The following is a 113,090-nucleotide window of genomic DNA, read 5'->3' as shown; positions in this document are numbered from 1 at the left end:
CCAGAAACTGGAGGCCGCTTCTCCAGCCTGGCTGCCAGCTGTGCAGAGGGCGTGGCTGGTGTGGTCTGTCGCGTGGGGTGGCTCAGAGCCTTGGCAGGTCAGAGAGGGTGGAGGGCGAGGCCTCTGCAAGGCTCTGGCTGTGTCTAGCTCCAAGACCCCCCGCCGCACCTTGGGCACTGGCAGGAAGTCTTTGATGAGTGACTGATGGGGGTGGCGGGACGTGAGTGGCTCCCTAGGGTTGGCGGCTGGGTGGACGCCGCGCCGCCTTCACCCGTGGCCTGCTCGGGGCCTGCAGCAGCCCGTGGCAGCCGGCAGGGGGCGGTGCCCGACCGGCTTTGGGAGACTCCCCTCCCCTACCCCAGGCGGGGCGTCCCAAAGGCGGCGGGGCTCAGTTGTGGCGGCGCCTCCAGTGTCCTGTCCGGTCCCGTCCCGTTCCGTCCTGTCCCGTCCGGGCGGCCCCGAGCGGCCTTCCTGCCCGGGCACGTTGGCCTGCGGGCGGGCGGGCGGACACCAGGTGTCGGCGCTGCGGGAACAGAGGCTTCTGAGCCCCGCCCAGGGATCTGGCGCCCCACCCTGCCCACCCCACGCCGGGCGCCTGAGGGTGGGCGCGGCGCGGGCGTGTGGTCCGGGAGGGAACCGCCGCGGGAGACAGGCCCCAAGTGCCTGGGTTTGGGGTTCGGGGACCCTCCGCGGGCAGGAACCCAGGGCAGCGTGAGACACACCTGCCCTGTAGGTGGGTGACTGGGGGGCCAGACCCCTAGTCCCAGCTTCATTGGCGTCCTGCCTGTCCTGGCCTGTGCTGGAGTCCTGGCTGGGCCTCAGTTTCCTCATCTGTTAAGAGAGTGATACCTGCAGTCCCAGTTACTTGGGGGGCTCAGACACGAGGATCCTTTGAGCCCAAGAGTTCCACTCCAGCTTGTGCATACTGAGACCCCGTCTCCGAAAAAACGCAAAATCCCAATAAAACAAAACAAAAAAGAGAGTGATGATCCTACTTCGAAGCACTGTGGTGTTGATCAGTAGGTAAGGCTTATGACGTCAGGCACCTCCCTTATCAGACTGGCAGCCCCCCAGGGCAAGGCTCCTCAGGAACGGGCCTCTTGGGGCCCCAGCTCCATCCCATGGCTGCCCATGGCTCCCAGGCTAGGTGAGCGGGTGGAAGGTGGGAGACTGAGAAGGAAACACAAACTTTGGCCTGTTCTGGTACTGCCTGGCCTGGCCTCCCCTGCCTGGTGTCTCTGAGGGGAAGCTGGGGCCATGGGCAGCCTGGAAGGGGCTGGAGAGTGGCTCACCCCTCAGCCTCTGCTGACCCTGCCCTTGACCCGCAGGGCCAGGACAGAGAGGGGAGTGGGAGGCACATTCCTGGCATTTGGAGGGAGAGACTGAGGCCATGAAGGGCAGGCTCTGGCAGCATAGGAGGGTGGTGGGGGGAGGGGAGTGCAAACTTCATTTCTGTCTGACAGATGGGTAAACTGAGGCTCAAGTTCCTCCAGCAAGTTAGCGGCAGAAGCAGGACGAGAACCAGGGCCCTTGACTCCCAGCATAGTGCTCTCTTCCCCTTTCCCTATCTCCACATTTTTTGGGTTGGTTTGAAATGGCAAAGAGAGGGTGTGTGTCTCAGAATATGTTCAGGGTCCCCTTCCCAAGCCCAGGTCTGGCTGTGGCCATACCAGTGACACTCTCCTGGCCATGGTCTGGGCTTCGAAGTTCCAGAAGAGACCTTGTCTGGGCAATGTAAATCCCACCAACCCTAAGGCTCAGCCCTGGGGGAAGGTCCCCCTCAGCCTGCTCCTTGACAGAGGGCATCAGCTGTTTCCACTGGTATATCCCCTCTTTCCCTTTCTTCTCCACCAGTGGGGCAGTGCTAGGACATAGGGCAATGCTCAGAGTGCGAGGGTCACCTGAGTCCTGACCGTCTCCAAAAACTGTGGGGAGGGGTCAGGAGGTCCAGCTCCTGGTTTAAAGTCCTGCTCTGTTGGTTGACAGGCTGTGCGGCTTAGGGCAAGGCCCTTCCTCTCTCTGGGCCTCAGTTTCTCCATCTGTAAAATGAGGGGTAGGTGACATTCATGGTTTTAGTATGTTACCCCCTGGAGGATGCCTGTGCTACCCACTATATCCCCAAACCTGAGGTGTGAGGTGGCCCTGACCTATTTTGGAGGGAAATGGGAGGGGATGGGCCTACCTGGGCTGTACCAGCTACTTTTTGGCTGGTTTAGTTTTCAGAGGACTAAAGGAAGGGGATCATTGTCTGCTAAGTATGGCAGCAATTTCTGCTGTTCCTCCAGGCTCCAACGTGCCCCAACTTCCCCTCAGAGACATCAGGTAGGAGAGGCCAGGCCAGGCAGTACCAGAACAGGCACAAGTTTGTGTTTCTCTTCTGCTTGGGGTAAGGTCAGGTAAGGGGAAGGGACCCATATTAGCCTTTTGAGGCTTGATAGGTCGAGTGTTTGGTGTCTGAAAGCTACACCTTCTTTTCTTTTTTGATAGGGTCTCACTCTGTCACCCAGGATGGAGTGCAGTGGCATGATCTCCACTCACTGCAACCTCTGCCTCCCAGGCTCAAGCCATCCTCCCACCTCAGCCTCCTGAGTAGCTGGGACTACAGGCACATGCCACCATGTCCGGCTAATTTTTGTATTTTTTGTAGAGATGGCGTTTCACTATGTTGCGCAGGCTGGTCTTGAACTCCTGTGCTCAAAGCCATCCACCTGCCTTGGCCTCCCAAAGTGCTGGGATCACACACAGGCATGAGCTGCTCCCAGCTGAAAGCTACACTTTTTTTTTTTTTTTTTAATTGGAGATGGAATCTCACTTTGTCACCCAGGCTGGAGTGCAGCGGTGTGATCTTGGCTCACTGCAGCCCCCACTTCCTGGGTTCAAATGATTCTCCTGCTTCAGCCTCCCAAGTAACTGGGATTACAGGTGTGGGCCAACACACCTGGCTAATTTTTCGTATTTTTAGTAGAGATGGAGTTTCACCATGTTGGCCAGGCTGGTCTCGAACTCCTGACCTCAGGTGATCCACCTGCCTCGGCCTCCCAAGGTGCTAGGATTACAGGCGTGAGCCACTGCACCCAGCCAGAAAGCTACACTTTCGAGGGTTGACCTTGAAACTACGTGGGGCCATGTGGCTATCCCTGATCCCCTGGAAGGTCTTCAGAGTTAGCTTATCAGCTCAAGTTATTCTCCACTCTGAGTACACGACAGGGAACTCCTCTCCCTCAATGCTTAGGCACTGGGGTGGCCATGGGGGTTGGGGCAGCAGTGGCCTGTCAGGGCAGGGTTTTGCAAGGGGACTTAGCATCCTCGGGAGAGGAGGACACTGGCCATCTTCCTTTTTCGAGGAGGTCATGGGGAGAGTATGTGGTGGGACACCGTGGGCCTCCCTCCACCAGAAACATAGTCTTAGCAGCCACGGGCTTGTAGGGGGATGGAGCTGAGGAGAGGACTGTCAGGCAGGCTGGAGAGCCTCCAGGGGGACCCTAGTCTCCCCCAATCTCAGGGAGCTCCTTAAAGCAGCCACAATCCACTGCAAAAGGGCAAAGCCTATGGGGGGGCCTGGGGGAAGTAGGACTCTCCAAGGCCTCCATTTTGTACCCCTAAAGGCTGTAGCCAAGAGGAGGAGGAATGCAGGATTCCCCGCTAGGCCCTGTTCTGACAGGCTGGGGAGGAAGGGTGGGGCTCCCAAGTGAGCCCACATGCTCCTGATCTCAGGTCGTAGCTAGGCAGCTTTGTAAACAGCAGAAACACAGAGCAGCCTCTGTGTGTGTGTGTGTGTGTGTGTGTGCACGTGTATGTGTGTGCCTGTGCTGGGGGACTCACGCCCCAGAGGGGACCCTTCTCATTACTTTATAGTCACAGTTATATACAGGTCTGAGGCTGGGGTTCTGCCAGCTAATGCTTGCTGGCATTAGCTGTGTTGCAGGTCTGTGTTGCAGGTCTGCTCCATGTATTGTCTCCTTTAATCTTCCCAACCCTATAGGCAGGCATCCTTATTACCCAGTTTTACAGGTGGGGAAACTGAGGCTCTGAAAGTTGCAGATGCTCAGGGTCACAGAGTAACTGAGTGATAAAGCCAGGTCAGGGTTCAAATTGAGGTCTGTCTGACTTCAGTCCAGTTATACTCCTGGCACCTGTGGACGTGTGTGCATGTGAGCACTGATCAAGGGCTATGTGTATGCATATGTGCGGATGTGTGCTTTGATGGTGGGCCTGAGTCTGCCTGCGCCTGTTGAGGACACCTGCATGTAGGCGTGGATGTCTCCACCCAGGGATGGAGGTGTGCACACAGACGTCCATTTGCACTTATGTTTGCACAATGCACGTATGTTGGGTACACATGTATGTGTTGTATGTGTGCACATGTGAACATATGCATAAGAACATATGCTTGTGCACAGTGTGCCTGCATTTATGAGTAGGTGTGTGCATAGGCTGTGCATACATGTGTTCATATCTGCAGATAGCCATGTCCCCAGGTATATGTGGTCATCTCCAAAGGCTGACCTCACTCCAGTTCACTCAGCCTCTGTCCCCTTCTCAGGCTCCTGACTCACCACATGTGTGGAATCTATTTGCATGTCAGTCCCACTGAGTCAGTGTCACAGCAGGATGTGTGATGGCCTTGCTGGTGGTACAGGGACTTCGAAGGAGGGGCGCTTGGGGAGAGGTAGGATTGGCAGGGATGAGTTTTGAATAGGAAGGTGGCAGATGGGGTGAAAGGGATTAAGGCCAGGTGTGGAGGCAGGCCTAGGTGTTTTTCAGCCCCCAGTCAGGGGTAGAGGCCTCAAGGAGGCTAATCCTGCCCCCTGTACTTACCTCTTTCTTATTTTTTATTTTTATTTTTAGATAGAGATGGGGTCTCACTATATTGCCCAGGCTTGTCTCGAACCCCTGAGCTCAAGCGATCCTCTCACCTCGCCCCAGGAACAGCTCTTTGCACTGTCCCAGACCCCAGGCCATAGGTATCTGGTTCCCCATTGGGCGTGGAGGTGCAGATGAGGCAGTGGTCAGCAGGGGGCGCTCAGAGCCTGCAGATGGTGGGGAGCCATGGAACAAGCAGGTGGGAATGGGAGTGGGGAGGGTAGGGCTGAACCACGGGCACAGACCCACCTGCGGGGAAGGGGTGGAGGAACACGAACTTTGCAACATGAGGGGCAGACTCCCAGAGGGCCAGATATACACATCCTCCCCAGAGGGACAGGCCCTCTCCAACAGACTCACAGACCCTCAGAAGGACAGACACAGGGACAATCCCTCACCCTCTGAGAACATTCTGGGCCCAATGAGCCGGAGGGAGGTGAGAGTGACCACACTGGCCTGCATGTCCCTCTGGAGGCAGGGGGTGTTGGCCCTTGGTGACAGTGAGGAGGGGAAGGAAGGCAAGGGCTCTAGAGTCAGGCACGCTCAAGGTCTGACTTCAGCGCTGCCTCTGGGTGACCTGAGCTCTCCTGAATGGGGCAATGTCTGCCAGGTGTCCAGCTCAGGCCTGGACACGCAACGTCACCCTGGAGGTTATGAGAGGTTGCCAGAGCCTCCGTCATTGGTATGTCTGCACATTTCTCCAAGCATCTACTAAGTGCCAGGTCCACTGCAAGGCGCTGGGGATACGGTAATGATCAAGTCACACTCAGTGGCTCCTGCCACTGCTAGGGAGCTAACATTCTAACGGGGGGAGTATCTTAGGATACTTGGGATACAAAATGATCACTATTTCCCCCATTTGATTATTTGAAGTGGAAATTATGGGACAAAAGGCAGAGACTGGCAGGGAAGGCCCTTTCCTCTTTTATTGCTTATCAAATGCAGGCTGAGAAAAGTCCAGATATTATGGTACTGCTGTGGTCCCCTGCCTCTTACTGCAGAGGTCAGATCCAAACCCTCCATCTCATTCAGTCAAGGCTGAGGTTCAACAGTGGCCCCTGAGGCCTAGTGTAGGCTGAACCCCCCGCCTCTCCCCTCATCCCTCCTCGCAAATCCTCAAACATGATAGGCAGGTTCTGCCTCCGGGCCTTTGCCCTTGCTGTTCTGCCTCTGGGCCTCTGGCCTTGCTATTCTCTCTTCCTGGAATGCTCTTCCCCAGGCTTCTGCATGGCTTGTTTCTTCATCTCCTGTTTTTTTTTTTTTTTTGAGATGGAGTCTCACTCTGTCACCCAGGGTGGAGTGCAGTGGTTCAATCTCAGCTCCCTGTAACCTCTATCTCCTGGGTTCAAGTGATTCTCCTGCCTCAGCCTCCCCAGTAGCTGGGACTACAGGCACCTGCCACCACACTCAGCTAATTTTTTTGTACTTTTAGTAGAGATGGGGTTTCACCATGTTGGCCAGGCTGGTCTCGAACTCCTGACCTCAGGTGTTCCACCCGCCTTGGCCTGCCAAAGTGCTGGGATTACAGGCGTGAGACACTGCGCCTGGCCAAAATGTTCCTTTCTTAGTGAGGCTTTTCCTGACCTCCCTATTAATCACCCTACTCTCAACATTCCCTATGCTCTTTCTGCTTTAGTTTTCTCCATAGCACTTTTTATCAACGTCTAGTCAGCTACATCTTTTACATGAATATATTTCTTCCTTGTTTTTTTCTTCCCATGAGAACATAAACTCCATGTGGGCTGGAATTTGGGCAGATTTGTTCACAGCTGTATCCCCAGGGCCTAGAATGTGCCTGGCACATCATAAGTATCAATAAATATTTGTCAATGCATGTTTGTCAAGTGAATGTTGAGTGCTGGCCTTGCAGTGGCACACCCCTCTTCCTGACGGGGGCTAATGATGGGTCGGGGGTTGGGGGGGCACAATTTAAAGGCTGCAGTTGAGTTGATGCTGGCATAACCTTTTGGGGGCTAGGGGCCTGGGGATGTCTTAGTCCCTTTTGTGCTGCTATAACTGAAGACTATAGACTGGGTACTTTATAAACAATAGAAGTTTATTTGGCACATGGTTCTGGAGGCTGGGAAGTCCAAGATCATGGGGCTGCATTTTGTGATGGCCTGATGGCTTCTTGCTGCATCATGACATGGCAGAAGGCATCACATGGGATACAGTGCATGACAGAGAACAAGAGAAGGCCAAACTCATTTTTTTTTTTGAGACAGAGTCTCGCTTTGTCGCCCAGGCTGGAGTGCAGTGGCGCAATCTCGGCTCACTGCAAGCTCCACCTCCCAGGTTCATGCCATTCTCCTGCCTCAGCCTCCCAAGTAGCTGGGACTACAGGCGCCCACCACCACGACCGGCTAATTTTTTTGTATTTTTAGTAGAGATGGGGTTTCACTGTGTTAGCCAGGATGGTCTCGATCTCCTGACCTCATGATCCACCCACCTCGGCCTCCAAAAGTGCTGGGATTACAGGTGTGAGCCATCATGCCCAGCCCAAACTCATTTTTATAACAAACCCATTCCTGCAGTAACATAAATTCATTCATGACAGTAGAGCCCCCATGACCTAATCACCTCTTAAACATCCTGCCTCTCAACATGCTGCATTGGGAATTAAGCTCTAATACATGAATTTGTGGGACACACTCAAACCATAGCATTCTACCCCTGGCCTCTAAAATTCATGTCCTTCTCCTATGCAAAATACGTTCATTCCATCCCAATGGCCCTGAAAGTCTTAACTTGTTTCAGCATCAACTCAAAAGTCCAAAGTCTAGAGTCTAAATCTAAATCATACATAGAGAGACTGAAGTTATCATTCACCCTGGAGCACATTCCCCTCCATCTGTGAGCCTGTGACATAAAAACAAGTGATCTACTTCCAAAATACAATGGTGTGACAGGCATAGGACAGACGTTCACATCCCAGAAGGAGAAATAGGCAAGAAGAAAGAGGTAATAGGCCCCAAGCAATTCCAAAACCCAACATGGCAGACAACATTCATCTTTTTTTTTTTGGAGATGGAGTCTAGCTCTGTTCCCTAGGCTGGAATGCAGTGGTACAATCTTAGCTCACTGCAACCTCTGCCTTCTGGGTTCAAGCGATTCTCCTAGCTCAGCCTCCCAAATAGCTGGGATTACAGGTGTGCACCACCATGCCCAGCTAATTTTTGTATTTTTAGTAGGGACAGGGTATTGCCATACTGGCCAGGCTGGTCTTGAACTCCTGACCTCAGGTGATCTGCCCACCTTGGCTTCCTAAAGTGCTGGGACTACAGGCATCAGCCACCGTGCCCAGCCAACATTACAACTTAAGACTCCAGGATAATCTTTCACTCCATGTGCTTCCTACACTGAGGGATTTGGGCCCCCAAAGGGTTGGGAAAGCCAGTTCCCACAGCTTTGCTGAACTCAGCCCATGCAGCAGCTCTCCCGGGCTGGAGTGGCACATTGGTAGTCTACAGTTCTGGGGTCTCTGAGGTGGCCTCGCTCCCATGGCTCCACTAGGCATTCCTGGCAGGAACTCTCTCTGGTGGCTCTGCCCCTGTGAAAAGTCTCTGTCTGGGCCCTCAGGCTGTCGATGACATCATTTGAAATCCAGGTGGAGGCTGCCAAGGCCCCACAGTTTTTGTATTCTGCCCACCTGCAGAATTAGCAGCACAGGGATGCCACCAAGGTTTACAGCTTGTACCTTCTGGAGTGGTGGGTCAAACTGCACCTGGGCCTGCTTGAGCCATGGCTGGGACAGCCAAGGGGCACTGCACTGGAAATCGGGGAGCAGAGTCTCGAGGTGGATGGGGCAGTGAATGCTGATTTCCCTTGGGCAGCTCTCTGGAAACCTGGCCCTCAAGCTCCTGGTTTGCCTTGAAGATCTCCTAAATGCCTTCAGGTTCATTCCCCCATTGTCTTGATGAATAGAACCTGGCTTCCTTTTATCCATATTAATCACTTTAGCAAATGGTCACTTGGCTATATGCTTAGTGCTCTCACCCAAACATGCTTTTTTTATTCTTTTTTTTATTTTGAGACAGAGGCTCACATTGTCGCCCAGGCTGGAGTGCAATGGCGTAATCTCCGCTCACTGCAACCTCCGCCTCCCAGGTTCAAGCGATTCTCCTGCGTCAGCCTCTTGAGTAGCTGGGATTACAGGTGTGTGCCACCACGTCCAGCTAATTTTTTGTATTTTTTTTTAGTAGGGATGGGGTTTCATGGTGTTAGCCAGGATGGTCTCGATCTCCTGACCTCGTGATCTGCCTGCCTCAGCCTCCCAAAGTGTTGGGATTACAGGCATAAGCCACCGTGCACGGCTGCTTTTTTATTCTTTAAATGGCCAGGCTGAGAGTTTTCCAAATCTTTCTGTTCTGCTTTCTTTGAAATTATAAATTCCATCTTTGAGTCATTCTCTCTTCTCTCACTTTATTGTAAGTGGACAAAAGAAGTCATGCAGCACCGTCGGCACTCTGCTGCTTTGCTGTTGCTCCTGCCGGATTTCCTAGGTCATTACTCTAAAGTTCTGCCTTCCATATAGTCCTCAGGCATGGACATAATTTTGCCAGGTTCTTTACAACTGTAGAGCAAGGAAAGCCTTTATTTTCCAATAGGGTGGCCTTTACTCTATTTTCCAGTAAGATAATCTGCTTTTCCCCCAAGACCTCAACAGACTGGCCTTTTCTGTCCGGATTTCTACCAACATTTTGATCATGACCACATAAGCAATCCCTAAGAAGATTTAGGTTCCCTCTACAGCTGTTGTCTTCTTCTGAGCCCTCACTGGAATTGCCCTTACTGCTCCTTTTATAGCAATCTGGGTTTTTCTTTGCCTGCTCCCCCAAATTCTTCCAGCCTCTATTTGTTACCTGGATCCAAAGCCACTTCCACATTTCCAGGTATTGATTACGGCAAGAGACCAACTTCCTGGTACCAGTTTCCTGTCTTAGTTTGTTTTGTGGTGTTATAACATAATACTACAGACTGGGTAATTTATCAGCAATTAGAAGTTTATTTGTCTCACAGTCCTGGAGGCTGGGGAGTCCGAGATCAACGGCCTGTGTCTGGGGAAGGCATCACATGGTGAGAGTGTGTGAGACAGCAAGAGAGGGCCAGAACTGCTTTGCTTTTCTTTGTGTGTGTGTGTGTGTGTGAGACAGAGTCTTACTCTGTCACCAGGCTGGAGTGCAGTGGCATAATCTCAGCTCACTGCAACCTCTGCCTCCCGGTTTCAAGTGATTCTCCGGCCTCAGCCCCCTGAGTAGCTGGGACTACAGGTGCGCACCACCATGCCCAGTTGATTTTTGTATTTTTAGTAAAGACGGGGTTTCACCTTGTTGGTGAGGATGGTCTCGATCTCTTGACCTCACGATCCACCCACCTCAGCCTCCCAAAGTGCTGGGATTACAGGCGTGAGCCACCGCGCCTGGCCCAGACCTGCTTTTCTAACAAACCCACTCCCACATCACATCAATCCATGCATGAGCGCACAGCCCTAATGACCGAATCACCTCTTAAAGGCCCACCTCTCAACACTGTTGCACTGGGGATTGTTGTGGGACACAGTCCAACCACAGTGGGGGTGGGGGGTATTCTGGTTCTTTTTTGCTCTTGTTAGGACAGAAGTTGAGTGTTTGGGGGACATCTACCAAACTTACATACCTGAGTTGAGACATGGAGGGGTAGGTTTCTCCCCTTGAAGAAAATTAAATGCCAGGTGCGGTGGCTTGGCTCATGCCTGTAATTACAGCACTCTGGGAGGCCGAGGCGGGCAGATCACTTGAGGTCAGGAGTTCGAGATCAGCCTGGCCAACATGGTGAAACCCCATCTCTACTAAAAATACAAAAATTAGCTAGGCCTGGTGGCATGTGCCTGTAATTCCAGCTACTCAGGAGGCTGATACAGGAGAATCGCCTGAACCCGCGAGGTGGAGGTTGCAGTGAGCCAAGATTGCACAAATGCACTCCAGCCTTGGTGACAGAGCCAGACTCTTATCTCCAAAAAAGAAAGAAAATTAAAACTACAAGAAAGCTAGCAAATAACGGAAGGGTGTTTATTGTTTGTGAATAGAGGGGTTCTGGCAGGGGACCTGTGGGTGTTACACATTACCCACCTGGAGCACACATGCAGGCTACCTTCTAAAAGCCCACACTGACTTTGGCCGCCTTGTCAGGACAATTATCCAGTTCTTTAAGTCCCAGCTGTTCCTAATAGAAGGAAAATGTTGTACTCCCTCCAATCTCTGCCTCTAGGCCCAAGAACCAGCCCCTCCGGGGCCCTCGCCTGTGCTCCTGAGTTTGGGTAAGGCCACTTCTTTTAGCTCTAGGGGAGGTATTGTCTGCCGCTGACTAACTTCCACAACACTGCAGCTTTCCTGCTTTGTCCTTGAAGCTTTCAATAGCCACGCTATCATTTCCTCGCATTGAATCCCCTGTGTTTGAAATAGCTAGCTTGGCTTCTCTTTTCCTGACTGGACCCCAGCTGATTCACTAGAGAAGAAAGCATCAACTAAAGAGAAAGCAGATTGTGCTGTGTGAAGAGCACAGCACAATAATAATAAGTAAAAATGAAGAGTAGGCCGGGCGCGGTGGCTTATGCCTGTAATCCCAGCACTTTGGGAGGCCGAGGTGGGCGGATCACGAGGTCAGGAGATCGAGACCATCCTGGTTAACACGGTGAAACCCTGTCTCTACTAAAAAATAGAAAAAAATTAGCCGGGTGTAGTGGCGGGCGCCTGTAGTCCCAGCTACTCAGGAGGCTGAGGCAGGAGAATGACGTGAACCCCGGGGGCGGAGCTTGCAGTGAGCCGAGATCGCGCCGCTGCACTCCAGCCTGGGCAAAAGAGCAAGACTCTGTCTCAAAAAAAAAAAAAAAAAAAAAAAAGAAGAGTATTGTGGAGGAAGGAGGGGGCTATCTGAGATGGGCAACAGGGAAGGTCTCTGTGAGGAGGAGACATTTGAGCTGAGACTTGGAAGATGAGGAAGAGCCAGATCTAGGGGTTGGGGTGAGGATTTCACATGGGATCAAGGTCCCTGAGGCCTGTGGGCTGTGGCAGCCCTCTCTGTGGAAGGCACTGAGCCTGCACCTGCTGGGGAAGGGAGGCCAGGGCAGGAGAGATGGCTCAGCCCTGGGGGATTCTGAGTTTAAGTCTGAAATTTGAGCCTGAGTGTGTGGGGATCTGAGTTCTGGGTTGAGCTCCTGCCCCAGCTGTCTTCTCTCCTCCCCTCCCTAGGGGAGGGCCAGCAGGGCTCACTCAGGCTCCGAAGGAGCACTGTCTCGTCATGGCCAGCAGAGGGCAGAGGTTGCTGTGGTGCAGGCTGGCAGGGCAGGAGCTGACCTTTCCGGAATGGAATGCTGCCTGAGCAGTCAGCTCCAGAAGGGAAGGGGGTGTTGGGCCACTTCCCTCACCCTCTCCAGTCCTCAGCTCCCCTGAGACAGGTCTCGGAGCCCTGGCCTCTCTTGTGGGGAAGGTGGCAGGTGAGGCTGGCTGTGTGGACACTTGCCTGATCACTTCAAGTCAAGCCACCTGGGCCAGGCTGATTCCAACCTGACTAGGGATAAGGTGAAAAGGGGAACGGCTCTCAAAGTTTAGCGTGCTTACTATTTTGTTATTATTAAGCACTTACCATGTGCCAGGCACTGTGCTAAATTCTTTTTTTTTTTTTTTTTTTTTTTGAGACGGAGTCTCACTCTGTCAACCAGGCTGGGGTGCAATGGTGCAGTCTCGGTTCACTGCAAGCTCCGCCTCCCAGATTCAAGCGAATCTCCCGCCTCAGCCTCCCGAGTAGCTGGGACTACAGGCGCCCGCCACCATGCTTGGCTAATTTTTGTACTTTTAGTAGAGACCGGGGTTTCACCATGTTGGCCAGGTTGGTCTTGAACTCCTGACCTCAAGTAATCTGCCTGCCTCGGCCTCCTAAAGTGCTGGGATTACAGGTGTGAGCCACCGCACAGGCCGCTAAATTCTTTTATCATGTATCATCGCTTTAAAGCTTCACAACAAATCTACGAAGCAGACAGACGCTGTTTACCTCCTGGAGGCTATCCAAGACCACACAGCTGGAAACAGGGTTTGCTCTACAGACCATGGTTTCAGCAACGATCACTGCTGCCTCCTGGGCAGGGACCACCCGAGGAACTGAGGTGGGTAGGCAGGCTAAACAGAATTTCATGGTATTGGCGTAGAAGGGATCTGCGGGGTCACTCAGTCTAACATCTTTATTTACAGATGAAGGAAACTCCAGAGAGGGACGTGACTTGCCCCAGGTCCCACACAGCACAGGGCTGACCAGAACTGGGGGGACTTGGGCACAACAGGGAGCCCCAGGCCAGATCCTGGCTACCCCACATCAGTTCAGAGGCGCTTGAGGGCAAGGACCCCATTTCACCCTTTATTCCCTCCTTCTGCCCCACTGTGCCGACCACAGGGTGGAGCACAGAGTAGGTGCCCAAAATATCTTTGGCGATGGACCCACCTCTCATCCCTCCGCAGCTGCAGCCCCCGGCCACTTAGGCCTCTGTTCATGTAGCCAGCATTTAGTAAGTGCCGACTGCATGCTTGGCGCACTACCGGACACTGGGGGACACAGCTGAGTAAGATGCAGTCCCTGCACCAGTTGGCTTACACCTTGTGGGGGCTTCAGGGGTCACCCCACATTACAACGTGTGCTCCCAAGTTTTCCTCATTCTCAACTCAGGTTTCCCCTGCTCCTGTCTGGTAACTCACAGCCCCAGGCTGAAGGCTGAGCAAATCCCTTCCACTTCCGTCCCTTGGGCCGTTTCCACTCCCTTCTTCTTTGCTAGCCCCATCACCCCTCCTTCCCAGCAGCCTCCTCCCCTCCTCCAGGAAGCCCTCTTTGACTAACTTCCCTAGCAGTTCTGCAGGCCCCAGTGCTGAGGTCTCGAGCTCTACCCAGGCGGCTCTGGTTGTGTCTGTCTCTCTGCTTCTGTGTGGGTCTCCCTCATCATCTCTGGAGGACAAGGACAACTTTCCCCGCCCCTGTCCCAGCCCCCAGCTATTTTCCCTCAGGCCGGAACAGATGAGGAGAAGGAGCAGGAGGGGAGTGTGCAGCCAGCCTGCAGCACACAGGGCCTGCCTTGGGTTCTGGTCCTGGGTCTTTCTTGGAGGTTTCTCTAGAGCCACCAGGGCACTGACTTGCCAGTCCTGGCACAAGGCCTCTGAGCTCTCATCTAGGCTGAGCCTGGGGAGTTGGGCTGGGCACCACCTCTTGGGTGCCTGCTTGAACCCACCTACATTTTGTGTTTCAGTATCTGCCTCACCAACTCTTAGGTTTGATCATTTTTTCTGCCCCTATGGCAGGCAGTCTGCAGGTAAGAAATCGTTCCAGGCAACCCCAATGCTTCCTTTCGCCTGCCTGGTGACCAAAGTTACGGTGCTTGGCCACTCTGAGTCTCAGCTGATGACAGGAGAAAGAGCCAAACCTGTACAGGGGCTTATTGTTGTAGCCAGAGGAAGGCTGGCACAGTTGGCCAGGGGTTCACTGAACAACTCAGGAGGACAGGAGTGGGGAGGAGGAGAGAGGAGGTAGTTCTGTATGAGAAGGGGGATCAGACTCTGCACCTTTCAGAAACGGTTTAGGATTTGCTAGCCTGAAAGGGGCAGGAGCACTTCCTCGTTTGGTTAGGGAAGCCCTTGTTTCCTCCCATCTGTTCATTCATCCTGCACACACTCACTGTGTTCCTTCAATGTCCAGGCATTGCACCAGCACCTGGGACCCAAAGGTCAAGAAGACATGTCCTCACCTTTGTAGGACTTTTAGGCTAGAGATCTTGGCTGGGGAGGGACATTGCTCATTCATCCTTTCATTCATTTTGCATTTATTGAACACCTACTATGTGGCAGGCACTGTGTAAGGCCTTGGGAAGGCAGTAGGACATGATCTCTGCCCTCAAGGAGTTTAGAGTCTTCTGGGGATAAAAGTCACAAAAGCAGGTGACTGAAGCACTGCTTAAGTACAGGAGTGGGGAGTCAAGGATACAGAGAGAAATGTTGGATGGATTTAATGTCCCCCTTAGTATCCAGAGCAGGGCCAGTCACAGGCTAAGTATGTGTTCAATAAGTGTTTGTGAAATGAAGGACCCATGTGTAGGTCATAAGTTTCTAAAAACTTATGAGTCAAAGAATCAAGTCGTTGTAACTATACAATAAAAATTCTACAAATGAAAATGACTGGAAGCAGGCAAATGATACTTAGAGGAAAATTTATGGTCTTCAAAGCATCTTATATTTAAAAAGATGATAGAAAATTCAAGCATTTAACTCAAGAAGCTGAAAAACAATAAAAATAATAAACTCAAAGAAAATAGGAAGGAAATAACAAATATGTCATCTAATTCTTTTATTTTTCCTTTTTAAAAATTTTTTTGAGATGGGGTCTTACTCTGTTGCCCAGGCTGGAGTGCAGTGGGTGTGATCATAGCTCACTGCAGCCTCCAACCCCTGGGCTCAAGCGATCCTTTGCCTCAGCCTCCCAAGTAGCTAGGACTACAGGTGCTTGCCACCATACCTAGCTAATTTTTTTTTTTTTTTTCATAGAGACAGGGTCTTGTTATGTTGACCAGGTGGTCTCGAACTCCTGGGCTTAAGCAATCTTTCTACCTCGGCCTCCCAAAGTGCTGGGATTTCAGGTATAGCCATCACCTGGCCTCATGAAATTCTTGACTATGAAATTCATATTCATATTCAGAAATTCAAACTCTGACTCAGAAATTAATAAAACAGAAAACAGAGATAAAATGAGAGAGCTGGTCTCAGCTCTAGGCCTCTCTTGGACGGGTATGTGGCTTATCAGTCTCTTCAGAGTTTTGAGAGTGGAGCCTGCCCTTCAGGGTCTTCAGGAGAATGGATAAACTCAAGCCTCTGAACTTTAGCCCAGGGGCCTGGCTGTGCTGTGCTCTTAGCCAGCACGAGGTCTATTTGCTTGCATTTGAGTCTCCTGATTAGTTGGTCACCTTTAATCCTTAATGTCTGCTGTAATAATCACACCATCACTAATAATCCTTTACAATTGTTGAGCTATTATAGTTCAGAGTGCCGGAAGCAAGAGATGTGGCTTTCCTGAAATGAATAAACATAGCCACCTCATCAAATGCCCAAGCACCCCGTGAGTTAAGTAGAGAAGAGGTGTGTCCCATTTTACAGATGAGGAAAGCGATGCTCTATTTGCCTAAAGTCTCCTTGCTGGTGAGTGGGTGGGCCAGGACACAAATGCTGCCACGTCCCTTCCCGCTATTCCTTTCCTTTGAGACACCTGTTCCTGCTTTGGTCTGTCTCCTAACTGAGATCCTTTGTGTTCACTTAAAGTCCCCCTTCTTCTAAGCAGCCTGTTCTGATTCCCTCCACAAGCCCTTCTCTTCCCTGACCTTTATAGCACCCACTTCTGCACGTGGTGACGAAGTCCAGGGTGGCTACCTTGGGTGGATATCTCATCTCTCAGCCTGACTGTGAACTACTTGCGATGGGGGGGGGTGGACCCTTGTCTTGGAGGAGTCTTAGCACAAGGCTGGGCTTGGAGAAGGTCCTCAATCCTTATGCATTGACTTGGGATTTGATTTGGCAGGATTGGGCCCGTACCCATCAGAATACATTCTGGGCTGTGTCAATTCCCAGTAGGGCAGAAGTGCTTAAGAAGAAACCCTGCCACCACTGGGGAATCCCCAGCATGTGTGCTGGGTAAAGCAGCCTGTGTGGTGCCTGGATATGTCAGGAGGCGCTGGGAACATAGATCAACGTTGGTGCAGTCTCAGTGCAGCACAGTGTATTAGTCAGCCCAGGGGCCTGGCTGTGCTTATAGTGTGTCCTTAAACACACTATAAAGAAATCCCTGGCTGGGTGCTGTGGCTCACACCTGTAATCCCAGTACTTTGGGAGGCCGAGGCGGGCAGATTACTTGAGGTCAGGAGTTTGAGACCAGCCTGACCAACATGGTGAAACCCCATCTCTACTAAAAATACCAAAGATTAGCCGGGGATGGTGGCGAGTGCCTGTAATCCCAGCTACTTGGGAGGCTGAGGCAGGAAAATTGCCTGAACCCGGGAGGCGGAGGTTGCAGTGAGCCGAGATCCAGCCACTGCACTCCAGCCTTGATGACAGAGCAGGATTCTGTCTCACACATACACACACAGACACACACAGACACAGACACACACATACACAAAAGAAAGAAATCCCTGAGACTCGGTAATTTATAAAGAAAAGACATTTATTTTGGCTCACAATTCTGCAGGCTGTACTGGCATGGCACCAACATTTGCTCAGCTTCTGGTGAGGGCCTCAGGAAGCTTACAGTAAAGGCGGAAGGTGAAGGGGGAGCAGGCATATCACATGGCGAGAAAGAGGGGAGAGGTCTCAGACTCTTTTAAACAACCACATGTATGTGAATTGAGTGAGAACTCACTCATCACCAAGGAGATGGTGCTGAGCCATTCATGAAGGATCCTTTCTCATGATCCAAATACTTCCCACCAGGCTCCACTTCCAACACTGGGAATTACATTTCCACATGAGATTTGGAGGGGACGAGCATCCAAACCATATCAGATGGTGAGACAGGAGAACTTTGTGTGTCCCAGCTGCACTGGTCTGAAGATATAACTAAGTCCCTGGACTTTTTCTCCCTTAATTGGAGAATTCCTAATGTTCCATGGTCAGCCTGATTGACCAGTGGCTGACTGGTCCTGAGAGGGGAGATAAAAACAGACACACAGCTTTCTCCATAGACAAATCTCAACACTTTATTCATCCTGTGGCAGCAAGAAGGGGACATGGCCCCAAGATAGCCAATCAGGTGAGGGGGCTGGAGTATGTGTTATCTTTCCAGATAGTACATACAGACTGATCATGCAGAAACAGGAAGGGAAGCAATAAGTTAAAAGCCACATAAGTTATGAAAAAATAATATATACTTTATATGTCTTGTATCCCCACTGAGGATTTGCTCCCTTGGAAACCAATGAAGAGCCTGAGGAAAAGCACCAATCAGCACCCTCTTTTGGGACTTTGGGGATGAGAATGTCTGAGTTCCCATGGCCAGAGAGTCAGTAACCCTCCAGTGCTCCCCACAGGCCTGGAGGGCCTTGAGGCCTGGGATGGGCCCAGACCTCTGGCCAGCATGTCCTGGAAAATGAGATGAATGAATCTAATGCAGTCTAGAAGAGGAGGTGAGGCAAGGGGCAGGGAGGGGAGAGGAGAGTGAAGGAGGGAAGGAAGCTGTGCAGTGGGAGGCTGGTGCCGCTGGGATGCCTCTGCAAGCCTCAGCATTGACAGCAAAGAGGAGGAGATAGGAGTATGCCTGCCAACACCCCTGTCTTCTGGTGGGATGTGGAATTTTCCTCTCTGGTAGAACCCTTGTAAGGCTGTCATTTGGGCCCCACAGCTGGACCTCAAGGGCTTGGAAGCTCCCAGACTTGCCTGGACTGTGCCTTCTTCCTGGCCTGCTGGAGGCAGGGGGAGTGGGCATGGAGGGAGGAAGGGGAAGGAGTGAGAAGAAAGGAGGAGCTCTAACCCCATAGGTGTGGGGGGTTCCTGGGCTCCCCCATGAATGCCAAGGAGGGGAGGGCCAGGCTATTTGGCCCAATGGAGAGGAGAACAGAGGCCCTGAGAAGTGAGATTCTTGGGAAGTGGGCCTGGGGCTTCATGGCAGGGGTGGGACCAGGGGTCTCCAGGGCCTGGTGCACCAAAGCCCGGTGCTCAGGCTGGGAACAACCCGGGCTGGGGGCAAAGAGCTCAGATCCAGGCTGGGTAGGACCCCAGCATGGCAGGGAGGTGAAAGGAAGATCTAATGCTCCTGCCCAATCTCAAGCTGCCATCTGGCTTCCACTCCCAGGGAGTTGATTATGGCAAGAGCAGCTTCCAGAGAAGCTGCTGGGAGCTGGCTGGGGGCAGCCCATCCAGTTCTGACTATGGCCTACTGGGAGGGACCCACGGGAGGAGGAAGGGATGCGGGTGTTCGGGCTGATCTCTGGGGCCTAGGCTTAGGTCCCAAACAGCCAGGGCCCCTCCTCCCTTCACTCCCTAATACTGTCAGGTCTCTGGGGAGCCCAAAGAGCACGGGAAAGCCAAGAGGGTCTTCAGCAGCCAGCCTTCCCAGGAATTCCAGATACAGGACAGGGCCCACGCGGTCCTCCTCGGCTCCCGCACATAGGTGGATGAGACAGTCCCAGTCTCAGTTCCGAGGCAGAGGCAAGGCAAGGCTTGAGATAGGAGTCAAGGTCAAGGATTGGGCAAGAGTCAGAGGGGCCTTGGCAGAGCCTGATGCTGGAGGAGGAGCCTCAGAGGAGCGAGGAGGTGGAGACAAAACTGACCCCTAATTCTGACTCACCCATCAGGAAAACCTCTGGCCAGAAGGTTGGAAGGATGGGACTGTGAGATACTGATATGGAGCGGAGTGGCTCTGAGGAGCTGGTGATGCTCCTCTCCCACCCTGGCAGCCCACAAAACACAGTCAGTTTTGAACCCCCCTCTCAGTTCAATATCAGGTTTTGCCTCTCTTCTCAACCTAGAGGCTCCAAGCTGCTTTCTTGAGTCTAGCTTAAGTCCCTCCTGCTGCAGTGGAGTGCCCTGGGGTTCCTGGGGTCCAGCCGCCTTACTCTGAGACCTCCGACTCCTGTGAGAAGTACTTCTCTGACATTTCGGTGATTTTGATCACGGGGCCTTTGCTGCCCTTCTTCTTTCGGGAGGGGGCCTTGGAGAGGCCTGACCTGGAGGCAGCTACAGGGAACATAAAGGGTAGGGGAGGGAAGGGGCTGGAGGTTTGGGAGCCACTTAAAATGATGCCTTTAGGATCATGATCCCCTACACCCTCACCCTCACCCCACCATGGGTTCTCGGGGCAAGAGGACTCACCGGTTTTGCACCTGGACTGCACAGCGCTGACCACAGTGGCTGAGGGCGAGTCCATCCTGGGGGTGGGGGACGGGGGGGTGGGAGAGGGATATGATGGGATGTGAAGAGAGCCTGTGGCTTAAACTCCCCTGGGGGCTGGCAAGTGGAGGGTAGTTCTTGGTGGTCACTCCCAGCCCTGGGGTTGCCCTGTTGTGTGGCCCTGGCTAGCCAGCTTGTCCTTCCTGGGCCTCTGTCCCATCTCCATGGCATAAATGGCTAATAGCATTGAGCACTGAGTTTTGACAGGCATTTGCAGGCATAATCACATGAATCATCCCTGCCACAGGTGAACCATGTTTATGATCAGCCCACTTTCCAGATGGGGAAACAGGATGAAATGAACTGGGCCAAGGTCCCAGTTTGTAAGTGACTGAGCCAAGACTTAAACCCAGGCCTGGCAGGCTCACTGTATCATATTGGAAAGGAGAACTGACTTTGTGTAGGCCTGGGCCTCCAGCCCACCTTCCCCTGCAGCCCTTCCTCACCAGCCCTGGCTCTGACCTGCCCTCCTCGCCCTCCACCAGCTTCCTGTAGGTGGCGATCTCGATGTCCAGGGCCAGCTTGACGTTCATCAGCTCCTGGTACTTGCGCAGCTGCCGCGCCATGTCCTGCTTGGCCTGCTGCAGGGCGGCCTCCAGCTGGGCCAGCTTGGTCTTGGCATCCTGGAAGGCCAGCTCACCCTGCTCCTCAGCTGTCTTGATGTTCTCCTCCAGTTTCAGGCACTGCAGCCAGGAGGACAGAGTGAAAGGGCCTGTGAGCAGGGGAAGGAGGAGCGGGCCAGGGCCAGGAGTCGTCTCTGTCCTTGGTGGGGGTAGGTGTGGGGAGGGAGGGCTGAGCAATGGCATTTCTGGGTGTGGTAACTGGTTGCCATGCAGCAAGAGGGAGTTCAGTTAGACCTGAAGAGGCACCTTCCCAAGGCCAGAGGAGAGCACCGCAAGCCACTAAAGGAGCCTGTCCCGGCTGTCCTTAGGGGCAACACCTGCCCTGAAGGTTTGTCCTGGCTGGAAGCTGGGACTTAGGCCTCTACTCCCTCCTCTCTGTGTAGTTGGTGGGGGGCTCCCAGGAGGGAGGCAGTGGGCTCTGGGTGTGTGTAGTGTGGGGGCTTTCTAACGTTCCAGCAGCCTTGACCAGATTACAGAGTATTTTTGTATGCAGAGCGCCTCATAACTACTTTAGGAGGCTGTGCTATTATCCCATTTGACAGATTAGGAAACTGAGGCACAGAGGCGCTAAGCGACCCACACAGGGTCACTCAGTCATGTCTTGCCTGTATTCAGCACACATGACTGTGTGTCTCCCTGCTCTCCTCCCCGCCCCCAGGCGCGTCCCCCAGATACTCACATGGCTCTTGACAGAGAGGATCTGGGACCGCAGCTTCTGGATGCGCACATTGAGGTCCGCGATCTCGCTGCGGCTGCTCTGGAGGCTGCTCCCATACTCGGCCGAGCGGGCGGCCTGCTCCTCCAGCTGGAGGTACGTGGAGGTCTCAGTGAGGGGCAGCTCAGTGCCGCTCCCAGCACTTGTTACCCGCCTCTGCTTTTTCTTGCATCCCCCAGTCCCATCTCCAACTCTGCAGCCCACCACGCCATGCCAGGCTCCCTCTGCTCCCCCTTCCACCTCCCTTTCTGGGTGGCCTCCTCCTGGCTGCCCTAGCTGAGCCCCATGGGCCATGCCCACATCTGGCCTAGCATTGCTGATAACAGCACCACCTTGAACTCCTGGAGGGCACAGACCAGCTTCTGTGGTCTCCCCCCGCCCGCCCCGTCCCTGTGCTTCTCCATTCCTCTCCCATAGACTTTCAGGACAGAGCTGCAGGCAACCTCAGCCATCACCAGTCCAGCCCTTCCTGCCACCCAGAGAACTCTCCAGGCTGCTTCTCCTGCCCTGTGTGGTCAGCCCCACCTGGCTCCGAGAGTATGCCTCGGCCTCCTCCAGGCTGCGAGCCGCGACGGCGTCATACTGGGCCTTCACCTCCTCCACGATGCCGCTCAGGTCGATGTGGCAGCGGCTGTCCATGCCGACGGTCACCGACACATCCTTCACCTGTGCTGCCAGGTCCTTCAGCTCCTGACCGGGCACAGATGTGGGGGCTCAGGGCTGGTGGGGAGGGCACAAGGACCCTCAGCCCCACACAGTCCCTTTGTCCCCGGGGTGAGCAGAGAGTGGAGCTGCTCCCTTCCTGTCCCTCTGGAGAGATGATGGAAGGCCGAATGCCTCCCTGCCACGTCTCCCCAGCCAGGACTCTCGGAAGGCAGCTCACTGCCCACTGCTCACCCACCCACAGTCCCCCTATCCGAGTGGAGGGCAGGCTGGGACTGTTGGTTTTAAAGGCTACCTGCAAGCTTCCCCACTGCCTGCACTGTTGCCCTCTCCTGGGAGGGATGGCCTACTCCTGGCTGATGGGAAAGGGCCAGAGAAGTCAGGCTCTGGGGCTGTGAGTTGGGCCCCTCTGTTTACTGTTTCATTATTCCTGTGCTGTGGGGTACAGCTCTGTCTCTCCCACTGGACGAGCAGCTCCTTGTGGGCCTGGCAGAGCTGTGTTCATCTCTGAGCCCCCACGTCTGGGAAAGGAGTACCTCAGTTCATTTGGTAAATGTTGGGAGGGAAGCCAGGGAGTGACCAGGGTGGAGTGGGCTGGAGGCTGACAAACCTGTACTCCCCTCTCCCGGCCCCACTGAAAGCCAACAGCCTGTGAGGGGCCTGGGCGCAGCCTCCAGCACTCTGACTTCAGGGTCCCCCTGGAGACTCAGCGCCCGCTCCCTCTCTAGCCAAGGGACATTGCCTGGACGACCACAATATTTTCACCGTCTCCTCCTATCCCTGGAGACTTCTGGAAATGGTAAAACCCACCATTCCCTGAGGAATTCCCTGCAGGCTGGACTGTGCGCTGAGTGTTTTCCACACATCCTCACCAGGCTGGCACTGCTGCAGCCCCAGAGGAGGAAACTGAGGCATAAAGATGTTGTGGAGACAGCGGTGAGTGGCAGGGTGGGCCCCAGAGCCCCTGCTGCTGCTGCTGTGACGCTCCCTTAGCGGATGGAGAAAAGGGGCTGACACCTTCTTCATTGTCTTTCTGGCCCCAGACCAGCTTTCTTTCCTGCTCACAGCCTCGCAGCTTTCTAGCCAGAATGCTCAGGGGTGTGTAGGGAGGCAGGTGGGACCAGGGATCTCTAGAGGTTGCAAAGGGCCCTGGGCTGCTTATCCTGGAGATGCTGAAAAGGGTAGGGCCTCCTGTGGGAAGGAGGAGCAAGGCGAGTCGACTGAGAATTGCACCGAGTGAGTCGGTGGCAGGGAGGGGGCCAGGCAGGAGGTGGGTGTTGGGTGCAGACACATCATGCTCCTTCTGGCATTCACAGTCCACCCTGACCCCTATTTCAATCATCAAATTTCAGTCCGCGTTCCCATTTTGCTGACCGCCTCATCATTTTTTAAACGTGTTTGTCTGAATCAGGATCCAAACAAGGCCAGTATACTGCAGTTGGTCCATATGTCTGTAGGTCTCCTGTAGTCTCCATTTCTCTCTTTTTTGTTCTTTGCCATTGTTCTTATTGAACACACTGGCTGTCTGCCTTGCAGAGTCCCCACAGCTGGGTTTGGTTGTTGTACCCTGTGCCAATGTTCAACGTGCTTCTTCCAGCCTCAATATTTTCTGAAAACTGGCCGGTGCACCCGGATGCCTGCTGGGATCCAGGCTCAGCTTTTTAGTTCCTGACTGTGTTCTGATCCTGGTTCCTGACTCTGGGCCCCCTCCTGATCCTCTGTCTCTCTTTCTGCTTGGAGAGTTTGTGCTGAGGCCTCTGGTTTCTGTCTCAGGCAGAGGCTGGACTTCTGAGCTGTAGACGACAGGGATGAGGGGCCAGCTAGGGCCGTGTGGGCAGCCTGTCCGGGAACTGACTCTGCCCACCAGCACCTCCTGGTGACAAGGATGGTGCGGTAGTGGCGGGCATTCGGAAGCCCCTCTGGGGGACAGCCTGTCTCTGCCCTGGAGCTGGCAGGACCCTGAACTCAGTGGCCAGCTGCCCTTGGGTGTCTCCTGCTGGGGGTTTTGGTTGATCTTCAAATGAAAATAGAATCTCTGGGCAAAAGCAGGCTGATGGCCCAACCCGTGCCAGAATAAGATTGATTGTTACCACAGCCCCACCTCTGCTGCCCCAGTCACTAGCCGACATTTCCCATGTGGCACCAGCACCCTGGCTGGGGCTTGGCTGGGGACAGTTTCAGAGCTGCAGCTTTGAGGCTGTTTTGGTTGACACATTGTGGGCATCGGTGGGTGTGGGGGGCCTCAGAGCCCTCCAGTGTGCTTCTACACGAGGGCCTAACTTGGCATTCGTTATGGCCCCAGGAAAGGCCAGCGCACTGTGAGGACGCACTATAGCAGGACTTCCCAGTCAGGGTGAAAAGACTGGCCAGACATTTTCTGGAAAGAGGCAGGCTAAGCAGGAGCTTGGTAAACAAAAGCAGGAAATGGAGCGTTCAGAACATCCGCAGACCTGTTCAGACATGCAGGCCCCTGCCGGGCTGCAGAGAGTATGACAATTCGGGCTTGTGTGGTGTGGAGGTACCCCATGGGATGGGCCCCCTGGAGAGCACGTGAGCCTCCAAATGGTTAAGAATTAAGCCGAAGTACAGTTTAGGGTTTCCCTTAGGAGGCTGCTGTGCGTGTGAGCACCCTCACTGTGTTCCCCACGTCAGGGTAGATCGTGACTGTTATGGGGTAACAGTGTTGGAGAGTAAAATATAGCGCTAATGGCTCTGGACACTGAATACCATCACTTCTTCTTCTTCTTCTTTTTTTTTTTTTTGAGATGGAGTTTCACTCTTGTTGCCCAGGTTGGAGTGTGGTGGCGCAATCTTGGCTCACTGCAACCTCTGCCTCCCGGGTTCAAGCAATTCTCCTGCCTCAGCCTCCCAAGTAGCTGGGATTACAGGCATGCGCCACCTCACTCAGCTAATTTTGTATTTTTAGTAGAGATGGGGTTTTACCATGTTGGTCATGCTGGTCTTGAACTCCTGACCTCAGGTTATCCGCCCGCTTCGGCCTCCCAAAGTGTTGGGATTACAGGCGTGAGCCACTGTGCCCGGCCAATCACTTCTTATTAGTTGAGTAACCCTGGTCAAGTTTTTAAATGTGTCTAAGCCTTTGTTTTCTCATCCGTAAAATGGATCTAATTATAGAGCTGAAAACAGATAATGTTTGTTGAATGCTTACCATGTGTCAGTTACTGTTCTAAGTATTTTAGGATATGTTAAGAAAACAAATCCTCACAACAGCCCAGTGAGGTAGATGCTATTATTGTCCCCATTTTATAGATGGGGAAATTGAGGCATATAGAGATAAAATAGCCTGCTCCAGTTCCCACAGTTACTGAGCCAGGATTCAAATCCAAGCTCTTCAAAATCTGTGCTCTCTTAATCATTATCCCTACTTCATAGAGTTGTCGTGAGGATTAACTGAGATTAAGTCCGGAAAACACTTAGCACAGTGTCTGGAATATATTAGGTGCTCACTAAACAGTAGTTAAGGATTCTCTATTATGGTAATTGGTAACAGTGATAAAGCTGGGACAAAGTGTTCAAGGGCAGAGCAGCCTATTCTTGGGGCAGCCTCCATGCAAAAGTTTAGGCAGCACTGGCTTTTCTCTGCAGGGATGGGCCTCCCTTGAGGTGTGCCTGGCTGCAGGGGGTTGTCAGCAGATTCCACAGCTAATTTCCCTGGAGCCAGAGTGTAGGGGTCGGGTAGGTGGCATTCCGACTGGATGCAGCCAGGCCCCAAACACACCTGGGAGCTGGACTGTGTCTCAGAAACTGTGGGGGAACCTTCCAGCCTGTGCCCCCAGGGGAGAGAGGCAGAGGGTTTGCAGTAGATGAGGCCTGAGCAGATCATGGCCATGAGCTCCTGCTCAGTTGGCTTGGAAGGGCTTTTCAGAATGTATCTTGGCTGTGTGTGTGTGTGTGTGCATGTGTGTGTATGTACACACACACATGTTTTGGAGAGACGAGAGGGCTGTTTTCTGGGACACAGGGGTAGGCCTATATTTCTGATCTGGTGTCTGCTCCAAAGCTGAAACTAGAGTATCAGGGCCTCCTGGGCCACTCGTGTTCTGCCAGGTTTTTCTTCCACCTGAGGCAGGCGTGGCTGGCACAGTCTTTACTCAGAGCTGCTCTGTCCAATGAGGTAGATGTCGAAATAATTATATTTTTGATATATTGGGCTAAATAAAATATATTATTAAAATTATTTTTTCTGTTATTTTAAAATGTGGCAACTAGAAAACTTAAAATTACATATGCAGTTCACATTGTATTTCTATCAGATGGCACTGACTTAAGACACCCTCTGGTGTGGGGAATAGTTTTGGCAAAGAGTCAGCATTGCCCTCTTAGCCTGCAGCAGTGTATGGAGAGAAAGGCAAACCTCCAATTTCAACCCCATCTTGCTGCTTTCAAAAGTAATAATAACTGCTGTGGTTCCCTGGCCCCTACTGCCTCCACCGCAAGCCCTTCTCCACAGCAGGATCAGGATAGCACAACCACACCTGAAACCCGCTGTGTGCCGCCCCGCCCCAGTGCCCACCGAAGGCTGCCTGTCACACTCAGAATGAGGTCCAAGTCGTGAGACAACCCTGTGAGGCGCTCTCTGACCCAAAGCTCCCACCCTGCCCCGTGTGCTCTGACCAGAGACTTCTTTCTTTTTCTTTAATCGCCAGGCTCCCCTCCTGCCTTAGGGGCTTTGCATAGCAATTCTGTGCCATCTCCAGTCTCCACTGGGCTGGATCTCTGCCACTCTTAGGGAGGGTACCGCCTGTGAGAGGCCCCGCCCATGGGCTCTGAGGCTCTTCCCTCCTTCCGGCTCCAGCGCAGCACCCGGTTTCTTTGCATCCCAGAATCTGTCACCCTGCGAAGCGATCTTGTCCAGATATTTGCTGACTTGCTTATGACTTGTCTCAGCTAAGTCATGCCCTCCTTGAGAGAAGGGACCTTGCCCAGGCTGTGGTATCAGTGCCTGGCACTTAGTAGGCATGCAATAAACATTTGTTAAATGAATGAGTGGGCTGAGTCCTCCTCACAGCCCTATGAGGCTGGTCCTGTTACTCTCTCCATGCTACAGATAAGGACACTAAGGCACAGAGAGGAGAAAAAACTTGCCTAAAGTTACAGAAATAGTAAAAAAAAAACAAACAAGGCCAAGTTGGGATTGGGGCCCAAGGACTGCAAAATCCAAAGGGAACCCACAGGCCTGGCTACTGGGGCAGGGGCCAAGAAGTCTTGTGGGGTGCTCAGGAATATCACTGGTTATGCCCAGCCTTCTTCCAGTTATGTCTCTACAGCTGCAGGGCCTGCATCATGGCTTAGAGCTTGAGCTCTGAGCTTGCTGAGACATCAGTGAGCAGGTAGAGAAACACTGGGCTCGGTTTTCAGAATCTGCACTCCACCTAGGCTCGGCAGAATCTGCACTCACCCATGGACTCAGCCTCTCAGAGGCAGTATGAGTGGGTGGAGGCCTAAGGGTGGCAGAGATCCAGCCCAGTGGAGACAGGAGATGGCCCTGCTGATGCCAGCCTGGGCTGCACCAGCCCACAGTGAGTTTGGGCAGAGAAGCCCCTAGCCCAGTTCCCACCCAGCCAGTGGGCATGGTGCCCTGGTCAGCCCCATAGCACTTGGCCTGGCTGTGGGGGGATTTGTTAGGGCCAGGAAGCTTTTCAGGGCTGTGGGGAGAGCAGACTGCCTGGTAGGGCTGCCTTCCTGCTGCTCCCAAGGGTTTGCTGTTCTCTCTGCTATGCTACATCTCGTGGCCACAAACAAGACTCAGTTCCACGGAGGCCCCAGCTGGCAGCTGGGACTGCTGGAAAGGACTGTGGCCCATGACAGGGCCATGAGGCCTGGTCTTCCTTTCCACAGGATGCAGCCATGAAGCTGTGGTCAGCAGATCATAGGGCCATTTTAGCAGAATCTGTAAGTTGTGGTGGTGACTTTGATCTCAGCCTTGACCTTGGCTGCACTGCCATAGCTTGGCACCAGCAGTGTGCAGCACTTAGGCGGGCAAGCCCTGTTATCTCCAACAGTGGTGCTGCCTGCTCCTAGCTGAACTGCAGACCTCTGTGGAAGGGACTTTAGCTCAGGAGTGTCACCCCTGAACCTCCTCACCCTTGAAACAAGTGGTGTGGAGAGGAGGACACATATCCTGAAGGGTGCCTAGGAGTCAGCAGCTGGCATGGAGGAGTGGTGTCCAGAAGCCAGCGGCCGTGCCCATCTAATGGCTGTGTTGATGCGTGCTATGCTGTTATGGGCCCTTGTACACTAGGCCCCACTGAGGACTTAGGAAACAAATGCGAATGTTTCCTCTGTCTTCGCCAAAAATGGGGAAGAGGGAAAGGCAGGCCTATCAGAACTAGCACTGTGGGTGCTGTGGTTTAGGCTGCAGGAATTAGGGAGAGATCAGTTCAATCAGAATGCTCGTTCCAGACCCCTGGGTTCCATGCCACTGAGGCCAGCCTCCTGACCCTTGTCCGAGGCACCTGGTCCCCAGCATGCCCTCAATACTCTAGCACACAAAGGTATAGTTCTTCCAGAAAGAGTGGCCTTTGGGGAACCAGCCCATGTTCCATGAGATGAATATCCAGGGGTCATGCAGGGTTATTGACACCATCACAGGAAGGGGTTTAGGAAATTATTATTCTGGGGCTGGAAATTGTAAGTGACTGTTGGAGGTTCCATGCCCCACTGGATGGCTGTGCTTCCCCTGTGTCCTTTACCCATGGACCAGCCAGCTCTGGGCTTGGCAAGACACTGGCCCCAGCTCTGGGCTTGGCAAGACACTGGCCCCATCTCACTCACCTGCTCATAGATGGTTTTCATCAACTCCACGAAGCTCTCCAGGCTTTTTAACTTGGTTTCCAGTTCAGTCCGACGAAGACACTCTGCATCCAGGTCCTGGGGTTGGGAGCAGTGGTGAGTGGTGGGAGAGGGAATGGAGGGTCCCAGGGCAGGAGTGGGCTGGGGGGCTGCCTCCTGGGTGAGAGTGGGGGTGATTCCAGAGGAGATCTGGCTCAGAGCCTTGAAAAAGGAGCTGGATGGGGATGGGGGTATCTGCCTGTCTGTCTATTGGTCCTGGGACTTAAGCTTCTGAGGGCTTTGATTGGGCATAAAGGAGAGTAGGATATCTGGAGGGAAAGAGGGCCCAGGGCCCATGAGGAAGGAGCCCCTGGGGCAGGCTGGGCAGGCTACCTTCTTCAGCTGAACAAAGGTGAACTCCATGTCTGTGCGCTTGGAGATCTCATCCTCATACCTGGGAGGGAGAGAGGGGTTGCTCAGCTGGATGTGGTGGGGGCTTGGGCCTGGTGAACTCCCCTTGGTTGGGGCTCAGGGCCTGTGCTATCCCACTTGGGGTCTCTTTGCCAATTAAAGAAAAGCAGCCCATCCTTCTCCCTCTTGCATCTTCTATGACACATCCTCTCTCTCTCCCCCCGACCTCCTGGCATTGGCTCCCCGTTCCTCACTCCCTCCTGATGACACAGTCCTCTCCCAGCGGCTTCTGCCCTTTCCTGGCTCTGCTCCACACCCACTCCCCTCCAGGAGGCCTCCCTGATTGTGCAGCCCCTCACCCTGGCACTTTGTCCCCTTATCTTTACCTGACCTCCTTCCCTGACAATCTCAGGTTCACTCAAGTCCGCTGGGAGCATCTTGCTCACACCTCACCTCTCCCACCTCCATGCCTTCCCTGCAGCCCCAGCCACCACCCCTCTGCTTTGCCAGCCGGTAGGACACCATCCCATTGTATTCCCTCCAAAGGGAGGCTGGAAAGAGTGTGAACTTTGCTGTCAGATGGACCCCCAGTGTGTTTTTGGGCAAGTTGCATCACCCCTCCTCTCTTGGCTTCCTGCCTCTAAGGGGTAGGCATGTGCCCACGTGTACAGGGGGCTGACAAACCCACCCCTGACGCAGTTGACAGCCAGCTACAGGCCGCATAGGCCATACTCAACAAAGCTCAATAACGCTCTTCTCAGTTTGGACTTCTTACTCGCTCCCACCTTGGGTTTGGAACAAGGACACCGTTGGGTGGGGAGGACAGGACCCCCAGATCCCTGGCCCGACCCTCTTCCTCCAGTCAAGACATTTGTTTGTCTTAGCCCCAGGGTGGGTGTCTGCTGGCTCCAGACTTCTCGCTGGCCCTAGCGGCTGTGGGGATTCAGCAGCTTCTGTTTTTTTCCCTCCTATTCGGGGAATGCCTGAATCACTGGCGGCTCTAATTACAGCCGCCTGCCTACCTCAGGCCCTAGCCTCCCAGGAGGGCTGTGTCACTCATCACCCATTGAGCTGGCTATATCTGGCGCCCCTCATGCCTTCTTCTTTCCCACCAGCCCACCTGAGGAGCTGAGGGGCGTGGACCCAATGGCAGGGCACGTGGGTTTCTGGTCTCAGTGTACCAGGGGCCCACACCCTCCCTGGCCACTGCCTTGGCTGCCAAGAGCCTGTTAGGGGCTTTGATGGTACAGGTCCTGGGGGTGGGGCAGAGGAGCAGGCCGGGGAGAACGTTCTGCTGTCTAGGCATCCCCAGAGAGAACTAAATTGGACTTGAGTGGGGAATAACAGGTGCTGAGTGCTTCACCTGCACTCTCTCTGGTGGTCCTCAGAGCACCCAGCTAGGGAAGTCCCATTGGTCTCATTTTACAGATGAGGAAATGGAGGCTCAAGGAAGGACTGGGGGCTCCTGGAGTGTGCTGATGAAGCAAGGGGACCAGAGCCAGGCTACTTGGGCTGAAATCCTGGCTTCCTTGCTAACCAGCTGTGTCCTGGGGTGAGTTCCTGTGTGCCTCAGCCACGATTATAGTGATGCTGTGACGATTAAATGGGGGCAATTCACAGAGTGCTTGCAGCGGGGACAGCACCTGCTGGGGCTCAGCCCCTCTGCTTCGGCCTCAGGAAGCCTCTCGGCACAGCACAGGTGCCTCTCTGCCACTCACCCTGCCTGGGGGAACATAAGTAGGGTGAGTTGAGGGAGACAGCTGGCCTGGCAGCTGGTCTGGCAGCTGCCCTGGGAAACCGCCTCTGCCAGAGAAGGACACCAGGAGTCAGGGGACTGGAGGGGGCATCCTCACGGTATCCTGGCTAGGCCAGGTCTGCCTTGACCCTGGACCTCTAGGTGTGCTTTGTGGGTGGGGTGGGAGCAAGCCCTGAGCCCCAGGGGAGAGGACAGAGGGGAACGCTGGGCTGCGGCTGGACACTGGGTTCCAGTCTGGAGCCAGTCCCCTTAAGACCAATACTGTTTCATCTCCAGCCTTTGTGCCAATTAGAAAAAAGCCCCCTTCCTCACGGGCTGTTTGACCTGGTACCCTGCATGGCCTGATGCTTGTTTGGATTTCAGTCCCTATCCACCGCCTGAATCATGCACACTTGTGCAGTGCACAGTTTGCACAGCTGTATGTGGCATCCCTGAGTCACTTGCTGTGTGGCCTTGGGCAAGTTGCTTCCCCTTGCTGGGCCTCTGCTTTGTTCTTAGTAAATAGAGGGCAAGACTGCTGATCCTTGGGGTTTCTGCTACCTCAAAGCCTTCGGAAGTCTCCATCCCCATAGAGGCTTAGGTCCCCTATTCCACTCCCAATCCTCTGCCAGTCTGTCAGCCACCAGCTCCCAAACCCGTTCTCAGGCATTTTTTAGCTTGTCACACCTGCACCACCATCCCCACCCCCCCAACTTGTTTATTTCTGGGAGTGAGGCTGATCTCATCGGCTCCGTAGAGACAGGGCACAGCCCTTCCCTACTGGGGCTTGGCCTGGCGTCTCCTGGCTCCTGGGGGCCCTAGGCTCTGCATAGTCAGGCTGTAGCTCCCCTGGCTCTGGCCTGAAGACTGAGAAGCCCTCCAGCCAGGCTGTTTGCCCAGTCTCTCCTTCCCAACTCGGGTGGGTTCCCTACCCAGAGAGAGGAAGAGAGGCTCAGCCTAAGCAGTAGAGTCAGGTAGCAGGCGGATAGAAACCAGGCGGCAGGCCAAATGAGGGGGCTGAGCCAGATTAAAACAACAGGTAGTGTGTGTATAGAACTTCCAGTTACAAAGTGCTTCCATGGACGTGATCTGGCGGAGCTCGTGGGAGCAGCCTTACCCAGTGGCTGGCTGGGGTTAGGGATGGGACTTAGCATGCAAGGCTGTGTAACTGAGGACAAGCCCTGCCCTTTCAGGGCCTGTTTCCTTCCCTGTAAAAGGAGGATCCAGGGCTCCCTCTGGCTCTGGCATTCTCTGAGCCTTTGAGGGCCAAAGATCTACTAGGGATCAGGAAAGTGGGTCACAGATTCTGGTGAGCTGCCCCGACTGCCCGGTCATGGTCAGGTACTAGGAAGCTGGGTCTCTCTGGAGGGGCAGTCAGATGCCCTGTGTGTGTCCCTAGGCCTGGGAGGGCAGGGCTGGGGAGAGGCGATGGGTAAACTCAGCCACAGCCCAGGTCTCTGGACTCCTGGACAGGACAGGTGCTCTCCACTCTCCAGCCTGCCTGGACGGCTGCTCTGGAGGTTGTGGGTCTCACCTCAGATTGGCAGGGTTTGGGGCTGGGCCGCAGCACTGCAGGAGGGGAGACCAGGGGTTCAGCCTGCCCTGTCCTCCTCTCACGCTGGCTGGAGGTCTCCTTGCAAGGAGACCAGACCCAAGGAGGTCGGTGCAGGGCACAGCCACTCTCCTCTGCCTCAGGCTCCTTGTTCCTGAAGCTCTGCCCACTACCTGACCACAGAGGGTCACCTCTCCTCTAAGCAGCCCGAGTGACCAGCTTTCCCTTTTAGACTGGCCAATTCAGTTCAGCAAACCTGTGTCAAAGACCTGCTGTGTGCTGAGAACTTCAGCATTTTAGGGATAGAAAAGCTGCCATTTATAACTGCCAGTCACCATGCCACACTCTTAACTTCCTCCTCAGGTTAGATACCTACTTTAGATTGGCATCAACCATAATCATTCCCGTTTCACACAGGAAGAAACTGAGGTTCAGATATTAAGCCACTTACTGGAGGTCACAAAGCTAGTGATGGGTGACGATGAAGATTAAACCTCATTCTGGGCTAATGCCCAAGCCTGGGCCCATAAATGCTGGGATATACTGCCCAGCAACTGTTTGTCTGTCTGTCTGTCTGCCCCACTAAGTTGTAAAGGCACCTTGCATACTGGGGCTGTTTTCCTTATCTGTCTCTTTCCAAGTCTACCTTGATGTCTGGCATGCATTGCTTCTTTATTCAAATCAAACCCATTCTTTCCATCCCCTTCCTGCTTCCTGGTGGCTTTCCTCTCCTTTCCAACCCAGTCGAGATCAAAATCTAAAGCCACATCTAAAACAGAAACCCATCTGTTCTAGCTAGTGACGTAATTTCCCATTGCCAGAGCAACATGTGGACAAGAGCAAGTGTGTCCATAGGTACAAGAGGACGGCTGCTCGAGGCAGGGGGTGCGGGTTATGATGATGCCCAAGGGCCAGCAGGCACAGGGTTTAGCTGGGAGCCAGCACAAGATTGACTTTGTTTTAAGGGTCGCTATTAGGGAGGGGGCGGCTGTAGGTTCACAGCCATATCCTCAGTATTTAGAATACTGCCTGGCACATACCAGTCCCTCAATAAATGTCTCAGGTAAAGAAATGTTGCAGAACATCTTTCCTCTTTCTCTGGCTTAAGTGCCTCCCATCTGAGCACAGCTTGGTCCCAGCCCTCAGGCCTTGCTCATGGCTCTCATGGGGCTCTACGTACCTGATTCGAAACTCCTCAACCTTCTCCAGCACCTGCAGCAGGTTGGCCTCCAGCTGCCCCCGCTCCTGGCTCACTTTGCGCAGTTCCTCCTGCAGCCGGCCCTGATATTCCTCATAGAGATGCCCGAGGTCGAAGATGGCTGAGTCCTGGCCCTGCAGGAAGCTCCAGCGTGTCTCCAGCAGCTGGTTGCGCTGTTCCAGGGCTTGCACCTGGGAGAGCAGGAAGGCGGCGAATGGGTCAGGTGTGGACCAGTCGGGGGCTGAGGCCCCAGGCTGACCAGCAAGAGCCCACGGAGGGCTCCCTGGGAAGTGGCAGCTCATTTATGCACACCACCCAGGGCCCTCACTCAGCAGAAAGCACCTCCAATGACTGATTGTTAAAACTGAAGATGGTGAGATAAGGACAGGATCAGAGCAAGGTGGAGCCAATTAGCAAAGGTTTCCAGGCGAGGGCAGGGCAGGGCTGGCAGAGGAAGGGGGTAAGAGGGTGTGAGAGTGCCAAGCATGCGACAGGCTCTCCGTGCCTGCCTGGGGCTGGGGCGGGAGACCCCAGGGAACATGGGGTGTCAGAGGCCTATCTGCCCCCTTCCCACCACGACAAGTGTGGTCCCATCTTGTCCTGGAAACTCAGCAGTGTAGGGCCTGGTTAGTAGTGTCCTTAAGTGCTCATCCTCTCAATGACAGAGCCTCCCTGAACCTCAGTTTCCCCAGCTAGAAGTTAGGAATGATAACACCTGCCTGCGCGGTCCTCTCCTTCCCTCCACCCTGTCCAGCCGAGCTCAGCCTGGGGCTCTCCCTGCCTCCTCCCCACCCTGCCTGTCCTCTCTATTCTTCCCATCACCAGGCCCTCTGCTCTCCCCATTTGTTCTTCCAGCTCCCTCCTGCAGGAAGCTCTCTGTGACTCATGTTGAAAGACTTCCCTCTTCCCTCCAGCACTGAGGCCTTCAGTTTAGCTGCTCCTCCTTTGTCCTGAGCCACTACTCTCCCCATGAGACTGTGGGGACACCTGGGGATGTGCTTTGGGATAGGACAACAGCAGGTGCTCATGTGGCCCCTGCTGTGTGCCAGGCCTTGCTCTACATGCTTGACCCATGAAATCCCTGCAGCACCCCCATGGGTGGGCACTATTATAAGCTGTATTTTACAGATGAGGAAACCAGAGGTGATGGAACTTGCCCAAGGTCACAAAATTAGCAAGTGGCAGAGCCAGGTCTGGAATCCAGGAACTTTGGGTTTAGAACCTTTTAACCACTATGACACATGCGTCCTGTGTGTTGCTGGTCACTGTGGGCCCTGGGATCCCAGCTACCCTTCATGGGCTGGCTTCTGCCTCCAGTTGACAGTTTTGCCTCGAGGTGAAACCCTGGGAGGGCTCTGAGCCCAGCTGCGCCTCTCAGACTCTGCCTACCATATGCCTCTTGCTGGCAGGGTCCTGCGCAGTCCTCTCCTTCCTTCTACCCAGTCCAGCCCAGCTCAGCTTGGGGCTCCCCCTGCCTCCCTCCTCCCCACCCTGGCTGTCCTCTCTACTCTCCTTCCCATCACCAGGTCCTCCTCTCCTCCCCATTTGTTCTTCCAGCTCCCTCCTGCAGGAAGCCCTCCATGACTCATATCTTGAAAGGCCCCCAGTTTACCTGTTTCTCATTTGTCCTGACCCACCACTTTCCCCATCACACTGGGAGCCATCTGCTCCCCCTTGGGGCCTCTCCTCCCTTGGTGCCAGGGATAGGCCATGAGGGCAGGCCATGAGGTTGGAGGCCTGGCTGGGGCCTGGCTCCCGTCAGTGTGGGTTGTTTGTCATGAGGATGTTTTGATAACCAGCCCAGTGATGCTCCCTATGGTCACAGGTGAGTAGCTGGGCCTTCTCCCACCACTGCCGGTGCTGCTGGCCCAGGCTCCCAGAATCGTAGCCTGCGAGAGCTGCCAGCAGCCTTTTGGATCAGCTGAGCTGGGCCCTTCATTTGCAGAGAAGGCAATGGAGGCCAGGGGTGTCAAGTGACTTCTCCAGGGTCATAAAGCAACTTGGTGGCCCAGCTTCCCAGAGAGCCCCGTCTGATGGCCACTGCCCTCTCTGCACCTTCGTGGGCTCCCGAACGGTCAGGTGGGGCCAGCCCCTCTCTCTCTGCTCTGCTTCTTCAGGGTGTCCTTGTTTTTCCCGAAGTGCTCTGACGACCCTTCGACATTCACAGCAGACAACGCCAGCAGGAATACTGGATGATGGCGTTTGACGGTATTTGCGGGCTGCCATTCCCCTGCGTATCTGTACTGGTAGGTTCTGCTTGAAGCCAACCTTAATCCTGCTCTCTGCTGTACTCACAGCCAAACAGGTTCAGTAGGGATGGAGGTCAAGAGGGTTTCTGCCCTGCCTTGTGAGTGTGAGAGGGAGCGTTGGGGGGACAGGTATCTGCTCACCCCACCTTGCCTCCGTTTTGACAAGCAGGAGCCCCATGTTTACACTGAGGGTGGAGTGAGAGGAGAGATGTGAGGCTCCTTCCTCCACCCATGAGCAGCAGAGAAATCTTCACACCAGGAAGTTCTTCCTACAGTCTAACCTCAATTCCCTATGCTTCAGCACTAGCTCGCTGGGACATGGTGTGCGTTTGGCCGGCCAGTCCAGCTAGAAGGCATTTGTGGTCTTAGGAGATCAGGGACAGCCCGCTGTTTTCTGCTGCCCTTGGGGGAGTCTCTGGTTGTCTCAGTGGGCAGGGATGGAAATTCATTCCCCACTTGGGACCTTCCTTGCAGAAAGGCTCCTCCCTCTCAGAACAAGGACCTGGGGAGGGCTGATAATCCTGGTGCCCTGAGAGGTGCCAGGTTAATTGCCTCCAACCCAGGAAGACTGCCGAGCCTTCACCTCTGATTCCTCCTCTCTGTTCTGCCTGGCCCTCTGCCCTTAGATCATACAGTAGCAGCTGTAGCAGGGACCTCTCCATTTTACAGATGAAGAAACTGAAGCCCAGTTGAAAAGTAGGGCCAGGTTGGGGCTGAGGTTAGGGGAGAGGCATGTTGTTTTGTAGGGGAAACCGAGCAGCCTAAACTGGAACTCCTGGAGGGAGACAGGCCGGACATCCCAGAGGCTGCAGGTCTTACAGGAGAGTGCCTCTGGGCCACACAGGTAGTGTTCCTTAGCGGGGGCTGTTGAATCCCCGGCCTTCAGCCAGACATTGGCTTTAGCCAGGGAGCCTCAAAGACTCATGAGCAGTGGCTGGTTTGTGCTTTTCTGCATACAGGCAGGGGGAAGGCTGACTTCAGCTCTTCCAGAGGTCACACAGGCCTCGGTGAAGACATTGTCTCCATCCCTCTGTCTCCAGGCATTTTACCACTGCTCATAGGTTCCCTCTCTACAGCCTCCCCAGGATGAGCTCAGGCAGTCCTGCCTCTTGCCTCTCTCTCCATCCCCTCTGTTGTCTGTGTGTGCGTGAAGGCAAGAAGCCCAGCCAGCAGCCTCTGCTGGAGGTCGGCCTCGTGCCCTCCCTGCCTCCCCTGGCCTCTCCTGCTGCTACTGCTTCTCCTCATCCCCCTTCATCTGGTGACTGTTGCCTTACCAGTCCTTCCAATGGGACGAGCTCAGGGCCACCGGCAGAGCAGAGCAGAGCAGAGCAGTGGAATCTGGGGCGCAGAGAGGGTAAATGACTTGCCCGGGAAAACGCAGCCAGCAAGTGGAAGAAACCACAGTGTTCCAGGGCCTCTGCCACCTCCTGAGAGTTTCTGCTCCTCCTGAGTGCTCCCTGGTTCCTCTCAGTTCCTCAGAGGGCCCCCACCCCTCTCCTCTCTTTACCCAGAGCCCCTACCCACTGGTCATGGCGTCTCACCCCTGGGCCTTCCTCTGGGTCCATAATTGCTCAACAGCCCTGCGCCATACCCCCTGCCCATGAGTCCCTTCACTCCTCTATCCGGCAGGGAGCCTCTCCCCACCTGCTCTCCAGGCTCCTGCCTGGAAGGGGCTAACTGGGTTCTAGCTGCTCCCTGGGCCAGGCCCATTTATTTCATTTTTTATTTAACAGTTATAATATACTTAATATATACCAGATATGTTCTAAATGCTTTTCAAAAATTCTCCCATTTGATTCTAATGAGCCTGCTAACCTAATGTGTGCTGAGGCACAGAGAGGTTAAATAACCTGCCTGAGACAACACAGCTGGTCAGTGGTGGACCGGGATTTAAACCCCGCAATGCTGCTCCAGATTTCACATCTTAACCACTTCCTGCTTCCATGTGGGCCCTCACAGCCTCCACAAGGAGGCAAGGAGGGTGGGGCTAACAGATCTTTGCAGAGTTGAAGGGTCAGCTGGGGCCCCTTGGGGCCCTGCAACCAGGGCCCCCAAACGGCCAGTACCCACAGCTCCCTGTGTCCCACCCTGAAGGGCACCCCATCTCAAGGTCAAGGCTAAGGGTTGGGAGGCTCCAATTCTGCTAAAGAACTTCAAGGGCATTGCCCTGGTCTCTGGGCACAGGGCCCCAACCCTGAGGGCCTCTTCCCTGTGCTTATATCCTCCCATCCCCGTGGCAGGGGCACAGGGTGATATCAGTGCTGGCGTTTGAGGGAGAAAACCACCCATCTGAGCCAAATTCCATAGCTCAGTGAAGCATTCCTTCTAAGGGATTAAACTGGGTTTGGTCAGGAGGTGGCTCTTTAGGGACCTGCCTCCCCAGGGCAGCTGGGCTGCTCTTAGAGGGAGAACCAGCTCAGCAATGCAAGGCTCTGTGCAGTTAGGGCTGGGGGAAGGGATGCTCTGCCTCAGTGGACAGTGGTCCTTCCCCTCTGGGTACCCAGGGGTACCCCAGGTGTGGATGATGAAACTCTGGTCTAGGCACATGAATGGAAGAAGGAAAGAAAAGATTCCCACCACAGAGACCACTGACTTCGTGTCTCAGCAGACCTGAGTTCAAATCCAGACTACCATTTGCTGGTTGTGTGATCTTGGGCAAGGCACTTAGCCTTGCTGGTCCTCAGTTTCCTCATCTGCACAGTTGGGAAAATAACAGCCACTGCAGGGTAGCCGTGTGGCTTGAATTTCATTGCATTTGCAATGTTCCTCCAGAGGGCGAGGCATAAGTAGATGCTCAATGCATGTTACTTTCTTCCCTCTGCCCCTCTCTGTGAGCTCCCACCTCATGGGGGAGACCAGCAACATGCAGAGGAACACAGAATCAGAGGCCAAGAGCAGACAAGGACTGAGCCAGGGGCTGAAGGCTGGACTTCTGGTTTACTGGCAGGTTCAGAAATGTGCAGTTTTCCTTATCTGTGAAATGGACATAAAATTGTCTTCTCCCATAAGGTTGTTGAGAGAAATACAGATAAACCTGAAAAGCATCAGCACAGTGCCTGGCACATAGTAAGCAATTAACCAATGGCAGCTGGCACTATCATGATTATTCTTGAGGGTGCAGGAGGGTGCAGAGTCAGGAGGAGTTTCTTGGAGAAGATGAGTAAAGAACAGATTTGGGAAGTGGATAGGACTTCCTTGGGAGCTCCCTTGCCCTGGGAGCAGAGGTGGACACGAGTGCCCCAGACCTGTTGCAGGCCATGGGTAGTGGAGTCTAGGAAGTGTGGTTGTGATGCCGAGGATGCACCTCCCACAGTCAGGAGGGGCGCAGGGTGCAGGAAGGCCCAACTGGCTTCCCTGTTCTGACTCGAGGCATCGTCCCCTGCATTCCTATCTCCTGACACCTGAGCTGCACCCTCACTTGCAGCAGTCTGGGCAGCAACCTCCTTCCAGCAGCCCCGCACTCACCCTCCACCCTGCTGGCTTTTCTGACTGGGGCAGCTGAGAGAGATGCTGCGGGACCAGAGGCTTGAGGGATAAACAGGAGCGTGTGCCTGGGAGGCCATCTCCCCTGTCCACTTGCCTCAGAGTAGGACCGCAGAGCATGCCTCCATCAGCCATTCCTGCGAGAGGGCACCCCTGGCCACACTAGGTGGTCCTCCCCAGTCCCTGCCTGGGTGGTGGGTGACCCCAGGTCATGCAGCATGTTATTATCAACACATCCCTCAAAGGCCATCCTGGGGTCCCTTTCTCCCCACATGCCAGGATGGATCAGGGACTTCCCTCCCCCAGCCTCTGCTCAGAGCTAGCCTGTCGGGTTAGCAGTGCCATCTCCCCATTGGCTGGGTGCAGGGGTGGGGCGCGGTGATCGATGCTCAGGGAAACACAGAGTTCAGCTACCGGCCCAGGCCTGGCAGCCCTTCATGTTTGGGACCCCCCTACTTGTGCTCACCTTGCCAATTAGGGAGGCAAATTTATCATTGAGGGCCTTCATCTCCTCCTTCTCCTGGTTCTTCAGCTGCTGAACAGCGGGGTCCAACTTGACATCCAGGGGCACCAGCAGGCCGGGGTTCACAGTCACCTTGGAGATGGTGCCAGCCGACCAGCAGCCTGTGAGGCTGCGGGAGCTGAAGCCCGGCCCGGGGGCCCTGCAGCTGTCCCATCCTGAGGTTCCAGGCCGGGGGCTGCCCACCGGGGTCACCTCACAGCTGCTGAGGCTGCTGAAGCCAACCACGCAGGAGCGGCAGGCCATGGTGCCCCCGGCCGGAAGCAGGAGGGCCCAGGGGGGTGAGCGAGTGAGCCTGGGGTTGCGTCGGGTGGCAGGCTCTGGTTGCTCTGGTCACAGCTGGGGCGGGCTGGGGACTGAGGAGCAGACACCTGTTGCACAGTGCTCATTAGCTGCAGGAGGGCGGGACGCCTCCCAGCCTGACCAACCTGTTGGATGATGTGGGTGCTCCCGCCCCTCCCCCTGCAGCATGTAGGTCTCCCTCCCAACAGGTATCTGCATTGCTTAGGGGGCTGGTCCACAGCCCCCTGCCCCAAAGAAAGCAGGCCTAGCTCTGGGGAGGGGGCCAAGGCTGGACTGGCCGGGTGGGTTGGGGGTGGGGAGTTGGCAAAAGGAAGGCCATTCAAGGGGGCAGGAGAGAAGAGAGAGCGCCTCACCGCAGACCTCACTGCATACTTGAAGGCTGACGTATCTGGGCTCACATACTTCTGGAAAAGATGAGGCAAGCGTAGGCCTTGAGCTCCCGAGTGTAGGGCAGCTATCCTGGGCACCGTGCCAGCCTGGCACTGGAAAACAGCACTTATTATTTATTTTCTGGCTGCCAAAGAGTCTCCCTGGCTTATCTTCCCCCTTCCTTCTACCCCCTCTCCCTTCCTTCCTTCCTTCACTTTAACTAGCATTGATTGAGGACCTACTATGTACACCCTATTGTCTCAGAGGCTGGTCAAGGCCAAGGAGCTCTCAGCATTGGAAATGTGAGACCTGGTTCAAGACTCAGCTGGACTGCTCACCACTCATGTGACCTCAGGCACGTTACTTGACTTTTGTCTTCATTTGTAAAGTGGGGATGAAAACACCCACCTCACAGGAGGTAGCATGTACAAAGCACTTGGTAGAGGACAGGGGACAAAGTTGGCCTCAATCAGTGGTACTGCCTTCCGGGTGCTGAGTCTAGCAGGGGCGATGGGTATGGCTGAATGCAGCTCTGCTCTGGGGCAATGAGAATCCCTGCCTTCCTCACACTCTTTCCTCCCCACTCTTCTTTCTCTTCTCTGCCTCCTTTGACCTCTTTTATACCATCTGTGAAGTAGAAATAGAAAAGACCCCATTTTGCCCCCACAGAGCCTCTGACAGGGCGGCAGAGGCCCACCTGGCCCAGGGCAATGCCTACCTTTCCACAGTTCCTGAGACCCCACTCTTCCACCCCAGGGGGTTACCAGCTCTCCCAGCCCTGCGTCTCCTTTCCTGGCCTGGTGGTCCTGATGTTCTGGCCCTGGTGGCTGGATCTGCATGTCTTTCCTGGACCTGGCTCAACCCTGCTCTGGGTGGCAGGGGCCAGAGCAGAGAGAGGACTGTGTCTGGGAGAGTCACAGATGGTCAGAGATAGAAGGGGTAGCAGCCCCCTCTGGGCCCAGAGGAAGAGAGAGCCCCTGAGGGGGGAGAACCATTTGCCAGTCACATCGCGGACCCTGGGCCTCCGCCTCCAGGGCAGACATCTTTTTCACACACTAGGCACTTCTGGCTCACAAGGGCACAGGACCCTGTCTAGAGGCCACGGGTCCATCCTAAGCCTGATCCCAGGATCTGGTGCCGGGTAGGGTAGCGAGGCACTGGTGGGTGACTGACGTGCGCCACGCTCCCCACTCAACACCCACGTGCGGGGCCACCTTGGCCTCCCACCGTCCTCGCTTTGGCCTGGTATCCGAATGGCATGTGGTCAAGCACAGCACCTTGCCCCCCCACCCGTCACCCCTGTGTACTCTGTGGGGAAGGGAGGGGGCAGCAGTGGCATCTGGGCTCTGCCAAGGCCAGAATAACAGCTGATACATCAGATATGTCCCAGATGCTTTGCAGGAATTAGCTCCTCAATCCTGACAACCACCACTTGAGGTGGACACTTTAATTCTCATCACTCCAAATGACAGAGGAGGAGGCTCAGGGGGCTGGAGTGTCTAGTCTAAGGCCACACGATTATGATGGATGGGAACCTGGACAGTTGGGGTGAGGAGCTCTTTAATCGGAGCCTCTAAGTTTTAGGACCCCTAGAAAGGGTAGCGGGTTAGAGAAGGAAGCTGCGTTCTTACTGTCTGGGGTGCAGTTTAGGGCAGCCCCGCCACCTAACTCTCTCGGAGCCGAACGCTTTTTTCTTCCAAGTGCCTGTGCATGACTTAAATCTATTTCTTGCTTCCTTCCTCTGGCGTCAGTCAGCTCCTGAGAGTTGACAGGTCTTGGTTAATTGCCAAGTCCCTGGCTCCTAGGCTGGCTTTGCAGGGCTTGCCTCTTGGGCCCCACACCAGGGGGCTTTGCTTTCGGATGTCTTCACCTCCCTGGAGCAATGGAAGGCATGCTAGCCTGGGGCTCTGGGCTGGGGGAGGTATGTGGGGCTTGCCTGTTGCTTCCTTTCTGGCTGGACAGTCTTCCTTGGGTGCAGTCAGTAGAGATGTCTTTGACTGTCACTGCTGTGGCTGCCAAACAGGAACAGCCACAAAAAAGCCCCAAATAAACAAAACTCCACAAACAGCCCAGCCCTACCTCCTCCCTCTCCCCTCCTCACCCCTTGTCTCCTTTCCTCCCCCAGCTCATCTTCAATCCTCCTGACAACCACCACTTGAGGTGGATGCTTTAATTCTCATCACTCCAATTGACAGAGGAGGAAGCTCAGAGGGCTTGAGTGCCTAGTCTAAGGTCACCCAATTATGATGGATGGGAACCTGGACAGTTGGAGTGAGGAGCTCTACTCCCTTTACTCTGGAACTGGCATCCCTGGGGGTCCTGGTCCAGGCTGCACTCTCTGAGCAGGGGTCTCTGTCCCAGCTAGGCCAGAGGGCCTGACATCACCCTCTCCTGGCCTTGGTACAGAGCCTGAACCACCTGGGGGCTTGGACCCCCACCCAGGGAAGCAGGAGGCCTGGCAGGGGTTGGGAGGTGGGAGATGGAAAGTGGGGGAAGGTTTCCGTCTCTCTGAGGATGTTTAGGTACCCAAGCAGTCTCCAACTCCCTCCTGGATGTACAAATAAACAAACCTGCTTGGGGCTTCAGGTGAGGACAGGCTTGGACAACCCCCGCTAGAAATAACACCTGGACATCCTGTACCCTCTGGGACTCCGGAACCCTGCTCTTCTAGTCCTTACATGGTCCAGGGACAGGAATCTACATCTCCCTTTCCTGCCTCTTGAGTCTATCCCCTTTACCCCAGTCCCCTGTCACTGGTAACAGGACACAATCCTGATGATCCAGGAGGCAGAGAAAGAGCAGAGGAGGGGCAGGGCTGGCTAGAGGCGAGGAATGGGGAAGAGGCTTAGGCTGGGCTGCCAGAGCCTCCTGGAACTGGTCTTGAAGTGAGGGGGAGTTTTCTTGTTTTTTCTCTCTCCTCCTCCCATTTCCTTCTCCACGTCACTCCCACCCAACCTGTGGTCTGTCTCCTTCGCATTCTCATCCGCCTCCTCTGTGTTTTCGATTGTCATGCTCTCTCTCACTTATCTTACTGTCTGTCTGTCCCTCTCGGAGTCACCTGCCCACTCAGAGTCCTGGCCTGGAGCTCCTCCTTTCGGCCCTGGGTGGGGGCAGAGGGAACAGGGTTTGTGTCCCTGCAGCCCAGTTGGATGTCCTTATGAGAATGGCATCCCTGTGTCATAGTTTCAGCGCCTCCTCTTTGCCCTGCTCCCCATTTGGCCTGAGGCCTCCTGGCCTGGGGAGCATCAGGTCTCTGGAAATGCTGGATGGCAAGACATAGTTGTTGGGTGAATGTTCCAATGGGCACATCCTAGCCTGGGTCAGGCTCTGGGGCAGGATTTGACTCTTGGGGAGACAGACAGGGACTCTCTGGGCAGGGGAGCCAGCAAAGGGTTTGGAATCTACAGGGGAAAATCTTTGTATCACTGCAGGACACGATGGGAAGGAGGGCCACTCCTCCAAGAAGCCTTCCCACATGAGCCTGCTCAAGTTTCTGTCAATCTTTCATCTTCTCCCCTAAATGCATGTCCCCACCTATGGTCGTGATCTGGGTCAGTGCCATCTCCCTTATGAAGTTAGCCACTCCTGGCCTTTATTCTCTGGATATTCCCTTTGAGCAGGGCTGGTCCAGGGTCCAAGTCCTGGGAGTGGGAGGACCTAGGCTGGGGGCTGAGGGTCTTTGGCAGACTGTGGTTATGTGGTTAGAAGTTCTTTTTTTTTTTTTTTTTGAGACAGAAGTTCTTTTTTTTTCTGAGATGGAGTATTGCCCTGTCGCCCAGGCTAGAGTGCAGTGGCATGATCTCGGCTCACTGCAACCTCTGCCTTCTGGGTTCAAGCAATTCTCCTGTCTCAGCCTCCCGAGTAGCTGGGACTACAGGCGCATGCCACCATGCCCAGTTAAATTTTGTTTTGTTTTGTTTTTAGTAGAGATGGAGTTTCACCAGGTTGACCAGATGTTCTTGATCTCTTGACCTCATGATCCGCCTGCTTTGGCCTCCCAAAGTGCTGGGATTACAGGCGCGAGCCACCGCACCTGGCCCCCCTTTTTTTGTAACAGTATTTTACTCTGTCACCCAGGCTTGAGTGCAATGGTGTGATCTCGGCTCACTGCAACCTCTGCCTCCCAGGTTCAAGCGATTCTCCCGCTTCAGCCTCCCGTGTAGCTGGGATTACTGGTGCGCACCACCATGCCTGGCTAACTTTTGTATTTTTTGGTAGAGACAGGGTTTCACCATGTTGACCAGGCTGGTCTTGAACTCCTGACCTCAAGCAATCTGCCCGCCTCGGCCTCCCAAAGTGCCAGGATTACAGGTGCCTGGCCTGTGGTCAGAATTTCTGAGGGTCCCAGAGCTGGGCGTTGGGGACGTAAGTGTAGGTGTGGGAAGGGTCAAGAAAGGAGAACTAACAGCAAAGATAGAGAAATTAAGCCTCCTCCACATGCCAGGCAGGCTATGGAGACATGGAAGAGGCACTGACCCATGTGACGGTGTCTACGATGCCTTCCCAGATAGGGACCATGAGCTCAGGCCTGAAGGAAGAGCAAGAGCTGTCCAGGCAGGGGAGGGGAAGGGTATTTCAGGCTGGGCCAGCATTATGTGCTGCGGATGTGAGAAATTATTTGTGTGGGGTTTTGACAGAGAATGACAACTGAATGAATGAATGACTACTCCAGCTGGTGTTACTGGAGTGTTGGAGGTACTGTAGAGCTCAGAGGAGCAGTGACGCCCTTGGAGTCCCACAGAGGCTTTCATCAAGGCATGTCTTTACTGTGCATACTATCCTTCAGGGGCTCCCCGTGGCTTTGGGGATGGAAGATTCCTCGGAATGCCAAACCCAATCCTTCTTCCTTGCTGGGTCTCACCTCCACTATGCCTTTTTTCTCTCCACAGCCCTGCCCATTCTCCCACCCGCCGACCCCACCACACTGGCCACCTTTCCCTGCACCTGCTGAGTGGTATCAGGTGATTGGGTTGAACAGCACAGATATAGAACAATTCCATCATCACATATGGTCCTATTGGACAGTGCTGACCTGCAAAGCAGGCATCTGAGATGGGTCAGGAGGCTGCAGATTCCTGGAGGCTGTGAAAGGGTTCAAGACTGTCCAGCGGGCAGCCTGGGATGTGGCAGGAGCACTGAACCTGGACTTAGGAGACCTGGTTTCTGGTCTGGGGCTCTGCCACTCACCAGCTGTGTGGTTTGGGGCCAAATGCTTGGCCTCTCTGGGCCTCGACGGCCTGTAAAATTAGGTTGTACTACAAATCTTTTTTTTTTCCAGTTTAGTTCAACAAACGTTCCTCAAACTGTAGTGGAGCCTCTTGCTCTGCTGGGTACTTGGCTTCCAGTGTGATCCACGGTCCCTGGCCAAGCAGCATGCTGGGAGGTTGGGCAGGTGCGGGTGTCCTGTAATGAGGCCAGGCCTCTGGCGCCAGGGAGAGGTAGGCACGGGCTAATTACACTTTCCTGTCTTCACAGCACTCAGCCCAATTTGTAATTATTTATTGTTGGTGTTTACGTGTTTGTGTCTGCCTCCCCTGCACAGCTCTGTGAGCACACGGACTGTGTGGTGGCTTTGTTTCTTTAGTGTCCCAATGCCTGGCATAGTGCCTGGCACACATCATAGGTGCTTGATAACTATTTCTTTCTGGAGTGAGTAAAAGGCCACCCTTCCTCCCAGCACCCATGTTACACTGGATTTCAACACAGGGTACAACCGCAAGAGCTTTGGGATGCTGTAGAGTGACAGAGCCCAGGCAGGATGTGGAAGGAAGTCAGCATGGGTGTCCCCCCATCTCTGGAAGCTAGCTTTGGGGCCCCTGCCCCACCCTTGCTAGGCTGTGCTGGGCTCACTGGGATGAGTCACAGGTTGACACTGGGTCCTCTGCCTGGAGGAGTCAGGCAGACCACCGCCATTTGACTCCTAGGCCTGGCATCCTGCTCCTTCAGCTTCTGGCCCAGCGTCTGGTCATGGCCAAATGCCTTGGAGGGGTGAAAAGATTAGGGTCCCTCTTGCAAAGCAAAGAAGCAGAAGGAAGCCTCCCCAAGATGGCAGAGGCCCCACTAGTCCTAGAATTTTGTCAGACATGTATGTGGGGCCGAGCGGGACCAAGCCTTAGGCCCCCAGGTCCCTTTCCTTTGAGGTGGGACACAGGGACGGAGCATGTTGGGGTGGGCAGCTTTCCTCTGGTCCAGGTGTAGGGTAGGCCCAGCCTTCCTGGGGAACCCTAGACCCTGCCCCACTGTGTGGGTGCTTGGTTCATGCCAGTGGCATTTTGGCAAGGCTGCCAGGCCTGCTTCTGGGTGGAGAGGAGCAGGAAGGAGGATTGCACAAAGGGAAACTGGCAGGAGAGCCCTACTTCCTCCGGCTGCTCAATGCCTTGCAGGGAGGGCCGAGGGGCAGCACAGGTTGCCTTGGTTCCCCAGGAAACACCATGTCCTTGCATCTGTGTCCTCTCCCAGGAGGAGAGGCCAGGTCCCAGAAACAGGGGTCCTGTCATGCCCACTCTCCATGCCACCCTCTGTGCCTGGCTGTGACCCATGAGGGAGGTTCCTACAGCCCTCATTTCTTAGGCCTCAGACAAACACTCAGCCACTCCCCTCCCTCCCTCTGTCTCTGGGCTTCACAGTGGCCCTCAGCCACTTCTGCCTGCTTCCTCCCTGCAGGAAGCCCCCTCACTTCTCCTTTGAGCAAGACAGCTCTCAAAAACAACCTCCACCATGGCAGGGGCTGGGTTGTTCACTGTTCTGTTGCCACCGGCACATGGCAGGTGTGCAGTAAACAGTTGTTCAATTGAGACACAGCACGCCCTCTATTATTAGCGCTTTCTCCATGGCTCTCTTTAGGCAAGGGTCTCTTCCCTCCCTCCCCCATTAGACAGGGCTGAGGACCCTGTTTCTCCTCCTCCTAGTCTCCCATGCCTGGAATCCTGGTCACTGCAGAAACGGGCCAATCTTACCTACCTCTGCTATTTGGGCATTTCTGAGTCTCTACTGGGTGCCTGTCCCTGTGCTGAGCAGTGGGGCAAATATGAAGATAAGCGAGGCAGGGTTGTGACGGGTGTTCACCCCACAACTCTGGATCCCTGCTGCCCCTGAGACCAGCACTTTCTGAGCTCTGGAGTCTCTTTCCATCCAGCCCTGCCTCCGGGCCAGCTGCCGGCTGGTTGCAGCCTCCTCACCTTTCCACTCCTGACACTGTACACAGCTATTTAGCAGGTATCTTCCTCCCTGGGGCTGCTTTCAGGAAAGAACAAAGAGGGACGGCAAGGCTAGGGAGTGGCAGGGCATCTGGAGACACTTATTTGTAAGCCCAACTAGCTCCCCTGAGCTTCAGCTGCTGCCTTTATCTGGCCCGATAATAGACCGAAACCATAGTCTGCTCCCTGTTGAGTGATCTGTGGGCCTGCCAGGGTGGCAGTGGCCCAGGGTGGCGCTGAGCACTGCTCCAACTGACATAGGGCGGGGAGCCACCAGCCTGCAGTCTGCCTGCCATGCAGGGATGTTCTGTCCATCCAGGGGTCCTCAGTGGCTGTCTAGGAGGCTCAGGACATATCTGGAGAAGGGCAGCTTCATCTATTGTGGTGTGTGGTATTTCCAGCACTGAGCACGGTGCCTGGCATATAGTGGGAGCTCCGTGGCTGAACGTTAAGCATTCAGCACCTATTTATCAGAGATCTACGATGTGCAGGAAGCTGTGTTTTCCCCTCCCCATCCTTCTATATGCTTCCTTCAGCACCTGTTGGGGATTCCTTGATGCCGTGAGAGGCGGGGAGTCTCCAAGGCCATTGGTCTGTGAAAGGCCAGTCGGGGGCCAGCCTTGCCCACCGTGTCTCAGGGAGGAAGCATCAGTGCCTAGGATAACAGCAGGTGCTTGCTCATGTGACCAATGCCATCTCCTCAGCACCAGCAGGCAGGCATGGGGCTGCTGCACTCCCATTTTGCAGAGGAATGGGGCTTGCGCCCAGATTTTCCACCTCATCCTTCAGCACCCAGAGTGCTGCTGCCACCCTGGCAGGCTCACAGATAGCTTAACAGGGAGCAGAATATGGTTTCGGTCTATTATCGGGCCAGATAAAGGCAGCAGCTGAAGCTCAGAGGAGCTAGTTGGACTTCCAAATAAGCATCTCCAGAAGCCCTGCCACTCCCCGGCCTTGCAGTCCCTCTGTTGGGTGGGATAAGAGCTGGGGTTGGGCTGGGCTGGGGAAGGGCAGCCAATGGAGATGAGGTGAGGAGCAGAGGGAGTGGGCGGGCTGGGCCAGTGGGCGTAGATGGGCTCAGGACTGGGCCCCGGCCTGGGCTGCTGGATGGAGCAGGGCCGGCTGGTGGGAATCCAATGACCCCAGCTCCTCTCTGAGCGGCCACTGGCTACCTTTTGAGAGGGCAAACAGTGCCAGGAGGGATCTGGGGCTAATGACTGTTTTCCAGCAGGTGATTCCTCTATGTGGGGTTTATCTGCCTGGGTCATCATTCTGCAGTCTGCACTTACCAGGGTAATAGCAGGCTGGTCTGGGGCCTCTGCCTGCCCATTGGCCTTGGGGCCCTGCAAACAGATGGCAGTAGATGAGGGAGGGGAGGGCAGGAATAAACAGGAGCAGCACCCACTGTGTTTTCTGAAGGGCGGCTCCCTGCCTGTGTTTTCTGAAGGGTGTCTCCACAGCTTGCGGGGGGGAAATCCTGGTGAGGACGGGAGAGAAGATTCAATCTAGGGCCAGGGGCTGGGTTTCAGTTGCCCTCCTCCCCCTCCTCCTCCAACTCCAGCCTCCCGCTTCCTATCCCTCTCGCATAGGGAGGCGGGCAGAGAAACACGCCTACAGCAGCCCATTTCAGGAGACTGAGTGCTGGGTCACTGCAGCTGTGTCCTCAGCTCAGGGTGGCTCCCCTCACCACAGGCTCATTGCCGCCCAGATCCAGGGAACCCCCATGGACGCCCGCTGCCCCCAGTCCTTACCCCAACTGTCGACCCCTGCCCAAGTCCACGCGGACCCCTTCACTGGCCTCAGGGGTCCCCCTCCTGCTGCACACTGCTTCAAAGCCATCCTCAGGAAGCCCCAGCTGGAGAGGGCAGTGCTGCTGACTGAGGTGGCCCGGGTGAGAGGCGCAGTGCTTTGAGGACTCACGTGGCTTTCCAAATCCCATGGCCACCCATGTGGAGGAGATATTTTCAGTTTACAGTTGAAGATGCTGAGGCTCTGAGAGCTTAAATGACTTGTCTCAGTGTGGGCAGAATAACAGCCTCCCAAAGATGTCCACATCCTAATCCCCAGAACCCATGAACATGTTCCCTTACATGGCAGAAGGGACTTTGCAGATGGGATTAAGGATCTCGTGGTGGAGAGATTATCCTGATTGTCTGTGTGGGCCCAGTGTCATCACTAGGGTCCTTTAAACTGGACGAGGGAGGCAGGAGACTGAGGTGGTGTGAGGGAGATGGAAGGGAGCCCAGGAACGTAGGCAGATGTGGGAAGCTGGAAAAGGCAGGAAAATGGGTTCCCCTGTGGAGTCTCCAGGGGGACTGCAGCCCCACACCTTGATTTCAGCCAGTGAGACTGTTTTGAACTTCTGGCCTCCAGAGCTGCAGTGGTAAGTAAGATTTATTTATTTATTTAGAGACAGGGTCTTGCTCTGTCGCCCAGGCTGGAGTACAATGGTGAGATCTCGGCTCACTGCAGCCTCCGCCTCCTGGGTTCAAATGATTCTCATGTCTCAGCCTCCTGAGCAGCTGGGACTACAGGCACGTGCCACCACACCTGGCTAAGTTTTGTATTTTTAGTAGAGATGGAGTTTCACCATATTGCCCAGGCTGGTCTTGAACTGCTGACCTCAAGTGATCCTCCCACCTCAGCCTCCCAAAGTGCTGGGATTAGAGGCATGAGCCACCACGCCCAGCCAGTAAGATTTATTTAAATGAAGAAATAGAGTTGTGTTGCGTGGAGCCCCTAAATTCTGGAAATCTGTTACAGCAGCCGCAGGAAGCTAATACTACCAGCTGATAAGTGGTGGAGCTAGATGTTGAACCCAGAGTGGAGGGCTGGGTTCCAGGCTGCTCTCTTGGCCTGGCGTGGCTGTGCCTGCCACTTTCTCTGCCTCTTGTCCCACTCCCTGCCTGTGTTTTCTGAAGGGCGGCTCCATAGCTTGGCGGGGGGAAAGCCTGGTGAGGACGGGAGAGAAGATTCAACCCAGGGCCAGGGGCTGGGTTTCAGTTGCTCTACTCCCCCCCTCCTCCAACTCCAGCCTCCCGCTTCCTGTCCCTCTCCCACAGGGAGGCGGGCAGAGAAACACGCCTACAGCAGCCCATTTTTTGGGGGTTCATGTTGGGGGCAGGTCTGTGCTGGCTGTCGGAGCTGGGAGTGTGGAGAGCACTGCGGCGGCACAGCTGACACCGCCTCTGCCAAGGTCCACGCAGCCTGGCTGCCTCCACGCTTCACTGGGTTTTTCCTTCCTGGCTGCTGCATCATTTGATGCAGGGGGAGGGTGGGATGAGGGGGTGTCTTTGGGTCTCTCCTCGGGGGGCCCCTGAGGTTCTGTGTGGCTATCTCAGGGTAGGGGGTGTCTGGGTGCCTGGTGTGGGGAGGATCCGAGGGCCCTGCCCCTGCGGTGTGTGTGGGTGGGGGGTGTCCCAGACACTGTGGCCCTTTCTGGGCAATATGTCTCTCAGCCCCTGCGTGTGAGTCTGGAAACGTGAGCATGCGAGTATGCCTGTGTGTGTGTGTGAATTTGTTGTGACTGTGTGTGAACATGTCTCCCTGCACCCTGTGCTCACTCATTCCTCTGTGTGAACATGTGAGTGTGCAAATGCGGCTGTCTGCTCATTCTCCTGTATGTGACTGTGTGAACACGTGGGAGCACATGCCTCCTCACACCCTGCATGTGAATGTGTGTGGACATGTGAGCATGTGAGTGTGCAGACACACCCACTCATGCCCCCACGTGTGGATGCGTGTGTCTCTAGATGTCCTTGTGGGAGTGAGTGTTTGAGCATGACTACTTCCTCCTCTGTGTGTGAATATGTGCGTGTGTGTGTGAGTGTGTGGCTGGGGAAGCGCCACCCCCCAGCCATCCAGCATTGCCTCATCCCTGTGACACAGCCGCTAATGACTGTTTGCCATTGTCTGAGCGGTGGTGGCATCACCCGCACTAATGACAGTCTCCCCTGCCTAATGACCTGGCTCCTGCCCCATTATTTAGGAGCCTCAGGAGCACTGGCCCTGTGACCAGAGAGATGTTGACCAGCTCAACACATTTCCCTTTGGGGTGTTGCGGGGGGGGTGGGGAAGTCATAAATCCCACCCCTCCCCGACAGCCCTCAGGGTGCCGGCGTGGGCTGGAATTTCAACTGGCTGATGGCATCCTGGGCGGGAAGCCCCAGGTCTGGCCCTGCCCTCTGTCTCTGGCAGAGCTGGGCGGCTGCTGCCCCTCCCCACAGGTGACCCTGGACCCTGGCAGCCAGATCCATATCAGGTTCCAAAGACAGGGCTTTCCTTTCCACTGTGAAACCCTCAGGCCGTCTCACCTCTGTGAATGGAGATGTCCCTTCTGAGCAGGGCTCTCTGTGCCCAGGAAGCTCTGATCTGCAGCTGACCTTGGGGAGCGAGGGGGTCTGGAGTAGCCAGGGAACCACAGGGTCCAGAGCAGGCTGCCTGCGTGGAGGCCACAGCGGAGCCTGATTCAGCCACACCGTCAATATTTCTTTTATGATCAACATTAAATTAAAATAGCCTCTGGATTATGGAGGAGAGCTGGGCAAGGGGGCTGCCCCCTTTCTGTGAGCCCACAGCCACAGCCATTTCTTCATATTCTCTTCTGGCTTTCAATCTGTTCCTTCCCATTGATGTTCCCCACTTACAGGCAGGCCTCCTCCTACCTGAAGTTTACCTGGATCTGCAGGGAAGCCTAGGACTCTGCCTGGGGCAGGAGGGACTCCTTAAAGGTGTTCTGGGTTGAGAGATGCAGGCCTGCAACTGGCCGTGAGACCTTGAGCCGGGGGTTGGGGGAGCTGCGGTCTCCTCTGCCAATGCAGATGCAGTGGTACCTGCTCCCTAGGGCTGCTCTGGGGAATAGGTAAGCGCTGAGCATTATATAAACCATTCAGCATTATATAAACCATATAAACGTTGCCGGCACACAGCAAGCACACAGTAAATCTTTTTAAAGCCTCTGAACCTGCATTGCCTCCTCTCCAAAATGGAACAGACAACTGCTGGTGCTCATGGCTGTCGTGAGGATAGTGAGAATCCAGGGGAAGCGCCTGCTGCGGAGTGGGGCAGCTCCGGCATCTTTCTCATGGAGTCCTCGGCTTGGCAGCTTCTCTCCTCACCCATGAGGGTCTGAGCGGGGGAAAAAGGAAGGAGTGGTTGCACTGGCTGTTTTCATTGCTGCCTCAGTGTCCCTGTCCTGGTGGGGCACTCCCTCACTTGCCAGCCAGGGACTGTGGCTTGCTTACATTACTTATAGTGGGACTCATCTGTGACTCACTAGAGGGGCGTGAGGAGAGAAAACCAGCCCAGTGCATTACAGAGTATCGTTTTGTAAATGTATGTGTCTATTGGTTGCTGTAAAATGTATTTCTTACTGTGCGTTGAGGTTAAGAAGCTGGAGACACCTGCTCCACTGTCTCTGGGCGGGGCAGAAGCAGGGGCCTGGGGACTCCCTGGTTTTGCCTTTCTCCTCCTCTGCTCCATCATGAGATTCGCACTAAGCACCCATGTGTGCTGTCCTGGCATGGCTGGGCCCCAAAATGCGAGAGCCCAGATCCAGCTGGAGACACATCCCTTCCTGCCCCCAACAACCCACAGAAGTGCCCCCTCATGCCATGTGCCTGGGAAGGCCCACACCTGACATCCAAGGTGCTATGCCACCCAGGAGTGGCCTGCAGGCTAGAGGGTGCTGCAGGACAGGCAAGGGTACAACGGAAGGCCTCCCAGGCTTGCCTCTCATCTGGACCTAGGCCCAGATGAGTTTCAGGGCTGAACCAAGCTGTCCCTGAACCCTGCTCTTTTCCTCATGATGCTGGACACTTAGTCAACCAGCCCACGGGTAGGGCCAGGGCATCAGAAAATGCTTCCCACAAAAGCAGACCAGTTGGGGGTGGGGGCCCTGCAACCCAGGCATGGTTTTTTTCCTTCCCCCAACACAACAGCCACACCCTCAGTGTGGGCCTAAGTGAAAGCTAATGGTGGGCAGGGGCAAGGGGTGTTGGGGCACCCCAATAGCAGTGGCTGCCATTTACTGAGGGAGGCCTCTGTGCCAGGTGCAGCACAGATCAACTTCAATCTTTATGACTCTCTTAAAGTGTTCATATCTATAAAAACGGTGCTCATTTTATAGACAGCAAGGCTGAGGTCCAGAGCAGTTATGTCCACACAATTAGTAAGTGCTGAGAATCAATCCTGGGTTGGTCTCTCTCTGCATCGTTCTGTGGCTTCTGAGGGAGAGACTCATGTGTGTTACTGGGGACACAGCGCTGGCACACAGGCTGGTTCCAGAGGCCAGGAAGAGGGAACTTGGTCTTGGAAGGCTTTGCAGTACACCAGCTGGAGAGGCTTCCTTTGAGGAGAAGCTGACCTCTTCCAGGTACTCCCCAGAGATTCCTTTCCCAGTATGCCCTTAGCTGGGGCCTCCCTGGCAATGAAGGCAAGAACTTGCTCATGGGGAGAGCTGCTCCTCGTTGAGAGTTTTATCAGTGAGATTCCTTGATTATCAAGAGGAAAAAATTGCAGCAGGGGAGATGTGACTTAGATTCCAAAGTCTTCTTTGGCACTCCTTAAGGGCAGGGACTAATCCTCCAGGGACTAAACTTCCAGCAAAATAGGCTTAATGAACACTGGAGACTCTCGCAACTAGTGATGATTGTGGCATGTGTAGCTCTGTGAGAACATCTGAAAAGTAATACATAAATAAGGGCAAATGAGTACAGGGTAACTTGGGATCTAAGTGCCGAGGGGACGCGAAGTAAGTGGTATAGTAAGTGGTAAAAGTTGGGTGGGGTTGGCCAGGGAAGGCTTCCAAAAGCGGGGAGTATGTGATGGTCTGGGAGGGACAAGGCTTTCTTTGAGGCTGGGGCAGGCAGGGGGAGCAGCTGGCATCTGGCATCCTAGCGGCATCATTCCAGAACCAGCCAGTCCTTGGGAGCCGTACCCCAGAGACGGCTCAGTGACCTGGTACTCTGGGAATTTGCCCTGCCTCCTGGGTGGGGATTGTCCAGCCACACACCTGTCCAGCTCAGTTGGTGCCACTGGAAAATGACATGGAAATGTGGTGTGGCCTTGAGCCAGGTCCCCCTCTCCAGGGCTTTGGCCCAGTTTTGGCCTGTGGCTCATCCAAGTATCTTCTCTGTGAGATGCTGGGGAGAGAAAAGAGGGGAGTGTGGCTTCTGCCAAGGTGGGGCTGAGGGAGATTCTGGGAAGTGGAGTGGGGAGTGCTACCAAGGCCAGCCATCCTCCTCCTTAGGAGCCAGAGGCCAGTCAGGAGTGTGTGTACCCTGTGGTCAGCCTGCTTCCAGACTCGGCTGCATCCGGGGCGGAAGCCCGGACCTGAGGCCGTGGAGAGAAACCTCAGATTCACAGAGCTCCTGGGCTGGAGGGGACTTGAGTCTCCCCAGTTTCCTTACAGAGAGGGAGGTGGGGGCCAGGGGTTGGGAAGGGAGGATAGAGCGTGTATATGTGTGTGGTGTGTGTGTGTGTGTGTGTGTGTGTGTGTGTGTGTGTGTGTAGGGTGGATGGACCCAGGTCATGATGTTTCTGATTTTTGAGGAATTCCCTGAGGGTGGGGGAGGCTGGTGTCTCTCAGACCAAGGTCTGAGGTGGGAGCAGCAGGGGCACCTGGACTCTAGTGCTAGGGTGGTGGCTGCAGAGGGAGAGACAGGCAGAGCCCAGGTGGCTCCCTGCAGGAAGGGTAGGTGAGGAAGTAGGGCCAGGAAGCTGGAAGGGGTAGGACCTAGGTGAGGAGACCCTTGGTGGGGACAAGGAGGCACGTGTGTCTGGCTGCGCTGGAGCTGAAGGCCTGAGAGCATACAGTGAGATGGGGAGCAGATAATGCACCCTGAGGGCAGAACTCTGGGCCATGTGGAGTCCTCTTCCTGTAATCAGAAGGCAAAGGGAGCCCCTGGTGGTCCAGTAGGACCAGATGGCCCCTTCACCTGGGGCTGCTAGCCAGGCCTGCCCATGCTGTGTTCCAGAAGCTGCAGCCTGTCCAGCCAGGCTCAGGGGAGGGTCTTTGGATCCCCAATGGTGGATTTTGGGGTGGGTGGAGGGGATAATTTGGGGAGAGACATATCCAGGAATTAGCTGGGGAAGGAGAGGTTGAAGGTCAAGATACAGGAGACCTTGCGGTTGGGGTTGACTCCTGGTCTGTCTGATCTCTACGGACACGCTGAAACAGAGAGAGAGAGGCATCTCTTTGGGGATTATAGTCCCTTTACAGCTGGCATTTAGGTGCATGCCTGCAGCAGCCTCAGGAGTGACAGCATTTGGCCACCTATCTCCTGCACAGCAAACTTCCTGTGCTTTAAAACAAGGGTGTCCTGTTCAGGGTCAGCAGAAAGAGATGCAGGGGAGGGACTGGCCCCTGGCGAGGAAGAGAGCCTCTCCTCCCCTCACCCATTGTCTTTTGGGGTGAGGGGGCAGCACGGGGAGGCTACTGGGGAGCATGGAAGGGCCTGGAAGGAGGGACAGAGATGGTGAGTCACTAGCTAAAGGCCACACGTGGAGGCCGGAGGAAGCTCGTGTCTGAGCCCCATGGGGACAGCTCTGTTGCCGGCTCTCCACAGCCTTTCCGTCTTGTCTTGGGCTTCTTGCCCGGGCCCTGCTGTCAGTACCTGCTCCCTGAGCCAGTGCCTGGCGCACACAGCCATGAGATCATGGGGCGGGGTAAATTGGCAGGCCCCCGATCTTCCCTGGAGCTGTGGCAGGTGCATGTTGGAGCTCTGGGCTTGGCGCCTCTGTAATCTCCCTCCTGGCCCCTTGCAGGGAGGTGGCTCCTCCAACCAGCCAGTTCTGCCTTTTCCACCTAAGTCCCCAGACTCCAATAAAGGTGGAACATTGGCCCAATCCATGGCATGAATTCTTGAGATTAGACTTCAAGAAGGACTTCCTACTCAACCTATGGGATGGTGGGATAAAGGTAGAGGGAGTTAAAATTAGGAACAAATATTAATAATAAGTGTATTATTCATCATCGAGGGCTTATTCTGTGCCCTGCTCTGTGCTAAGTGCTTTGCAGGTAGTTCTCATGTAATCTTTACCATAACCTTGTAGAGCACAGAAACTCAGGCGGAGCTTTTGCAGCCAGTGAGCAGAGGAGCTGGTGCTTGTGCTGAGCTTCTAGCTGTGGGATAAATCTGGAGGGTACAGTGAGGCTGGCCACTGGAGGATCACGTGGGCTCCCAAGTGCCCATGATCCATCATTTAGCATTCAGTTGTGAATAAGACAGGGGTATGGAGGTCAAACATATAGGAAAGGTAAGAGCTGAGTTCATGTTCCAGAGGGTGAAAGTCAGGACGCAGAGGTGGGTGGGACTGTTTCTGTTTGGCATCTCTTGAGTCAGAAAAGAAGCAAGCACATCAGAATGGCAGCAAGAGGGATCGAGGTGAGACAGCAAGACGTTCTGACTTCCAGGGCTGCATGTCATCAACACGTGAGGGGCGTGTTTCCTGGAGAGGGAGAGCTGCTTACCAGCTCAGTCGGGAAGTGGGAGGATGGACAGCCCACGGTGGGGTCTCTGTTCAGGCTTGTGTGTGAGCACCTGTGTGTGCATCATGTGTGTGTGCCCAGATATGTGTGTCCACAGTCTTTAGTGAGGCATCTTCTGCCTCCACGGGCTCTGAGATCTCCAGCAGTGTCTGTTATTGTGAGCACAGGCCCCCCCAGAGAGGACTGTTTCCTTTGCTGATGGTCTGAAAGGTACTTTATGTTCGGATGCAGTGCTGTCTTGATTGGGGACCATTCTTTTTCCTCAAATGTCCTCCAATTTGGCAGACCATGTATTCCAATCTGGAAAACTCCACCCTTACTTTCAGGAGCTTTTCTCTGCCCCTTCTCTAAGGACCTCCATTCCCTTTGCCTTTCCTTGAGGATAAACGCCTTTCCTTGATATGACTCGTTCGTCCCTGCTGCGTTCCAGCTTCCACAGGATTGGATCCACTGTAGCGAGTCCACACATGCTTAGTAGCACGGATGCAGGGGGAGAAGGGGTGCATGAATGACTGTGTGTGGCTGAGGACAGCCCTCGGGTGCTCTCTGTCAGGTGTCATGTTGGCAGCTGGCCCTGTCTGCCCTTGGTGTCCAAGCCTGTGCCCCGTGTCAGGGCCTGGGGTCAGATTCTGTGTTTCAAGATCCAATAGCAACACACACACACACAAATTCCTGGATGTCAGGGCCAGGTGGGACCCCAGAGACCACCTAGGTGCATCTATCCTTCATTGATATACAAGGCACCCCCCAGAGAGGGAAGGGCCTTCCCTGCCCAATATCACACAGGAAGTTGAGGGGATGCAGCCGGGTCTCCTAACTCCTAGTCACAGCTCTCTTCACCATTCCACATTCTCTCCCTAATTTTGACAACCCCCTGTACCTTCCTCTCTCTCTCTCTTTGCTGTCATCTCTGTACTTTTCTCATGCCCTCCCCTTTCAGAACCTGCTCATTTCTCAAGGCCTATCCTGGCCCTCCTTCACTCTGGAACCTGCCTGATTCCTCTCCCCTAACTTCTTCTGCACCATTAGCGACAAGTCCTGCTAATTCTCATCCCCTAATTGTCTGTAACACAAATTAATGCTTGATTACTTGATGCTCTAATGACCTGGGCTCTAACCAGGCTCAATTGCTTTCTAGCTGCGTGACCTTGGGCTACTTACTTCACATTCTTAGTCCTCTGTTTTGTCATCTGTAAAGTGGGGCTGGCTTTTGAGCCTGAGTAAACAGCAGAAGCCAAGACTCAGAGGGGTAAACTTCAAAAACGGCAGTGTTAAAATCTAAGGTGTGATGGTGGTGTGTTGGGAAAAGTGGTGAGAAGGCAGGCAGGGGTCAAACTGGGGGAGCCTCAGCTGTGAGAGGCTTATGTTATTGGTAATGGGGCTTCCATGAGGCTTTTTGGAAGGGAAGTAACAAACCCCTACCTAGAGCTTGAAGTGGGGTAGAAAGGGCACCGGCTTTGCAGCTGGCAGATCTGGATTGAAATTCCAGCTCTACCACTGACTAGCTGTGTGATGCTGCACACATTGCTAGATCTCTCTGAGCCTCCTTTTTCAATCTATAAAATAAGGATTATACTCACCCTATGGAATTGTGGTAAGGATTAAACAAGAAAAGGTCTATTAATTGCTTAGCTTGGAGTCTTGCACTTAGTAAGTACTTAACAAGGAGTAGCCGTGATTACTGGTGCTGTCCTCATTACCCAGCAGCGCGTGTCTGCCTCCTGGCCTGCCTCTGCCCTGGGTCTCTCTGGGCCCTGGGTGTCAGGCTCATTCCTCATTTCCCAACCTGGAAGCTTCCCAAGGGCAGGGCTCACATGCATCATCTTCTCGCTCTGGCTGTTTCAGGAAGTTATGGGAGTGGGGAAGGCTGTTGAACTGGTGATGTCACAATTTGGGGCTTCTGGGTGGTTCTGCAGAGGCCCCAGGGACCTGTAGGCAGGTGGAGAGGGGATGGGGGAGGTCTCAGGTCCTCTTGCTCACCCATCAGCTGTGTAGTGTCTGAAGTGATTAAGGAGCTTGGGGAGGTTGGTGTTGACAAGATGTTAAGCCATTTCTCCCAGGGACAGTCCCTGGGGCCTCAGGCACTGTGGTGGGCCTACCACTGCTCTGGAACCCCATGGTGGGGGCAGGCCCGTCCCCCAGAGAGGGAACATGGAGGTGGGAGCTGAGGGGAACTTGACTGACAGCTTCCCCACCCCCGGCTGAGTGTCTCCTCGGCCCATGCGGATGGAGTGGGGAGCCAGACCACACTATCAATGAAATAATTAGAGCCTAATGTTAGACAGTGTTTCTTTAACACCTACTAGGTGTTCACGGGTGTGCTGGGTGCAGAGGACAATCATTTGGCAAGGCTGGCTGGGCCCCTGCCTGCAGAGAGGTTACAGTTTAGAGGAGGATTCAGACAAGCACACAGAGGATACGCACCAGGAAGGGAGGAAGCCTGGGGGCTACGGGAGCCCTGAGGGGGGCACTTGGCCTCTCTAGAATGGCCGTGTGAAGTTTTGTAAGGGTAAGACATAGCTGGCCCTGTAGGCTGAGCCAGGGACATGCAAGCAGTTGTGTGTTTGGAGAGCAGACCAGGGTGTTAAGAGGGTCGGGTGGAGGTGATGGTAGGGGGTGACAGTGGCTGGAGATGAAGCCAGAAAAGTATGCGGGGCTCTTGAATGCTGACATGAGGAGTGAGCTTTCTGTTCCAAGGGAAGCTGGGAGCTGTTGAAGAGTTTTAAGCAGGAAGGGATGTGGTCAGATGCAGGGGCTGCAGTGCTATGGGAATGGGGAGGATTGCGAGGGGTCTGCCTTTGGGTTTCATGGAGCAAGGGAGTGATGGCAGGGGCATGCTCCTGCAGAGGGAGGAGGGGATGGGGTGTGTGGGTCTGGAGCAGGCAGTCTGAGGTGGGCCTGCCCAGGTGAGAGGGTGTGGGGACTCCATCAGGTCGGAGTTTGGAGCCCAGGGCAGGGCTGAGGGAGGGGGAAGGGTGAGGTGGAGGGCTGGACTGCAAGACCAGGCAGGGGAACTGCGGCTTCAGCTCTGCCAGCACTTCCCTTAGGCCTCCCAGGCTGGTCTGCTCCACTGGCCCTCAGAAAGACTTGTTGCCTCGCCGAGCCTCAGTGTTCTCATCTGAAGAATAGACGGGGCAAGGCCTTTCTCCTATACACTCAGGTATCTGATTAGTGAACAGTCACGGTGTCTCCAACTGGGCCCTGAGTTATGGGAGAGGCAAGCCCATGACCCACCAGGCCCCACCAAGAGCCGCGCCACAGCCTGAGGTGGGCTCTCGGTGTTGACCAGCTCTTGGAGTACTTCAGGAGGAGGTGGAGGGACTGGGGAGTTCTAGGAGTGTGTCCATGATAAAGAGCCGCAAACAAGATCCCAGGTCCAAGGCTGCCTCCCCTCCCTTGTTACATGGGGTGCTCTCTCAGACCCTTCCAGCTCATTGGGCTTTTGAGCCACCCCTGCATAGTGGGACCAGGGCCCCCAGGGCTGGGAGGACAGGGAATATGGGGTTGTAGCTTAGGCATAATGGGGTGAGGACCCCAGGACTCACCCAGCTCTGAAGGTTGCCAGATCTTTGCATTTTACTGTTCATCTTCTGCCTCTGCAGAGCCCTGAATGGGAAGAAATGGGTTCCATGTGCAGCAAGCCAGGAGAGATTTAGGCAACGAGAACCTCCAGTTCTGTCTTAGGGTTCCCAGCTTTCTCCTTGTCCTGAGGGAGCCGCTGAGCCTGTGGGAGATGAGGGGTGCCCATTCCCCAGTGCTTCTCACCCTCCCCCACCTGCCCTCCTGGGGTACCTTTGTCTGCCACTTGCATCCTATTGGAAGCTGTCCCCAAGTGCGTGTTAGGCAGGTGGCAGGTGCTGGAGCAGAGTGCACCACCCTCCGGCGATCACTGTGAGTTGGGGTAAGAGTGGGGTGTTCCTGCCAGCCCCAGGAGAGGGGAAAGCAAGCCCCCGTCCACCCTTGTGGGTCTCTGCTCCTGGAAAAGGTGCTCTAGCAGGCTCATCTGTGTGAGTCACTGTCTTCCATGTGGGGTAAGTTGAGCCCTGCCTTTTGGATCTCAAAATCCAGGGATGCCGACATCCTGGGTCTGGAGAAGGGAGGGGGCACAGGGCAGCAGAGCCCTGGCCTGTCTTTCCTGACGGGGTATGGAGCTGGCAGGACAGGGAGGCTAGGTGGCTGGTGGTGCAGGGCGTGCCCATCCCTCTACCTCCTTCCTCACAGCCCTGCACTGCTCTGTCCCGGTCTGGCCCCTCTTCTCTCCTCACTTTTTCTTCTCTGCTTCTCTTCTCTCTCACTCCCCTCCTGTCCTCAACCTTTTCGTCTCCCTCCCCGCAGTCCTTCCCTCTGCCTCCTTTATTTCTTCCTTAACCCCCTGCCCTTCCATTTCCCATCTCCTCCTCCACCCTCCAGTTCTATTCCATCCACTTGCCCCACCGCAGACCCGGCTCCCTGAGTTCAAGCTGCCCATTCTTCCTTCTTGCAGCCCCTGCCCATCTGAGCAGCAGAGTTCATCCCATACCCTGCAGGGAGTCCAGAGCCACCATGATGTCCCTCTCTTCCCTCCTTGAGGCTGGCTGGGTCCAGCCTGAGCTGTGCCACCTGCTGGCTCAGGCCAGTGGGATTGTGCCTCAGGCAGGCTCCTGCCCTTCCAAGCCAAGGGCTTGGCTGCAGACCCGACAGCGGCTCCCAGAGGTGAGGCTGGGGATTGCAGCATCCTGCCAGCTGCAGTTCCCTCCCTGCTGTACTCTCGTTCCTGATGTCCTGAAGGTCCCACTTACATGTCTACTGGTGGGCATGAACGTGCGAATGCTGTGTGGACACCTGGGCATAGTCTGTTGTTCATGCATGCACGTGCGCATCTGGTGTGTGTGCATGATTTGAGTGTGTACCTTCTGCCTTGAGTGAGCACCACCCCTGGGAACCGCAGTGTATGTGTGAGTGCTGAGTGCACATGACTGTGCAGGTGTGTGATGGAATTCAGGCTCCTGCAGACTTTGCATATTTGTGAGTGTGTACATTTGGGAGCATGTGCGATAGCACAAAGTCATGTGTTTCCCTGAGTGCTTGGAGAAGCTTAAGTGCCCTGCCAAGTGTGTGCTTGTCTGTGCCTGGGGACACCAGTGGGCACTGGAATAGCATGAAGCCACGTGGACATGTGTGAGGTGGGAGGGGGCTGTGGGCACTTATACAAGGCTGCTTGTAGCATGCACCTGTGTGCCCAAGAGGGACTATCTGTCTGTGTGAGTTATGTGCACACGTGTGTATTCACTGCATGTGTGAGGGATATGAGGCCACCCCCACCCCCAGAAGGTCTGTGGCACCATAAAGGCACATGTGAGCAGTGAGCAGGGCCTGAGGAAAGCTGTCTGTGTCTGCATGAGGAGATGCATCCTCACAGGCCCAGGGTGTGGCTGTGCTGAAAGGGGACATATTTAGTGATTTATGAACTTTTAAGGAAAAGCCTCAGCCCTCATTCAGGCCCCAGACACAGTGACCCCCTGCCCCCACTGCCACATCACTCAGGCCTGACATCAGCCAGGCACCTGAAACCACAGGAATGAGAGGTGATCTCCTTGCTCCTGCCACCTCACCTGCTCACCCACTGCAGGGCTGATGCCAGGGGACAGCAAGGATGCCTCCCGAAGCACCTACTGGGTGCAGGAGTGTGCTGCCAAGACCATGCTGCAGTCCAGGCCAGAGACCCCTCTGCAGCCACGGAGGCCACGCTAGCCCCACCCGCTGGCTGAGAGAGGGTTGCAGGGAGTAGGGATACCTGTCTCTGCCTTGGTGGACTTGGGGTGCAAGTGCCCCCTTTCCCAGGCAAGCCTGACTCCTTCAGGAGAGCTGGTGGGCTTCCCAAAGTCTGCCCTCTGGGACTGACTGGCCATGAAGCAGAGGAGAGGAAGCCGTTGATAAATGTGGGATGGAGGAATGAATGAAGAAACGGTGAGGCTGGGTGAGGTGGCTCACACCTGTAATCCTAGAGCTTTGGGAAGTTGAGGCAGGAAGATTGCTTGAGTCCAGGAGTTGGAGACCAGCCTTGGCAACATAGTGAGACCCTGTCTGTCTATTTTTTTTTTGAGACAGAGTCTCAGTCTGTCGCCCAGGCTGGAGTGCAGTGGCACGATCTCGGCTCACTGCAATCTCTGCCTCCCAGATTCAAGCGATTCTCATGCCTCAGCCTCCCAAGTAGCTGGGATTATAGGATTGTGCCACCACACCCAGCTGATTTTTTGTAGTTTTTAGTAGGAATGGGGTTTCACCGTGTTGGCCAGGCTGGTCTCCAACTCCTGACCTCAAGTGATCCGCCTGCCTTGGCCTCCCAAAGTGTTGGGATTACAGGTGTGAGCCACTGCGCCTGGCCCAATCTCTCTCTCTCTTTTTTTTTTTAAATTTTAGAAAAGAAACAGTGGTTCCCAGGGGTGGTGGTGGCTGGCCCCAGGGAGTGCACTGAGGGTGAGTGGCTGGCTGTGCTCGGCGCTAAGAGATTGGCCTTTGAATTCACTTCTGCCTGATCCTCATTTTTCTCCTTTCTACGAAAGATCAGAAATCCCCTTCAAGTTAATTATACCAATGAAATTCAGAGGCGTGCCTGGTGCCTGGCACATGGTAGGTGCTCAGGAAATGACAGGTGTCTCCTTCCTGAGAGCTGACAGCTGCCCTGAGCCCCTTCCAGAGCAACCCCTGGACCAGCCATGAGTCAGTTATGGCTGGGCAGCAGGGATCCTCGAGTTCCTGTTCTGGAAGCATGAGTCAGGCCCAGGTGGGAGAGGAGGGAGGTCATACTGGGGTCAGATGCCGGACCCAGGCAGGATCAGACAGGCGCCTGGCTGCCACCTTATCATGATGCTTGTTGCTAGTAACTGGATCTCAGAAGATAAGGCCCTGGGGCTGAATGAAGCATTCCAGCTCTGTGGGCCGAAATGTTGTTGACATGGGCTGTACGATGCGTAGATGCTTTTCAGATAGCACAGCCTGAAAAGGGCCAGCAAGCTCCCGAAGGCATTGCCTTCACAGCTGCTTTTGCCACTACTGCTGGGGGCAGAACCTCCAGCCCTAGAGCTTGCCCAGCCTGGGGACCCCATCACCTCCATGAGAGCTCCTGAATCTAGCTTGCCAGCCCAGAGCCCATCTCTGATTTCTTGAGAGCCTCTATTCTTTATCTAGATCGTAGCAGTCACCAGTGAGGACCCAGATGTGCTTTCCACCAGGCTTTGGAGAACATCTGAGGAGTGGAAATTCCTATTTTAACCCTCTTTCCTACACCTCTGACTCTTCAGCAGGGGTCCATTGTCCGCTGTTGCTGCAAACTGTGACCGTTCAGTACAATGGACAGTGCTCATGACTGGGGTGGGGTGGGGACAAGCTTCTCTGCGCGGTGCAAAAGTCAGTGTTTCAGCCACACTAGGCATGTGCCCAGTGCCCAGCTCCTTATCTCTAGGAGCCATTGTCTCACTTGTTTCTTATGGAAGATAAAGATGGCTTATCCACCTCTTAGGAACAAAGCACGCCACTTTAGACAGTCACAAACATGAACGACCTTATTTAGGAATCAGGTGCCTCAGAGAGAGCCTTTGCAGGCTGAAACATGGAGGGAAGTGGTGTGGTGATGGGACTTATCTCTTTGCCCCCCAGATATGCAGAAAAAGGCAGTGCGGGAACACACACACACACAGACACACACACCTGGACAGAGAAACAAAGCATTCATTGAGCGCTTGCTGTGGACCGACCCTTATTAGGCACTGGGAGGGAGTGTATAGAAAAGTGAGTTTGCACAGCGCTTGCCTTTAGCAGCTCACAGTTGCATGGAGAAGACATGCATCAGCAAATGCTTACTGCTTTTCCATTTTTGAAATTTGTAGGACTATCCCAGGGAAAACATTGAAACTGTTAAAATATGCAAAAAGTGAAGCAGCAGCTTTGCTGTGGGGAAAAACAAACCTCAGAAACCCTTAGTGACAGGCCACTGAACACTGGTTCCTAAGGCAGTCCTCTCCTGGTTCCACTGGCAACTGCACCAGCTGGACCCCTGCCACCCCTGCTGGGGAAACAGTGAAGGGGAAATGGCATAGAGGGCCAAGGACAACAGGTTCTGGTGACTTAGATTTTATATATATATATACACACACATATATACACACACACACATATATATACACACACACACGTGTATATATATGTGTATATATATGTGTTTATATATATAATGTGACAATACCAGAGAGCAAAGGCACTGCTCTCTTCCTCTCCCCTCCTCCCTTCCCTAGGCTCCTCCTTCCCTGAGACTTCAGGGCCTGATGGGAAGGTCTCGGTCCCAGTGGAAGATAGGAAAAGTCCCGGTTTGCTTCACTTCCTATCCCAAGCCCTAGAGGCCACAGGCGACCGACCTCCTCCTGGAGTGCTTAGTGCTGAGGTTCCTCACTGGAGCCTTGGCCTGCAGCCAGCATCCAGCCCTCCCAGGCCAGCCTCGGGCCTGAACCCCTGCACAGGGAGGTGTTTGTCTGCCCACGCCTGGCAGCCTGCCCCAAGACAGTCAGGATGAACAGGTTTGGCCACCTGAACTGGCTGCAGCCTTTGCCTTTAGTGAGATAAAGAAAGACTCAGAGCTTTCAGCCACAGCCAGAATGAAGTTTTGGGACTTTTTCTTCCCCTTTGAAATAATTTTTAACTTATGAAAAAGTTGCAAGAATAGTACAAAGGACTTTTTTTTTTCTGTATCATTTGAGAGTAAGTTGCTGGCCTGATGGCCCCTCACTCCTGAATACTTTAATGTGTATTTCCTCAAACAAGGACATTCTCACTCTCACATAACCACAACACAGCCATTAACACCAGGAATTTCATCTCAATACATTACTGCCATCAAGTCCTCAGACCCCATTGGTTTTTCCCAGTTATCCCGGTGATGTCCTTTAGAGCAAAATGTTCCAGTTCGGAGTCAGGGGGTTGCGTGCGGCTGTCATGTCTGGTTAGCGTTCTCGAATCTGAAATAGTTCCTCCGTCTTGATTTCCATGACCTTGACACTTGTTTTTTGTAGTACGTCCCTCAATTGGGGTTTGCGTGATGTTTCTCCATGAATAGATTCTGATTCTGCATTTCTGGTAGGAAAATCACAGAAACCATGCTGTGTTTCTTCCTACGGCATCCTGTCAGGCCCTGCACCATCTTAATTTGTTCCATTACTGGTGATGTTAACTTTGATCGCTTGATTAAGATGGTGTCTGCCAGGCTTCTCCGAGGTAAATTACTTTTTTCCTCTTTGTAATTAAAAAGCACTTTATGGAGAGATCCTTTGAGACTATGTAAGTATCTTGATCTTCATCAAACTTCCTCCCACTAGTTTTAGCACCATTGATGTTTCTTGGCCTAATTATTACTGTGATAGTTGCCAAGTCCACTATTACTTCTGCATTTATTAGTTGGCATCTTCTGTACAGAAAAAGAAAAAAACTCTTTCTCTTCTCTACATTTATTTATTCATATTTTTATTTACATTAGTGTAGACTCAGGGATTCCTATTTTACTCATGATTTATTTTGGCTTTATTTTATTAATTTTAATTTATTTTTGTTAATTTATTTTTGAGATAGGGTCCTGCTCTGTCACCCAGGCTGGGGTACAGCGGTGTGATCGTAGCTCACTGTAACCTTGAACTCTTGGGCTCAAGCAATCCTCCCGTCTCAGCCTCCCAAGTACCTGGGACTTCAAGTGTGCACCACCATGCCGGGCTAATTTTTTTTTTTTTTTTTTTTTAAAGACACGGTCTTGTTACGTTGCTCAGGCTGGCCTTGAACTCTTGGCCTCAGGTGGTCTTCCTGCCTTGGTGTCCCAAAGTGCTGGGATGACAGCACCTGGCCTCATTATTTATTTTGATGCTGAAAATCTCCCTGTTTGGCCAAGGGGTCACCCCTTCAGCAGGCTTCTGTGTCCTTTTGCCATACCCCCTCCATTCTTTAGGCACTCCCTTGCTTTCTAAAACAAGATGTTCCTGGCTCATCTTGTGCTTTCCCTATCCCACCCATGGCATTGGCCATCTTTCCAAGGAACAGTGGTTTCTCTTGGTGGAGAATGAGATATGGAAACCGAGATCTGGGCACTAGTTCCCCTCATTGCTTTTGAGAGTTGTTCAGTTTGTCAGTGATTCTTGGACTGGAATCAGGGGAAGGATGTTTCCTTTAAGCTTTAATATTCGAAACCAGCAACTCTAAGTCTTGTTTGGGTGGTGGGCAACATGGAAATAATGAGACCTTTAATGAAAAAATATAATCTATTGATTGAATAAACAATGTTCTACAGGAAATAAAATCATCAGTGGAGTTAGCAAATACATGTGCATATCTGTATATGTGTTTATGTAAATATACATCTACACAATTTAAATCTGTATCTATCTATCTATCTATCTATCTATCTATCTACCATCTATCTATCTATCTATCCATCTATCTATCTGTCTATCTGCCTATCTTGAAGGCCTTGAGTCCACACTGAAAACTCCAATACCAAACCCATGATCACATGGTTCATTCAGTTCCTCCCTTTCCATACTTATAAATCCTTTCTCCTTTAGTGAGAAGTGTGTCTTCCATCATACCTGTGTGTATAAGCAGTCTGTCTGTGTAGCCACCACTGCCAGCACAGGTGCCCTTGTCTGTACTGGGACAAAAACCCTCCCAGCTGCTGCCCTGGCACAATGTCTGCCTTCCTGGCCCCAACTAATAGCTTTGGTACTAAATTATTCAGGAAGGCAGGCAGCTCTTTGGACATTTTGCTGACCAATGAATCATGACTTTTCCTGATCTTTGGAATGTTTTGCTTATAACTTTTTCTTAAAAATGATATGTTTTGCCATTTTTTTTTTTGAGACAAGGTTTCACGCCTGTCACCCATGGTGGAGTGCAGTGGCACGATCTTGGCTCACTGTAACCTCTGCCTCCCAAACTCAAATGATTCTCCTGCTTTAGCCTCCTGAGTAGCTGGGACCACAAGCTCATGCCACCATGCCCGGTTAATTTTTTTTTTCCTGTGGAGACGGGGTTTTGCTATGTTCCTCCAGGCTGGTCTCAAACTCCTGAGCTCAAGTAATCTGCCTGCCTCAGCCTCCCAAAGAGCTGGGATTACAGGCGTGAGCCACCGTGCCTGGCCTGTTTTGCCATTATTAAAGTACCAAATTTCATGAATAACATCTGCAAAGGAAAACCATTTATTTATGCACAACACTTCTGACAGCAAATGTGTGAGTTTTCTACACAAAACAATTCTCCAGTTCTCTGCAGACACCAACTGGGTGTCCTGCAATTTAATTTAGTTTGAACACTAACTACCCAGGGTAGGGGAGAGCCTGCAGGTTAAAGTCTCAGTCCCACAAGACTGCTCCCATTTCAGATGCCAATCGCAAGTACTGGGTACTCACACCTCTGTGTAGTTTGGCCACAAATCCAGGGTTCCCACAACCCCCTCCTTAGGTTCAATAATTTAATGGCTCACAGAACTCAGAGACACTTTCTTTAGGTTTACTGGTTTATCATAGAGGAGATTATAGAAGACAGACATGAATAGTCAGATGAAGAGGAAATAGGACAAGGTCTGGAAGGGTCCTGAGTGCAGGAGCTTCTGTCCCTGTGGAGTTGCGAGGCACCGCCCTCCTGGCACATGGATGCATTCTCCAACCTGGAAGCTCTCCTACCTCATAGTTTAGGGATTTTTATGGACACTTCAACACATAAGCATTATCAATTATTACTCAATCTTTAGCCCCACTCTCCTCCCCAGAGCGTGGGGAATGGGGCTGAAAGTTCCAAGCTTCTAATCAGACATTGACCTTTCTTATGACCAGCCCCTATCCTGATGTTCTCCAGGAGCCCACTGGCAGTCAGCTCATTAGAACCAAAACCCCACTCCTATTGTCCAGGAAATTAGGAGCTCTGTGTCAGGAACAGGGATTGAAGACTAAATATTAGAAAAAAAGTTGCGCCTAGCCCCCCTATCACTCAGGCTATTACAAGGGTTTAGGAGCTCTGTGTCAAGTGCTGGGGGCAGAAACCCAATATATATATTGAATTATGACATAATTTGGAGAACAGAGAAAGGGAGTCAATCATAATTCCAGCCCTCAGTACAACCATTGTTTAGTATTTAAACATATTTCATTTTAGTTTTTTCCTCCAGTGCACCTGTTTTTCTTTTAAGCATAATTGTAAGTATAATGTTGCTACCTCTTTCCATTCTCCATGTTTACTTAAGACAATAAAAACATTTACTGCTTATGAAATACCTGGCACATACCAAGATCTGTATAGATTGTTTTCTCTTTCTCATTTAATCCTTAACATAATCCTGGGAAGCAGGCATTTTCCTGACACTAGAGATAAAGAAACCAGGGCTCAGGGAGTCTCAGTTGCACTTTGGATAAGTGATAGAGCTAGGATTGGAACCTGGATATCTTTGACTCTGAAATCTCTGCTCTACCCATTGTGATATCCAGCCTTCCCAAAGCGTAAGTATTTTTTTTTTTGATAGTACAACACTATTCCCATAACTCTGATTTTACATGCAGACATATTATGCTAATGAGAGATGGTTTCACAACTTAACCACGCCTCTGTTGTAGAACACATGAGCTACTTTCTCTCACTCTATAAATAATGCCGTGATTGATATCTTCATGGATATGGCTTTTAACCAAATTGTTTTTCTAAAGGGTTGCCCTAATTTGAATGCCAGACTTAAACCGTAATAGCATATTATTATCTAAAAAAATAGTTGATGCTTTTTTAGGCAACAGTATCTTGGTTTAATCAGCACATAGTTGAATACAGGCTTGGCTTTATTCAAGAAACATTTAAAGGGTACCTGCTGTATACCAGGAATGATGGTAGGAATGGAAGATACACAGGTGTTTGCATTATACGACTCACTCAGAAAGCCAAAACCAGGGCGTTTCAATTACTCTAACCCATGACTCACTCAGCTGATGGTTTCAGGGGCTGTGCTGAAGAAGCCTTGGTGATATGGGTGCAAATGCCAAAAACATGGGTAAGTCTCATTGGCTCAGGGAAAATGTGATGCAGAGTAGGTGGCATTGCCAGCTGATGAGTGTGACAGTTACTAAGTTACTGTCTCTAGCTCCAAACCCACACTTAGACTTTCAGCTTTGGGGTGCTGGAGCCGACTCTACGGCTCACATGTGCCTTGTCAGCTGGCTTCTGGCTGGGATGTGCAGATAGGGGGCGCCAGAGGGAGACTTCGAGGCGTTGCTTTCTGTGGGCGTCCCATCTGCTTGCTGTTCTTGTGGGCAGTGCGTCTTCACCCTGCCATCCGGTTGGCAGTTTTCCCTACACTTGGAGAATCAGCCTCATTGTGCCCTCCCACTCAGAGATGCCAGCACCAGCCAGCCTGGTACTGGTACTGTACTACCCCTTTCTCAGAGCTCTGGGCCCCAGGCCCACAGGGCCCTGCTTTTAGCACCTGCCGAGCAGTGCTTCCTCCTTAACAGTTTGAGTTTCAGGGGCTCCTCCTCTAAGTTTCCAAGTTTTCATAACCTCTAACTTCTTCCCTCTGTCACCTCACCCCTAGCTATGGTAGCTACTTCTGCTAGTTCTGTGATATTTTAGAGTTAGTTACTCTTTCACTTACCCAGTCAACAACTCTAAACCTAGTTAATAATTCTATTGATGTATTTATTTTTTGAGACAGGGTCTCATTCTGTCACCAAGGCTGGAGTGCAGTGGCGTGATCTTGGTTCACTGCAACCTCTCCCTCCCGGACTCAAGCCATCCCCCTGCCTCTGTCTCCTGAGTAGCTGGAATTATAGATGTACACCACCACACCTGACTAGTTTTTTAATTTTTTGTAAAGACGGAGTTTTGCAGTGTTGCCTGGGCTGGTCTCAAACTCCTGGGCTCAAGTGATCCACCTGCCTCTGCCTCCCAAAGTGCTGGGATTACAGATGTGAGCCACCGTGCCAGCCTTAGTTAATAATTCTTTACTCTGTTCAAAGAACTGGTGTGGGTATTGTCTCCTTATTGAACCTGACTGATAAAGGACAGGCCTTGAGCCCCCAAGTTGCTGAGGCCCTTATGGTAACCACATGTGTTATTTTGTTTTATTTAACAGTGTACACAGAGACATGACGAAATTGTAAAGTTGATTTTAAATCAACTTTAAATCAATAAAGTTGATTTAAAAAAATCTTTGAGGATTGGTTGAAGTCTGTTTAATAAGCCATTTGAACTTGGGATCCCCTACCCCACTCAGAATAGCCAAATTCTGTCCCTCCTCACCTCAGCAGAGGTTTATTCTCCAGAGATGGCTAGATAGAGGGTCTTTGTAACAAGGTACGGTACATCCTATTGAGGGAATAGGCACCTTACTGAAAAGATAAGAGAGTAAGTGAAGGTTTACAACTGAATGCTGAGACCCCTCTGTCCTCTTCTCTCATTTTGTTTCCAGAATGCTGGAAGCCAAGCTTGCACATTCTAGGCAGCCATTTGGAAGATTCTTCTCTGCGCATGACCAGCTGAAAAGGAAAAACCCCGAAACATTGGCACTGTGATTTCTCCATGTGAACCGTTTAGTTCGCCGAGGGGGACATGCCTCATTCATGCTTATGGAGTGACCGACCAGCCTTTAGTGACACCCCCTGAAATGTGAGTCATCCATGGGTCACTAGTCATTGGAGAAGAGCCCCTCACACAAAAATTGGAGCTCAGACCACAAACAACAACAACAATCCAAAAAATAAAAAAATGAAAAATTAGGAGCAGAGACTAAATGGAAAGATGGAAATATTAAAATAAAAATATTATTTTAAAAATTAATATGTATTAAAATTTTATTTAAATAAAGTAAAAATAAAATAAAAAATTACTATTAATTAATACCAATATTCTCCCTTTTATTAATATCATCAGAAAAAGACGATATTTCATCCTGGAAACAAGAGCAGAACGCAATAAAAAAGGTGTAGTCAAAAAACAAGATGAGCCCTAGGAAGTTAAAACAATGATAGCAGAAATGAAAAATTTAGTAAAAGGCTTTGAAAAGAATATGAAAGAAATCTAGAGAGTAGAGAAAAAGGACAAAGTGCTAGGAAACAGGAGAGCAAAGATTAGAAAATCAGAGACCCAGTTCAGGAGTTAGTTCCAGCACTGAATAAGGAGAGTCCCAGAAAGAGAAAACAGAAAGAATGTAAAGGAAGAAAACTCAAAGAAATAGCTTGAGAAAATTTCCTGAACTGAAAGATATGAGCTTGTTGATGCAATAGCCCACTAAATCCCCAAAAGATAGAGTCATTTCACTGGCACAGGGAAGATTCAACAAACTTATGATTGGGGGGAGAAGATTTCACATGAGAAATCTAGAATCAGAATGGTTTCAGACTTTTCAGCAGCAATACTGGTGGCTAGAAGGCAATGGACACCCTTAAAATACTGAGGGCAAACATTTTACAACTCGGAATCCCACAGCTGCCAAAATTATGAATTAGTCGTGAGAATAAAAAGATTCAGACACATACTTTCTCAACACATTTTCCTCACAAACCTCAGAAAGCTACCAGAGGATATGCTCTATCAAAACTAGAAAGTAAACTAAGGAAGAGATAGAATGTAGGAGAGAGAAAGTCCCCAGCAAGAGACAAATCTTAGCCTGATGATGGTGATGGGAGGTACCAAGGTGAGAGCAATGCATCAGGTCTAGAGACCACCCAGTCCAGGTGGGAATGGGGAGAGACTCTGGGGAAAATGGCTCCAGATGATGAAATTGATAGAATCGTTGACATGTTCTATCAATCTATCAATGAGGGAGATTCTGGAATGATTCATTAACTCTGGGAAAAGTGAAAGTAGGGAAGCATATTGATTGAATGGTTCCAAAAGTAAATGAAGTATACTATACCCCTTTGCTCTGAATATCAATTAATGAAATAATTCTATCGGGATGAAGGGAGATGGGAAATATAGTGGCCCTGGGATGGTTGTTAAAGAGAGGTAAATTCTTACTTTTCAGAGTGAGAAGTCAATAGTTAATGCTCAAACCTGAAAAGTCGAGAAGTAGCAGTATAAATATGTTATTTAGAGATATGGATATAAGATTTAAAATAGAAGGCTAAAACTTGAATGTGGTTGCCATTGGGGAGTAGACATCGTGTGTAGGTAAGAGCTGTTACTTTTCATAATGAGTCTTATGGTTTACTTCTTTAAATCACACATGTATAAATTTTTTTTTTTGAAACAAGCTCTCACTTTGTTATCCAGGCTGAAGTGCAAAGGCATAATCATAGCTCACTGGAGCCTTTATCTCCCGGGTTCAAGTGATCCTCCCACTTCAGTCTTCTGAGTAGCTAGGACTACAGGTGCATGCCACTTTGCTCTTCAAAAAAAATTTTTTTTTGTAGAAACAGGGTCTCACTATGTTGCTCAGGCTGGTCTTGAACTCCTGGACTTAAGTGATCTTTCTGTCTTGGCCTCCTAAAGTGTTAGGATTACAGGTGGGAGCCACCATGCCCAGCCAGCATGTATAGCTTTGATAAAAATTTATATATCCATATCAATATTTATCTATCTATCTCTGGAGCATATTGGAAAGTGGTGGTTGAAGTGGAGAAGGGTGACTTTTTTTTTTTTTCCTCATTGTGCTGCTGGGAAAATTAGCCAATAGTATAAAAAGCTAATCAGCTAATGATGGTGGATGGGGAAGTTTGGTCTTTTGCTAGAGCCCAAAGCAGCTTCATCAGAAGCTTTGAGTTCCTAGAACCCTCGACCCAAAGGCCTTGGGGGAAGCTTGTTTGTCTAGAAGAGCCAAGATCCTCTGAGTTGCCTGAGCTGGGTGGATCCATTCTCTCAGGACAAGAGAAGGATCCAGCCCTGGCCATAAAATCTGCTGACACTGGCTGCCCTCTGCAGAGGGGGGGCTCACCCTGTTTACCTGAGCTGGGAGAAAAATGCCCTTACCTGTTAATACCTGGAGCAGCGAGAGAACTTAGGGGCTGTCCTCCCTCTTCAGTGTGCTGCCAGCTTGAAGGATGGAACCAACAATCAAACAGATGCCTCCTACTGAGGACAACGGAACAAAGAAAATAGAACTTGTTTTTGTTTTTCTTTTTGTTTTCTGAGATGGAGTTTCACCGTTTTCGCCCAGGCTGGAGTGCAATGGTGCGATCTTGGCTCACTGCAACCTCTGCCTCCTGGGTTCAAGTGGTTCTTACCTGAGTAGCTGGGATTACAGATGCCCACCACCATGCCCAGCTAATTTTTTTGTATTTTTAGTAGAGATGGGTTTTCACCATGTTGGCCAGGCTGGTCTCGAGCTCCTGATCTCAGGTGATCCGCCCGCCTCGGCCTCCCAAAGTGCTGGGATTACAGGCATGAGCCACTGTGCCCAGCCAAGAAAATAGAACTTTAAAACAATCTACGGCACCAAATATAACCTCCATGGGCATCCAGCAGCATATTACTAAGAAATGACCTGGAAATAAGAATGAGGTTTTGGCAATTAAAAATAAATCTTAAAATTCAACAGAGGAAGTAAAAAGTAGAATAAATACTGCTGAGCCATGGGAGAGGTCATCTAGAAGGTCGAATGGAGGAACTATGTTGCAACACGAAACAAAAGCATAAAGAAATGGAAATAATGAGTGAGAAGAGCAGTGATGCTAAAGCTAGGAGATCTTGTGTCTGAATAATATTTGTTCCAGAAGAAGAGAAAGGAACAAACGGAGTAGAGCCAATAAAGAAAGAAACAAGACAAGAAAACTTCTCTGACCTAAAGAAGACTTGAGTATTGAGCTCAAAAGCATTCTTTGAGTGCCTAGAAATAGTAGCAAAAACAAGACACATACCTAATCATATGTTGGTGAGATTTCTGAACTTCAAAGGAACTTCAAAAGAAAAAAATCCTAAAAAATTCCAGATGTAAAAACAACCAACAACAAAACCAGTTACCCGAAGAGGAAAGAGAATCAGAAGGCCACTGAAGGCATCTTTTGCAATTTGAGAAGCCCAAGGACCACGGAACAATACTCACAATTTCTGGGGAAAGTTCTCAGATCTAAGAAGCTTGGCCAAAATATTATTTAAGTGTGAGGGGAGAAGACAGACATTTTCAGATATACAAAGGTATCCCCATGAACCATTTCTAAGGAAACCATCCAAGAAGGTAGTCTAGGCAATTGAAACTTAAATTTGAAAAACAAATGAGCAAAACAATTTAAAACTCACAATAGGGAAAGACAAATAGCACGAGAAACAGTGGAGACCAATACATCTAGTGGAACATGTATTAAATAAATGAACGACGAATGAAAGAGAAGACAGGGAAGAAAAACCCTTAGAAATAGTTTGAAACTAAAATGACAGGTTATTTCCATCAAATCCAGGATTTGGGATGGAGGGGCTTGTGGGGGTGAGGATGGGGAAATAAAATGTGCTATAGGTGTGATCTAAATTGAGGGGATTATGTTACTGTATGCTTTTGGTATGATGATAGTGAAATAGGGGTTCAAATATAACTTGAAAGATGAAAGTAACTATTAGTAAACTTGCGGTAGATAGAAAAACTTCCAAATACCAGGCAGGGGAAACATGAGTAGCTACAATTTTCCCCCCCTATGTTCTTTAATGATTTTATTATTATTATTATCATTATTTTTGAGACAGGGTCTCACTCTGTCACCCATGTGGGAATGCAGTGACACAATCTTGGTTCACTGCAACTTCTGCCTCCTGGGCTTAAGAGATCCTCTCTCCTCAGCCTCCCATGTAACTGTAACTGGGACTACAGGCGCGTACCACCACGCCCAGCTCTTCTTGTTTTTCCTCTTCTTCTTCTTCTTCTTCCTCCTCCTCCTCCCCCCTCCCCCTCCCCCTCCCCTCCTCCTCCTCCTCTTCTTCCTCTTCTTCTTCCTCTTCCTCTTCTTCTTCTTGGCTTAAGAGATCCTCTCTCCTCAGCCTCCCATGTAACTGTAACTGGGAGTACAGGCATGTACCACCACGCCCAGCTCCTCTTCTTCTTCTTCTTCTCCTCCTCCTCCTCCCCTCCTCCTCCCCCTCCCCTCCTCCTCCTCCTCCTCCCTCCTCTTCTTCTTCTTCTTCTTCTTCTTGTTCTTCTTCTTCTTCTTCTTCTTCTTCTTCTTCTTCTTCATATTTTGAAGAGATGGGGTTTTCCATGTTGCCCAGGCTGGTCTTGAACTCCTGAGCTCAAGCAATTGCCTGCCTTGGGCTCCCAAAGTGCTGGGATTACAGGCATGAGCCATCACACTTGGCCAGTGTTCTTTAATTTTTGGATTCTTTTTAATGACGAGGCTGCATTGATTAATTGCCCTTATAATTATAATCAATGAAGTAAGAAACACTGAAAAGTAAATAGTGTTCAAAGATACCCTGTGGTGCCATAAGCAGTGTGTTTGGAGAAACTCCTTTCTTCCATCTCTTACATTCTTTCCCTGTATGCTTCCCCTGCTATCCAGAAACAATGACTAATGACTGTCACTAGGGAAAAGGGCTAGAGAATGGCATGTAGGTGACTTTGTGAGGGCCCAGAATAAGAACTGAATAACATATGATGCCAATAAAGATGGCTATCTGTGTACTTACAAGTTCTTATTTGTTAGGGAAGGGAGATGTTCTGGCATGCACTATAGGGAATTTGTAATCCTCATCTTTAGAAAACCAGACTCTGTGATGGGATTTAGAAGACACCAGGTTGAAAGCCACCAATGGAGCAGCATGGTGAGAAGGTCTCTGGCCTAGAAATTAAGGTGCCTCAGTTTAGTTGTGTCTCTGCCATTTTTGTGAGCCATGTGTCTTTGCGTAACTCATTTAATCCCTCTGAGACTAATTTTCCCACTCCAGGAAAACTGTGTTGCTACACATAGTCAGCACTCTTAAAATCTCTCAAAATGAACAAACAAATGAGTAAAGTGACTTGTCTAAGGTCGCCCTCAGTGTGAACTGTGCCTGAGCCCACAGGTGTCCGGATGCAGCCTGATACTCCATCCAGGTTAGCACACCTCCCCCACTCACTCACCGGGCTCAGCACTCTGCACACCTCATGGAGACTCTGCTCCAGGTTCTTCACAGAGCACAGCACCAAGGTGCAGACCAGCATGTCCACAGAGCCATCGGCCACCTGGTGCATGTTCTACCCGGCAGCTACCACAAAGTGCTCAAACTGCAGGTGTCGGTTCTCTGCAATGCTTTTGATCAAAAACTTCTCAAAGTTGGGGTTGGGGTCAATACAGGTCACCCTGCACCCAGGTGGGTAGTACTTGAAGTTGGCCCCCATGCCGCAGCCCACCTCCAGCAGGGAGAGCTTCTTGGAGGGGCCCACAAACTCCTGCAGGTTGCCGAAGAGCTCCCGCTTCTTGCTTGCCATCTGTTCTTTGTACATCACAGTGAACCTCACCAAGAAGTAGGGGAACCATTTTTGCACATCCAGTTCTACAAGCCCATAAAGTTCAGCAGGTACATGGGAAATGCTAGGATGTCAATGGCCAGCAACGAGGAGGCCCAGGAGACACTGCTGACCAAAGGCAGAGAGAAGTGCCCAGTGGCAAAGGGGATACCGCTCAGATGGGGATTGCATTGGTGGTCACACCTGACCCCGAGGATGTGGCTTTCTCCACTAATGCTCTGCAGGCTAGAGCTCGAGGAGAGGAGTCTGAGGTTTAGGCTGAATAGGGCTGGAGATTTATCCACGTGGGGACTGAAGAGTCAGGGATCAGAGGGTGAGAGTAATGGTCAGGGAGCCTGAGCTGGAAAGAAAGGCGAAAGGAGGGTGGTGGGTGGGGAGAAAACGGAACAGCCAAGTTCAGGACTGGGGGTGCTGGTGTAGCTGAGGAATCCACCAATGACAGTGAGAGTTATTATCAATGGTCCTGCAGTTTAGGATCTAGAATGTGACCTCAGGTGTAGGCAAGAGAAAAAGGATGCAGTGAAAGAACTGAGGAGCTCAAGGAACTCAAAGGGTAAGATGCTGGGTGGGTCATTTGCACTGAGAATGAGGGAGCCCGGGGTGGAGAGGAAGCAGGACCCAGGTGCCAGAGTCCACAGTGAGCATGAAGGGAGTCAGGTCAGTAGGTGCCTGTGGGGCCAGCAGGGATCAGCCTCAGGGGAGAGAGGCAGGAGTGGTGCAGCTGGATCACAGGAGCCCACAGGATTTTTAGAATCACAGTGATCTGTGCAATCAATATATAAAGGTTAAAAACTCAATCAGTATATAAAGGATTTTCTTTTCAACCAATAGCATTCCAGTGAATGGCCAATTCACTGGATTAAATGAATTGGTCAATTCCTTTAATCACTTCCCTATTGACAGGCATTTAGGATGTTTCTATTTTTTCACAAATATACCACATTCCAATTCGAATTCCAAGATAATGAAAAAATTAATATTTTTTTTCTTTATGAGTCAGAGGACGTGTTTTTAGGGGATAGACAATGAGTAATAGTTCTCTAAGTGCAGCAAGGAGCCAAACAGAATGCCTCCTCTCTGGGAAAGGAGCAGCAGGGGCCACTGGGGCAGAGGTGTCTAGGGCAGGTTTAGCAGAGCCAGGCAATGTGGAGGACCTGGGGCTGCTTTGAGTTCATAGCTCAGTTCTAGAGCATGAGGTGGGACAGCTAGGAGGGTGGTGGGAAGACAGTGGGGGTGTGCTTGGCGTGTGTGTGTGACAGAGTGCTACGGAGACAGGAGCCTGCATTTGGGGCAGGCAGATGACCAATGGGGAAAGACTGTGGGAATAACTCGCCTCATGATTCTGCCCAGGATTTCCTAAGGTGGTCTTGGTGAGGCCAACAAAGTCCGGGTGGGGTGGAGACAGAGGCTGGATGGATGGGTGAGCTGTGAACTCTTGTGGGCAGGAATCTTATCTGCAGCCTCTCAGGTTGGCAGCGCTTTGGGAAGCCCTCCAGAGGATGTTTGCGTGTGCCACCTGGCACAGAGTGGGCTCCTAGTGCTGGCCTGTGAATGGAGAGGCAGGAGGAGACTGGCCAGGGCTGGAACGGCCTGGAATGCTTCAGAGAGGGGAGGAGAGGCCGAGGGGTGAATGTCAGGCAGGCCCTGGAATGCAGAAATGTTGCTCAAAGTGGCCCCCACCCCCAACCCCAGATGTGAGCCTGAAAAGCCCAGAGACCTTTTCTCCTTCCCATTGTCCTCCCCAGTCCTCTCTAGGTATGGAATCTGGGGATTTCATCTTGGGTGAAAAATCCATGGCCCAGGGAGGGGCAGTGACATGTCCAGGGCCTCAAGGCAACAGCAGTGCCCTGACAAAGATTTCCCAGCCAGGCTTTAGGGGAGAAGCGGATGCAGGAACTCCTGGTCTAGGTGGGCACAGCCTCCAGAGCGCAGATCCTGTAGGGGGCTGGAGATGGGGACGGATGAGAGGGCCAGAGGCAGAACTTGTTAGGGGAGGTATGGGAGAGCAGGCATTGGTGTGAGAGGCAGTGGTAAAAACAGAGTTGAAGACGAGCCCTGAGGGGTGAGGAAGTTGGAGTGTGTGTGTGTGTGTGTGTGTGTGTGTAAATTAAACAATTGGTCTTTTTTGCCGGCTTGGGCGTTGGGGAAGGAGGGCAGTGAGATTCCTATGAATGCAAATATCACAGGACCAGGTAATCCGTATGCTCTTCAAGCTACAACCAGGCACAATTCCAGGTCGAATCTCTCTCGGTCTTACGCACACATACATGCTCCACAGCCGATACCACAGCAGGTCTCCTTGGGCACCCCTCCGCCTCTGGCCTGAGCTGACCCAACACCAATGGCTAGGGTCAGGAGGGGAGGCAGGGAGGGAGGCTGGTGAGCCTTCACTAAGATCACTGAGGAGGGGTGACAGTCTTTAGCCTCACTGGAAGTCCTTGTGCTTTAACTGAAATGGCCAAGCAGGAAGGACATTCCGTCCCCACCCTTGTCTCCCCCAAGGGCTTGGTCTGAGGTGACGAACCTGGCCAGCTTATTGGGAGGGGCTAGAGGTGGGCTAAGGGCAGACGGAAGCCAGGCCTGAGAACAGGATGTGGCAAGCATGGCTGGCCCTACCGGGAAGTGAGGCCAGCACTCAGGCTTTGTCCGGTATTCTGTTCCAGCACGAGGATTACCCCTCTTGACTGGGTTTGAAACTGCTGGGAATTGTTTGGTGGTGGCTTCACGGGAGAAAGATGATGAGAGCTGAGGGCCTTTAAACAGGAAAATGGTGGAGGGAGCGGGAGGAGAGTTGAGTGCTAACAGAAGCACACGCACTCAGGCAGGCATGAAAATGTGTGCCATTGTGTAGCCACAGCTGCCCCCTCGCCCAGGATGCACGCACAGACCCCCATCTGTGTAAGCAGGCTCAGACATGCGGGTGCATATGCCTGGGGGTGTGAGCACAGCAGAGCCCAGAGGCCTGCAGGCGTGTGCACACAACCACAAAGTGTCCACACATCCACAAAGTGTCACAAATACACACAAGTGTCCCCTTCCTGTACAGGGACGCATAAAATAAATGGGCAGGAATATGAGTGGAGGGTCCGGGAGGTGAGGGTCCAGGGTAAGCATTCCCAAGGTCCCTGGGATTCCAATGCCTACTGGAGTGGGGAGGGGAGGAGCCAGAGGTGCGGTCGGTCGTGTGTCTCTCTCAGCCTAGTTTCTACGGGAAATGAAGTAGGAAGGAACGCAGCCAGGGAAACTAGCTGGGCCAGGAGGGGTCAGACCCCTGAACAAGTGAGCTGATCTCTCAAGGAGGAGCTGGATCGGTGTGAGGGAGAGCGGTAAGGAATGCCTTTCTGGCTTCAGCAGCCTGGAGGATGGGGACGTCTGGGCGTTGACTCCTGGGTTGGAACTTTTCAGCCCACCCCTTCCCCCAGTCTCTTGCCACTGGGTCTCTCTGCTCGGGCCTCAGGGATCTCTATGTTCTTCACTCCCTCTCCAAGCATCCTCCTCCGGGAAGCCTTCCCTCACCGAGTCCGTTTCCGATGGGCTGGAACTGCGGTCCCCCGCTGTTCTCTGCGGCCGTCTAGGGATGGCGCTCCTGCCTACTCCGGACCATCCCTGCTTGGACTGAAAGCCTGGGCTTCGGCGGGGCGGGCGGGCAGAGGGCGGAGGGCGGCCCCAGGAGGGGCCTGGCAGCAGAGAAAGGTGGCCGGCGGCCAGCCCCGCCCCTACCTGTGGAAGCCCAGCCGCCCGCTCCCGCGGATAAAAGGCGCGGAGTGTCCCCGAGGTCAGCGAGTGCGCGCTCCTCCTCGCCCGCCGCTAGGTCCATCCCGGCCCAGCCACCATGTCCATCCACTTCAGCTCCCCGGTATTCACCTCGCGCTCAGCCGCCTTCTCGGGCCGCGGCGCCCAGGTGCGCCTGAGCTCCGCTCGCCCCGGCGGCCTTGGCAGCAGCAGCCTCTACGGCCTCGGCGCCTCGCGGCCGCGCGTGGCCGTGCGCTCTGCCTATGGGGGCCCGGTGGGAGCCGGCATCCGCGAGGTCACCATTAACCAGAGCCTGCTGGCCCCGCTGCGGCTGGACGCCGACCCCTCCCTCCAGCGGGTGCGCCAGGAGGAGCGCGAGCAGATCAAGACCCTCAACAACAAGTTTGCCTCCTTCATCGACAAGGTGAGCGGGACTGGACCTCGCCTCTCCTCGAGCCGCGCTCCAGACCACACCAGCCGCCCTAACTAGCCCTGCCTGCGCGCGGGCCAGGCGCTGGGGAGCACTGCCGCCCTTCTGTCTTTCCGCCAGTGTTGGGGACACGATCTGGGGGTCCTTCCTCCTCCACATGAACCCCGTGGCTATTTTATCCCCTCGGTTTCCAAGCCCTCCCTTCCAGCAAGCTGCCCAGCTGCCCCTCCCTTTCCTCCCGGAGTGCGGGCCTGAGTGCTGTAGGGCTGCCCTCGCTGGCTGCCTGTTGGTCCCCTGGACCAGTTTTGCCTCGGACTAGGAGTTCCAGAGGCCTAGGCCAGGAGTTCTCTCTCTGGGACCCTTTCCCTGAGAGAGGACCGTGTGGAGTCAGGAATGGAGTTGGATGGCACGCCCTTCCCAGCGGGGGAGACCCAGGCTCTCTCAGATGCTGATGCGGATGCAGATGCTGGAGATTAGAGCTGCAGTGGGGGGGGGGGGGGGGCTCCCGCCCCTTCCCTCCCCCACCTGCCTGGTCCTCCAGCCTCCCTTAGGTGGCAGGAGGAGAGGTTATACCTGCCCTTGAAGACAGCCCAGTTAGGGGCAGGGAGTGGCAGAGAGGGCCCTCAAAAAGGGGTCCATTTTGGAGATATTTTTCCTGGCTGTTGGCCTCCGCCACACATGGGGCCGCTGGAGGGGGCGAGGGCAGACTTGACTGGTGGGTTTGGGAGGAGTGCTGCCAAAGCCAGGAACTCAGGGCTGGCCCTGCTGGGCTGTTCTGGCCAGGGCCCCCTTCCTCAGGCTTAGACGAAGTGCACTCCCACACCCGCCTCCCTCACGTCCTCCTTTCCTTCGCCATTCACCCAGACCGGTCTTTTAGATTTCATAGGGGCCTCCCCAAGCTGCTCCAGGCCCAGGTTCCCCCATGTGTTGAGCTGCACCGTCTTACTCTCTGTGGTCCCCAGGGCCTGGGGCCCTGAGCTGCTGGTTTTGCAGAGGCCTCTATTGCCTCCCACCTCCAGTCATACCAGCTACTCCTTAAGGGCCTTCGTGGGCTCCAGGCTGGGGTCATTTTACCATGGATTGACTGTCCTGAGGCCTTGCTGGAGAAAGGGGAAGGAGAGAAAGGATATTGAGGAAGGAAGAGAAGAGGTCCTAGACAGAAGGGAGGGCTGGGCCTGGTCATCCTCATGATCCATTGACAGGAAGAGGTGGCTGTTCAGATAGGGAGGTGAAGAACACCACCTGTAATGTGATGGGGAGTGAAGTGGAGAGGAGGCCCTGGAGCACACTCGTCGAGAGTCAACCACGGGGCTCTTCCGTGCACCAGGCAGACCTGCTTCCTGGATCACTCTGTAGGACACTTGATTTGGAGTCCAAAGGGAGAGGGCTGGAAGCCCCAGGCAGGGGAACAGCCAGGGGGAGCATGGCTCTGCTAAGTGGCTAAAGATGATGTTCCTCAATCCCGCTGTGGGTGGCACGCTCTGGCTCCTCTTGAGTTTCCTCCTTCTCGCCCGTTCTAGGTGCGGTTTCTGGAGCAGCAGAACAAGCTGCTGGAGACCAAGTGGACACTGCTGCAGGAGCAGAAGTCGGCCAAGAGCAGCCGCCTCCCAGACATCTTTGAGGCCCAGATTGCTGGCCTTCGGGGTCAGCTTGAGGCACTGCAGGTGGATGGGGGCCGCCTGGAGGCGGAGCTGCGGAGCATGCAGGATGTGGTGGAGGACTTCAAGAATAAGTAATGCCCCCTGTGCCACATGCGAAGACCCCTGCCCCGGGCCAATGTGACCCTCATCAGCTGACCCTGTGCAAGTCCCCCTGCTTCAGGAATCAGCATGCAGCTGCTCAGTCCAATAACTCCCTGAGGGGCCAGTCTTGACCAACACATTTCCTGCCTTTCCTCTCTCCTCTTTGTCCCTGGGGGCTGTTTCCAAATCATTCTGGTCTTTTCCCCTGACTCAGTCCCAGTGAAATGTCTCAGCCCAGCCCTGACCTGCACTGTCTCCTTTGGGTGTCTGACCAAGGCCCCGAGAGAGAGTAGGGCAGAAAGTGTCTTCTGACAGGGGTGCTTCAGAACTGGTATGACCTTCACAGATTATTCTAGAGCAACTCTCTTTTGTTCAGGTGAGGAATTAGAGACCAGAGAAGTTTAGGGACTTGGTTGAGCTCACACTGCAAAGGTCACTGGGAGAGCTGGGACTTGAATTTTAGGTCCCTGACTCCTAGGAGAGGACACAGAGCCAACTTGGGAAGCAAAGAAGCGGAGAGGGAAAATGGTCATTGTGAGCCATGCGAGGGCCGCAGAGGCTGAGGGTGGGTCTGGTCATGGCAGGAGCCAGAAGGAGGCTCAGGAAGGCTGGGACTGGGGCTTTTGAGGACAGGTCTTTTTGCACTCTTTTCTCATTGAATAGAAACAAAAGCCTGAAACTCAGGCTGGGCCCCACCCTGGCACACCTGAGGGGCACTGGGGCAGTGAGTGAGTTCTGTCCCCTGCCTGTGGCAGTGTGACTAAGCAGGAGCAGGTACATTGGCTCTGACTGGAGGAGAGCAAACAAGGTCTCTGTGGAGTGCCCCCCCCCCCAGCACTCCCACTTCCCTAGGGCAAAAGTCAACAGGATTAGTCCCATAGCAGGTGGAACCAGACAGGTGCAGAGTAGGGAAGGTGTGGGGCCATCATTCAGCCCCTGTTGTCAGGACTAACGTGTGTGCATGCGTGTGTGCATACCTGCTGCCCACCCCCATACTCCCCCCACCCCAAACCCTCAGAGCACCTTCCTGTGGAGCCAGCCTGAGATCCAGGCTGGGACTGAAAGAGGAACTGGAAGGGAGTCCAGGGAAGGAGTACAGGGAGGGTCCCTGTGTGCAGCTGCTCAGGGAGTTCCGATCTGTGCACCCTCTTGACCTGGCTGTGCACTGCCAAGGCAGGGGTGGACGGAAAGCCTTGCAGATATTTTCCAGCTTCTATAGAACTTGAGGGAGTGCAACTTTGAGGGTATGGGCACCTCCAACCCTGAGTCTGGGCTCCTGAAGGGCCTTGGCCTACCTGGATGTCCTGCCTTCCACCCCAGGTTGTCCCTACTGCTCCCAGCAGCTCTTGGAACTCTTGTTTCCAACACCCTTTTTTGAGTTTCAACGTAAACATTAGGTTAAGCCATTGTGGTCTCTTCCTCTGTGCCTTGTTTGCCCAGGTCCTCCTAAGGGCCAGGAGTGGCTCCTTGGGAGGAAGAGTGATGGCAGCTATGGGAGGAAGGATGGGGGCTGGATCATCTAGGCGGGACCTGGTTCTTTTAGGACTTTGTGTATCCCTCATCCTGATTCTACAGGGTTCCTCCCCTTCAGACTACTTCTTTGCCCCTGAGGGGTGGGATTAGGTAGTGATTAGGGCATGGCTGGAGTCAGCTGCCAAGGTTCAAGTCTGGGCTGTGCCACTTAGCAGCTTAGTGACCTGGGCAGATTACGCTGCCTCTCTGTGTCTCTGTTCCCTTCTCTGATAACCACAGTACCATCGTTATAGGTTTGCTGTGAGGACGAAATGAGCTCATGCACAAGAAGCACATAATGGTGCACACCCCATAGAACACAGTCTCATGCGTATGGCTGTTACTGTTTGCTTTTTTTCTCCCAGGACATGCAGCTTTTGTGCTGTCATTCACATGTTTCCTATGTGCCCCACCAACAACCCCCCATGCCAAGACTCAAAGCCCTAGGAATGGCCGCGTGGAAGTCAGGGAAATTTGGTTTTGTAGCTGACACCTGTTTTTTTCAGGCGTGCCTTTAAAGAGTAGGGGAAGGGAGGCAGGGCAGATTTCACAGCTGCATATGGCGGGGGGAGCGTGGAGGCAAAGCTGCATCAACACCAGGCCCTCCTCTACTGCAGGTACGAAGATGAAATTAACCGCCGCGCAGCTGCTGAGAATGAGTTTGTGGTGCTGAAGAAGGTGAGTGGGAAAGACAGGCTGGAGGAGGGTTGTCTGAAAACATATGGGACAAAGGACCACAGGATCCTCTCACCTGAGCAGCCCATGGGGACCTCTGGCCAAGGCCTGCCTGAGCTGTCCAAGAGGAAGTCTGCACAGCCTGTCCTGTGGGTGCATGTACGTGTGTGTGTGGTGACTGATTAGACTCATTTCTAGGCCTCTAGGGGTTAGAACTAAGAGCAAAGGATGGAGGTTATAGAGGGAGATTTCAACACTGAATAAGGAGTGCTCTATTCAAGCCAGAACATTTTCATCACAAAGGTGTTGCTTGGCTGGCCTGAAATGTTTGCTGAATGAATGCAATGAGCTGCCTCGAGCCAGCATGAGCTCTCTGTTCCTGCAGATGTGCAAGCTTGGAAGGTCTTAGAAGTATCTTAGGGGTCTTGTCTACATGCCCTTTAAGATTCTCTTCAATACACTGAGCAGTTGGTGTTCCAGGCCAAACCACAGAATTGCAACTTGCCCCTGGGAGCTGGGCCCTTGGAGATTCAGGAATGAGTAAAAGTGAGGCCTGTCCATAGGAGTTTAAGCTTGAAAAAGTGCAGCTGGAAGAGGCTCAGACACCATCTTCACCTGGGGTGTTATCTGAGGCCCACTTGCATCATAGTTACCATGCTGCAAATTAAACACGTAGCCTGGAGATTTTCCATCTCTGGGAGTGGGGCTGGGAATCTGAATGACTTTGTGTTCTGCTACTGACTGATGAAAAGTTGAGCTCCCAGAGTTGAAGTGATTTGTTCCAGGTCACACGGTTAGTAGGTGGAGCTAGTGGTGTTGAAACCATCTAGGTCTTTAGGAACTGGTCAAGTGCTAGGTTGGGGCTTCAGTTGCTCTGGGATACCAGTGCTGATGCCCGCCATGCAGTCTGGAGGGTCAGCAGGGCAAGCTTCATGCTGTGACCATGTACAGCAGCTGTAGAAACTGTTTCTGGGTAGGGTGGTAGTGTTTGGCCTGTGGGTTGGACAGGGCAGGCCTTCTTCCACCCCTACTAAATGTTCCCTGTACTGAGGACATGGTCTTCTCTGCCCCATCTTGCCCCAACCCCCAGGATGTGGATGCTGCCTACATGAGCAAGGTGGAGCTGGAGGCCAAGGTGGATGCCCTGAATGATGAGATCAACTTCCTCAGGACCCTCAATGAGACGGTGAGGACCATGGGGCTGGGTGACATGTCTTATCCTACCCATTCTAACCAGGGAGCCATCTGGTCCAGCTCCCCGCCTCTGTGTCAGTCCAGATATGTGTCAGTGTGAGAAACAAACTCATCCGTCCAAACCCAAAGAATGGACTCAGAGACCTGGAGAACAGCAAAAGTGAGATTTTAATGACAGTCTTGCAAGATGGGTGTCTGATGGGCAGGCATGCCCAGCACAGCCACAACAAGCAATTTATCCTCTAGTGCACAGGTCCCTCCCTCCGTTCCTCACAGGCTGAGTACTATGGGGGTCACGATCTTCCTGGACGTTGCCTATTGGTTGTTGGGTTGGGGCTTTAGGTGTTTTTTTTTAGGTTGTCTTGCTGCATTTTATTGCAGCCCACAATGCATTGCAATCCTAGTCAGCTCAAGGGCTCTTTAAGTATTTGACTTATGACCTAAGTAGCTGGGCAGGCTGATAAGAACAGACAAAGTGAGCCATTTTGCAGGCTAGAAAACCTTCATTTTAGACTAAACTTCTTTGGTTCAGGTGAGGGCAAGAGAAGCTGGGGGCTGACAAGCAGGCACTGGCTATTCAAGCAAAGGGCTAGTATATCCTATTTCTTCTGTAGTTTGCTGACCTAAGCCAATTTAAAGCACTTTGTCTTGGAAATGGACCATTATATACATTATTTCCTTCATCAGGGGTTGCGAGGATTTATCCTGCCCTTTATCCCTTCTGGACTCAGGAATTCAGGACAGGCTAAGGATTCGGGAGGAGGTGGGGGTGAGTCAATCAGGATTGACCTTGGAGAGACATGGGATGATCGCAGCATTTCTAAGGAAGGGGGATTGGGTGGGACTGGAAGGAACCAGGAGGAGGTCAGGGGACTCCAGGTTGTGACAGGGTTCAAAGGTGGGCTAGGTAGGGCCAGCAGGGGAGCCCAAGTCAGGAGAGACTGGATTGCCTGAGCATTTACTCCCAGAGGGGCTGGGTGGGTAGCTGCCTGCCAACTCACCACTCTAATGTCCTCCCTTCCCTTCTTATTCTCTCCCTCTCACCCTTGTCCTCCGGGGTTTCCAGCTCTTTTTCTTCAAGGGGATTTAAAAATCTCTCCACTCTCATCAGTGTGAGTCTCTGGCCTTAGGCAGAAGGTAGGGTGGCCAGTCACCTGGCAGAGGCTAGGCTGGGCATAATTAGCTTGTGAGGTTAATTACAAACCAGTTCTTCAGCCTAGTCTTTGCCTGAACGTCCAGTCTCCACCAGCCCCTCAGAGCAAATGTCCACAGATTCATTAATTTCAGGGGAAGTTTCTTTGAGGCTTGCTTCAGGCACTTCTAATCTCAGGTCTTCCTGGGTCTATCACATGGTTTATTTATGTGTAAACACACATGTGTACACACACACACACACACACACACACACATATATATATAAAGTTTTCTTTTCATGGTGAAAGTTTAGTTTATTTATGTGTAAACACACGTGTGTGTATATATATAAAGTTGTTTTCATGGTGAAAGTAATACATACGCATTGCAAAACAACCAAAAAATTAAGTAAATCGTAAATTGAAAATGGATTACTTGGCCAGGCGTGGTGGCTCATGCCTGTAATCCCAGTAGTTTGGGAGGCCGAGGTGAGCGGATCACCTGAGGTCAGGAGTTGGAGACCAGCCTGGCCAACATGGTGAAACCCCGTGTCTACTAAAAATACAAAAATTAGCCAGGCATGGTGGCGGGTGCCTGTAATCCCAGCTACACGGGAGGCTGAGACAGGAGAACTGGTTGAACCTGGAAGGCAGAGGTTGCAGTGAGCCAAAATTGTGCCACTGTACTCCAGCTTGGGTGACAGAGCAAAACTCTGTCTCAAAAAAAAAGAAAATGGATTACTTATACCCAATGCTACCATCTTTGTGTCTACCTTTCCAGACTTTCTGTGCTTACATATACATAAAGATATAGAAATATACATTTTCAATAAAAATAGCATCATGCTTTATTTTTATTATTATACTTTAAGTTCTAGGGTACATGTGCACAATGTGCAGGTTTGATACATAGGCATACATGTGCCATGTTGGTGTGCTGCACCCATCAACTCGTCATTTACATTAGGTATTTCTCCTAATGCTATCACTGCCCCCTCCCCCCACACCCCCGACAGGCCCCGGTGTGTGATGTTCCCCGCCCTGTGCCCAAGTGATGTCATTGTTCAATTCCCACCGTTGAGTGAGAACGCATCACGCTTTTTTAAATGCAACAGTATACCATGGGCATATTCCCCACAGGTAGTTGGAGCCATATAATCGGTGTACAGACTGCAGAGTATTCTGTAGCATGGTGGAATATGATAATTTCATCCATTCCCCATGGCCTCCCTCACAATAGAGCTTGTGCACCTACAGAACCTCACAGTGAGAAGTCACCACAGTGCACCACACTGTCCCTTTCCTTATCCCCTTTAACCCTGCCAGATTCTGGTTTGAGACACTGCTAATGGGCCCTCAGGGAGCCAAGGGTGGGCAGAATGAAGTAACTTAATGTGTGCTGGGTCTGGGCCCCCTTGCTGCCTGGTGACTCAGCCCACTCCCAGCTGTTCTCTCTTTTCTTTCCTTTGTGAGTGGGGAATCCCAGGGTGGGCGTGGGCATAGGATCCTGCCCTAAGTCCTGATGTCCCGTCTGGTCCCTATAGGAGTTGACAGAGCTGCAGTCCCAGATCTCCGACACATCTGTGGTGCTGTCCATGGACAACAGTCGCTCCCTGGACCTGGATGGCATCATCGCTGAGGTCAAGGCGCAGTATGAGGAGATGGCCAAATGCAGCCGGGCTGAGGCTGAAGCCTGGTACCAGACCAAGGTGTGAGGCCACCAGGGGCATACTTCCTCCTGCCAGGGTCCTTGTTGGCAGCTTCCCTTACTCCTCAACTTGTCTCAAGCCTTCAGGGCCTGGGTCCCACTGTTCTGGCAGGCACCAGTGGTTTAAGTCTGTGGTGCTCTGCCCTGGAGAAAATCCCAAGATGGGAGGACAGGGCAGAGGAAATAGATATGGATTAATCATTATAATAGCTAAAATATGGCAAGTACTCACACAGTACTAGGCTCATGTAATTATTGACTCATGTAATCCACAGAACAGCCCTATTAGATAGGCATCATTATTACCCCCATTTTGTTTTATTTAATTTAATTTATTTTATTTCTATTTTTTGAGATGGAGTCTTGCTCTGTCACCCAGGCTGAAGTGCAGTGGTGCGATCTTGGCTCACTGCAACCTTTGCCTCCCTGGTTCATGTGATCCTCGTGCCTCAGCCTCCTGAGTAGCTGGGACTACAGGTGTGCACCACCATGCCTGGCTAATTTTTTTTGTATTTTGAGTAGAGACGAGGTTTCACCATGTTGGCCAGGCTGGTCTCAAACTCCTGACCTCAGGTGATCCACCTGCCTCGGCCTTCCAAAGTGCTGGGATTATAGGCGTGAGACACCGCACCCAGCCTATTACCCCCATTTAAAGATGAGGAAATTGAGGCACAGAGAGGTTAAGTAATTTGCCTAACTGCATACAGCTAGTAGATGGAAGAGCAGGGACTAGATCCTGAATGCGAGGGCCCTAGACCTGGGAGGCTTAATCATCACATCTACTTCATGGTGGCAGGACAGTTGATGGTGCAGGGGCTGAGGGAGCAGGAGTGGGTGCTGGGGTGAACCAGTGTTCCTGAAGAAGGGATCCCGAGGCAAGGATTGAGAGGTCTGCCCCTGCAGAGATAGAGAGTCATTCATGGTGCCTGGGTGAGAACACAAGTATGCCAACAAGAAGACCTGGGTTCAGGCCCTCGTTCCATCACTGATTGGCTGTGTGATCCCTGGGTGGTGCTTTCTCTTCTCCGAGACTCACTCTCCTCACCTGTGAAATGGGTGTTCTGGGTGTTGAACAGGTGAGAATCTCAAACTCTCAGTGATTCTCCAGCAGAAGGGCATGGTGGGAGTGGAAGAGCCCTGGGGTCCATGGGGATGGGACTGCGGAGCCTTGTCTGTCCTCCCTGCCTGGCTTGGAGGAGAATGAATTCCTTCCTCACACTGCTGTCTGGTCTCCTGGCATCGGGCAAAGGTTGATGGGAGTCAGACGGTCCTTCCCTGAAAATATAAGTTGGGAGGGGCCTTGGGTGGGGAGAGGGATGAGTTACCTGTACTCACTGCCCACCTCTCTGCCATAACTCTCTGTATGGCCCCTCCAGTTTGAGACCCTCCAGGCCCAGGCTGGGAAGCATGGGGACGACCTCCGGAATACCCGGAATGAGATTTCAGAGATGAACCGGGCCATCCAGAGGCTGCAGGCTGAGATCGACAACATCAAGAACCAGGTGGGACAAGCCCTCCTGGCTTCCCCTGCTACTTGGGGCATGCAGGGGTGGCCCGCTGAGGCCAAACTCAGGATGTGGAGCGGGAGGTTCCCATCTCCCGGCCAAAGCTGGTGCCACTGTCTGAGACCCCCTTGTGAGATCTCCAGGACAGAATGTTCTTGGCCGGGTCCTGGCATGGGCTGATGGGAGAAAGGTCCTGGATGTGCACAGAGCCTATGGAGGGAGACTCAGGCTGGCTGGCCAGAAGAAAGCCACCACTGGTTCCACATTGATACTGAGCACTCTGCTTGCACCTGGTTCTGGCTGCAGGACGCTGTCCCTGGGAGCTCATCATTCATTGCAGGGACAGAGGACAGCAGAAGACCTTATAATGACTCACATGGCCCTTTCCCACCCACTCCAACCTCACTTTCCACGATTCCCCTCACTATGCTCTGGCCATGCTAACGTGCTTCCTGCATCTTGCATTTGCCAAGAATGGTCATGCTTCAGGGCCTTTGCACTTGGCGTTGCCTCCCCCTGGAATGTGGTTCTCCCAGCTCTGTCCATGGTTGTTGTTTTCTCCTCCCTGGGGTTTAGGAAAAGACCCCTTCTCAGAGACGGCACTCACAAACACCAGCCCCTCTATCGGCAGCCTGTCTGAAGTTCTTTGAAGCCCCTGTCACTCTGAAATGTTCTGTCTTATTCGTTAAGTGATTGATGGTCCCTACCTCCACTGGAATATAACAGATGCCTGGAGAGCAGGGACCCTGTCTGTCTGGTTCACTGCTCCTCTCTTCCAGCACCTGGCACATGGCAGGGGCACGGGTCTCAGATGAGAGACTGCCTGGGAGGATGAGCTTTGCTGGAAGCTGGGGTTGGAGGTGTTGATGGGGGAAGGGCCCCCAGCCCTGGCTGAGTAGTGTGTGGCCAGGGCAGCTCAGCCTGTGCAGGTGTCTGCAGTGGAGAGAGGGGGAGGGCGACACATGTGGAAGCTTCGGAAAGCTGATTTCCAGATGAGCTGTGGGTGATGGGGGGATGTGGGGGTGATTTACCCAGAAATGTCCTCCCCTTGGAGCCCTGTGGGCCTGTTTACAGGAGGGTGGAGGCTGCCTTGTGGCACAGAGGCAGGGCCGTGAGTCACCCCATGAAGTGGGCCAGCTTCCAGGCCAGGAGGGGAAGCACAGAATAACAAATGTTGGTTTCCCAAACCCTGCAGCCTCTACTACAGCCGGTTCTCCTCTCACACAGCAGGGCGGATCCAGGCCTATAGCCAGGTGTCTACCACCACTGAGGGGCGTCATGGGGAGCTACAAGGGGTCTCCAGAGGCAGCGGGGATGGCATTGGCTCTGGGGGCACCAGTGTGACAGGGCAGGGCACTGAGCTGTGGCCGAGGGGCAGAGTGTCAGAGGGCCTCCTGGGGAATGCTGTCTCTGGCAGAGAGGCAGCCACTGAGGGAAGAGGATCTGAGGATAGAGAATGGCCGGTAAGAAGGGAGAGAAGTCCTTGCCCAGGGGACAGGGATGGTGGTTTTCTGAGCTAAACAAGATGAGGCCTGGGACTATTCAGGCTCCTGGCAGTGGGGGCTGAGCCTAAAGCGGAGGGCACTCTAAGGCCAGGGAGAAAGTGGCAGCTGCTCCAAGCAGGCACAGGTCTGGAACCAGAGCATCCCTGACCAAACCCGGGGACTGTGAGTCATGCATCTCATGGCATCTGGGGGCATCTAGGAGGGTCTCTCTGCTCCAGGCCCTCCTATTCTGGGCCTGCTCTCAACTGGTTCCTATTTTATAGGTGGTTTCTGGTCTTTGTCAGCTGCCTGACATCTGGAGACTCAATTAAGATCCCATGGTCTTAGAGCTCCTGCAGCTGGGGGCTGGGGCTGGGGGACTGGGGGTTTGAAAATCATAATAGCATTCATTAAAAATGATCACAATAGCATTTATTAAGCACTTGCTGTGTGCTAGACATTGTGCCACGGACATCTTGTATATTATCTCATTTCATCCTCAAAATCTCCTGATGAGGTAAACACTGTGATTATTGTTCTCTTAGAAAAGAGGGGACTTTGGCTTAGCAGGGTTGATTCATCCACGGTCACATAGCTAGTAAGTGGCAGAGCCAGAACTGGAACATAGGCGTTGGATATCCAAACCTATGTGTTTAACCCTTGGGATTCTCTGGTGCTTGGGGGAGTAGGTGGTGCCAATGAAGCCACCTTAAGCAAGTTGCCCGGGTGCTCACTGCAGGATGGGCAGGCAGGAGGGCAGACTGGTGAGCCCCAGCTTACAGCTGCACTGCTGCCCACAGCGTGCCAAGTTGGAGGCCGCCATTGCCGAGGCTGAGGAGCATGGGGAGCTGGCACTCAAGGATGCTCGTGCCAAGCAGGAGGAGCTGGAAGCCGCCCTGCAGCGGGCCAAGCAGGATATGGCACGGCAGCTGCGTGAGTACCAGGAACTCATGAGCGTGAAGCTGGCCCTGGACATCGAGATCGCCACCTACCGCAAGCTGCTGGAGGGCGAGGAGAGCCGGTGAGGACAAGGAACCTGGAAAGGGGATGCTTCTAGGGCTCCGTGGGGTTTGGGGCTTGACATTCATCCATTTACAAGCATTTCCTGTATGCCCCTCCTCTGCAGGGCACTGGGTGTGGGGAGGCAGGGAACACAGAGCTGATGCTTGCCTCTTTGCCTTCAATGAGATGACCTTCTAGAAGGAAAGACCATGGAGTGTGAGGCTCAGTGGGCAGGTTGAAATGATAACAGTCCCTTTGTGTGTGCGGCTTCTTAGGGTTATCATATTTGATCCTCAGCACACATTCAGGTAGTCAGGTCAGAGATGATTGATTCCTTAGTCTCCAGAGGGGAAAGCTGTGGTTGAGTTTCATTAATTGAGGGAACAGGGCCAGAGTGCAGTCAGGGTGTGCTGATTCCTGCTCCAAGGATCTTCCAGGACGCCAGGCTGCTTCTCACTACAGAACTAAGTGCCACATCATGTGGTGCTGGCTGACTGTGGTGGAGGGGATCATTTTGTTTGTCCCCAGAGATATTTGCAGACTCACTTGCAGTCAGAGAGGAGGCTGGAATGGGGGAGTCTGATAGCACATTCTTCATGAACCGCATGCCACCTCTGTCTATGCAGCTGGGCCTTGACGTGCATATTGTTGGGTTCGAACTCAACCTCTTCATTCTTGGCTTGTTATAAGACACCATGGCAACAGAGAATACGTAGGACGTGTTTCTGCCCTCAGGGAGGTTGCAGAGGGTGGAGGAGACAAAACATCCACAAAGGAAACCCCCAGAGACCAGTAACTTACATTTGTAAAATGCTGAGTGTATACAATAACTTATTCTTTTCTGAGTATTATTCCTAAGGGGCCAGAGAGAGACATGATGGAGGATGAATGGAGCAGCAGGGAAGGGAATGGGGAGTGAAGGGGTGCTAGGGCTGAGGGCCTGGGTGCTGGGAGGAGGAGAGGAGACACAGGGCCGCAGGGTATGAGTAGGAGGCGGAGAGGAGGAGGAAGGGGCTTTGCCCCTGCTGCTGACCTGCCTTCTCCCTGGGTTAGCACCCAGTCTTCTTTGTGGGAAGAAGAATTGAACACCAAAGGTCTCTGGGAACACAGAAGCTGATCTGGGCACAGGGAGCTCCAGCCAAGATGCCTCTCTCTGCTTCCGCCTCTCCCACAGGCACAGGGCCCCCACATTCTCTAGAACCCATACCCTGGGCCTTCTGTTGTCATAGAAGTCAGAGTTGGGGGACTGTTAGAGTGGTACCTGATCTGGCTTCCTCCCATGGGAAGAAAAGGGGACTGAAGCTCAGAAATGGTCAGTAGTGTGCCCAAGGTCACACAGCACACAGAGACATCCTCTTCCGAAAGCTTAATCTCAGTCTGAGCTGCTATAACCAGGCTTAGATCCAGGTACTCTGAGAGGATACGGTTCCCCCAACCCTGGGGGGATATGGAGGTAGATACCTTGCTTTTATCTCTTAACTTATCAGAGTTGTGGTCCAGAAACTCATTCAAACTGGGAGGCCTACTTTAAGAATACAAAGTTACCAAAAAAACCCCACTTACTTAGAATGAGAAAAGTCACACAGATCACTAGAGCCTTGGACATTCAGGCCTCTTCCGTCTGAGTTCCTTAGGCATCGTACCAGAAATTCTTCGAGTTGCTGCCTGACTGCAACCTGGCTCCCTCTCCCCACCCACAAGTGCCAGCAACTCCCAGCACCAGCAGGGGCCATTTAAGCAAGCCCCCTGGAAGCTTTCAGCAAACCTCTCTCTTTCCCTCAGCCTTTGCTCTGCTTGCTTCCTGGGCTTGGGGCCGCGGAGGCAAGCGAGGCTCCCTTCATTCCCTCTACCAAAGTGAGGTCTTCCCTGCCCCCACAGAGCAAACTGATCCCCAAGGCCAAGGGCTTGGTGACAATGGGACTGTGAGTCACAAAACAAACATAGCCAGCTGTCCCGAATGGATTTTTAATTTCTACTGCAAGACCTGTTTCAGCCCCACTGGCTGCTTAAAGCCACCCCCACTCCCTGCTCCTTCCTTAGTCCTGGCTGGAGCCCCATTCAATCAGTCAACGATTCACGAATTATTTTGACATATATTAAGCAATGACTTCTCCAGGCCTCATACTGGGGATAAAAGTATCAGTAGGCCACAGACACCTTTAGGATTTTATGATACGGTGAGGAAAGGCAGCCATCTACATAAATAACACGCACAGCTGCCATTCACCGAATCCCAGGTGCTCAGGGCTTTAGACAGATTATGTCATTTAACCCTCACAAACAAGCCCATGAATTTGGTCCTGTAGTTGGGCCCAAGGCATAGGTGGGAAATGGAGGCCCTGAGACATTGCCTGGGGTCAGGTGGCCAGTGGATAGAAGGGCCAAGGTGAAACTCCCTTCCTGCATGCCTCCTCGCTCCTTTTACAAGGCTGAAGGCAGGCTGCAAGTGTGGGGCAAGAAGGAAAAATCAATGATCCTGCTTGGGGCCTGGAAGGAGAGAGGGCTGAGAGTGCTTCCCTCCCACGCTATGAAAGAGCCATCCTCACTGTCTGTCCTCTGCCCCCAGGTTGGCTGGAGATGGAGTGGGAGCCGTGAATATCTGTAAGTCCTTGGCTGCGGCCCATGGGAAGCATCCCTTGTGCTGTTTAGACGGGGCTGGGTCTAGAGAATGGCAGACTGGCCCAGGGCCCTGCTGGAGGGGCCAGGAGACTCCTTCCTTTCTACAGGGATTGACAGGTCCCCTGGAGCACATACTGCCAGGCTCAATGGCCTGGGACGCACTACAAGAGGGCAGGGTGGGGCCAGGAGCACCTGGGGAGCAGCCCTACCCCTGTCAGACGCTCCTTCTGGGTTGGCCCATGGAGGGGGGCAGGGGTGAGGGAGAGGGGCAGCTGGGGCAGGAGGGTGGGGTGCAGTGAAGGGATGGGGTCCCTGGTAGGGAGCCTCACGCTGAAGAGAGCCCTCCTCTTTTCTCTCCCAGCTGTGATGAATTCCACTGGTGGCAGTAGCAGTGGCGGTGGCATTGGGCTGACCCTCGGGGGAACCATGGGCAGCAATGCCCTGAGCTTCTCCAGCAGTGCGGGTCCTGGGCCCCTGAAGGCTTATTCCATCCGGACCGCATCCGCCAGTCGCAGGAGTGCCCGCAACTGAGCCACCTCCCACCACTCCATTCCCCCGGCTACCGCCCACAATCACAAGAAGCTTCCCACCCCTGCCTCCCATGCCTGGTCCTAAGACAGTGAGACAGTCTGGAAAGTGATGTCAGAATAGCTTCCAATAAAGCAGCCTCATTCTGAGGCCTGAGTGATCCACGTGCCTGGTATCCTGGCTTCATGAGGCTGGGCAGGGGAAAAGACGGGACTAGAGAAGGCAGGGTCTCCCTGGTGACTAGGAAGCCTTTTGTGCAGGAGACTGAGAAGGCACATTGGTGGGATGGGGTGCTGCTCTAAGGAGCAGGACGCTTACCTAGGGTGAGCCTTGGCCTCCAGGTCTGGGGCTGATCCCAAAGATTCTCCTGAGGAAGCCCAGAAGAGCCACGGGGAAATGCAGGCTCTGCCAGCAATTGGGCCTTGGAGGGCTGCCCTGCTAAGGGGGTGGAAAGGCTATTTGCCTCCCTCCCCCCATGCCCAGAGCTGCCAGAGCACATTCCTTTTGTGAGGAGGCCACAGATGTTCAGCTGCCCCAGCTTCCAGTTTCGGGTGGCCCAGCCAACTTTCATGCCAGCCGTCCTCAGCCCTTCCTGGTGCTGGGTCTGCCAGGCTCATGGTCAGCCAGGCCCTGGGGCCCTGGAGAGGTCCTCTGCATCTTGAATTCTGTGGGGGTAGTGGTTGTGGGGGGGAGGTGTGTGTGTGCATGGGAGGAGGGTCCTAGAGTCTAGATCCCCGGTAACAGGTCTGTGCCTAGGACCTTAGTGGAGGGATGGGTTTGTATCTGGATCCATGGGAGTGGGGAAGGACATCTGTGTTAAGTCAGTGCTTGATGGGGGCCTCTATGTCAGAGTCCCTGACACACAGGTCTGTGTGTCTGTGAGTGTGGCAGGTGTTCTGTGGCAGGGCCTATGCATGGGGAAATGTGTCCCTGATGGGCAGCAGCACATATGATGGGTACTGTGGAGCCACAGGGAGGTCTCTGTGTCTGGGACCCCAGGGGGTGATGGTGGTGGTGTGGATGGGGGAGCTATGTGGGATGTGTTGGCTTCTGGGAGGAAGTCTGTATATTTGACCCTATGGTCAGGGAACTTTCAAATGCTGAGGTGGGGGCTGGGGTGGAGAGTGGAAAAAGTGGACCAGCAGCCACAGTGATGAGGTTCCCACCCAAGGTGTCAGGAGATCCAGGCCCTCTCCCTCCCGACTAAGAAGATGAAGTGGGCAAGAGGAAGGAGAGACTCTCAGGGCACAATGCATATGATCAGGAGCTTTACTGGAAATGCTGAGACAAGCACAGGGGAGAGGGAGGGAGCCAGGCAGCCAGGCAGGAGAGGTGGCCTGTCCTGCACGTGTATTAGAAGACATTGGATTAGAAGGCACAGCAAGTCCACACCAAGGGGCTCCAGGCCCATCTGTCCCTCAGAAGCCACAGGCATCCAGGCCTCCGGACCGGGGTCTTTACCTAGGGCTGCGAGGACAGTCCTTTAGATTCGGGGGTTGGGAGAGCTGCGGGCTAGGAGCCCTGTGCTCTCGGAAGCAGTGAAGGGACTAGCGGGCGGGGATGCGAGACAGGAAGGCGCGGCGTGGGGGCCGGTGGGGAGGTTGGGCCCCGAAGCCCTCCTTCCCCACGTCTGGGGACCGTGGGAGCTCCGGGCTGCCTCTGGAGGCTGGGGCTGCTGCTGGTGAGGCGGCGTCGGTACAAAGTGGGGCGCTCAGGCGAAGCGCAGGGAGCGGCCGCTGCCGCAGCTCTGGCCGCAGGGCGCACACAGGCCGGTGCTCACGCCACGTTCCCGCTGCAGGGGGCACTGCAGACGCTGCCCGTCACCGGCCGGGAGCCCGACACGCACAGGTCCCCGCATAAGACCCCGCCGCGGGAGCTGCTGACACCTGCCAGAGGGGGAGGACAGGGCTCAGTCTCCTGGCGGCCAGAGGCCCCTTCTGCTCAGAGCTTCTCCCCTCTGTTTCTATCGCTCCCCTCAAACCCTCACATGGGCACTCCTTCCTGCAGTCTTAGCCTCAGGCGTCCTTGATACACTATTAGCCCAGGTCCTTTCTATAGGCAGACATAGCCATGCTTCGCCTCACAACAGAGACATGTTCTGAGAAATACAGCATTAAATGATTTTGTCATTGTGCGAACATCATGGAGTGCACATACGCAAACCTACATGTTGTAGCCTACTACACACCTGGGCTCTGTGGCAAGGGTGGCCAATCTTTTTTATTTTTTATTTTTATTTTTGAGACGGAGTCTCTCTCTATCGCCCAGACTGGAGTGCAGTGGCGCGATCTCAGCTCACTGCAACCTCTGCCTCCTGGGTTTAAGTGATTCTCCTGCCTCAGCCTCCCTAGTAGCTGGGATTACAGGTGCCCATCACCTCGCCCTGGCTAATTTTTTTATTTTTAGTAGAGACGGGGTTTCACCATGTTGGCCAGGCTGGTCTCAAACTCCTGACCTCAAGTGATCCACCTGCCTTGGCCTCCCAAAGTGCTGGGATTACAGGTGTAAGCCACCACACCCAGGCCCCAAGGGTGTCCAATCTTTTGGCTTCCCTGGGCCACATTGGAAGAAGAAGAATTGTCTTGGGCCACACATAAAATACACTAATACTAACGGTAGCTGATGAGCTTTAAAAAATCACACACACGAAAATCTCGTAAGTTTTAAGAATGTTTACAAATTTGTGCTGGGCCACATTCAAAGCCGTCCTGGGCTGTATGCAGCCTTCTGGTCACAGGTTTGACAAGTTTACCCTATAGCATAGCCTATTGCTTCTAAGCTACAAATCTGTACAGCATGTGACTGTACTGAAGACTAAAGGCAAGTGTAACACCATGGTAGGTATTTGTGTTTCTGAACATAGCTAAACCTAGGAAAGTAGAGTAAAAATATGGTATAATCTAATGGGACTACTGTCCTATATTCCATCCATCCTTGACCTAAAAGTCCTTATGTGGTACATGACTGTAGCTAATTAAGTTACTATAAGCACTCACTGCCCCACTCTGTCTTTCCTTTTAGAGTCTGCAAACTATGGCCACATGCAGGCTTCCTGTTTGTCAATCAAGTTTTCTTGGAACCCAGTCATACCGCTTCCTTCAAGTATTGCCTTTGGCTGTGGCTGCTTTACATGACAACGGAGTGGAGCAGTTGAGGCAGAGACTACATGGCTCACGAGCCTAAAGTTTTTACTATCTGAAGCTCTAAGAAAAAATTTGCCTGCCCAGAACCCCAAGCTCTTATTTCAGGACCCACAAAATGGATTACTTACAGACATTTACAGCACCAACGCCCTCACACAACCTTATAGGGAAAGCAAAGAGACAGAAATTAGTTGTGGGGAGCAAAGCTGGTGAAATCTGTTTAACCTGCAAATTCTCTCCTCCAATTAGCGTTGATGCACATTCCAAGTAAATAATATGCAGACATGCTCCTGGGTGTTGAAGCACTGCAGCACTGCCTGGGGGAAACTGAGGGGACACCCTCCCCACAGCTGTGGTCCTCACCTCTGCTCCTCGCCCTCCAGCAGGCGCCTGTAGGTGGCGATCTCAATGTCCAGGCCCAGCTTGGAGTTCATCACCTTCTGGTACTCCCTGATCAGGCAGGCCATGTCCTGCTTGGCCTTCTGCAGGGTGCCCTCCAGCTCGGCCAGCTTGCAGCAGGCATCACTGAGGGCCGCCTCACCCTGCTGCTCAGACTGGGCCACCGCGGCCTCCAGCTTGGAGTTCTGGGAGGCAAGGGAGGGTTATTAAGGATCTCTGTTCTGGCTTCAGGGTCAGAGGCCAGGTAACCACTGACCACTGACTAGCAGAAGAAAAAGAGGCCTTGTCTATTTGTTAGGCCAGGGGTTGCAAATTAGTGCTCCCAGGCATGTTTGCACAGTGTCTTCAATTTTGGAAATTTAACACAATAATTGAAATTCTTGGCTTCTTTCAAAAGATCAGAGGATCTGGCCACACTGGACCTGCATTTCTGCATGGCCTGCCTCAGTTGGATCTGCCTAGCCCTGCCCTTTGTGCTTTCCAGTTTACCATAGTCCCTATCATACCCAAGTGCCTTGGGAACAGCTTGCTTGCTTCGCTCATTTACTAACCCCGTTGATGTCTGAATGTGCGATCACTGATCTAGAACAACAGGCCAGAGAGGTTAAATGCCTTTCCCAAGTCTCATGGCAAACTAGTGGCAGAGCTTGTTTGAGAGCCCAGGTTTCCTGCCCCTTAGACTGGTGCTATTTCCTCTGCCCCACTCTGCCCTTGGAAGCACCTCATTCCCTCCATATTGCCCCAATGCCTCCATTCAGCGAGAATGGAGAACGTTTTCCATGGAGGAGGCTGTCTGTCCTCATGCTGGGTGTTTGCCCTTGTCCCCACACATTGGCAAGGGGTCTAACCCAAATCCCTCTGCTGAGGGCTAACCCCACTCTCTTCCTACACTGAGGGGTGGGCCGGGCTCCCATACCTGGCACTTGGCGTTCTCCACCTCGGCTGTCAGCCTCTGGATCATGCGGTTCACCTCGTTGATCTCCTCCTTGGTGCGGCACAGGGTCTCCCCGTGCCTGATCACCGTGGCCTTCATCTCCTCACACTGGCGAAGTAGAGTTGCTTATGAGGCTCAGGGTGGGACCTCCCATCCATTCAGGACACCACGGATGATTGTGCAGGTTGTGCAGTGCTCAGCCTATGCAACCACACATGGCAGTCCTGCCCTGCTACCCCAACCTCAGAGAGGCAGCCCTTATCTTCCCATCCGTAGGGACCAGAATCCCCAGAAAAGGAAGCCTATTTAATAGATACCTTGCATCCCTCCAACTGCCATGTCTAGCAGGCAGGTGTCCTGTGCCACTCACCTTGCTGCGGTACCAGGACTCGGCCTCGGCCCGGCTGCGGGTGGCAATGTCGTCGTACTGAGCTTTGATCTTAGTGACGACACAGTGCATGTTCAGGTCCCGGCTGTTGTCCATCTTGACGACCACTGAGGTGTCTGAGATGTGCGACTGGAGAACGCGGATCTCCTGCAGTAGATGGGGAGTGGCAAGAGCTTCTTAGACCAGAGCCCTACTCTTGGTAGCCCACCCTCATCATCATCCCTTGTCCCCTTTCCCTGCTTCTTCGATGTCTGAAGCCCCACCCTCCCAGTTACAGTCTTCCACCTCAACCCTGGGACCCCCTCAGGACTCCTCAAGCCCAGAGTCCTGAGCCTAGAGGACTTGGAGGTAGAGAGTCCATGTCTGAGGCCCAGTGCCTGATTTTAATCAGGACCTTCCAGCTTGAACCTTTGGGTCTAGGACCAGAGTTTACCACCTTGTGGCAATTGTCACTTTAGTAACCAGGAACACCAGCTTGCCTGGGGCATGGCAGTGGGAGGTCAAGCCACACTTCTTCACCTGCTCACAGTGAACCTGCCTGGGGTTTCTCCCCTTGTCCCACCATGGGGTCAGAAGCTGAATGGTGACAAGTATTTTCCAATGTCTAACTCATATCCTCCTTGCTGCCCCGCTGCTTTGTGACCCCGCACCTCCTCATATAGCCGCCTCAGGAAGTCGATCTCCTGGGTCAGGGCCTCCACGTTGGCCTCTAGGTCTGATTTGCGCAGGTAGGCACAGTCCACATCCTAAAGGGGAGAAGGTGGCACAGGAATTGCACTGGGAGACAATTCAGAACCCTTGTTTTTTTCCTACCAGGGAGGGGCACCCCATCAGGCTGAGCAGCTTCCCTGGAAACCCTCTGTACGTGCTCATCCCAGTGCCTGGTATCATGCCATGGTGAAGCCCCTTATACAGTTAGTAGTGGCGTCAAGAGCAGGTTTGGGTAAGGGAGGGGGACACTGAGGTTTGCAGGTACTTCCTCTGGCACCCACTGGGATGATTCCTCTAGAATCCATGTCATGCACTATCACCAAAACTTAAGATCTGGTGTACAGTGGGTAAATTCTAATGATGCCCCACCCCTCTCCGCTCTGGAATCTCATGGAAGATAATCTAGATCTGTGGTCAGAAGAGGGCTCAGGGCTCAACTCTGTCCCTTCCAAGTCAGTGTGACTCTGAGCAGCCCCCTTAACCTCTGCACCTCATTTTCTCACAATAACCCCTGCTTTCCTCATATGGAGGTGGCTGGAAGGGCCTAATGAGAGTCCAGGCACTTGTACAGAGTCAAGTCTCAGAGGCAAGGAATGACGGTCACTGCCCCTGCCTGTGGTTCTGAGCTGTTTCTGGCCTGAGGATGCAGCCATTGTCTACAATTCACCTGCTCTTTCACTCGCAAATATTTACAGGGTGCCTACTCTATGCCAGGCGCAGGGCCGAAGGAGGTGAAAATCTGGTGGTTATATGGCAGCAACCTCAGATGGGGGAGAATATTGCCCTGCCTGAAGCAGGCAGTGTATTCTGCTGCCAGAGGCACCCAGGGAGCACTGGAGCACTGGGGAAAGGAACAGAAAGAAGCTGGGCCGTGTGATTCTAAGGGAGTCCCTCCACCTCTCCGAACTACAGAGAGCCTGATGTTAGTCAAGGTCTCCCAGCTCAAACCTTTGGGTCTAGGACCCTTCTGTCTCTGGCCTCCATTCTGAGTTAGGGGACAAGGATTCTGGGGTCACTCACCTTCTTCAAGGCCACAAATTCATTCTCAGCAGTGGCCCTTAGTGCCACCTCTTCTTCATACCTGGGGACAAAACACACAAGGCTCAGATCTGGGGAGGAAAAAAAATGGGAATGAAGGCACAGGCAAACACATTCCGGGAACTGGATCTTTTGGAGGTGGTCACAAGAATCAAAAAAGTGTTGGACTGAAGGGAACTTGTCCATCCCTTTCTTCTGGGCATTCAAACCAACCCATGTTACTCAAAGCTCTTTCTATTTCAGGGACTTTCATTCCTGATATGGGTCAGGGTGGGGGCCCTGCACATTTTCAAAGACCTCCTCTCTGTTTCTGGGCTGTAACTCCTTTGGGGCAGGAACCCTGCCCAGTTCTGGTACCTCTCCTTTCTCCTCCTTCTTACTTCCTTACTCCTTTCCCACTCAGAGCCCAACATAGCACCTACAACATTGAGTAGATGCTCAATAAAATGTTTGATGAATTAATGAAATAAACATAATGATGAAGTAGCTGGAGCAGTTCAGAATCTCCAATGTTTAAACTCCCAGTCTAGAAAAGAAATTCCCCCTACCCCACAGGATTATTGTACTATTTTCTTCCTGTTGGGAAGTTCCTCTTATGGTCTAACCCAAATCTATCATACTTTGACTTAATCCCATTTAATTTCTCCAAACCCTCCTCCCACTGCACTTACTTCTTCTTGTAACCCTCCAGAACCTCCTGCACGTGGTTGAGCTCTGAAGCCAGCCTCCCACTGTCGGCTTCCACGCACTCGGCCTCCCGTCGCAGAGTTGTAGCCCTCAAACAGGGGCTCCAGGTTGCTCTCACAGCACTCACGGTTCTGGAAGAACTGCAGCTTTGTCTCCAGCAGCTTGTTCTGCTGCTCCAGGAAGCGCACCTGGTGTGGAAGTGGGAGAAAAGTTGGTTGGAGGAGCCAATATCCCCAGCCCTCCTTGGGGGAACAGACAGAGTCAAGACAGAACTGGCAGTAAGATGTGCAGAGGCAAGGGGTAGACCACATGGCCCCTGCTGGTCTCTCCTGGCCTGAGGATGCAGCTGGAGAATCCTTGTTTCATAATTGCTTATTCAGGGCTAAGTGAGGGTCTGTCCAGGTGGGCCTGGATGGGATGAGTGAGAAACTGAGAGGCCTGTGGGCTGTGCTGGGTTACTGTCAGGCTAGCGGGGGACAGATGGGGGTAGGGGGTAGTGACAATTAGGGAACACTTCCTGGAGGAAAGGAATGTAGAGCAGTGTTGGGAGGGATAGAGTAGGGAGAATGCCTCTCACTATAAGCTCCCTCAGGGCAGGGCCTATGGCTTATTTATTGATGTCCTCATAGCCAGCCCTTGGCTTGGTGAACATTTGATTGAAGAGATGGTCAAGGTGGGAAGGGCCTCCTAGCTGGGGAGGTCAAAGAAGCTATGCTCTTACCAAGCAGGATGCCTGGGGCCTGAAGAGGCATTGGGGAGTGTGGGGCGTGGTCCTAGGTGGCCTAAATTCTTATGTTGGACACTGTGTCATATGTCTCTGGGGGCCAGACATATGTAATGTGAATGGGGGGAGGTTTTGGAAAACAGAGAGGGTGAGGACCCTAGGGAAATGAGGCTTGCACGCTTTTCCTGGATTTCACTGAAACTGGAGGAACACATGGCAACAATACATTGTGCTGGCCAGAAAGGATGTCAGCAAACAAACTAGTGCCCTTGGCTTCCAGTTTTCCACTTCTCGTACATTTGAGCTGGAGCTGAGATGTCTCCTTGCCTTTAAGCCCTGGGGTCCTTTTCATCCAACTCCATGAGTGCAGCTGGGAATTCCCGGGTTGGAACTTGCAGACATGGGGAGTGGGGACTGCTGATATTACATGGCATAATTTCAGGTGGTCTTGGCTATGGGGTCTCATGGCTGCCTTGGGCCCCATCTTCCCTTTCAGAGTCATGGCCAGCTCACACGCTGCACCACACACAGCCCTGGTGAGGAAGCCACTGGGATGGAGAAGGGAAGCCTCTGCCCAGTGCCACACAGTGTGTCAGTAGAGGAACTGAGCATGGAGGCCAGGTGGCCTGCTCCTGGGCCAGTGTCCATTCCACGAGCCACTCCTGGGTCACCTCTCCAGCGTGCAGTGCCTGTTGAGGTGAACCAGCCCCTTCTAGAGGGAGTGGGGCAGCTGGGATCCCAAGCTGTGGACCTTCTAGCCCAGGGGCTGGAGAGTTGGAGAGGGCCTGGGCTTGGAACCCTGTTCTGGCACCCACTCTCTGTGGGCCCTTGGGCCAGCCCCTCACCCTCTCTCTGCCTCCTTTCTCTTCTGTGTACACCCAAGGCTGACCTCAGGATTTTGCCATCCCATATACTATTTTACTCCTAATTTATCTGTAAGTGGATTCAATTAACATTTACACGTATGGGGTTAAAAGAGTAACTTCATATTGCCACCAGAGATGCAAAACCATCATTACTAGGCATACATAAAGGGAAATTACAGAACATTAAATTCTAGTAGAAACAGTTGTCCTAGACAGTTCTGAAGCCGGGGCTTGCTCTCTTTATTAGAAGCAGGAGGGAAGCAAGTATTAGAGAGATGCTAAAAACATTAGCATCCAGTGATATTTTTTTCCCACCTAATCTTAAAGATTGAAACAGACATTAAAGAAGATGTATTTTCTTACCACGTGTTTCAATGTTATTTAATATGATGGGCCGGCACCGCCTAACATTATATAAAATATCAGCCATCCTCATTCCCCATTTCTAGAGAGACCACTGGGAATTTCCATCTCCTTCCAGGACTTCCAGGTTCAGGAAAGGTGTGATCCAGGACACCCACCTTGTCGATGAAGGCCGCGAACCTGCTGTTGAGGGACTTGATCTGCTCCTTCTCCTCCTGCTTCACGCACTGCGCGTTGGGGTCGATCTCCAGGTTGAGGGGCGTGAGGAGGCTCTCGTTGACCGACACGGTGGTGATGCATGGGGTCTGGGCCCGCACACGCCCCCGGAGCGGTAGCCAAAGCTGCGTCCGCAGGAGCCGGCGCGGAAGCCCCCGCACACGCTGTGGCTGCCGAAGCCTCCGGTGAGGCCGCGGTAGCAGAAGACGCCGCGGTAGGGGGCGGCGGTGATGCAGCAGCGGCCGGGCCGGGGCCGCAGGCCGAGATGCAGCTGACGGCGCGGACCCCGCAGGGGGCGCTGAGGCGGGAGTAGAGGCAGGACATGGTGCGGTGGCGGCAGGGGCGGGCGGCTGGACCCCAAGCCGGCGCTGCGCCTTATATGAGGGCCCGCGGGCCCGGGGAGGGAGCTCGCGGCCAAGGCGTTTACGAGCTTGGAGGGCTCGGCCCTCGCGCCTCGCAGAGCCGGGAATGAAAGCGAGCCAGGCCGCCTGCATAAAACGGCGTTCGCCTCCCGCCCGAGCTTTATGGGGCCGGGAAGCGCCTGGTCAGCTCCGCTGCCCGTGCGCTGCGGTCAGTGCGAGTGGAGCCCCTCCACCTGTCCGCCCCTCCGCCGGGACTCCGAGCGTTGCCTTGTTGGATCCGGCCTCCACTTCGGTCCCAGTCCCATAGCCCCGGTCCCCCGCCGCGGGGTTATCTGGCATCCCTGCACGTTGTGTGGGGCGAGTGTGTGCGTGTGTCGAGAGTGTGGGGCCTCTGAAGTCAGTCCCGCAGGTTCATGTCATGACCTTGGGCAGCTGAATAACCTTTCTGAGCCTCAGTTTTCTCACAGGCAAAATAGCGATAATAATAGTAAGCACTGAGAGCTGTTGCCAGGATCTAATGAGATAATGACCAGAAAGCATTTAGGGCCCTACCTATCACTTAATAAGAACTGTGTAAATGTTTATTTATTCATTATTTGTTCTATTTATTCTATTGTTAATTTATCATTCATCCTGTGTCCCTTTGGGCAAAAACTTCTCTTCTATCTCAGGACTCAGCTCATACCTCCTCTTCTCGTAAGCGTCCCTCCTTCCTGTACCCCTCTCCACTCTGCTTGGGCGAGGGGAAGGGAGTTTTATTCATGGAGTGCCCGCAATGTGCCTAGTACTGTGCTGAGGCCTTTTTATACTATATTATTTCCTCTAGCTCCCAGGGCGTCCTTCTGAGGTTGGTATTATTGTGCCCATTTACCTGATTGGGAAGGTGAGCTCAGGGTGGTCCAGTGACTTGTTTAAGGTCATGCATAGAAGGATGCATAGAGGGGCAGAGTTGGAATCTGAAAGGCCACCCCTCCTCCAAGCCCTCCTCCACACTGGTCTCACCCAGGGTCTGAATCTTTGGGGGCTGAGTGAGGGTTGAGTTCTTGTTGGCGGCAGGAGCACAGACTGCTGCTGGGCTTTGGGCCCTTGGAGAAATCGGCCTGATCCAAGGCCTTCCCCTCAACTGAGGCTTGGTCATGGCCACCAACTCTAGAAGGCCATAATCCATTATAAAGGAGGTTAATTATGTGTCCAATTATTGGCAGAGGAAACCAGGAGTGTGCACTCAGCAGCCAGCATTAAAGAGAAGCATGCAAATCACCCTCGGCTTCCTTTGCTTTTAAATATGTTATTACTGTGAAAGCAGTAATTAAATCTTAGAACTCCAGAGGTCACCACAGCCAGTCCTGGCTTTGAGCTGCCTGGCATCGCATTTCCTCTTACCCCTTTTCCTGTCTTTTCTGCACTCTCATGGGCTTGGATTCCTTTGGCCCAGCCTTGGTCTGTTTTGTAGCAGTTTAAGGCCAACCTTAGTTCAGTCCTCTGTAGAAGTTGGAGCCCAACCCCACAGGCTTGTGCCCCTGCCCCAGCTTCAGCTGGGAGTCAGTGTAAGAATTAAAGAAAGACGAAAGAAACATGAAAGGTGGCTTGCCAGTCAAGACAGGTTTATTTTAGAGAAAACAAACCTGAGAGGGGTGTCTGGCCGAGTTAGGTCAGAGGCACACTCTCTTACAGACTAAGAGTTTTTTTTTAAGGATTCAGGGTGGGTGAGTTTAGAAGAGGCTTGGACTGCTTCTGTGTCTTTGTTGTGCTTATCTGGGAGGGAGAGGTGTGTGTCTGTTCCCATACATCTTTCTGCAGCTTCAGGCATATCCCCCGAGTCTGCTTTTAGCTCCTGTATCTTAGTGCACCTGAAGGGAAAGGTACGTGCTTATTAAGGCCCACTGTTTTACTGGGGCCCATTGTATGAGGGTGAAGTTTGGCGGTTACCCACAAGACTTTCCTCCTACTTCCCTCTGTGCCCAAGCTGTCTTATCTGTGTTTTACTGCCCGCTCTTTCTGTCTGCTTGTAGTTAGAAGAGAAGTGATTTCCTTGAAATGCATGAGGCTAGAAAGGGAGCTGGAACTTAAAGTGGTGGTGTTTGTCCGAGATGACAGTGCTCCTGCTGTGTCAGTCACCAGCTGTGTGACTAATGCTTGGCTTCAGGATTATGTATTTCGATTCCAATTTTCTTTTGAGAATAAGTAGTATTGGAGGAGTGTTCCCTTGGTGTCTCCTGGACGAGAGGATTTGGACTTACCCTGGAGCATGGAAGATTTAAATTAGACTTGTGGAGGCACTTACATGATTCTTGCTTGGACCCCTTTCTGGGTTCTGGTGGGTGGATAGACTGGACTTTCTATGCTATTACAATCAATGAGGATGTTAATAATCAGCCTTTGTCCACACAGATAATTACGTGCATTTAAAATCCAGAGAAACAGAAGATCTGCAGGCTGCATTGTTCCCGCTAAGAAAACAATGTGAAGGGGCTGGAATGGAGAGGTTTGACATCTGGATCACAGTGGTCTTCCACAATGTTAATGCTAATCCCTGGCCCAGCCTCAGGGAAACATGATCCCTCGTGGTCTGTTTATTATTCTTGGAACTCAGGGGAGAGAAACAGGCTGAAACCTGAGAAATTTCAGAAACAATTAAGGACATACTTCTTCATAGAGAGGGTTGGTTGTCACAAGTGCCAGGGAAGAGGAGGGCTTCTTCATCATCAGCCAGATCTTCTAGAAAACATCCCCCCGCCCCTTTTATCACCAATATACCAGTCTATCAGTGAAAACCTAATGTCCTGTTTGGGTTATCATGCCTCTTCTTTAACCTCCCAGTGGGTCCCAGGGGCCAGTTCAAGGCAGGAAGCAAACATCTACTGAATACCATCAGGAACCAGGCTCAGAGCATGAAGGAGAGACTGGAGTCCTCAGGCAGTGCAGGCATGCATACAGAGGACCCTAGTGCAAAGCTGCAGGGGGTCTGGCTATAGTGGAGCAACACCATGCCATGGGAGCTTGGGACCAAGGGTCAGAGCAGGGTTCTTGGAGATGACACTTTGGTTTGGCCTGAAGAAGGTGAGGACTTGGAAATGCTGAGATGAGAGAGGGGAGGATTCAGGCAGAGGGAATGGTGTAAGCAAAGACACAAAGCAAGGGAGGCCAGAGGATGTGAAGGGAATAGTGGGGTCATCTGCTTTGGCTGAAAAATAGGGGTTGATGAGAGCAGGGGGAAGGAGGCTGGCTGAGGCCACATGGTGAATATGGTGGATGGGCAGGATAGGCTCAGAATATCAAGCGAAGTGCTGGAGGTGCTTGACCTGCAGAGGGCCATGCTCAGAGGTGTGTGAGTGAACGGAACATGGGGATAGTACACAGAGAGTGTATATGTGTAAAAGTGTGTGTGTGTGCACACGAGCATGTGTGTTCTTCTGGTAACTTTGTTATGAAACATCTTGAACACCAGTGTGTCCATTTCAGAAATACATTTCTTCCTTCTTTATGGTATAGTGATCAAAAGTGTCTCTGGAATCAGACATGCCTGGGCTCTGCCACTTACAATGTGGGTGAAAACTTGCACACAAGCCCCTTGAGTCTCTGTTTCTTTTGTATCTAGAATTGAGGTAATATAACTTGCCAGGGACATGGCAAGGATCAGGTGAGGTGTATGTAAAGCACTAGCATGCTGTCTGCTGTATAGTAAGTGGTCTGTACATTCTAGCCACTGTTGAGTGCTGTTGTTATTTCACTGTCCTGGTCACCATCCAGAGCCCCCCAGCCCCCTGCCCTGCTCTTTCAGGTCTGGGGGCTGTGGCCTCCTCCACGCTGTTGCTCTCCTGGCTGGGGACCCCCACTCCCATGCCTCAGTTAGGCTCCTGTGGGCCTGTCTCAAAGCTGATGGGACAGGCTTTCTTGAGGGATATCTCTGATAAAGAGGGAGCCTTTGCAAGAGACTGGAGAGCGTGGCCCTGTGCTTCTGGTGGAGTTGTGGGAGACACTGTTGGGTTGGGGTGAGGAATCTTAAAGGCACATGGGAAGGAAGGGAGGTGGGTGGGCAGGCAGAGGGATCCAGATACTTTGAACCCTCAACCAGATGCTTACACACATCCACCCATGCGGGGGTCTGTCTGGCAGACCCTGACCCAGTGATGGATGAATAACGTGCACCAATGCAGATATTATGCTTGTCAGTCCAGCTGAGAGTCCGGGCCACTTACAGACTCCCTGGAGAGTGCGGTAAACAGTTGTGACCATGGCCTCGACTAGCCAGTGAGACTCGCATTTATTCAGTAAAGATTAATTGACAAAGTCTTGAGTCAACGCCACTAGAGGGTAATTGACCTTGTGGACTTCCCGAGTAGAAAGCAATTAAGCACCCACTGTAGATCAAAGGTTAGTCTTAGGACTACATGAGTAAACAAGCTAGTTAGATAAACTCTCCCACATTCCTTTGTATCTACTTTTAATCTATTTAACTGAAGGAAAAGGGACTAGGCTGCCTTCAGCCAGATCTATTACTGAAGTTATGCCAACTCTTAGGCCTTCCAAGAGGCTTTGTGGCTGTTATAACTAAAATTTTTCCCATCAGCCTGACTGAACCCCCACATACCCACTTCATGGCTCCTATGGCAAGAAGAGCTGAACAAAACTGTTTTGGTTGTATAGTTGACTCTTCCATGTCTTGGTAGAGGTAGACACAATCTCCTACTGGCCATGCCCGGAGTCAGGTGTCACAGGCTGCCTTTAGGACTCAGCCCTAGGGCCCTTCCTGGGGAGCCCCTGGAAGTCTCTTCCACTTGAAGGAGCCAGGGCTTACCACCCGGAGTGAGGATGACCTGTCCTTTGTCCCTGGTTGCAGCTCATCTGATGGCCCAAACTGAAAAACTGTGAGGTTGTGAGCTCAGCTAACCACCTGAAAGGAAGTGTCCCAACCTGGCTTCCCCCTGGCTTCACAATTACTTCACAAAGTGTGGAGTCCACAGGTTTTGGCTGACCTTGACTCCTGGACACCATCAGCCCTCAGCTGTGGAAGAAATGCTGCCAACGTTTCAGAATTGCCTGAGTGTAGGATTTTCCAAAGCCCCATATTGATAATGTTACCCCAGGAGGGAGGAGAAATGACTGTGAAATTTCCCAAGCTCATAAAGGTGACAATATGGCCTCTCCACATGGGGAGGCAGACAGACCCAGGTGCCTGGGTTTATACAAGGTGCTAGCAGTGAGGGAGAGGTCAGAGTCCTCTTCTTCCTCTGGCTTCATGTCCTCCAGCAGAGAGTCGCCATGACTTGTAGATTGTCTTGCCTAGGCTCCTGAGCGGAGTCTGCAAATCCAGGTCCTGTGCAGCCACTCAGAGATATGGTTATGACCCCACCCTCAGCTGCATCTTGCCCTCCGGGCCCTGGTCTGGTGGCTGCTGCATCACGGCAAGCCCCTGCTACCATGGCCTCACTGGGGGCTTTGGCACTGGTTCCTGTGGACACAGATTCAGCTACCACTCTGGCAGCACATGCGGGCCCAGCACTGCCTGTAACACCATTGTGTTGATCAATGAGAGCCTCCTCATGCCCCTCAACCTGGAGATTGCATAGTGCATAAAGCAGGAGGAGGAGAAGATCAAGTGCCTCAACAGCAGGTTTACTGCCTTCCTCCACAAGGTGGGTGTCCTGGATCACACCCTTCCTGAACCCCCACCATGTGCACAACCAGGACGGGCACTGAGGAAAGAATCAGAGGCAGGCAAGACTCTGCGTGCCTGAGGTCCCAGTCTGATGGGAGAGGCACACAGACAGACAGACAGACAGAGGCACCCAAGGCCCAGAAAGACTCTGACAGTTCAGATACGGAGAGCTTGTGGAGGAAAGATGCCAAATTTCAAAATTTCAATGAATTTAGTTTAAAGATCTTAGTTGGATTTTATATGCAATTTTAGAATTGGGCAGCCCTTAGAACTGATCAGAGGAACTCTGGCTGCACTGCGGTCCCACAATACTTATGGACAGAAAACAGAAAGTGACACATGGAAAACAGAAGTAACAGCTGGATTGTTTACAGCTGGTGTTTGTGAACATTTGGCTGCCTGTGATTGACTGAAGCTCAGTTACTGTGATTGGCTGAGACTCAGCTATTTGTTACAAAGGAAAATTCTGAAGTTAGGTTTGTAAGGGATAATTGGAAGGACAGCCGAGAAAGGAATAAGGCCAATAGACCCAAGTTCAGGCAAGCTGATTTACTGTCAGTCCTGCCGGGCTACCTCCTGACAAAAGCAGAGGAGGCAGCCCTGCTTATAGGCTATTGCAAGGTTTTATAGGGCATGTATTCCTAATTCCAACTAGGAATGTTGGAATTAGCAGTTTCTGGCCAAGGATCTGAGGTACAGTTATTATAGGTTAAAAGAGTGCTGGCCAGGCGCGGTGGCTCACACCTGTAATCTCAGCACTTTGGGAGGCTGAGCGGGGGGTAGATCACGAGGTCAGGAGTTCGAGACCAGCCTGACCAACAT

At 52.9% G+C, this 113,090-nt stretch overlaps 2 protein-coding genes, 2 long non-coding RNA genes and 2 pseudogenes across 6 annotated transcripts; 2 read left to right on the top strand and 4 right to left on the bottom strand.

The window, feature by feature from the left end:
* Nucleotides 1–17,058: 17,058 nt before the first annotated feature.
* On the bottom strand, nt 17,059–40,001 carry KRT80 (keratin 80). Of its 2 annotated transcripts, none has more exons than XM_055096536.3 (9): nt 39,687–40,001; nt 33,471–33,679; nt 28,986–29,046; nt 28,596–28,691; nt 21,663–21,827; nt 21,102–21,227; nt 20,262–20,482; nt 19,722–19,777; nt 17,059–19,621 (listed from the first exon to the last, which is right to left on the bottom strand). In XM_055096536.3, exons 1-9 carry the CDS (start codon nt 39,984–39,986, stop codon nt 19,587–19,589), a joined length of 1,269 nt encoding a protein of 422 aa, XP_054952511.1. In that variant the 5' UTR covers nt 39,987–40,001; the 3' UTR covers nt 17,059–19,586. The 2 variants fall into 2 exon arrangements, with proteins under 2 accessions (XP_054952511.1, XP_003831116.1); XM_003831068.6 differs by having other exon boundaries at nt 17,059–19,586.
* A 9,276-nt stretch (nt 40,002–49,277) lies between these two features.
* On the top strand, nt 49,278–71,987 carry LOC103783747 (uncharacterized). The gene is made up of 2 exons (XR_004665682.3): nt 49,278–49,991; nt 71,554–71,987. It is a non-coding gene; the product is annotated as an uncharacterized LOC103783747 (long non-coding RNA).
* LOC130540703 (uncharacterized) lies at nt 52,930–58,941 on the bottom strand. The gene is made up of 4 exons (XR_008954697.1): nt 58,679–58,941; nt 56,224–56,507; nt 54,621–54,750; nt 52,930–54,286 (listed from the first exon to the last, which is right to left on the bottom strand). It is a non-coding gene; the product is annotated as an uncharacterized LOC130540703 (long non-coding RNA).
* A 1,956-nt stretch (nt 71,988–73,943) lies between the features above and the next one.
* LOC100984537 (thiol S-methyltransferase TMT1A-like) lies at nt 73,944–81,331 on the bottom strand (annotated as a pseudogene).
* Nucleotides 80,710–96,942, top strand: KRT7 (keratin 7). Of its 2 annotated transcripts, XM_063593053.1 has the most exons (10): nt 80,713–80,840; nt 81,003–81,670; nt 83,197–83,408; nt 85,548–85,608; nt 86,696–86,791; nt 89,477–89,641; nt 91,017–91,142; nt 93,430–93,650; nt 96,198–96,232; nt 96,612–96,942. In XM_063593053.1, the coding sequence occupies exons 2-10, from the start codon at nt 81,347–81,349 to the stop codon at nt 96,779–96,781; spliced, it is 1,410 nt and encodes a 469-aa protein (XP_063449123.1). In that variant the 5' UTR covers nt 80,713–80,840; nt 81,003–81,346; the 3' UTR covers nt 96,782–96,942. The 2 variants fall into 2 exon arrangements, with proteins under 2 accessions (XP_003831115.1, XP_063449123.1); XM_003831067.6 differs by having other exon boundaries at nt 80,710–81,670.
* Nucleotides 96,943–98,047: 1,105 nt separating this feature from the next.
* On the bottom strand, nt 98,048–106,571 carry LOC100975879 (keratin, type II cuticular Hb1-like; annotated as a pseudogene).
* Between the last annotated feature and the right edge of the window lie 6,519 nt (nt 106,572–113,090).

Source organism: Pan paniscus, chromosome 10 (assembly GCF_029289425.2).
Source record: "Pan paniscus chromosome 10, NHGRI_mPanPan1-v2.0_pri, whole genome shotgun sequence".
Taxonomy (NCBI): Eukaryota; Metazoa; Chordata; class Mammalia; order Primates; family Hominidae; genus Pan; species Pan paniscus.
The sequence above is the reverse complement of the archived record's forward strand: the minus strand, read 5'-3'. Positions and strand labels throughout refer to the sequence as shown.

Excerpts from the sequence above, each read along its gene's own strand:
- KRT80 (XM_003831068.6), bottom strand. The coding sequence starts at position 39,986 with ATGGCCTGCCGCTCCTGCGTGGTTGGCTTCAGCAGCCTCAGCAGCTGT. Across the intron at positions 21,828-28,595 it reads TGAAAACCATCTATGAGCAG|GAGCTGAAGGACCTGGCAGC; the intron begins GTGAGTGAGATG and ends GTGCCCGGTCAG. Across the intron at positions 21,228-21,662 it reads AGGCATACTCTCGGAGCCAG|CTGGAGGAGCAGGCCGCCCG; the intron begins GTGGGGCTGACC and ends ACGTACCTCCAG.
- KRT7 (XM_003831067.6), top strand. The coding sequence starts at position 81,347 with ATGTCCATCCACTTCAGCTCCCCGGTATTCACCTCGCGCTCAGCCGCC. Across the intron at positions 83,409-85,547 it reads GTGGAGGACTTCAAGAATAA|GTACGAAGATGAAATTAACC; the intron begins GTAATGCCCCCT and ends CCTCTACTGCAG. Across the intron at positions 89,642-91,016 it reads AAGCCTGGTACCAGACCAAG|TTTGAGACCCTCCAGGCCCA; the intron begins GTGTGAGGCCAC and ends TGGCCCCTCCAG.